Source organism: Lagenorhynchus albirostris, chromosome 7 (genome assembly GCF_949774975.1).
Source record: "Lagenorhynchus albirostris chromosome 7, mLagAlb1.1, whole genome shotgun sequence".
NCBI lineage: Eukaryota > Metazoa > Chordata > Mammalia > Artiodactyla > Delphinidae > Lagenorhynchus > Lagenorhynchus albirostris.
The window spans coordinates 34,457,864-34,596,995 of record NC_083101.1 but is presented as its reverse complement, the minus strand read 5'-3'; the positions used below and the strand labels follow the sequence as shown (position 1 = coordinate 34,596,995).

At 46.9% G+C, this 139,132-nt stretch overlaps 2 protein-coding genes across 3 annotated transcripts; both read left to right on the top strand.

Annotated features, from left to right (window-relative positions):
* Window positions 1–17,625: 17,625 nt before the first annotated feature.
* Window positions 17,626–69,829, top strand: LOC132522837 (stimulated by retinoic acid gene 6 protein-like). Its single transcript, XM_060153385.1, has 18 exons — window positions 17,626–17,688; window positions 35,215–35,290; window positions 37,032–37,132; window positions 39,824–39,954; window positions 43,748–43,868; window positions 45,452–45,497; window positions 47,665–47,793; window positions 50,404–50,474; window positions 51,881–51,992; window positions 54,354–54,507; window positions 59,900–59,975; window positions 63,067–63,148; window positions 63,495–63,543; window positions 64,003–64,120; window positions 65,212–65,331; window positions 66,608–66,771; window positions 67,480–67,626; window positions 68,360–69,829. Exons 1-18 carry the CDS (start codon window positions 17,669–17,671, stop codon window positions 68,488–68,490), a joined length of 1,848 nt encoding a protein of 615 aa, XP_060009368.1. The 5' UTR covers window positions 17,626–17,668; the 3' UTR covers window positions 68,491–69,829.
* A 10,766-nt stretch (window positions 69,830–80,595) lies between these two features.
* CCDC180 (coiled-coil domain containing 180) lies at window positions 80,596–135,898 on the top strand. 2 transcript variants are annotated; one of them, XM_060153383.1, is made up of 37 exons: window positions 80,629–80,697; window positions 82,069–82,259; window positions 85,032–85,120; window positions 86,177–86,286; window positions 87,262–87,390; window positions 87,489–87,599; window positions 87,719–87,814; window positions 89,719–89,882; window positions 91,239–91,358; window positions 94,902–94,981; window positions 97,519–97,607; window positions 99,326–99,448; window positions 100,567–100,740; window positions 101,590–101,705; window positions 102,755–102,881; window positions 104,519–104,558; window positions 104,687–105,105; window positions 106,807–107,033; window positions 110,127–110,302; window positions 111,810–111,990; window positions 112,756–112,902; window positions 113,573–113,717; window positions 113,909–114,025; window positions 115,306–115,404; window positions 117,404–117,523; window positions 119,401–119,573; window positions 119,827–119,882; window positions 119,993–120,071; window positions 121,033–121,143; window positions 124,266–124,332; window positions 125,106–125,247; window positions 128,367–128,527; window positions 129,101–129,238; window positions 129,733–129,844; window positions 132,313–132,418; window positions 134,382–134,517; window positions 135,717–135,898. In XM_060153383.1, the coding sequence occupies exons 1-37, from the start codon at window positions 80,629–80,631 to the stop codon at window positions 135,846–135,848; spliced, it is 4,872 nt and encodes a 1,623-aa protein (XP_060009366.1). In that variant the 3' UTR covers window positions 135,849–135,898. The 2 variants fall into 2 exon arrangements, with proteins under 2 accessions (XP_060009367.1, XP_060009366.1); XM_060153384.1 differs by lacking the exons at window positions 110,127–110,302; window positions 111,810–111,990; window positions 112,756–112,902 and having other exon boundaries at window positions 80,596–80,697.
* Window positions 135,899–139,132: the final 3,234 nt, after the last annotated feature.

Below are 139,132 nucleotides of genomic sequence, written 5' to 3'. Positions count from 1 at the left end.
CCACGTGGCAGGTATGAGCTCCCATGGTGTGAGTGTCTACCTCCTCTGCTCCCAGCGAGCACACAGGGAAAGCTGGCTAATGCCCCACTCAGGGTGGATGCAAACACACCCAGCAGCTGCTAACATGGGTGTGAACGTCCCAACCGATTCACTCCTCCTGTGAATGTAGATATGAACGGCTCCGTTCATGTCTAACTTGCCCTCCGGGAGTGGAGAGGGGCTCACGTGAGCAGAGGACCCTCCATCCACAGGCCATACCCTTGAATCTCAAGCATGACAGTCAGGCCAGGCATAGAAGGTCCCCATGCAGGCTGAGGGAATATGAAAGCCCTGTCTCCAGGCCTCTGCTGGACCATTCTAGAGTAGAAGGAGAGGTGGGTTTCCAGAGAGAAGCCCATGAATGAGGGGTGGCAGTTCTAGGGGCACAGATGTCAATCCAGTGCTGTGTAAGAGGGGACATACAAGATGTAGAGCTCTGCAAAGATGGGGCCTCGGGTGCTGAGCAGCCAAGTAAATGGTAGAGGGCTTTGCCCTCCTGCCGTAAACAACTCTAAAACCTGGACAGATAACGAAAACAGCTGTGTGCAGGTGCTGCATAGTATTTTCCATCGTGGGGCTGTGATCCTTGAGAGGGGACACACATAACGTGAGCCCCACATCTACCCAGACCTTCCTCCTAGATAGGTTTCCCAGGCCACAGTATGGGGAGGTAGAGCCCAAGCAGATGGCAGAAGGTCTCCTGGACAGATGAGGCAGAGATCAGAGTTCAGGGCTCAGGTAGCTGGGTTTTGTGGGGAGGCAGCCACAAAAGAGGGAGGAACCACAGAGAGGGAACCCTGGAAGTCGGTGTAGAAATTCCCCTTCAACCTTTGGCTGATCCGGAACCACACAGGTGCAGGGTGAGATCCGGAGGCTCCGCAGAGAGCAGCCGCTGGGGGGCTGAGGGCTGGGTGGAGATGGTGGGGCTCACACAGGCCCATCCAGAATGGAGTGCCCCAGCCCACCAGGAACCCTTTCTCCAAGCTCAGAGACACCAGGCAAGCAGCTACCCACTGCAGAGGTGTGAGTTTCAGCTCTAAGCGCTCATGCCATATACTACTAAGTTTAAATAATTCCAACCTTTCCCGTTTTTTAAAAAAAATATTTATTTGGCAGCTCCAGGTCGTAGTTGTGGTACATGGGATCTTCGTTGCGGCACGTGGGATCTTTTAGTTACGGCACGTGAGATCTAGTTCCCTGATCAGGGGTCGAACCTGGGCCCCCTGCATTGGGAGTGCAGTCTTAGCCATTGGACCACCAGTGAAGTCCCTCCCTTTGTTTTTCTAGTCCTGATAGTGATAGCTGCTTCCTGCAGTTGCTACCTCCAGATTACCTAGTTAACAGTTCTTTATGTTAACTTCCTTTTTTTCCACCTGATTAGACCCTAAATGGAGTGGTCTCAAGAAACAACCCTTAGGGGCTTCCCTGGTGGCGCAGTGGTTGAGAGTCCGCCTGCAGATGTAGGGGACGCGGGTTCGTGCCCCGGTCCGGGAGGATCCCACATGCCGCGGAGTGGCTGGGCCCGTGGGCCATGGCCGCTGCGCCTGCGCGTCCGGGGACTGTGCTCCGCAACGGGAGAGGCCACAGCAGTGAGAGGCCCGCGTACCGCAAAAAAAAAAAAAAAAAGAAACAACCCTTAAAGATGGGTCACAATCAGAGAACCAGAGAGCTTAACTAGAAATAAGCACCAATAATAATATAAGTTATTTACTAAAATAGTAAATTTATTTCTTATAAATAAATAAGGTGAATTAGGGTAAATATTGCTGAAAATGACATAAAATTTAATTGTGTGGTTTGCATAATTACAAAATGAGTTGAATTTACAGCCTTGCCAATCTCTTGTGTGAAAGTTAGGCCATTGATTAGGAAGGAGTGGGAACTTGGATTTTGATTGGTTAGCCTTAATTATATGTGGCATAATCATTTCTGGTAACCAAATCTTAAAGTTCTATCAGGGTGCCCATGTCAGTGGTGCTCTGCTGGTCAAAATTTGAGACTTTGAAATAAAAATTTTGTCGTATTTGTGCCTCCAAAAAAAGAGAGTTAAAATGGGGATATCTGGTGGGCTCAGAGGAAGCTGAAAGTTTGGAGCCTCTGAGTTATTCTCAGCCTCTCCTGCCAGTGGAAGCAGCTTGCAAGTTATGTGTGGGAATACTCACTTTCCCTTGCTTAAGGACACTTTGATAAGGTCACCCAGGGCAGTTATCTTGCAAGGGATACCTTTTCTCCTCAAGACTTAACCCGCTCCCTCTTATGGCCAGTAGACTCACAACTGGCATCAGAGCTCCACATGTTCAAACAGGGCAAGTACAGAGTGTGATCTGGGAAGATACAGCTTCTCGAAAGAATGGCAAGATTTTGCTAAACTACATTGCAGCATCCTGGGGAGTATGTGCAGGAATGGATTCTAAGGGTGTTAGACCAAGGAGGACAGTTGAATACATTCAATAAAAGTTGAATTTATTGATACAAGTGCCTTACCTGAGATTATGGGCTTAATGTGTTGGTTTGTACAGCTGGTTATGACTTAGCTGTTTGAGTGAAATTGAGACTCGATGAGCATCTTCCCTATTGTGTTATGAAGGAAGGAATCAAAAGGCTTATGGGAGATGTTGGAAGAGAGTTATTATTGACAACCTGCACGCCCACCCACCCACTACATTCCCCAAGGGGGGGCCCAGAGGACTTTCCTTTCCCTACAACATTGGGGAATTCATTAGTGGGGGGAGCAGTAGTATCCTTGAAAAGCCCTGTGGTGACTCTCCTCTGTCGGTCACATATGAGGATGGGAGATTCCACCACTGAGATTGGCTCCTTGAATCCACTGGGGATGATGGGATCCCAGAAGAACAGAGGCCAACTGCCAAAGACTTAGCTGGGTGCAGGTATCATAATGGATGGCAGGGTGAATTGGATATCACAGTATTTGACCCACAGGGATCTTTGGCCTTGGCTAATTGTCACAGTGTCCCTAGGAATGAAAGAGATGGCCTCCTACTAAAAGGTTACTTGCTCTATTACAATAGGAAAAGCTCTTGGTCTCATGTCCAAAAACCAATTTGAATCACTGTAGAAGAAAGCCATGGTCTCTCTTTTTTTTTTTAATTTAATTTAATGTATTTTTCTATACAGCAGGTTCTTATTAGTCATCCATTTTATACACATCAGTTTATACATGTCAATCCCAATCTCCCAATTCATCGCACCCAAACCCCCGGCCGCTTTCCCTCCTTGGTGTCCATACGTTTTTTTCTCTACTTCTGTGTCTCAGTTTCTGCTCTGCAAACCGGTTCATCTGTACCATTTTCTAGGTTCCACATATATGCGTTAATATATGATATTTGTTTTTCTCTTTCTGACTTACTTCACTCTGTATGACAGTCTCTAGATGCATCCACGTCTCTACAAATGACCCAGTTTCGTTCCTTTTTATGGCTGAGTAATATTCCATTGTATATATGTACCACATCTTCTTTATCCATTCGTCTGTCAATGGGCATTTAGGTTGCTTCCATGACCTGGCTATTGTAAATAGTGCTGCAATGAATATTGGGGTGCATGTGTCTTTTTGAATTATGGTTTTCTCTGGGTATATGCCCAGTAGTGGGATTGCTGGGTCATATGGCAGTTCTATTTTTAGTTTTTTAAGGACCCTCCATACTGTTTTCCATAGTGGCTGTATCAATTTACATGCCCACCAACAGTGCAAGAGGGTTCCCTTTTCTCCACACCCTCTCCAGCATTTGTTGTTTGTAGATTTTCTGATGATGCCCATTCTAACTGGTGTGAGATGATACCTCATTGTAGTTTTGATTTGCATTTCTCTAATAATTAGTAACGTTGAGCAGCTTTTCATGTGCTTCTTGGCCGTCTGTATGTCTTCTTTGGAGAAATGTCTATTTAGATCTTATGCCCATTTTTGGATTGGGTTGTTTGTTTTTTTAATATTGAGCTGCATGAGCTGTTTATATATTTTGGAGATTAATCCTTTGTCCGATGATTTGTTTGCAAATATTTTCTCCCATTCTGAGGGTTGTCTTTTTGTCTTGTTTATGGTTTCCTTTGCTGTGCAAAAGCTTTTAAGTTTCATTAGGTCCCATTTGTTTATTTTTGTTTTTATTTCCATTACTGTAGGAGGTGGATCAAAAAATATCTTGCTGTGATTTATGTCAAAGAGTGTTCTTCCTATATTTTCTGCTAAGAGGTTTTTTTTTTTTTTTTTTTTTTTTTGCGGTACACAGGCCTCTCACTGTTGTGGCCTCTCCTGTTGCGGAGCACAGGCTCCGGATGCACAGGTTCAGTGGCCATGGCGCACGGGACTAGCCACTCCGTGGCATGTGGGATCTTCCCGGACCGGGTCATGAACCCATGTCCCCTGCATCGGCAGGCGGACTCTCAACCACTGCGCCACCAGGGAAGACCCCACTAAGAGTTTTATAGTGCCCGGTCTTACATTTAGGTCTCGAATCCATTTTGAGTTTATTTTTGTGTATGGTGTTAGGGAGTGTTCTAATTTCATTCTTTTACATGTAGCTGTCCAGTTTTCCCAGCACCACTTATTGAAGAGACTGTCTTTTCTCCATTGTATATCCTTGCCTCCTTTGTCATAGATTAGTTGACCATAGGTGCATGGGTTTATCTCTGGGCTTACTATCTCGTTCCATTGATCTATGTTTCTGTTTTTGTGCCAGTACCATATTGTCTTGCTTACTGTAGCTTTGTAGTATAGTCTTAAGTCAAGGAGTCTGATTCCTCCAGCTCCGTTTTTTTCCCTCAAGACTGCTTTGGCTATTCGGGGTCTTTTGTGTCTCCATACAAATTTTAAGATTTTTTGTTCTAGTTCCGTAAAAAATGCCATTGGTAATTTGATAGGGGTTGCATTGAACCTGTAGATTGCTTTGAGTAATGGAGTCATTTTCACAATATTGATTCTTCCAATTTAAGAACATAGTATATCTCTCCATCTGTTGGTATCATCTTTAATTTCTTCATCAGTGCCTTATAGTTTTCTGCATACAGGTCTTTTGTCTCCCTAGGTAAGTTTATTCCTAGGTATTTTATTATTTTTGTTGCAGTGGTAAATTGGAGTGTTTCCTTAATTTGTCTTTCAGATTTTTCATCGTTAGTGTATAGGAATGCAAGAGATTTCTGTGCATTAATTTTGTATCCTGCAACTTTACCAGATTCATTGATTAGCTCTAGTAGTTTCCTGGTGGTATCTTTAGGATTCTCCATGTATAGTATCATGTCATCTGCAAACAGTGACAGTTTTACTTCTTTTCCAATTTGTATTTCTTTTTCTTCTCTGATTGCCGTGGCTAGGACTTCCAAAACTATGTTGAATAATAGTGGTGAGAGTGGACATCCTTGTCTTGTTCCTGATCTTAGAGGAAATGCTTGTTCAGTGTTTCACCATTGAGAATGTTGTTTGCTGTGGGTTTGTCCTATATGGCCTTTATTATGTTGAGTTAGTTTCCCTCTATGCCCACTTTCTGGAGAGTTTCTATCATAAATGGGTGTTGAATTTTGTTGAAAGCTTTTTCTGCATCTATTGAGATGATCATATGGTTTTTCTTCTTCAGTTTGTTAATATGGTGTATCACATTCATTGATTTGCATATATTGAAGAATCCTTGCATCTCTGGGATAAATCCCACTTGATCATGGTGTATGATCCTTTTAATGTGTTGTTGGATTCTGTTTGCTAGTGTTTTGTTGAGGATTTTTGCATCTATATTCGTCAGTGATATTGGTCTGTAATATTTTTTTGTAGTATCTTTGTCTGGTTTTGGTATCAGGGTGATGGTGGTCTCATAGAATGAGTTTGGGAGTGTTCCTTCCTCTGCAATTTTTTGGAAGAGTTTGAGAAGGATGGGTGTTAGCTCTTCTCTAAATGTTTGATAGAATTGACCTGTGAAGCCATCTGGTCCTGGACTTTTGTGTGTTGGAAGATTGTAAATCACAGTTTCAATTTCATTACTTGTGATTGGTCTGTTCATATTTTCTATTTCTTGCTGGTTCAGTCTTGGAAGGTTATACCTTTCTAAGAATTTTTCCATTTCTTCCAGATTGCCCATTTTATTGCAATAGAGTTGCTTATAGTAATCTCTTACGATGCTTTGTATTTCTGTGGTGTCTGTTGTAAATTCTCCTTTTTCATTTCTAATTTTATTGATTTGAGTCCTCCTTTATCTTGATGAGTCTGGCTGATGGTTTTTCAATTTTGTTTATCTTCTCAAAGAACCAGCTTTTAGTTTTATTGATCTCTGCTATTGTTTTCTTTGTTTCTATTTTATTTATTTCTGCTCTGATCTTTATGATTTCTTTCCTTCTGCTGACTTTGGGTTTTGTTTGTTCTTCTTTCTCTAGTTCCTTTAGGTGTAAGATTAGATTGTTTATTTGAGAGTTTTCTTGTTTCTTTAGGTAGGCTTGTATAGCTATAAACTTCCCTCTTAGAACTGCTTTTGCTGGATCTCATAGGTTTTGGATCATCGTGTTTTCATTGTCATTTATCTCTAGGTATTTTTTGATTACCTCTTTGATTTCTTCAGTGATCTCTTGGTTATTTAGTAACATATTATTTAGCCTCCATGTGTTTTGTGTTTTTTACGTTTTTTTCCCTGTAATTCATTTCTAATCTCATAGCGTTGTAGTCAGAAAAGATGGCTTGATATGATTTCAATTTTCTTAAATTTACTGAGGCTTGATTTGTGCCCCAAGATGTGATCTATCCTGGAGAATGTTCCGTGCGCACTTGAGAAGAAAGTGTAATCTGCTGTTTTTGGATGGAATGTCCTATAAATATCAATTAAATCTCTCTGGTCTATTGTGTCATTTAAAGCTTGTATTTTCTTACTAATTTTCTGTTTGGATGATCTGTGCATTGGTGTAAGTGAGGTGTTAAAGTCCCCCACTATTATTGTGTTACTGTCAATTTCCTCTTTTATAGCTGTTAGCAGTTGCCTTATGTATTGAGGTGCTCCTGTGTTGGGTGCATATATATTTATAATTGTTATATCTTCTTCTTGGATTGATCCCTTGATCATTATGTAGTGTCCTTCCTTGTCTCTTATAACATTCTTTATTTTAAAGTCTACTTTATCTGATATGAGTATTGCTACTCATATGGTCTCTTTAGAGACCACCTCTGTGTCTTTTGGTTGGAGCATTTAATCCATTCACGTTTAAGGTAATTATCGATATGTATGTTCCTATGACCATTTTCTAAATTGTTTTGGGTTTTTTTTTTTTTTTTTGCAGTATGCGGGCCTCTCCCGTTGCGGAGCACAGGCTCTGGACGCACAGGATCAGCGACCAATGGCTCACAGGCCCAGCCGCTACGCGGCATGTGGGATCCTCCCGGACCGGGGCATGAACCCATGTCCCCTGCATCGGCAGGTGGACTCTCAACCGCTGCGCCACCAGGGAAGCCCTTGGGTTTGTTTTTGTAGGTTCTTTTCTTCTCTTGTGTTTCCCACTTAGAGAAGTTCCTTTAGCATTTATTGTAGAGCTGGTTTGGTGGTGCTGAATTCTCTTAGCTTTTGCTTGGTGTAAAGCTTTTGATTTCTCCATCGAATCTGAATGAGATCCTTGCTGGGTAGAGTAATCTTGGTTGTAGGTTCTTCCCTTTCATCACTTTAAGTATATCATGCTACTCCCTTCTGGCTTGTAGAGTTTCTGCTGAGAAATCAGCTGTTAACCTTATGGGAGTTCCCTTGTATGTTATTTGTCATTTTCCCCTTGCTGCTTTCAATAATTTTTCTTTGTCTTTAATTTTTGCCAGCTTTATTACTATGTGTCTCGACCTGTTTCTCCTTGGGTTTATCCTATATGGGACTCTCTGTGCTTCCTGGACTTGGGTGGCTATTTCGTTTCCCATGTTAGGGAAGTTTTCGACTATAATCTCTTCAAATATTTTCTTGGGTCCTTTCTCTCTCTCCTCTCCTTCTGGGACCCCTATAACGCAAGTGTTGTTGCATTTAATGTTGTCCCAGAGGTCTCTTAGGCTGTCTTCATTTCTTTTCATTCTTTTTTCTTTATTCTGTTCCACAGCAGTGAATTCCACCATTCTGTCTTCCAGTTCACTTATCCGTTCTTCTGCCTCAGTTATTCTACTATTGATTCCTTCTAGTGTAGTTTTCATTTCTGTTATTGTATTCATCTCTGTTTGTTTGTTCTTTAATTCTTCTAGATCTTTGTTAAACATTTCTTGCATCTTCTCGATCTTTGCCTCCATTCTTTTTCCGAGGTCCTGGATCATCTTCACTATCATTATACTGAATTCTTTTTCTGGAAGGTTGCCTATCTCCATTTCATTTAGATGTTTTTCTGGGGTTTTATCTTGTTCCTTCATCTGGTCAAAGTCCTCTGCCTTTTCATCTTGTCTATCTTTCTGTGAATGTGGTTTTTGTTCCACAGGCTGCAAGATTGTAGTTCTTCTTTCTTCTGCTGTCTTCCCTCTGGTGGATGAGGCTATCTAAGAGGCTTGTGCAAGTTTCCTGATGGGAGGGACTGGTGGTGGGTAGAGCTGGCTGTTGCTCTGGTGGGCAGAGCTCAGTAAAACTTTAATCCGCTTGTCTGCTGATGGGTGGGGCTGGGTTCCCTCCCTGTTGGTTGTTTGGCCTGAGGCGATCCAACACTGGAGCCTACCTGGGCTCTTTGGTGCAGCTAACGGCAGACTCTGGGAGGGTTCACGCCAAGGAGTACTTCCCAGAACTTCTGCTGCCAGTGTCCTTGTTCTCATGGTGAGCCACAGCCACCCCCTGCCTCTGCAGGAGACGCTCCTACACTAGCAGGTAGGTCTGGTTCAGTCTCCTATGGGGTCACTGCTCTTTCCCCTGGGTCCTGATGTGCACACTACTTTGTGTGTGCCCTCCAAGAGTGGAGTCTCTTTTTCCCTAGTTCTGTCCAAGTCCTGCAATCAAATCCCGCTCGCCTTCAAATTCTGATTCTCTAGGAATTCCTCCTCCCGTTGCTGGGCCCCCAGGTTCGGAAGCCTGACGTGGGGCTCAGAACCTTCACTCCAGTGGGTGGACTTCTGTGGTATAAGTGTTCTCCAGTTTGTGAGTCACCCACCCAGCAGTTATGGGATTTGATTTTATTGTGATTACGCCCCTCCTACTGTCTCATTGCAGCTTCTCCTTTGTCTTTGCATGTGGGTTATCTTTTTTGGTGAGTTCCAGTGTCTTCCTGTCAATGATTGTTCAGCAGTTAGTTGTGATTCTGGTGTTCTCGAAAGAGGGAGTGAGAGCATGTCCTTCTACTCTGCCGTCTTGAACCAATCTCAAGCCATGGTCTCTTAACCAGGTTCAGACTTCATCTAGACACGGAGCCCCTTGTTGGAAGAGGAGGCCACGCCCCCTTGAAGAACTCTGTAGAGATTCTAGAAATCTTCATCTAAGCCCCCTCCAGAGGGACCTGTGATCATTTACTAGAGTGGTCCGCTGTAGCCCACAGTCTACGTGGGGGCTTACAGCAGTCAGGGCCCATATTCCAATCACAGTGAACCCACCTGTGCTTACTTCTCCAGGTCCTGAATCGACTAGACACCCCTGGCAACTGGCAGAATCCCAACATCAGTTCTGTGACACATGGAGTAAGGTCTCCTGTTAGAGGGAGGAAGCCCCTGGAACTTACCTTTTCTGCCAGGAGAGTGAAACAGCTGCTATCAGTTTCTGTATAAATAATTGAAAGAGGAGTAACCTTGCCAAAGGGAGCATTCATTCTTAGAAAGCAGCACAGCCTAGTCTCACGTGAGGAAAGCGCTGGCCTCTTTTAATGAACAGTTGGCCCGGCTCCTTTCAAAGTAATAATGTGCCTTTATTGTGCTACGGAGCATTTGGTCCCTTCCTGAACCAGGGTCAACAGAAAAATAAAGTTTTTTTTCTTATTCTCAAATGACTCCCCTGTTGGGGAGGGGGAGTTTCTCCATTGATCTTACTACAGCTCATCCCTAATTCATAGATTCATTGCTTCCTTCTTCATTCAGCAAGCTCTCAGAGGGCCTAACCCCTGCCCGCCAGGCCTGTGCAGGGCACAGAGGGGGCGGGGATAGAAGAGCAAGACAGGCTCTTAAAAGAAGGCAAGGCAGTTAGGAAAAGCAACTTCAGTGCAATAAACGCTGCTACAGAACAGTGCTTGGGAGGTTTTCTGGAAAAGATGCTTCTTCAACTGGGTCTTTTTTTAAATGTTAATATTTAATATTAATAATATCTTACAGAAAAACCCATACGAATTTTTGGCCAACCCAATACAATTTTTAAAGGTTACACTCCATTTACAATTTTTACAAAATGTTTGCGATATTCCCTGTGCTGTACAATATATTATTTTTTCTTTTCTTTTTTTAGATAGACTTGTTTTTAAATTTTATTATTTATTTACTTTATTTTTTTGGCTGTGTCGGGTTTTAGTTGTGGTACTAGGGGTCTTCACTGAGGCGTGTGGGATCTTTCATAGTGGCGTGGGCTTCTCTCTAGTTGTGGCGTGCAGGTTTTCTCTCTCTAGTTGTGGTGCACCGGCTCCAGGGCGCGTGGGTTCTGTGTTTGTGGTGCACGGGCTCTCTCTTTGAGGCATGTGAGCTCAGTAGTTGTGGCATGCGGGCTTAGTTGCCCCACAGCATGTGGGATCTTAGTTCCCCGACCAGGGATCAAACCAACATCCCCTGCATTGGAAGGCGGATTCTTTACCACTGGACCACCAGGGAAGTCCCTGTAGAATATATTCTTGTAGCGTATTTTAAACCTAATAGTTTGTACCTCTTACTCCCCCACCTCTGTATTGTCCCTGCCCCCTCCCCTCTCCCCACTGGTAACCACTAGTTTGTTCTCTACGTCTGTGTGTCTACCTCTTTTTTGTTATATTCACTAGTTTATTGTATTTTTTAAAGTGCATATAAGTGATATCATACAGTATTTGTCTTTCTCTGCCCAACTTATTTCCCTTAGCATAGTACCCTCCAAGTCCATCCATGTTGCTGCAAAGATTTCATTCTTTTTTATGGCTGAGTAGTATTCCATTGTATGTATATATACCACATCTTCTTTATCCATTCATCTGTTGATGGACACTTAGGTTGCTTCCATATCTTGGCAATTGTAAATAATGCTGCTATGAACACTGGGTGGCACGTATCTTTTTGAATTAGTGTTTTTGTTTTTTTTAGATATATATACACAGGAGTGGAATTGCTGGGTCATACGGTACTTCTATGTTTAGTTTTTTGAGAAAACTCCATACTGTATTCCAAAGTGGCTGCCACCAGTTTACATGCCCACTAACAGTGTATGAGGGTTCCCTGTTCTCCACATCCTTCCAACACTCAGCTGGGTCTTGAAGAGCCAGTAGGTGCTGCCTGGAAGGACAGTGGAGAGAGAGCACAGAATGTCCGAAGGCATGAAGACCAGAGAGAACAAGGCATAGTCAGGAGGGAGGAGAGAGCTCGTGGGGATGGGGGTGGGAGGTGCAGAGGCACAGGAGGCCGGAGAGGGCAGTGAGGGCCAGATCACCAGCCTTGCCCAGCCAGCTTGAGAAGCTTGGAAATGTGGAATATCCAGGCTTGGCCCCTGTAGCTCAGGGCCTGCATTGTTGTCTGAGACTGACACTTTAAAGGTGGAGGGGAGAGGGACAGCACATACCCTTCAAGGAGCCAGAGGATAAGTCTTTGAGGAGACTCCTTCCTACTTCTCCGTTCTTCCCTTCAGCATCTTTTCCCAGGGCTTCCACCAAAATGCAAGGTAGGTATAGCAGCCACCTGTGCAGACTGCCACCTTGTGGACAATACAGGGACTACAGATCTAGATATGACTTCCTCATTCCTTAGTTCAATATACTGTAGTATTTCTTAATAATTCAGATGAGCCAAAGTGCTGGGATAAGGTGCCCTTTGTTTGAGGGGAGGACAAAAATGCATACAGGCAATCACCGAATGCTCAGAGGTGTAAGTCTACCTGAAGCAGTGGGGTCGGTGAGGAGATATGGGTAGGCTTCACAGAGGTGACATCTGAGCTGGGTCAGGTAGGGAGCAAGGGTCTTTAGAGACCACCTCTGACATCCTCACTTTACAGAGAGGGAGACTGCAGCCCAGCGTAGGAAAGGACTCGCTCAAAATCAGAGTCCTTCAGGTGGGGGTCCCAGGCCAGGGCCCCTTTTCCTGTGCATGGTTGGCCTCCACTTAAAATGGGTCCCCCTCCCAGTGCCAGAAATGGCCTTTGCAGAATCTGATCTGCTGCGCCTCCCTGTCCCCTGGCAGCCCCATCCCAGCAGTTTGTCCAGCCTGCCTATTGCTGCAGTAATCTCTTCCCTCGTTCCCTGCACTCCGCCTGTGATGAACTGCAAAGCACTGAAACCCTCCCCAGGGAGGACACTGTACTTAAGCCAGGGTCTTGGCTGACCTGGGAAGACGACGGGTGTCTCCAGGGCATCTACCCTCAGGGACTACCATACTTCTCAGTACACAGGTACTTTGTAAATTTTGGGACCTGAATGAATGGGTGAGGTCAGGGAAGGGGAGGTGGGTGGCACCTGAGAGGTCAGTCAGATGTCTTGTGGACTTCTCCAGAGCTGAGTCTAGTCTGGGAAGATAAATTGGCACCAGGTCACAAAGGCCACTGAACGTTCCCAGAGGAGTTTGTCTTGCATTTGTTTTTCTTCTGCCAGCAGAGGGAGCCAGGCCTGTTTGTGACAGAGGAGGGACAGGATGGGAATATAGGGTAGCTTCATTCTTTTTCAAAGTGAGAAATATTGTCCCTAGTCAGGGGTCATACCCATTGATATTACTTAATGAAGAAATTGCCCTGCCCTAGGTCTTCCAGATATTTTGGTTCTTTTTTTCTAAATTAAATAATTAAGCCATATGTCTATAGAATAAATAGAGGCTGTCCTGTGATAAGCTCCCAACACTCGGGAAACAAGCATGGCCTTTGTGATGCACTGCTGAATTTCCTTGTGTCATGTCTCCAGAACCCTGGACCCTGATAAACACAGGGCTTAAATAGAGTAAGTCTTCCTAACCTGGGTTCTCGTGTAGTCATCTCTTTCCTCACGTTCTGCCAACTGCAGCACCATTACATGGCTCCCGGAAAGAGGTCTCTAGCGGAGTGCTTAGGGCTCTGTTTTATTAAATGTTTTTATCAATAACCTGGATGAACTCAGCGAAAGCGTTCAAATGCCCGAGTACTTCAAAAAGGAATTAATGTACATTGGATAGAAGAAGCGGTATTCAAAAAGGCTTGCAGAGGTTAGAATGGCAGAGAGAAATCAAATGTTGAACTGTCCTGCAGACACATGTCAAGTTCTGCATTTAGACTCGACACTAAAATGAGAAAGCATGAGGGGGAAATTGAAATGGATTACACAGGGTTGTCTCCAGATTCAAAGAGGCCATGTCTGGAGCATGGTAGCCACTTAGAAATGGTTCCTTATTACTGTGACTGAAACTGTGCTGAACTGAAGCATTTTAGAACAAGAGTCTTAGCTTTTCTCCCCCTTTAACATGGCCGTCTTCCTAACTCCCCTGGGCAGTCAGTGGCGATTGAATAGTGACTCTTCCTTAATGGTGTGAAGAGAGCAATTGTAGAATTGTGATGGAAGTAACCAGGAGAATCCAAGAATTTAAAATATCCATTCGAAGCCTGGGCAGTGGAGCCAGGAAGCGCCTGGCAGATGAGCAGTCACAGAAGAGATGGCATCTCCATGTGCCTGAAGGAGGAGAGCTTTACACTTCTTTTCTCTGAATGACGCGGCATGGATGTACCGAGAACTGCTTCTTCTGGGAAGGAGAGGGCCTGGTTTCAGAGGAAACACATTGACAGCGTTTCTTTGTTTGCAGGTGTCCAGTGAGAGAGTTATGTTGTACTGATCCTCATATTTCTCTGTCTTTTTCATTTTTCCTTCATCATTTTCAATTTCGAAAACAAGCATTTGTGGGGCCTCCCCTGTCTCCCAGGCGTCATGGCGAATCAGGCCTAGTCCTGGCTTCCAAGCTACCGTGATCTAATAGGGGGACTGGGACCTGGGCACAATTAACTGGGATGTGACCGTCTGCTCCACTTTCCAGTTGGCACTCGGTGGAGAGCATGTGCCTTCTAATGGCTCATGCTCGTTGAGGGCTTGCTGTGTGTCAGGCACCCTCCTGAGCATTTTATATTAGCTCATTTCAACCTCATCTGTCATGAAGTAGGTGTAGCTTGTCTCAGATAAAACCAAGGATCAGAGGGGTTAACAACATAACGTGGCCAAAATTACAGCTGGTAAGTGGTGGAGTTGGCCCCAAAGTCCACGCTCTGTACCACTGCCCCAGGCTGCTTCTCCACAAATATGTGCTAAATGGACGAATAAAGAAGGCCGAATATGTGCCATAAAAGAGATGTAGGCCAAGCCAAGAGAAGTAAGGTTACACCATGGCGATCAGAACACTACGCCAGATACTATGCTTGAGGTGGGACTTAACGAACGAAAAACTATGGCGATAAGTAGGTGGGAGGCGCCGTTCTAGGCAGGAGTAAAGGGATCAAGGTGAGCGAACACAGATGGCCTGAATTGTCGGTTATGGTGCCTATTCACTGCCTCCAGGACCCCCTCCCACTCCGTCAGAGCTGATTAGACCAGGGGTGTTATGGACTGAATTGTGTCCCCTCCCAAATTCATATGTTGAAGCCCTAACCTCCAGTACCTTAGAATGTGACTTTATCAGGAGACGGGGCCTTTAAGAGGTAATTAAGTTACAACAAGGCCATTGGGGCAGCCTGATGCAATCTGACTGGTGTCCTTATAAGAAGAGACTAGGACATAGAGATGCTAGGGTGCAGGTGCACAGAGGAAAGACCACATGAGGACACAGCGAGAGGGCAGCCGTCTGTAAGCCAAGGAGAGGCCTCAGGAGAAACCACACTTGCAGACACCTTGATCTTGGACTTCCAGCTTCTGGAACTGTGAGAACATAAAGTTCTGGTTTAAACCACCCAGTACATGGTATTTTGTTATGGGGGTCCTAGCAAACTTATATAGGACTGAGCCAGAGACAGGAAGGCATAGACTGGCTGTGACCACCTGGGAAAAAGATGAACTGGGGCAGATCTTTTCTCTTAGCAGTTAGAACTGGGGAACTCTGGGAAGGAGCCAGAGGACTTTGGGGGTAGAGGTTGAAAGGATACTATGAACTAAAGTCAGGATGGTGGTGAGTTAAAACCCCAAGAGAGCAGAAACCCTAAGGAAGCAAAGGGGCTGAGTCAGAGAGAGGAAAGATTGAAGAAAAAGGCCAAAAAAGGAGAGAGACAAGAGAAAGACCACTTGGCCACAGAGGGGAGGAACCTTTCCCAAGAGTGGCTTCAGTCTCCAACACCTTCCCTGGTTGGGCCCCAGCCCTTGCAGGGGAGGAATTGGAAACCCCTTTAACTCCAGGCAACTCGAGTGGATCTCTGTTCCTTGTTCCCTAAAGAGCCAGAGTAACATGAAAGGCCATGTTTAGGGATGGATAAGCAACTTTGAAAAAAATATAGATGGAAACCAGTGGAGATGAGGCTGGAAAAGAGTGTTGAAGCAACTTCTTGGAGGGTTTGGAAAGCCAGGGTTGGGAGAGCAGACCATGGAGGACGTTTGGCAAGTCTGAGCTGTGCTTTAGGGAGATGCGTGTCTGCACTAAGCATGGAGACTGGGGGCTGCAGGCCTGTTAGAGAGCACTTGTGTTGGTCCAGGCAGGAGGTGGTGAGGGCTGCAACTGCAGCAGTAGCAATGTGAATGGAAAGGAAGTTGTATTGGTTAGGATAAGGACTAGCTGCTCTAACAAACAAACTCCAAAGCATATAATGGCTCTTACATAATAGAAGATTATTCCTTATTTGTGTAAACTCTCAAATGGCTATTCCTAGTCTCCTCAAGTGTTGATTCAGGGACCCAGGCTCTTTCCATGTTGTGGCTCCACCATTCTGAACACCACCTCCAGGCTGGCAGAAGGGAAAAGAGGAATGAGCCTTCTGACATCCAAGGGATGGATAAGAGCCGCCAGGTGGCAGAACGAATGAGGCGAGAGAAGGGGAGGAGCCACAGACAACTCATGGGCGATAGGAGTGTGATGCTGCCACTACCTGGCCTGGCAGCTGATGGATGCGGTGAATCAACAGACGAGAGCACCTGGGGTCTAGTTCCCATTTGGCTCGGGATGACCGTTTGGGAGCAGGGTGGCCATGTAGAATCCATGGGCCATTCTGGTAACTGGGAAATCTTAACACACTTCTCAGCAGCAAGAGTCATGCTCTGCCCTGATCAGGACTTGACCATTCCTTAGCTTCCTTCATCTCTCTGGGTGTTACTTGGTTCTCGGTCCCACTGATGAGTGTTTAGTTCTTGTTCTGTGTCTCAAGGTCAGACTCCTGAAAGAGGTGACCTGTTGGACAGAATGTCCATCACAGATGGCAGATTGATGTGGTTTATGACTGGCTGCCCTTGGGTCAGGCACTCAGCTTTGGCCCAGTGAGCAGTGCTCTGGGGCACAGAATTGCATGGCACCGGCATGGACGCTCACACCCTTGGCACAGCTCTGTGAACGTGGCAGGCTTTCTCAGGCTAGTCCTCTTAGTGTACTTCCCTTCCTTAAGCCTCCGTCTTCTCATCCTTAAAATCAAGAACTTGGACCACATGATGCTCACAAGTCCTCCATGTTCTGTGCTGTGTTAGCTATAGGGCAACACCAGCTGCTGTAACAAACAAGCTGGCACTCCACTGGCTTATTACAGCAGACCTTTATTTCTTGCTCATGGACAGCTGGTGTAGAGGACAGCTTCCTCTACATGGTGATTCAGGGACTCAGGCTCCTTCCCATCCCATTCCTTTAGGGCCTTTGAGTCCTAAACCAGCAGGTGCGGGAAGGAGAGGGTAGAAAAACCACACTTGCTTCTTAACTGTCTTAGCCCAGAAGTACCACACATCACTTCTGCTCACATCCCATTGGTAGCCTTGATCCCGTGTTTATTCCTAGACTCCTGGGTGGGCTGGGGAGTATGCCCCCTGGCTGGGCCGGTCCTTGCCAGCAACAGCTTCACTTTATGGCAAGGGAGCAGGAATTCCTTGTGGACAGCTAGCCCCGGTTCTGCCACATGGGTGGGGTTCAGTTTTGAACTTGTCTCCAGCCACTTCTCCCAGCAAATTGTCTTGTTTCCAAGGAGAATCTTGAAGCCAGTGGTGCTAGTTTCCTAGTTTATTGCCTTGAGGCAGAGTCCTACTTTATTGCCTGTAATAATTCTTACAGCTAGCCGAAGAGGCCTCAACTTCTGGGCAAAGCTCCAGTAGCTCAAGGAGCCAGTGCCCACAGCCAGTGAGAGGCAGCAAGAGTCTTGGAGAGAGGAACTAGGAGGGCAGTTCCTGCTTTTGCTTGAGCAAGCATGGGAAGGGCGGTAGAGCAGAAGAATAGCCAGTAGCGTTCGCAAACAAGGAAGGAGGCCACCCACTTGCTGTCATTTCTCTGGTAAATATTTGACTGGATGTTTGCCTTTGGCTGAGGTTTTATTTTTGGGTTCTGGGCAGAACGTCAGAACATCAGAAGCAGTCATCACCAAGAGGCAAGAGAAGCCCAAAGAACCGTCCAGAGAAGCAGATTGCTCACCAGAGCTGCAGGCAGTGCTTTTCCACCAAGATGCTTTCCTCAAACGCAAGGTGAGTTATCAGGGTCAGGCTTGAGACAAGTCATGCTGGACAACTGTATGTTCCTGGCAACTGTATTCTTCTTTTTTTTTTGGCCATGCCCTGACCAGGGATTGAACCTGGGCCCCTGCCAGTGACAGCACCGAGTCCTAACCACTGTACCGCCAGGGAGTTCCCCCTTTTTTTTAAATAAAAAAATTTTAATTGATGTATAGTTGAGGTACAGTATTAGTTACAGGTGTACAATGATTCACAGTTTTTAAGTGAATACCCTCCAAATCCATCCATGTTGTTGCAAATGGCAAAATTTTGTTCTTTTTATGGCTGAATAGTATTCTGTTGTACATATGTTCCACATCTTCTTTATCCATTCATCTGTTGACGGACACTTAGGTTGCTTCCGTATCTTAGCTATTATGAATAGTGCTGCTATGAACATTAGGGTGCGTGTATCTTTTCAAATAAGTGTTTTTGTTATTTTCTGATATATACCCAGGAGTGGAATTGCTGGGTCACATGGTAGTTCTATTTTTAGTTTTTTGCGAAACCTGGCAACTGTCTTCTTTGCTATGGTGATTCATGGAACCGGGAGGAGGGCATGGTTTACCTAATTTGTAGGCAGCTGGCATGATGGGTCGGTGAATAGATTTCTGTTCATCTTCAGTTTAGAGCCACAGAGTGGAGAGGGAAGAGCGCAGATACGGTGTTAGCAGACCTGGGCTTGAGTCCTGGCTCTGTAGTTTCTAGCAGATCTTAAAACCTTGGTTGCCTCATCTATTAATCAGGTGTAATAACCCCTGTCCTACCTAACCCACAGCTTTGTGAAGATCATCTGAGAAAAGAGTGTGAAAGGACTTTGAGAGCTGTACAGTCCCATCTAGAAGTGTTCTCACTCAAACATATAAACTTAAACACTTCATTTTAAATGATCCCAGAACTAAAAAGGCTGCTCAAAAATAGAACAAAAATTAGAGCCATCACTTTCTGGTGTCATAGTGTTCTCTGTTTAGATTGTCAAAGGATGTTATTGTGGGGATGGAAAAATAATTTTCCCTTCTAGGGAAAGAACCCTTCTAGGTTCTTGACTGAGACACCCCTGGAATAAAAAGATTAACAGGAGAAAAACAAACAAATTTAATAATATGTATGCCTCCTGTATACATGGGAGATACCCAGGAAAATAGAGTAACTCCCCCAAATGGCTGAAGCTGTCACCCTAAATACCATCTTCAGCTAAAGGCAAAAGAAAATGTTGGGGTTGAGGAGTTAGTTATAGGAGGTTATCAGGAAAAGCACAGTAAACAAGGGTAAGGTCATTATGCAGATTTAAATAATTGTTTTCTACATTGATAAGAGTTTCTAGAGATAAGGTCATCTTACCTTATCTACCTTATCTACCATTCCTGGTACAGTGAGGAAGACACCCTTACAAACAAGAGATTTCCCCCATACATGTAAATGTCTCCTACAAAAGCTCCATTTTTAGAGCTTCCCCTATGTCTGCAGTTTCTTAAAAATAACCATGTTAAAATAATCCTTATGCTGAAGAGGCATATCTTGGGGTGACAAATTCTTCCCCCCTTCATCCCACCTTTGAAACTTCAAACAAGTTTCACAGTCCAGAAGCTGAGTTGACAAATTGCTCCATATCTCATTGAACCTGTCTCAGTTGTGAGAATAGGTCAGCTTAGTTAAACAGTTGTGTCTAATTTCAGGAGGTGGTCTTGCAGGTGTGCTCCCAGAGTTAGGCCTAGATAGTGCCAGTGGTCAGGTATTTATTAAGAGGCATTTCTATGGAAACGGAAGAAAACCAAAGCTTAATGGTTGGAGAAGACTCTAAACCACTTTCTGAGCCCAGGAGGCAGCCAGTCAAGAAGATTTTCTCTATGTTAGGGTTGAACCATCTTTTGCAGTTTGAGTGTCTCTGATGATGTCATCAGGTGTTCAGTTACACTTTCTGAGTGGCCCACAAAGCAACAGGCACGAGCGATGTCTAAATATGAGCTGTTATGGTGATTTCTCTGAAGTGTATATCAAGCCATTCACATTCAATTTGCAGGGTTTCAGGGAAAAGGGCAGCTTTTGTTTTTAGTGATTCCAAGTCAAAAAGGTGGGAGAAAATTGGAAACATTAGTTTGGAGATTTGTAGCCGGATATTTGAGGAAACTAGAATTCAGGATCCAGTCCAGTTTACGGGTAGAGAACAAAACCCCAGAGACAATTAACAGAACTAGAATCTTATCTACAAGTGTGTATTATAGTTTCTACTGAAACATAATTTTTCTAAAATCACCCTTATTTCTATCAAAGATAGCCAAATGAAGACTAATTTGTTCACAAAATAGGTCTAGTTTCAATAAACTTGTCCCGATTATTTGTGCAAGCACAGCAAGAACAGCAGGTGACCATGTAGGGTCTTTTAAATATTCTTTGCTGGCTTTTCATAAGGAATTTCAGATTGAACTTTTTGTTTGTTTGTTTTTGTGGTACACGGGCCTCTCACCGTTGTGGCCTCTCCCATTGCGGAGCACGGGCTCCGGATGCGCAGGCTCAGTGGCCATGGCTCACGGGCCCAGCCGCTCCGCGGCATGTGGGATCTTCCCTGACCGGGGCACGAGCCCGTGTCCCCTGCATCGACAGGCGGACTCTCAACCACTGTGCCACCAGGGAAGCCCCAGATTGAACTTTTAAAAGCATCTAGAGGAAAAAAAAAAAAAAGCATCTAGAGGTCAGGAAGCCAAGCCAAAGACTTTCCATCAGACTTTGCCTTAATGCTTATAGATGTGAGTTGATTCCTCTCTTCTTGAGGTCCCCCAAGTATCCTGTACCTGCCAGGAAGGGACTTTCCTTACTAACCTGGTAAGACTGTCAGGAACCCTGAAAGCAAGGTACCAGGCTGTTTTTCCAAGGGGATTTATTGACTCTATAAACTCAGCCTTAATTATTTAAAACTGTCTTGTCATATCTGATTCTATGAATCTTCTCAAATCTGACATTCCAACCAAAACTTTGATAATATAACAAATGTTTCCAATTGTGTCCTGTTACAAGAAGAATAGATTCTTATTAACTTATGCAAATAAATATTTTGTCATAAAGAACATTCACTAAGCTTCCAAATTCTGAAGGGATCAGGTAGGGAGAAAAAGTAATTGTTTCATCCTTATTCACAAAGGTACACTTTATCAAATTGCTCTAAGTCATAGGTAGCTTAAGAGAAAAAGTTTCCTTAATATTAAAGAACTTAATCTGGAAAAACAAAACATTAAGGAACCAACAATGTTTCAGACAAAAAGTCATAAAATTATAATCATCATCATCAGTTCGTTCAGTCTGTTATTAATTCTTGTTCTGCTTAAATCCAGTTTTTTCATCAGTTCTGCAGATTCTTACTCAGTTCAGTTTTATGATCTTCAAGTTATCAGAAATCTGTGCTTGCCAGAGTCCTTTCCATGAATCTCCTTGAAGATGAAGCACACTTGCAAACACTTCTGCAAAAGCATCAGAGTAAAACAGTAACTTCTGTAAATGGCAGACTTAAAAGTGGCCATGGTTAAAGATCTGATTAGAGTTCATTACAATGCGATTGACAAAGAAATTTGGTTATCTCTGTAACAGACAACATTCTAGTTATTATTAAGGTAATTACTAGAATTATGACTGATTAACATTATACCAGACATATCAGAATTTTAGGAATTTCATACAATTTCTGGAATGCTTATATACCTATACAAATACAACTTAAAGAAGGCTTAGTATTATGTCTTATTTGACAGTGCTTTCCATATAATTTAACATATCAATAAGCCTCTATCTCTCTGTCTTTAAGGAGAAGAAATCTTTTGAGATGTTCCAGGGGCCCTCTGGAAAATCCCCAAATTACTTCCATGTCAAAAAGACTTTAGTTAGAGTTTGATTTGGCAAAGTTTGTCAAAAATATCAAGAAGTTTGGACACTTGACTAAGAATCACACTATGAAACAATACATAGTTGTCTATTTAACCAAAGTGACAATAAAAGATTTTAAAGGCAAATAGAGATTGTTACACAGTTGTGAGCAAAACTTATCTCTTTTAATATTGAGATGATTCAGTTCTCTTAAATAATCAAAGACCTGATTAAGACAACATGAAGCACAGGAAATTATTTTGATAAAACACCAAATCTTTGCTTTCTAGGCAGATTACTTAAGAGGTAAAGAAAAACCTTTCACAACTTCTTATCAAGAGAAGACCAATAGTCCAATAGAACTTTGTCCTTTTAACAGAGGAAAGAAAATCAAGTTCCAGTTTTATATAAGTACACTATTAAGGCTTATTTTAAATACCCTTATAATAACAATTCAGATTCAGCCAGCTTGATTACACAACGTAAAATTCTCTTTCTCTCCCCCTTCAACTTTCTATATACATTTAGTTTATCCTTTATTTTCCACCTTCCCATTCTGAAATAACCAGCTTTACTTTAGGACAAAATCACTTTCATTTCCTTCAACAGAAATGCATCTGCATACATCATATCTTTTCTTAGGTAAAAATATATCTTACTTTTCTTGCATACAGAGTTGTTTCCCATATTATTTCTGGTAGCTTTAATTACATATATTAATTAGAATTCTTAACCCTTAGCAACCTTAACTTCTGGTGAAAACTAAGAAGTGAGCAATTGTGAACTCTTATACCAGAATTCCGTAGACTGGCAAATTTATGAATACATTTCGTAATTTTGAAGCATACACTTTTTCATAGTACAATCTTTCAATGTGGCACAAAATACATTTACTAATAAACCCAAATACCTTTAGTTTCTCTGTAATAAGAAGAGTCAGTAAACCTGTGTTCAGTAATTAATGTTTCACTGTTTCATCTTATTTGGAAATGACCTAGATATTCAATGAGATTCCATTATTTAACTTAGCTTAGCAAAACTTTAAGGTTTCAAGTTACCAAAAAGATTTTGGTAGCTATTTTTAATTAGAATACCATACACATATTTATTGCTGAAAAGTTCACCTGAAAACTCTTATCCCATTTACCTCTATCTACATCACTTCTTCCCAACAATTATGTTTAGACTATTCACAAAAATCTAATGAGACATTAGACAAAGTCAGCCATCATCCCAAGCTATTTTCCTTGCTGACCAGTTTTGCAACAGAGATAACGTTATCTATGTATTTATGAGAGTTTTAGAATACCCAATCCTTACAAACACGTGTCCTTCAACCCACATAAATAGAGCTCTTTATACATTAATTTCGACAATACCATGTGGAGGTAGAGAGATATCACATCTCTACAACATACATGTATAAACATACATAAACATACAGACAGATGCAAACAAGACCTTATAACTGTTGTTCTAAAATTTTAGCCATGAGACACATACAATAATACAAAACTCACTAGCTTATAAAAGAACAGTTGGATTCAAACTTTGTTTTGGCAGTTGTCACCTGCTCAGATGGCTAAAGCTTTTTACTAAGATTTGTGGGAGGACATTTAAGATTTTTCATTAGTCTGATTTCCACATAGTTCCTTCTCTTCTGCTTCTGATGAGAAACTTCTCCCTAAAGTTTGCTTTTCAAAGAATGGTTCTTAGGTCCCAGAGAAGATGAATGTAGAAAATCTACATCAAGAAGGCACAGAGAAAGTACTCAAGTTTTCTCCAAGGAGCTTTGGGGTATATTTGCCTATTATTAGAGGTCTAGAGTAATTACTATTTAAAATTGTCCTTCTTTTTCTTAAGTGCAGTACAACTCTGTTTCTGAAATCCCAATATCTACAAGCATTTTAAGATGAAAAGGGGAGATTTGGGGATTGATAAGGCTAGGTGGACTTTGAATTGTTTCTAGAGCCACATTTCTGGTTTTGTAGCGATTTGCAAGACAAAGACAATTGTTTTCTATTTCAGAGAATTGGGTTGTAACCTGAATATCAAGAGACTGACCCACCCATCCAACTAAATTTGCTGCTTTGTATAAGGGTGATTTCCTATTGAGATGGAGATAAAAAGGTTTCTACATTAGAGAGTTTCAGGGTTTAATAGACTGAAAAAGCCTAAGGTGTTTTAAACAAAGGCCTTATTTCTGAGTGCATATTCAACCTTGGACCAATTCACCTTAGGGGGGAAAGACTCTACAGTTGCTCTGTCAGCATCTGAATATCAGCCTCTATTGAACCATTTCCAAGTCATTTGTAGGAGGGCCTGGGAGAGATTCTGGCTGTCTGATTCCTCTGATTCCTCTGTGATTCCTCTGGGTTTTTTTCCCAGGGGCCCGCCTGGCTTGTCTGCTAACTTGTCTGCTAACTAATAATCATGCGTGGGAAGAATACCCCTTAACAGCCAATCTAGGTCTCTGTGAGTGGGGTTGTGAATGGTCACTGATCTTTCCAACTCCTCTCTTAGTTTGGTAGGATCTTCTGAAAGTAGAGGTAAAAGGGCTTTGTAATTGAAAAGATCTGCGTTTACTTCATCTCTCTAAAGCTTTATCCTTGAAGTTGGAATAATAGTCCATGCTGCATAGGTTGTAAAAAGACTGAGATAATAACTGTAGAGACCATACATAGCCCAGTGTCCAGCATGTGATAAACGTTCAATGAACGTTATCATTCAATGAACGATAGCTATTATTATTTTACTAAGTGAAAATAAATGAAAATGAATGTTGGTTTACTGGACAGTTAAGAATGGTAGGGAGCAGAAAATGGGCTTTTGTCTTCTTCAATCACCAATTTTTTGCATGGTAACTCTGTCTGAAGTTGTCAGATAGGCGTGAAAACATTCTCATACACTCCCTCCGAAAGGAGGGTACCTACCAGGTGCAGATCATTCCTCTCAGTACAGCAAGCTCAAAATGAATGGGCAAGGTCAAAAGGAAAATAAACAGAGATCTGGACACACAGAAGAGAAAACAGAGAGGCCCTGGGAGAAGATGGAATAAAGACAGGCCAGACACAAAAGGTCAATCAATATCTCTTCTTAAAATTAGCACCCGTGGGGACTTCCCTGGCAGTCCAGTGGTTAAGACTCCACCCTTCCAATGCAGGGGGCGCGGGTTGGATCCCTGGTCCGGGAACTGAGATCCCACATGCCGAGCGGTGCAAAAAAAAAAAAAAAAAATTAGCACTTGTATTTGAGTCCCACTGTGGACAAGTGACAGGCTCCCTCTGAACCGTGCTCTCTGATGATCCAGTGAGACCTTGGGATGAGAGTGCTTTATAAACTGTAAAGCACTGTTATTTCCTGCAGTGCCCTGCTCAGAACAGGGGAAGATCTCGCAGCCCCTCTGCCCTGGGGGAGAGCTCTGTTCCCAACTTGACTGAGCTGATTCTGTCTCTCTGAGTCAGTTAACCAGGTGGTGGTGGAGCCAAGGCACCCAGCCAGGGTGTCCAGCTCTTTGGTACTGTGGCTCCTGTGTCTCTCCGTAACACCAGTGTCCGCCCCCCCCCCTGCCCCGGGAGGGGCCCCAGGGTCTGCGGGGGGCCGGGCTGCTGCTTGGAATCCTCCACTCCCACCTCGTGGAATAGCGTCTGTGGGAGGGAGTTGTAGGGAAGGTGGAAGCAGGCCTGAGAACCAGCAAGCATGGTGCTTCCCAGTTAACAAAGCACCATTCATACCCATTCTCTAATGATCTAGGAAAGTAGATCACATCCATTCTACAGATGAAGCAACCAAGGCTTCAGGAGGAGAAATGATTTATCCCAGGTCGCAAGGTCTCTGACTCCAAATCCCAGGCTTTCCCTCTGGGCAGATCTGAGGACCCACATGGGCATGAAAACCCACCTATACACACTGTCTGGTGGAGGTTACCAACCAGAGCCGAGAATTCCTACCTGTAAAGCAAGGTCCAAATGGATGGGAGTAGTCAAGGCAAAGAAGCAGAAAACAGATTTGGACACACAGAGAAGACAGAGGCCCTGGGGGAAAAATGGAATCAAAAAAGGGTATCAATGTGTGTTTTATTATGGAACTTCCCCTGATTCTCAGAGTCACTGAAAGTGACAGACAGGGACAAACCAATAGGCAATAAGAGAGAGAAGCACAGAAAGACACATGGAACTTTCTGGGAAGGGTGTCAGAGGCAAGCCTGTGGGGGATGGAGGAGCTGGGAGGAAAACAGAAGGGACGGTCAGCAAGGTGGCAGCCTGTGTGGGTTTTGTGATAGTCGTGAACTTTATTTTATTTTAAAAATTTAAACTTTTTATTATGGATGTGTACATATTTATACAAGAGAAGAGAGAATAATATAAAGAACCCCCTATTCCCATCACCCAACTCCAACAATTGTCAACACATGGGCAGTCCCCTGGACACCCCTGCCCACTCCCCCTCCTCAGACAACCTATCATTTCCTCATGGATTTCATCTTGAGAGGGAGTTTGCTTTCCCCCACACCATTCTTAAAGTTGTGCGTACACCAATGACCTGCACACACATCCACTCTCAAACCTTCACAAGCCCCCGCAATTCTCATGTGTTTGTGCCGAAAGAACTCACACTGCCCTGCCCATAGGAACAGAAAAATTCATTCAAGAGTCACGGAGGATGACAGCTATCAGTTACTTACGTGGTCATCCACGTTGCCAGGGTTCAAGTCCTGGCTCCACTGCTCACTGGCTGGGTGAGCTTGGACGAGTTTCCTCATTTTCTGGAGCCTCAGTTTTCTCATCTGTGAAATGGGGTGATGATAGTACCTCTCACAGGCCTGTTGTGAAGCTGAAATTAGTTAATAAAAGCATAACCCTTAAGGTATGGCTTGGTGCACAGTAGGCCCTTGAGAAACATTAGCTTTCCATCCATCCATTTAGGAAACGTTAGTGGGCACCTGCTGTTGCCACGTTGGGCCAGGAGCTGTGCACATGAGAAGAATGAGGCAGGTCCCTGCCCCCTAGTATCTCCCCATCCAGTGGGGGACACAGACGCAAGAAAACTTTTCCACACAGTGGGCTGGCTGCTGTGACTGTGGGCTGAGTCCCAAGCAGTCCAACCTTCTCAATTTACAAGTGACCAAACTGAGACCACGGGCCCCCCTGAGCCTAAGGAGCCGCAGCACTTAGCAGCAGAGCTGGGTGGCCTCGGAATGGTTTCTCCTGGCCAGCCACCTTTATGTGAGAGCCTCAGGGGAAGCTGGTGGCTCTGGAGGACAGCGGAGCCAGTCTGGGCAAGGGTGCTCTGGGCCCCCCTGCCTGCAGTGTGGAGCAGGACACTGGTCACAGGGCCAGGTATGTGCAGCGCTCTGGCTACTGGTTAACCAGGTGAAGGACTTCAGTCCACTGTGTGGTCAGGGGCCCAGGGCAGGGGAGTCCCGGATACCCCCTCACCTAGCAGGAGGCCAGGGATGCCAGGCCAGCTGCCCACGACGTGCACTGGATTGGGGCTGGGGAGGCGCTCAGTCTGGAGACGGCTCACCCCAGATGCTCCAGGGACAGAGGAGCAGATGGGGTCTGGCATCTGAGGAGGTAGAAACAGCCAGTGAGAGTTCCCTTTCAACCCAATGAAAGAAAATCCTTTTCTTTGGTCCAAAAGCAGGGAATGGATGGGAAAGTTCAATACTGACTGAGCACTGGACTCTCATTGTATCTAATCCTCACGGCAGCCTGTAAGGGAGTATTAGATCCATTTTCAGGATGAGAAGAGTAAGGCCCAGAGAGGGGCAGGGCCCCTCTACGGGCACACAGCTGATTGCTGGAGTGGGGCTCACTCCCAGGTCCAGCACTTTTCCCTCTGGGCCCCCTTACTCGATGAGATGGAAGGGGCGACTTGGAGGATTCCCACCACTGGAGGTGCCCAGATGAGGCTTCGTGGCTGCCCATGTGCGGGAGGCTGGAGGCAGGTCCTGGGGGCATTCAAACCACCATGGCCTTGGGTTCCAGAGCCTTTGAGTGACCAGGCAGGAGTCTGTGAGTCCGTGGCCAAGGGTGGACTGGAGTGTCTCACATCACGGGTGTGGACAGGGTGCAGCTCAGCCGTGTGCTTGCCCAGCACGCAGAGTACACAGACGTTTCCCTCTCTCCCGCCCACCTTCCTCCCCTTCCTTTTCCCCCTTCACTCATTCATTCAGCACTTGCTTGGATTTGTTATGTACCTTGTCCCTAGTCAGAAGCTGGGGGTGGGGTGGGGTGGGGGATGGTAGGAGTTCAAAGTGGAATGAAGCATGTTTCTTGCTTATGAAAAGCCCAGTCTGAAAGTGAGAGATTAAGCATGAAAAATGCACCTGTAGCAGGAAGCAGAAGTGATGAGCACCAGAGCGCACTGCAGGCTAAGTCTGGGGGAGGGTGGAGTGTCCTTTCCAGGTGACTCCGGCCTCAGGGGGGTGAACAAAGAGGCTGGTGCAACAGTTCCAGACAAGTGATAGGGCCTGAGCTAAAGAGTTTGCAAATGACCTTACCTGCTGTCTATCCATCAGAACAAGGCCTGGTATTCGGGAACCCTGCAGTGCAAAGACCAATACTTGCTGAAGGTGTCAGGAGTCAGAGGCCTTCAGGGGCGCACAGCCCCTACCCTAGCAGTCACCTCATAGTCAAGTCTTTTTTTTCCAAACAGCTGGTTGACACCCATTCGCGGGTTGTAAAATTAATTTCGTGTTTACGGCCAGCATTTTACAAAATGGGATGGAAAAAACAAAATGAATAGAATTGAATTGAATTAAAGTTACCAGAGATCATATTAATGGTATTGTTTTATGAAAATTTGTTTTGCACACATGTATCCGAACTGGGTCATGGCTATAATGTATATTTGACTTGTAGTCAAGAAACTTAAAAACACTGATCTGGTCCAACCCCCTCATTTTGCAGAGCTTTGGGAGAAGAGGGTAGGGTGGGGCACTGGCCCGCTCCTGTGTTCTCTCTACTAAACTTGTCTTTCTCCTAAAGCATAGTTTATATTGACATAGGTCTCCAAACTCAGCCATCCTCATTATTCCTGACCACTCCCAGAACCAGCGTCCCATCTGCCCAGTGGTATGCCAGGAAATGTGTAGTAACTGGCTCCCTGAAAAAAGTATGCATATACGTACATAAGTTTAATATAAATTGTACTGTTAGAATAGATTATCACACAAAATTTACAAATAATAAAATATACAATGATCTTTCTTGCAGATTGCACAGAGCCAATTAAATCTCAAAGAATGCTTTCATTGATTTTTGCCAAATTCTTGTGTCTGTAGCCAACCTGCCATTGACCCGTGAGGTTATTTTCCACATGAATGTTGGTTGATATTTTTATTGACATTAATGAGTAACACAAATGTGAAACAATGGAGACAAGGTATATATAAGTCAGAACTTCACTCATTTGTCAATGTCAGTTGCCAGAAACTATTTTTTCGATGAATGGGATAAGCGTTTTAAATTCTAGAAGAATATTTCCTCTTTTTCTTTTTTCTTTTGCTATTCACAATGTAATGGCTACAAACATATGTTTAAATTTAATCTGCCTTGTTAACATTTTCTCTGTCACTTTCTAGACAGTCTGCAGAACAGTAAATCAAAGCCTGATTTGTAGTGTTCACCCATTTCCCTGGTATAAATTCTCCCAGCATGGCTAATTTCAAGCTAACAACATGATGTTGCTGACATGGAGATGTGAAGAGAGGCACGGTAGTGGCACAGACCATAACATAGAGTTTTCATGGTGCAGGTATAACAGATGTAAATAACCTCTAGAGAATAAATCATAGCAAAACGTAGCAAAATAATTAGGAAGTGATGGGTTTTGAGGCTTTACTACCTTCCTTTTAAATAACTTATTTAATTATACATTTATATAATTTAATTTTTACCAATGGTGGTGTTTAACAACCGGCTTGCAAAATTCCTGATAATATGGCAGTTCCAAGCTGGTGCAAGCCAGCCTGAGCACACTATTACATCTACCTCTGACCCCAAGGCAGGACTGTGGGGAGGCTGTGTGTTAGAGGATTGATGGGATTCACAAAGGCAGGCCAGGGCTGGCCCAGAGTCAGACACCCCAGCACACAGGCTACTGCATTGCTGGAGGCATCACATGGACGGGCATGCGCGCGCACACACACACACACACACACACACACAGACACACACACACACACACACACACACACACACACACACACACACTGCACATACCTCTCCCTCCTTCCCAACCCTTCTCTGCACTCAGAAGTGGGAACCAGGTCAGGGTCCCGCTCACTGAGCCCCTTGAGCTGGACCTGGAGTAGTCCTGGGCTTCGTGATGTTTTCTGCCCACTGGCCCTCTCTGGGACTCAGCTTCCTGAGGGAAGTTCCCTTGGAATTTAACAGACATGCCCTTATCCTGTCTGTGCCAGGTGCTGGGCTGGACTTGGGATCAGAGATGAGTCAGCCATAGCCCGGAAGGTCAGAGAATGCTAGGAGCTCCAAGGGGCCACATGAGCCAGCAGCGGGGGCTGGGAGGATGGTGACATGCAGGGGTGCCTGGCTCCCAGCCTCACCTCCTCCTGGGCAAGCTAGGTAACCTCTCCTGGCTTCAGTTCCTCATTATGAAAAGGAGGTAATACAATCTACCTCACAAGATTCTTGTAAAGATTAAATAAGGTAATATAAAATAGCAGGATTCCTAGGACATAGTGACACACAATAAAGTGACATTAATCAATAAAAGTTATTATCATATGTTTAACTTATGACTATAATTTATTTTATTTATTTATTTTTGGCTGAGTTGGGTCTTCGTTGCTGTGCGTAGGCTTTCTCTGGTTGCAGTGAGCAGGGGCTACTCTTCATTGCAGTGGCTTCTCTTGTTGCGGAGCACGGGCTCTAGGAGCCTGGGTTTCAGGAGTTGTGGCACGCGGGCTCTGGAGCGCAGGCTTAGTTGCTCCGCAGCATGTGGGATCTTCCCAGACCAGGGCTCAAACCCGTGTCCCCTGCATTGGCAGGTGAATTCTTAACCACTGCGCCACCAGGGAAGCCCTAACTTGTGACTATAGAGTGATAATGTTAGGACCAAAGGAATCAGGACTGCGGGAGCACAGAGACGCCCCACCAAGGCCATCAGGCAATCAGCGTGGGGTGTTGGAGAAAGGAGTTGGGAACGCAGACAACCCTTGCTCTAGATGCACCAGCTGTGTGTCCTTGCTTGTTTCACCCTCGTAGCTTTTTATTTTCAATATTTTTTAAATAATGAAAGATTTGTAATTTATACCCTATCACAGAACAAATCTTGCATGTTTTCACTTTATGCTGATTCCTGGGCAACTTCCCTTCAGATGGTGTTTTATTGCTTTGGCATAAAGTCCAGTCTTTTCCCTGTTTACAAAAGCAAGCCATTCATTCATTCGACATGTGTTTATTACTGTCTATTTTGTGTCAAGCACTGTTCTAAGCAGCTATCAAGCAATGCATCTGTGTACTACCCTTGGGAAATTCAAGAAAATCATTACAAAAAAGTAGAATGAATGCAAATCTTACAACCCAGAGATGACCACTCTTCACAACTTGGGATCATATTGTTTTATAATTTTTTTTTTTCACTTAACAATGTATCATAAACACAGTTCCAAGCTATCATCAGTGGAAATCGGATTTCCTACATTTGGGGGTGCTGTTTGGCTGCTGCCCTGCAAAAGCTGTTTACCCCTCAACAGATCTGCCCCTCAAGCCCTGGACCCACTAGGAAGCAGTATGAGTCTCAGAGACCAAGAAGGGGCTCTCAGTGGCCTTCTAACTTGGATTGACTCCAGCGCCTGCTTCATCTATTCACTGCTGGAGTGAAAGCATAGCTTTCATCTATTCACTGCTGGAGTGAAAGCATAGCTACACTCTCTACTGTCCCTGAGCTCACCTGTTTCTAGCTGCTACCAGACTAACTCTCAGCTCTGCCCTCCAAGCAAAAGACTGGCTCAGCAGTGAATCGGTGTAGGCAGAGTCACCCTGATGAACGAGTTCTGTGGGTCTGTATATCCTAACATTAGAAATTGCCTTTCTTTATTAAAAGAATTCCATTTCCTTTATTGATTAAATGAAGAAATCAAGTTTAGTCCGATTCCATTTTTGCTTGAAACTACAGGTTATAAACACACATAATTATGGAAGGAGAAAGGGCTTTTAGTTACTACTTTACACATTTGTAAGTATTTTGAATGTTTTACGATGAACATATATTACATTTAAAATGTTATACACACATATGAGGGAAGGAGGGGGGCAGGAAGAGTGAGAATCTTAGCTTTCTAGTACCTGAATTCAGGCACCTCTCTGATTATTTCCATAGTGTATATTTTTTAGAAGTAGAATTCCTAGCAGTGGAATTGCTGTATTTAAAGGTTCTTGGTGTATATTGCAAAGTTAATCCTCAGAATGGTTATACCTCCTTACACTTCTGATTACCAGCAAATGAATACCAACTTGTCTTAGCCTTCACTAATGCTGGCCATTTTTGGCACCAGGGACCGGTTTCATGGAAGACAGTTTTTCCACGGAAGCGGGGTGGTGGCGGGGTGGGGTGGGGTGGGGGGGTGGGCGGCGGGAGGGCGCGGTGGGGGCGGGGGGGCCAGGGGGAAGGCGGTGGGGGGGAGGGGGGAGGCGGGGGATGGTTCAGGCGGTAATGCGAGCGATGGGGAGCGATGTGGAGCGGCAGATGAAGCTTTGCCCGCTCACCCGCTGCTCACCTGCTGTGCGGCCCGGGTTTGTAACAGGCTGTGGACCAGCACCGGTCCATGCCTGGGGCTTGGGGACCCCTGCTGGGTGGTGTTGTTAATAATTCCCACTTTAATAGATAAGAGCATTTCATCTTAATTTCTCCTTTTATTACTAGTTGAAATCCTAAAAATGTATTGAATATTTTTATTTCTTCTTTGTTGGTGGCTTAATATTCTTTGGACAGTTTTGTTCTTGTGGTGTTTCAATTGTAGTCTTTATTTCATTTTTTTCTCTTCCTGTGTTTGCTGGAGTGATTGAATTTTCATTCCTTCATATACACTTCTTAATACATTGATTTACTTTCTGTTTATATCCTTCTAGTAGCTAACTGTGGATTTTTAACATACCTACTTAGAATTATATTTTACTTATAAAGCCCAGAAAGAGAAAGCAGGTTTCTACATCATCTTTCTAAACATGACAAGAACTTGGTCATCATTTCACTTCCCTTTGTATCTACACCTGTTCCTACCCACCTCTCCCTTCTTCCATGTGGGGTATCATCTGGTATTTCAACTCCAAATTGGCATTTCAAACATTTTATTTCACAATAATTACCTAGATATTTAACAATACATTTTCCTGATTTCTCTGTTTGTTATTCCTCTTAAATTCTTCCCCTTCCTCCTAGATTTACTCGAGAATTTCCTCCAATATTTCTTCCAATGAAGGTCTTTCTGAGTCTTTGTGTTTCTAAAAATGTATGTATATATGTGTATATATTTAAAGTCCTGTGCTCAGGAGTAATGGGAAGTTTTGCTAATTACTTTCTGTGGCTTTTTGCACCCTTCTACTTCCTCCTAGGTTCATTCTTCTTGTAGAGAATTTCCTCTACTCCTTACCTCAGAGAGGTTCTGTATTAACTTCATTTCCTTAGGGCTCCTCTATCTGTTGAATTTTTGGCTCCCTTTGGTGGTGTAGTCTTTCCTCGTGTGTGGTGTTTCTGGGTTGGGTGCTTGTCCTTGTGCTGGAGCTTCCACTGGGATATTTGTTTGGGGGTGGGCGGAGCTGCTGCCACAGCTAGTACTAAGGCGTGCTTTCAGTGCAGCAGGATGGAGGTAGGATGTACCGCTCGATGGGGTACCTCAGCAGCTGATCTACATCCAAAGCACCCGGTCCTTCCCAGGTGCCACCTGTGATCTGGAGCACTGCCTTTCTCTCTGTGACCCATGTATACTACTCCCAGAGAGGTTGACCCCATTGCCTCTGGTCGGTCAGCAGGGTGGGAGGACTCTTGGGTCTCTGTGAGACCCCAACTCATCATTCTGTGGTCTGTCGGCAACCCCCGCCTGCATCAGCCTCTTGCATATGAGTGTAGAGCACTCTTCTGTGGTCACAGCCTGTAGCCGTGCTGGCTGATGCTTTTTCTCTTTGATCTAGTCCTAACTGCTCTCCATCATTCAGCATCTTCTAGTAGTTTCTGTGTCCCTGATAGATTCCCTTCTTGTTTTCAAATATGGCTATTTTTTTTCTTTCTTAAAAAAAATCCTTTCTGCTATTTTGAGGGTTTTTGTAGAACAAGGAGACTGATGTATGTGCTCAGTTTACTTTCCTAAAAACGGAATTCTAAATTTTATAGTTCTATCACATTTCCGACAGCATGAGTCACCCTCATCTCCCCCCACCACTTCTAAGTTGTCTTATTCCTATATTTAGACATCATCGTGGAGTACTGGAACTTTAAAAACTTTCAGGGGAGTATGCCATGCTCATGGATTCCCAGAGGAATGCTCTTCCCTGAGACTTCTGGGAAAAGTGGGAGCTAACCGGGAAGGAAGCCCGAGGGATGGCCAGATAGATGCTGCAGGAGTGAGGCACAGAGTGAGCAAGGATCTGGAGGGTGAGCGTTTGCTGAGGTGGTGCAGTGCAAGTCAGAGCAGTGATAGTGAGGTGTGGCGGGAGCCCAGAAGGGAGCAGGTCCCTTTCAAAGCGAGACCGGGAAACTACTGTCATGTGTTTCACACACGAGACCCCAGCAGCCTTGTCCTGCAGACTCTGAGGTCTGGAGAGGACAGAGTCCACAGTCTGTCGTCCAGATGACCACTGTCCTGCCCCAATAGCCCAGCAGTGAATCAGAGTGAGCAGATGCTTCTTGACCTCTGGCTACGAAAAACCATGTCCGAAGGCTGGTTTCCTGTGAAGTTACTGAAGCTTAAGTCTCAGGGGCCCTCACTTGCACAGGACCCTACCAAGGCTCTAGGAGGGTGGGAGGCACCTTGGTTAAGTGTTTACATGGTGATATGTTTTCCTTAAAATATGAAAAGATAAGATATTTTTGTAGTTTTATTTGAAAAGAACATCCAAATAATATAAGCTTTGGGTGCCAAGGAACCTGAATCTGTCCATGACTATGTCATCAAGAAAAGAAGGAGTTAAAAAAAAAAAAAAGAAAAGAAGGAGTTAGATCCAGTTAGTAGGGCAGTTGTATAGATAATTAAGCTGGAGAAAGAGATATGAAAGAAGATAATCCACTTAGTGAAGACACATCACAGGTGAGTGGCACTGACTCAGAAATGGAAGTTAAAAAAAGATCAGATGGGGCTTCCCTGGTGGCGCAGTGGTTGAGAGTCTGCCTGCCGATGCAGGGGACGCGGGTTCGTGCCCCGGTCTGAGAAGATCCCACATGCCGCGGAGCGGCTTAGGCCTGTGAGCCATGGCCGCTGAGCCTGCGCGTCCGGAGCCTGTGCTCCGCAGCGGGAGAGGCCACAGCAGTGAGAGGCCCGCGTACCGGGGAATAAAATAAATAAATAAAGATCAGATGATCTCAGTGGGCTACAAGCCAAATTCCTGACAGTGATGCTCAAGGCTGAAGGGTCAATGCCTGCAGCAGTGACTGATGATGTGAATGTGTGTTTCGGTTGTTTTTCAGGACCAGGGAGCTAAATGGCACTTGTGCCAGCTCAGTGGACATGGAGCTCTTCCTCCATTACTCCCTCATCCCGTCAGTAAGTGAAGGCAGGGGAGGGTGGATGAGGGAAGAGAAGGGGAGCTGGGATGCTCCCATACACAGTCTCCCAAAGGGATCTGAATAGGTCGGCAGAGACTTGCTCTCTTACATTATGCACTAAAAACACAGGCAGAAGAAGGCTTTGAAGGTCCCAAGAGTCAGGGGCACTGACTTTTAGGGGAGTCAGAAAAGGCTTTTCTGAGGAAGCAGTGCTGGAGCTGAGGTCTGTTGGAAGACGTAATGAAGAACATTTCAGGCAGAGGGGAGAGCACGTGCAAAGGCTGCGTGGCGGGCGGGAGCATGGAGAGTGTGAGGAGCTGAGAAGGCTGGCGTGGCTGGAGTGGGGAATTGGAGGTGGAGGTGTCTGGGGAGGTGGGCAGGGCCAGGCCGTGTATGAAGGAGTTTTGTCTTTGTTCTAAATACAATGGGAAGTAGTGGAGTGTTTCTGGCCCAAGGATGGTGTGATCAGATTTATGGGTTGAAATCATCTCTCTGTTTGCAAGTGGGGATCAGGTTGGAGGCAGGAAGGCCAGTTGGGAGATGGTTGCAGGGGTCCAGGTGAGGTGATTTTACATCATCCTAGATGACGGTGGTCACCTCCAGATGTTCAAGGGGTAAAAGCAGTAGAACCTGGTAATGGGTTGGATAGAGAGATGAGGGAGAGGGAGAGGTTGAGGATGACTCTTGGGTTTGTAATTTGCACAGCTGGAAGGATGGTGGTATCTGTCATTCACTTGTTAAGGAAAATTAGAGGGCATCCAAGTTTGTTGTGGATGAAGGAACAGGGCAGGGAGGAAAATCAGGAGTTCCATTTAAGACATACTGAATTTGAGAAGCGTTCAACACATCAAAAAGAAATGCCAACTATGTAGTTGAACATATGATTCTGGACCACAGCTGGGCTGGAGATTCAAGTTTGTGAGTCTTCTGTGTATTTGGTGGCCATTGAAAGTGTGGACATGGATGAGGTCACTGAGGAAGAGAGGATGGGGGAGTAAGATGAGTGGTCCTTGGACTGAACCATGAGGAGCTTCACATCTGGTGGTTGGGTAAAGAATGATCCAGCAAAGGAGACTGAGAATTAGAAGAAAACCAGAAAAGTGTGGCTGATAGAAGCATAGGGAAGAGAGTATTTCTAAGAGGAGGAAGAGGTCAACACTGAATGCTGCTGTGAGGTCAAGCAGATTTGGGCTTAATGTTTACATTTGGATTGAGCAACAAGGTGGTAATTAGTGACTTTGGCCAGAACTGCTTTCGTGGAGTATGGGAGTAGAAGCCATGTTAGGGGGTCGAAGAGCAAGTGAGAGGTGAGGAAATGGAGACAGCAAGTGTAGATAATTCTCAGGAATTTTCTAGTAAAAGAAGAAAAGGGGCATCAGGTATAGGAGAATATGACTGAATCCACAGGAATAAAAAGCAAAGAAGGATTTGCAACCTGAAAGTTATTACCCATTTTTTACGGATGAGGCCACCGAGGTTCAGAGAAGTTAAGTCTCCCTCCCAGCCAGTGTGTGGGAGAGACTGTATTTGAACCCATGTCTGTTCAGAGCAACACAAAGGAAAGCTCAGTACAAAACATTCTGGAAGCTCAACGGTGCGTGCAGCCAGCTCTCCAAGTGTGGAGTTTGAGTCCTAGACGTTCTGAGTGCTTTGCTCACCCACACACTCTCCTTCAGCGAGGGCACCGAGGGGCTGAGGATGAATGTTCCCTCTGACAGACCCTTCTTCTCTTTCTATAGCTTTTCATCATTTTGGTCTTGTCCCTTCTCCAAAGACGAGAGCACCATAGACAGAGAGATGACGCTTCTTACCTCCTGGGGAACCGCTTCAGAATGATCATGTGAGTTGAGCCAAGGTCCATCACTACAGCTTGGGGTACTCTGTGTTTGGGACCAACACCATTTGTAAGACTAGGCTAACCACCAGTTACCTCCCCACCCACCTCTACCCCGCCGTGGACAGCCCTGTCCCTCCCTGCCCCAATCCACCAAGGCCCAGAGAGTTCAGAATTGGCTTCCAAGCTACTGCGCCCTCAGCACCCAGGGCTGCCCAGAAGTGCTTAAAACAACTCGAAGAGGCTCAGCTCACTATGGGAAAGGCCTTCCCACACTCAGCACCATGGCTACCCCAAGAAGCAGTGGGGAGAGAGTTCCCTGTCACTGGTGGCAGCAAGCCTCCTTGTTGGGATGGAGGCATGAGACATGCCCCAGGAGAGCCCGCTGGACCAGGGAGCTTTCAGGGCCTTTCCGACTCTGCCATTCTGAATCTCTGCTCCCCTCCTCACATTTTTCCTTGAGTTCTAATTGTTCATCTCTCTGCCTCATCACCCTCTAATTACTACTAATGATGATGATGCAATTAGCATTTGTTGCATACTGACTCTGGCCTAGGCACTGAACCATCTGCTTTGCCTACGCTACTAGGATGGACCCCAGCATGGTGGGGGTTGTTATCCTCATGTAATGGATGAGCTAGCTCAGGCTCAGAGAAGTTGAGTCACTTGCCCAAGGCCACAGAGCTACCAAGTGACAAGAACTTTAACCCAGCTCTGGTCGCTTTTGGCTCTGATTCTCCCAGTGTCATAACCTGAGAAGACTCAAGGATGTGGACACACTCAGGTCTCAGCCTTGGGCTCTGGAGAAGGGAGAGGAAGCCAGGATGTCAGGATGGAGTCTAAGGGTGATCTGACCTTTGCGGTGAGAGAAATCCAACAACAATGTCCATATACCATATACCAGCCCAGAGTAGCAAACATTCTGGTTACCACCCATTAGAGCAGTCAGCCCCTCCCAAACTGCCAGGTCTAAGCCACATGGGCTGAGGCACAGAGAGAGACTGAGGCTGGTGGATAAAGAAGATCTTCAGACTTTGCCCTGGGCATTTGGCATGTAGGGCCTGGCGTAGGACTTTTTAAGTAAGACCGCTATATGGATCATGTTAAACTGCTTTGAATTCAATTAATAAAGGCACAGTTTTCTTGCTCTCTGGCCACTTTCTTATGAAAAGCCCTGCTTTCCTGAGTAGTTTTAGCTCACCGTCTTCACCCATTAATAATCCTTTGCATGTGCATGACACTCCACAGTTTATAAAGCAGGTCATTTGCCATCCACAGTGTCTCTGTGATATGAGCAGAGCAGGGGTATCATCTCTGTTTTAAAGATAGGGAGACTGAGTCCCACATAGCGCTTACGTACTACAGGTGGGATTGATTAGAATTCAAATCAGTTCAACCAAGTGCGTGTCCACGAACGTGCAGTGAGCAGCTACTCTTTTCAAAGCCCTGTGCTAGGTCCCACTCCAGAGGAGTTTATAGTTCACTAAACAAGTGATAAGAAAAGCATGGACATGAACGTAGCGCTGAGGGGACCCAAGCAAGGCAGCAAGTAGGTGTGCCTGATTGGGAGTGGGTTGTCAGGGAGGTTTCTGAGAGAGGTGCTCCCTGAGTTGTGCCTTGAAGATGAAGATGAGCCAGCCAAATGGAACAGGGGTCCAGATCCTGACTCCCAAGTCCCCACCTGCAGGTACCTGCAGTACCCTTCCCTTCCTGCCACCTTGAGTTTTCATTAAGCCCGCTTCAAATGGCACTCCAGTGGGGAAAGCCTTTTCTCTTTGTCTCAAATGCAATTGCTTTCTCTCATGTAGACAAAGCTCTTTTGGTTAGAGGAAACAGATACCCACTCAAGCTTGTTTGCATAAAAGGAAAAGAAAGGACTTTTTATAAAGTTACAGAGATCTCACAGAAACTGGCAAGGTTGGCCTCATGGGAACTAGAGCTCTTGAGATGGGCGTCTCTGGGAGACGGATTCTACTTTTGCCTCTTTGTGTCACTGGGGTCCCTTCAGCACCATTTTACCATTTTCCTCTCTGCCATCTGACTTTATCATCGGACTTAACGATCTCTGCTTCCCCCAGACGTCGGCAAGACTCAGTTTGGCATGACTTTCCAGAACAGAATTTTAACAGCTGACTGGCTCCTGTCCTCAGAATCACAAATCCAAAGTACAAGGCCAGGCACGGTGATTGGCCCATCCAAAGTCAGGTGACCATCTGACCACCCATAGTCCAATCAGCTGTGGCCAGGAGGTGTGATCACATGCAGCTAGCATAGCCAGTGATACCCAAACCTTCCCAGGGATATTGGAAAGGAGGACTCTCGTAGACCATGGCCAGGTGCAGGGCAGTTCCCCCAACCTGTCTGGCACATACTCTTTGTTTTGGTTTCTTAAGTCATACTGCTTGTGTCTCTCATAGATGAAATTCATCCCATTTTGCTTGTTGTCATGACTGCTGGTGTCCTTGCTTATGTTCCCCAGACTTGGAGCTTCTCCAGGGCAAGGATTTTGTCTTCCTCACTTTGGTACCCTGAATCTATGCCTAACCCCCCACTTGGCACAGAGGGCCTCAGGATATGTCAGTTGAAATAAATAGTTTACTACTCAATAGTCCCTCCCCAGAGTGGGATTGATACTTTGGAAATGAACTGTGGGAAGGAGCCACTTCTGGCCTCACGGGCTCTTTCTCTTATTCATAGACCTCTGGACTTCGTGGGCACTTTTCGTAACCGATGGTCCTATGGAGTAGCCTTTGGGGCTACAGCCAATAAGGTCATGTTCTTATTCTCAGAAGGCTACCAGCCCCTGCAAGTCCCACAATGGGCCCAAGGTACGTGTGCTGCCTCATACCTGCTGGGAGTTTTGCTGTGGAAATTCTTGCTCTTGGAGACTGCATGGCAGGGGTTCTCTGGGATCAGGGGATAAACTTTGTTGAACTGTCAATTACTTCTTAGCTTGTTACTTGCCCAAGGTCAATGCCAAGCCCACAAAGTCTCGAGCTTTTTTATGGAGGTTTTCTCCCAGTTAGATTCAAAGGTTTTTTAGACGTAGTAGAACAAAGTCTCAGAAAATAGGTTCACTGTCACCAACCCTAGAAATCTCTCCTGAGTCATAGCCGTGACTGCCTTCTTGATATCAGTAAGCCCTCAGATGCTTCCTCAGGGAACAGTGTTTACTTCTCTGGCCATTGATCTGAGGCCTCTTTGTTCCCCGTGCCCTGTGCTCTCCCTGCAGGTTCAACCATCCCTAATCCAGTGACTCCCAAACATCTCCTGTCCAGCTTGGTTCTCTCTCCTGGGTTCCAAGCCTATATGAGCAAATGCCTACAACATCTCCTTAGTTTTTAGGAGTTTTTAATGCAAATTAAAACCAAAATGATACATCTCTTAGAAGTGTACAAGTTAAGCTTTGGCAAATGTTTACATCTATGAAATCATCACCACAATCATGATAATGAACCCCAGAAGTTAACTTTTTCCCCTTTGTACTCTCTCCTTCCCACCCCATCCAGTCACCACCCCCATCCCCAGGCAGTTATGCAAATGGAATCATACAGAATGCAATCGGGGGGTTTTTTTTGGGGGGGAGGGGGTCTGTTTTCTTTCACACAGCATAGTTGTTTTAAGATTCATACATGTTTAGAATGTATCAGAAATCATTCCTTTTTCATTTCTGAATAGTGTTCTACCGTATGGAGAGACCACAGTTTGTTTATCCATTCACCTATTGATAGACATTTGATTTATTTTCAGTTTTTGGCTGTTACAAATAAAGCTGCTGTAAGCATTATAAGTCTTTGTATGTTTCCATTTTTCTTGGGTAAACACCTTTGAATGGAATGTCTGGATTATTAAGATCATGTAGTAGATTATACTTTTAAAGAAACTGTCAGACTGTTTTCCAAAATGATGGTTCCGTTTGATTGTAGATTACCATCTTCAGTGTATGAGAGTTAAGTTTCTCTATGTCCTTGACAACGCATGGTCAGTCTTTTTAATTTTAGCCATTCTAAGAGGCATGTTGTGGTATCTCACTGTGGTTTCAGTTGGCAGTTTTGTAATGACTGTTGTTGTTGAGCATATTTTCATGTGCTTATCTGCTATCACTGTACCTTCTTCGGTAAAGCGTTTGTTCAAATTATTTGCCTATTTTAAAATATTGGGGATTTTTCGTTTTCTTCTTATTGAGTTTTGAGAGTTCTTTATATACTCTGTATATAAGTCCTTTATCAGATGTATAAATTGCAAATACTTTTCCCCAGTCTGTTGCTTGTATTTTTATTCTACCAACAGTTTCTTTTGAAGCGCTGGCATTTTAAATTTTGATGAAATCTAATTTTTTCATGTTTTCTTTTATGGATCATGCATATGATGTCATATAAGAAATATCTGCCTAAGCTAAGGTCACTTAGATTTTCTTCTTTGTGTTTTCTAGAAGTTTTATAGTCTCACAGTGTTTCGCATTTAGGTCTATGGTACATTCTGAGTTAATTTTTTTGAATATATAGTGTGAGGTGTGGATTGAATTCCCCTTCTTTTTTTTTGCCTTTGGCTATCCATTTGTTCCAGCACTGTTGTCATTACAAAAACCTGTCCTTTGCCCACTACATTGCCTTTGCACCTTTGTTGAAAATCAGTTGTCTACACATGTGTATGTATGGGTCTATTTCTGGACTGTCCATTGTGTTCCATTGACCTGCAATATGTGAACGTTCCAGTTTCTCCACATCCTAGCCAACACTTGTTATTTTCATTTTTTTAAAAAAAATTATAGCCATCTTAGTGGCTATAGTGAAGTATATTATAGTGAAGTATATTAGTGAAGTAGTATCTGATTGTTGTCTTGATTTGCGTTTCCGTGAAGCCTAATTGATGTTGAGCATCTGGCTGGACCAGAATATTGTTTCTTGCTTCATGGCTCAAGGGTTCCTCTTCTGTTTTTTTTTTTTTTTTTTTTTTTGCGGTACGTGGGCCTCTCACTGTTGTGGCCTCTCCCGTCGCGGAGCACAGGCTCCGGACGTGCAGGCTCAGCGGCCATGGCTCACGGGCCCAGCCGCTCTGCAGCACGTGGGATCCTCCCGGACCGGGTCACGAACCCGTGTCCCCTGCATCGGCAGGCGGACTCCCAACCACTGCGCCACCAGGGTAGCCCCTCCTCTTCTGTTTTTACAGAATGATTATACATATGTACCCTCATTACAACCTCATATTTTCTGAGTTGGCTTCTTCCACTTTTGTCTGGACCCAATACTACCCAGTTCCTAATGTTCTTACCTTCTCATTTTGGATTCTCGCTGCCAGCAGTTTCTCTTTCATGTGGGGCTTGTGCTGGGAGGGGACTTGGATATTTAGTATAATGAGCTCATGGGCCCTGATGGCTCCAGCATCCTCAGACCTACTAACACCTTACTAAGGTCTGCTGATTCTCACCTATGAATCAAGGCCTTCAGCCCTGTGCCCAGTTTCAGCTGTTATTTCAGCTTCAATTTCCTGTGAATATCTGCTGGCAGTTTTGGGTTCTTCTGTTCTTGGGATTTCAAAGATCCTATTGTCTTTCCTCTGCTTCCCCTTAATCAGATGTTGATATCAAATGAGTCCTGTCACTTAGATTTATTGTAGATGTTTGTTTTTGGTTTTGCTATCTTCACTGCTCTGTCTGCTTTCATGGTTGGGGGAATTCAGATAAATTAAAAAATTATGCTGTTGCAGCTTCTAACCTCACAGCAATTATTCCTTTTATATGGTCCTTAGCTGCCAGTCCCCCACTATTCACATTTACACAAATACTGACCACCTCAACCAACCATCTCCCCTCCTTTGAGTGAGAAATGTCCTTTCTTCCCTCCTTCTCTCCGTCCTACAAACTCCCACTTATATTTCATGGCCTTGCTAGATGTCACCACCTCCAGGATGCCTTCTCTGATACCCAGACCCCAGGTGAGGTCCATGACTTCCTCTTCTTGTCCACACAGCAGGTTGAATATGCCTCTATTATAGTACATATCACATCGTTTACTTTTCTTCCTGTCTTCCCTATTGGACCGTAAGCACCTCAAAGCAAGAACTTTGTTCATTCCCCCTATGTCCTTGGTGCCTGACCCATGACCCAGCTCAAAGTAGACACTTAGGAAAGGTCATCTTGCCCAATTACATTTTACTGGATCCTGTTAGACCATCTCAGAGCTAGTCAGTGGCAGCATTAATATTATTATTGCCTTATGGATGAAGTGCACAAGAGGTTTTAGAACACAGTACATCGCTGCTGTCTGTGTTGCTATGGTACACTTTATGGTGCTTTACTCTCAGTGATTTTTGTTTGTTCATTTTTGTGGTATGTTTCTGCCCATCATACTGTGAGCTAATCAAGGGCAGGGACAAAGTCTTCTTCATCTCAATAGTTAGCCCAGTGCCTGGCATGGAAGAGGTACCAGGAAGGGCCTTTTGCATGATTGCATGAAAGACATCTCTGCATTCCTCCTTGTACTAACCTGGGGCTTGTCCACTCATCTCCTTAAGTCCTGAGGTCTGTGACTGCAAGTCCCCTGAAACCCCATAACTGCCCTGGGTCTCCCCTGAGCCCGTGAGAAGAGGAACTCATGTCATCTCTGGCCCTGTCTCTCCCAGCCTTTGTGCTTCTGATCGGAGGCATCGAAGTCGGCCTGTCCCACTTCCCCTTCTTTGCTTGCCTCTCGTCGGAGTTCCGGCTGGTCAGCTCCATCCTGGGGTTCAGCTACTCTCTGATCTGGTAAGATGGACTCTGCCTGCCTGGCCTCCTGCAGTTCCTTTGGCCATGGCTGGACTCTGGACAAGGAGCTGGAGGTGACCTGAGAGCTCTCTTTGGAGGGTACCTTGCCCAGAACCGACGCCCAGGGCGGGTGGGCGGAGTGACTGGTCCAAGGCCCACCGCAGCCCCTCCTTGGAAACTGCACTTGAGGCTTCAGAAGGTCAGGCCTGCATTCTGTCTGCTCCACAGGAGGCTGCTCACGATCAGAATATTCCCAGAAGTCAGGGCTGTAGAAAACTCCGTTTCTGTCAAGTGCCGTCAGTCCCGTGGTTAGAAGCAGGAGTCCCATTGGGTTCTGCTGCTCCTCGCTGTCGTGCTTCCCTGGGAGCCCAGGAGAGAGTGCAGGTGCCTCAGCTGGGCATTCAGTGCTGTCGCAGTCTGGCCTCTCCCCACCTCTCCATGCCTGACCGTCTCTAGCACACACCTCCGGTCATGCAAGACTCCTATACTCCTTTCTCCGTCCACTTATTCATTCAGCAGACATCCCGCTGTGAGCCAGGGAAAACACTGGAGGACAGGACAGACCCTCATGGAACATGTGTTCTGGCCTCTTTGTCTACATATTGCTATTCCCTGTGTGGATCGTCTTCCCCGACTTGGCCCAGTGATAGATACATGCTCATCCTTCGTGGATCAGAGCCCTCAGATGTGGGACCTTTCTGACCCTCCTCTTGAGCGCTGTGCCCTCAGTGCTGACACCTGACTGGCACAGAGCTGGCCCTGGGGAATATTTTCTGGCTGAATAATCCCATGAACACTTCTGCTCTCCAGCCCTGAAACTCATCTCATTGCCTGCATCCCCCTTACTGGGCCGGCTTCCCCACCACAGCATTTTCTGTGGGGCAGGGATCCCAGGCCCAGTGTGTGAACCAGTGCAGGGGGCTCACAAGCAAATGATACCCCAATGGCTACAATTCCAGAGTTTGTGACTTGCTTTTTAAAAATTAGAAGAGAGAGTATTCAGGGTTAGACGTGGAATAATATCATCTTAACAGCCTCTGCCAGACTTTCTGAGCAGGAGAGGAGAGGGTGGTCAGAACCACTTAGCAGCTTGGGCACCTTGGGCACCTTGGGAGTATGACCAGGAATGTGTGTCCAGCCGGGAGAAAACGAGGCTTATTCCTCAGGGCAGTGTTTACAGACAGGGCATGTCCCGTCAGAAAGAGCCTCGGTCCCAGAGTCAGGACACCTGGGTCTTGGTCCTGGCTCTGGGTGTGACTCTGGAGAAATCCCTTCCCCTCTCTGGGCTTCAGTCTCCCCACCTGAGTGATGAGGGGAGAAAGTAGGAGACCTCTCAGTGTCTTCCTGCTCTGCCGTTGTGGATCCCAGGATTATGTCCTCAGTGAGGATGTGTTAAATGAATTCAGTGTGCATGTACCTAGGCACAAGCTGTATGCCTGATCTGGGTGGGATGTACTGGGGACCAGTCCTCCCAAGAAGGATTCAGAGGGGAGGTAACTCCAGGCAGGTGGTATCTGAGCTGTGTTCACAGGGGCTGTGCTGGGAAGGACCCCAGGACCCCAACCCTGGTTTCTGTCTTGCAGGTTTGCTGTCACCACCCTTCACATCACACAGTGTCCCCATGGGCAGGTGAGTCCCTGCTGAGCTGTGTTTAGGGTATTCAGTCCTATCACCATGGCCAACTCACTGTGTGACCTGGGACAAGGCTTTGCCACTCTGGGCCTCAGCTTCCTCGTGTGGACAAAAGGGGAGTTGGAACCATTCATGATACTTCCATTTGTAGAGCATCTTGTGTTCATCAGGTGTCATTCACAGGAGATGTTCTCTCAGTTGATGCTCATAGCGGCCCCTCAAGGGAGGGAAGCTCTTAGCAAACCTGTTTACAGATGAGGAAACTGAGGCACAAGTATATTATGTAACTCTTGAGAAGCAGCAGATTTGGGAGTTGATCCGAGGTCTGGCTGACTCTCAAGCTCGTTTCTTTCCATTCCTTCATGTAGCCTCAGTTTCTCTGTCTATAAAATGGGAGACTCGAACTAGATGAATCCCTTATCACTTTGCCATGCATCGTCTTTCTCAGAATTAGAGGAAGCTGGTTCATCTGTTTAGCCCTGTACCCCAGGAAAAGGAGCAAGATGAAAGAGGGGTGTCACACTGCATCTAGAAGGGTTACCAGGTGTGTGAGGGGAGTACGAAGAAGCCACCTGGGCCAGGAGCCCACAGGAGCCTTGCCAAAGCCTTTCCTGGGCATCAGTAACTATGGAGGATTAAAAGGTGTGATAAAGAGAGTCTGGGGGGAGCTGGGCTAGAAAATGAGGCTGGTAGTCTGGGCCTTCCCTCTGCATCTCTGCACTGGGATTGAGGGCATTCCGGCACAACTCTGCCGCAAAAGAAGCCCTCCTTCCCACTGCTCACAGTACCTGAGGTTCAGGATCACAGGTATTTTCTTTGGAGTCTTGGAGAGCTTTCAGTCTTCCAGAGGTTCTTTGGAAATTTGAAATATTCATGGTTAATTGGCAGGGTCTCACTTCTATGCTCAGAATCACTAACACCAAGAACTGCTACGTGCCAGGCGTTGTTCTAGGCTCAGTTCCAATCACTAACCGGAGAATCCTCAGGACACTTTGCAGACAGTGTGTTAGTGCCATTCCCAGTTCACTGGTAGGAAAGCAAGGTTCAGGGGCTAACATGACTTACTAATTAAAGATCATGGGACTGAAATCCAGACTAAGGAATTAATGAAAATTTGTCCTCATGTTTTCAAATGTATTTATGAAAACTTTATTTATAAAAATGAGACATTAGAAAGGGTCTCAAATGTCAAATATTAGGGGAAAGTTTAGATAAAGTTTGGTTCATATAAATAATGTACTATTATGCAACATTAAATTCACAAATAATTTGTAACCATGTGGAGAAGTGATTATGCTATATACAGACCTACATATTTGGTACTATCTCTAATTATATATAGCTATATGGGTATAGATAAAGATGAAAGACACTGAAATACTGATGGTGGTTATGTCTCACATATAAGCATATGCTGGAGACGAGGATGAAGACACGGGCCCGCACGTCTCAGAATGTGTCCGTCCCCCAGTCTAACATCACTACATCAAAACTCTGATTTCTCCTTAGGGAGAAATACTCTGGAAACATAAAAAAAAATGAAACTAACCAGTAAATTGTGAAAGATACATAACAATATGATTTGTCTTAAAACAGTGAAAAAAATTGTTTATCAAAATGAAGCTAAAAATAGAAAAACTATGAGCACCATCTTGAGAGACCTGTTACTCTTGGGAGCTTGTGTTGCTCCCAAAATGATGACACTTATGGGCTCTCCCTCCCTCCTTCCTCCTCCCCCTGCTCCCTCCCTCCCTCCCTCCTTCCTTCCTTCCTTTTCTTCTTCTCCTTCTCCCTCTCGCCCACCCCCTCCCCCTTCCTCTTCTCTCTCTCCCCTCTTCTCTCTCTCTTTCACCCTCCTCTCTCTTGTGAGTATTTTCCAAAAGTAATATTTACTACCTAATGAGAAAAAAGCCATGAAAGCCCTTTGTATAAAATTAAATAGGGGTGCTAAGACTCAAGTCCAGGGCTGCTGGATTCCAAGTCCACTGCTTGTTCTGATGAGGTGGGGCTGGGGGAGCGGGGATTGGCTGCTGACCTCCAAGCTCTGAGAGGGTGGGCCCTGGTGGGAGCAGGCTGGGGCAGGCAGGTTCCTGTGCACAGCCTCACCAGTGGCCTAGCCCTTCCCTACCTAGAGCCCACGCCCCATGGTCTGCTTCTGTTGCAGTTTGTGGGGAAGTATGAGACTGTTGTGTTCTACTGGCCCTCGCTGCTCTGCCTGGCCTTCCTTCTGGGCCACTTCCTGTACATGTTTGTCAAGTCTCTGAGGGTCCACCTGGGCTGGGAGCTCCAGACGGTGAGTACTAAGTAAAAACACCGTGTGTGTCCTGACAGGTTAAGTTTTCCCAACAGCCTTGTGAGGTAGGTACTATTATTACTTCTCCCACTCTGTATTAGGAAACTTGGACCCAGAGGTGTCAGTTGCATTGCCCAAGCTCACATAGCTAGTCTATAGCAGAGCCAGACCTGGAACCCAGAGAATTTGGTTGTTGAGGCTCTCTCTTACCCATTGTGCTTCTTTTTCTAGTTCCTCAAAGTAAAGAGTTAGGTTGTTTGCATGAGATCTTTCTTTTTTTCTTAATATAGGCATTTACTGCTATACACTGCCCTCTTAGAACTGAACTGCTTTTCCTGTATCCCATAACTTTCTGTATGTTGTATTTCTATTTTCATTTGCTTCAAGATATTTCTGATTTCCCTTTTGATTTTTTCTTTGACCCATTGGTTGTTCAGGAGTGTATCGTTTGTGAATTTTCCAATTTTCCTCCTGTTATCAACGTCTAGCTTTTTGTGGTCAGAAATTATGTCTGATATGATTTCAATCTTCTTACGTTTAAGACTTGTTTTGTGGCCAAACATATGCTCTATCCTGGAAAATGTTCTTGAGAAGAATATGTATTCTGCTGCTGTTATATGGAATGTTCTATAAATGTCTGTTTGGTCCATTTGGTCTATAGTGTTGTTCTAGTCAGCTGTTTCCTTATTGATTTTCTGACCGGATTATCTATCCATTGTTGAAAGTGTGGTGTTGAAGTCCTCTACTATTATCATGTTGCTGTTTATTTCTTCCTTCAGTTCTGTTAATATTTATTTTATATATTTAGGTGCTCTGATATTAGGTATGTATATGTGTTTACAATTTTTATATCATTTTGATGAACTGACCTCTTTATCATTATATAATGACCTTCTTTGTCTCTTGTGATAGTTTTTGACTTAAAGTCCACTTTGTCTCATGCAGAATCTTTAGTTGTGGCATGTGAACTGTTAGTTGCGGCATGTGGGATCTAGTTCCCTGACCAGGGATGGAACTCAGGCCCCTTGCATTGGGAGTGCAGAGCCTTAGCCACTGGACCACCAGGGAAGTCCCCATTATTTCTTTTTTAAAAAAATATTTATTTATTTTATTTATTTGTTTTCCTTATTTATTTTTTTTGGCTGCGTCAGGTCTTAGTTGCAGCACACGGGATCTCTGTTGAGGCATGCAGGATCTTTTCATTATGGTGTGTGGTCTGCTTGGGTTTCTCTCTAGTTGCAGCATGCAGGCGTCTCTCTAGTTGTGACATGCAGGTTTTCTCTCTCTAGTTGTGGTGTGCAGGCTCCAGGACACATGGGCTCAGTAGTTGTGGCGCGTGGGCTCCAGAGCATGTGGGCTCTGTAGCTTGTGGCATGTGGGCTCTCTCATTGAGGCGTGCAAGCTCAATAGTTGTGGCATGTGGGCTTAGTTGCGCTGCAACATGTGGAATCTTAGTTCCCCGACCAGGGATCGAACCCGCATTCCCTGCATTGGAAGGTGGATTCTTTACCACTGGACTACCAGGGAAGTCCCCCCATTATTTCTTTATATAACTTTCTGCCCTTTTCTCTTTCTCTGTTCCTTCGAGGACTGCAGAAGGACTCCCCCACCCCATTGACCCCCCTGTCCCATTTCCCTGCTCTTAGCTTTCCCCAGACTATTCCGCCATGCTGATCCCCTCAGTGTTCTGGGTGGTGTGAGACAGGAATGGATCTGTTGGGCAGTGTCCCCCAAGACTGGGGAAGGTGGGCTCTCACTTCACTTTTATTTTCCCTCATAGGAGAAATTACAAGCTAAGAGGGCCTTCTCTCAATGCCCTGAGCTATACTACTTTGGAGGAGGAGTGATGTTGGTAAAATGAAACTGTTCTCCTTGTTCTCTTTCATGCATCTATTCTTGGAGTTTTTGCTTAACTAGCGTGCTGTAACCTCCAAGGTAGATACTTGGGCCCCCACAAAGGTACTCTCACCTGTGGGTGGTTGTCAAAGTTGGAGTATCTGAGGGCATATGGGAACTGGAACCTCCTGTTCCTCCAGCTCGCTGATGTCACTTACGAGTCAGAATTATAACCAGGTCTATTTTACTCTGCGCAACATCTGCAATATATAAGATTTCGTCTCACAGTGTGTAAAAGTTACATATTCAATATATTGTAAAACAGATGACTACTGTGGAAAGCTCATTACACTTGGAGAAAACATTTCCAAACATACTATTAAAGTTCATTTCAAAATAAGAAATGAGCAAGAGAAATTCCTTTTCATAAAAAATAAAAACACTGGGATTTTGGGTGTTTCATTTCTGGAACAGTGTTTTGAACTATGATGAGAAATCACCAAATCTCAAAGGGAAAAATCGACTTCACAAAACAAAGGCTGGTGTAAAGCGGTGAGCAGAAGAGTCAAGGAAGGTCAGGCCTCTGGCATTTCATGAAAGAAGTGCTTGGGAAACAGGAGACGGGACCGTATAGTCTCTTCAATAAATGACGGGTGTCTGGGAATGGCAAGTTTTACCGAAAATCCTGGCCTCTAGGGAAATAGCCCCTCAAAGAGACCAAAGCCCTAACAAGACTTTGTGAGCCAAAACATCAACCTCTCTCTTTTCTCACAGGAAGAAAAGCCTTTCCTGGAAGTTCACCAGGCAGAGCACGTCAAACAGCTCCTGAGGAAGTGCCCCCTGCAGTAAGCACAGTTATATTTGTTCACGCCCCTCGGCGTTTGCACCAATATTGATGAGCCCTGACCGTGTCAGAGACCTGGCGATGACTGGAAGAGCGCTGTTTTAGGATGCTTGTTTGCTAATAACAGAAACTCGACTCAAATGGGATTAAAGAGAAACAGGAAAGTTATGGCCTTACATAATTAAAGAGCCTAGAGGTCGCCAGTTTTCAGACACAGATGGATCCAGGGGTTTGACTGATATAATCAGAACTAGGTCTCTTTCCCTCATCTCTCAGCTCTGCTTTTACCTATGTTAAACTCTTAGTTAGGTAGGCTTCCTCCCCGTGGTGGCCCCCAGAATCTCTAAGCTTATACCCTCCTGTCTTAAGCTCATAGAGAAGAGAATGTTTTCTTTCAAATAATTCAAACAAAATTCCCATGAATGTGTTTCATTGGATAAAGTTGGACCACATGGCATCCCAGAACCAATTACTGTGAGTAGGTGATTGGAGTAAACTGATTGTTAAACCAGGGTCACATGTTCACCGTGGGAACTAGGAAGTGGTTCAGCTTGACTTAAACCACCAGGACTGATGGTGGGGAAGAGTAGATTCCCAGAGAAAAACTGAGATGTTGTTACCAATAAAAGAGGACATAGCTCTTGACCAGGCAAGAACACCTGGTCTTCAGTGACCATTCAAGTCACCCTACCCCTGCCACTGCCACTGTGCACAAGGGTATATTCCCAGAGAAGGGATATGTCTAATCCAAGGTCATAGTGGCAAAACTAGTTCTTTGGTTAGAGTTACATTTGGCTACATATAGCAGAAAATGCAAAATAATCATGGCACAAATAAAAGAGAGATTTCTTTCTTTCTCATGTAAAAGAATTCTGGAGGCAGGCAGTCCATACTAACCCTGGACTGCCCACCACGCAGTTTACCCATTGTCTGTGTTTCTGTTCCAGTAACGTAGTGGTTTCCATCATGAAGGCTGTCTGTGGCCCAAGATAGATGCTGGGGCTCCAGCCTGGGCCAGCCACCATGTCTGCCCTTCAGATGGCAGGCAGGAGAAAAGAGTGAAGTCAAAGGGAATCCTCCCAGCTGTGTCAGTTCCACCTGACCAGCCTCCCCAAAGTCCCACACCACATCTCTGGTCACGTCTAATTGGCTTGTTTAGTCTTGGTCACTCTTAGCTGTAAGAGAGGTCGGGAACTATAGCCTTTCATTTGGTAGATTGCTGTACTGAATAAAACTGAGTCTTTGTTCTTAAGAATAAGGGGAGAATGAAAACTGTGGAATCTACCAGTGCTCTTTGTCTTCACTATACTCTAAGGTGAAGAAGAGGAGATGATACTATTTTCAGAAGAATCAGGCATTTGTTTACCAGCCACAACCTGTCTTCTCTTGATGTTTATTCATTCACAGAGAGAGAGAAAAGACTTGGTTCCAAACCAAGATATATGAGTGGGACCCTTACTTTCAGTTCCCAAGCAGGATGATTGGAACCACTGTGTTGGCTTTCATCTGCCTGTACCTTGTAAGTAGATCTAAGCAAATCCTTTATTATTTTATAAATGGGGTGGGTCTAGGATAGGGGTTGTTCTTTAAAAGCTGGGTCAAAATTGAGTATCTGTAAATCAAAAAAGTACAATTCTTTGACCCCACCATTTTGACTCCAAGGACACTTATACTCATGTGGTGAATATTACTAATAAATATAATCGAGTTATTTACAGAGACTTCCAGTTACCAATTCCACATGTAAAGAGCTTGCAATATGCCAATCCATCTTAACAACAAATACAAATCTGAACAAATTGAAGAATCAACAACTCTTCTTAGATCCCTAAGAGCAGTGAGGTCATGGAGCAAACCTTTACCCCTAAAACTGAAGAGACACGATCATCACAGAATGGAGCAGAAACCCCATGGCAACCAGTGCCAAGGTAGGAAAATCTGAACTGTAATTGATGCCATCAATCAATTGGATATTTTGGAAATCCAAAGACTACTTCATCAACAACAGCAGAATACACATTCTTCTCAAGAGTAAATGGAAAATTCAACAAGATAGACTATATCCTGGACCATAAAACACATCTTAATAAATATAAAAGAATAGAAATCATACAATGTCTGCTCTCAGATCAAAGTGGAATTAAATTAAAAATCAGTAACAGAAAGATAATGGAGAATCTGCAAGTAGTAGGTATGAAAACAACACACTTTAAAGTAACATATGAGCCAAAGAAAAACATCAAGGGAAATTAAAAATGTTTTGAACAGATGAAAATGAAAACACAACTTATCAAAATTTGTGGGAGGCAGCAAAGGCAGTACTTAGAGGGAAATTTATAGCATTGAATGTACATATTAGACCTGAAGAAAGATCTTAAATCAATCGTCTAAACTTTCACCTTAGGAAACGAACAAACAAAAAAGAGCAAATTAAAATGCAAAGTAAGCAGAAGAATAGATGTAATAAAAATTAGAGCAGAAACCTATGAAATTGAAAACAGGAAGTCAATAAAGTACAGAATCAAAGCATTTCACGTGGTCATTGTTATCTGAGATAAAATGTCTGAGTCAAAAGCAGGGTCAAATGGCGGGATAAAAATGGCCAAATTGTCTTCTGCTCATTTTAAATGTACTAGGATGATACCTATATAAACTAATCCTGTGATTAAGTTTTAAGTGGATGTATTAGGTTATGATGAAGTACCACATAAACCCACAAATTTCAGTGACAACACTGAATATATTTTTGCCCACCTAACAGTGTTGAGTGAGTGTTGAGGTTTGGGAGGTAGCAGTCTTCCACGTGTTTGTTCCATAACTGGTTTCTCCATCGTGTGCCTTCATCATCCCTGAGCACCCTCACCATCTGCATCCAGTCAACAGAAGGAGAAAGCAGGTGGCGAAATGCCTGTGAGAGGTTTTCAAAGGCTATGTGGACCCAGCACACATTCCTTCCACTCTTCTTCCATTGACAAGAACCTTGTTATTTACCCACATCTAACTCAAGGGAGGCTGGCAAATGTAGTCCAGCCTGTGCCCAAAAGAGAGGAGAAGAGATTTTAATGGACAACTAGCTAGAGTTCTCTGCAGCAGTGGGTAAATCACTAGGGGTTATTGTGTTTATTAAATCATTATTGGTTGTCTACTCTATGCCAAACACTATACTAAGACCTGGAAGAGAGAAGAGAGTTGATTCAGCAGAGTCTTGGCCTGGGAGTAGCCCATGGTCTAAGACAAGAAGATAAAATACAGTATGAAGTACTGCCGTCTAACTAGAGAAAAAGAAAAGGTAAAAGTGCTTTGGAAATTCAGTGAATTACTCTGGATTGAGAACCTGCCTGAAAATAGTAGCATTTGAGCTCCACATTCAGTCCGGTTGATGAAGTAAAATGGCGTCAGGGACTCTAGAAGCAATGGCATGATGATGGGGGCATGAGGGCAGGATGACAGGATGATAGGAGGGGAGCAAGCATGACATGCATACAGGAAACAGCACCTCCTCCAATTTGGTCATTGCCAAGATACAAGAAGGGGAACAGTGAGAAGTGTTTGGAATTGTCCCCAGGGTCACCCCTTATTCAAAGTCCACTCTGTTTTAATTATTTCACTCTGATTTAATTAATGTTTGAAGAGTTCTTTGAGCCCTTGTGGTGCCTACTCTTATATGCTGTTGTGTTAAGAACAGAGTTTGGGGTGACTCCTGTCTCCAAAGAAGTCACAATCCCATTCATCTCAGTAGAGCAAGTGTCCAGAGTCTATTGCAGATGAGTTTTGAGCTTCAGAGAGTTTTGACCTCAAAACCAAAGAGAGACCCATATGTTATTCATATACTGAGCTGGACTCAGGTGAGACCTTGAAACATTTGCTCTGTGTCCCCCAGTTCATTGTCATTGAGTTCTGCATGTTCGTGTATGTGAGAGATGAGCTGGATGTGTTTGAAGGCGAATTGGAGAGCTACGTCGCCTCCATGAACCAGACGGGTACCCTGACCCCAGTCCTCCTGCAGGTGAAAGAGCTGATTAACGTCACCAAAGGTAAAACCATCCTCCACCTTTGTTCCTGCTGCCTGTGTAGGAAACAGAGAGGGACTTGTGACCTGTGGCAGGTGCACACCTATAATGATTATTGCTGCTGGTCTTGATATTACCTGTGTTACAATTGCTCTATGCCTCCCTGGGTTGACTCAAAGGAAAAAGGGGTCAGGACACAGGCCATTTTGTTAGAACCTGTTTGGGGCTGAATTGAACATACCCTGATAATTTTCTAATCTCAAATAGCCTATTTTGTTTGATGCCAGTGGAAACAACTAAAATCATCATATTTTTTCACTTTGGAAAAGATAAAACAGTGGTCCATGACTTTATTATTATATGGAAAGTTTACTTATATCATTCAAATTTAATTTCTGCTTAGTTCAGGTTGCTATAACAAATTACCATAGACTGTGTGGTATAAAAACAGACATTTATTTCTCACAGTTCTGGAGACTGGGAAGTTGAAGGTGCTAGCAGACCTGGTGTCTGGGGAGGGTCAGTTTCCTGACTTGCAGAAGGCCACCCTCTCTTTGTGTCCTCACATACTGGATGGAGAACAGGGAGAGGAAGCAAACTCTCTCATGTATCTTCTTATAGGGCACTAATTCCATCATGAGGGCTCCACCCTCATGATCTAATCACCTCCCAAAGGCTCCATTTCCAAATACCATCACATTGGGGATTGGGGTTTCAACACATGAATTTTGTGGGGGGTGGGAGACACACACATTCTGTCCATAACAGTCACTTTACCTTAAAATAGTAGCTTTCTTTGAAAATGACATACTCTAATTATATGTCCATTGCCCATGAAAGAAGGAAAGTTCTTCACTATTCCTTGTTGAGAAAGGACCTGGACAAGATGTCAGGATAAACTCTGTCATTGGACAAGTCAGGTCCCTTCTCTTGGCCTCAGTTTCCTCATCTTTAAAATGGGACTGGGATGAGGGTACCAAATGGTTTCCAAAAGCCTTTGTAGCTCTGACATTTAATGGCTGTAAATTACCATATGTTCCTTAAGCCATGAAACAGGTGATGCAAATAATATTTTCACTTAAGACTCACAAGCTAGTAGAATATCAAAACCAGAGGGGAATAGATCTACTGTGAATTATTTGAGGAAAATTCTCTTACACATACATGACATAGAAGGTTACACTAAGGTGGGTACTGCTTCTTCCATATTACCATACTTTTTTGTTGCCCTTGAACACTTCTATTCATCTTTAATGTTCTGCCTGATGAGTCCCTTCCTATACACTCAGCGAGCATATTCTAATGTTTGATTTAATAATACTTGTTTTAAGTCATACTTCAGAAAATTCACATTTCTACCCCTGTTCTGGGCAACTTTTTAATGCTAACCTCAGTTACTTGGTCTGGGTGAATTGTAGTGAGTATATCACCATATTCACTCATGTTTTATCTCCTCTTTGATATATTTCTCACGTTTAGACACTTTAAGAATCAGTATATAACATTTTCACTCTGTCTCAATCTCTTCCAGCTTTAAACAGCTGCCCTCTTTCCAAGAGAGACTCTTAGGCTGAACATGCTTCACCTTTGGGATGATAAAGGCATTAAATTAAAGGTGTGTGGTCATGTTCTTGCTGCTGGCTGGAAAAAGTCTGCACTCACTCTTCTTGTGGCAGACTCCTTCCATCCTCTCCTTCCAAGGATGTGTCCCCTGCATCCCCTGGGGTGAGATTTATGGTGATTTACCCACATCCTTTGTGTTGGTGGAGGTTTGGGATAGAGCAATTGCCTAGTCCTGGTGATGCTGATAAAGACACATCTGAAACTTGAAAGGCATGGAAATCAGCTTTCTTTTTCCTTCTTTTTAAAAACAGCTTTATGAAGATATAACTCATATACCATACAGTTCACTCATTTAAAGTGTACCATTCAGTGGCTTTTAGTATTTTGAAATTTATGCACCCATCACCACAGTCAAATTTAGAACATATTCATCACCCTAAAAGAAATCATGACCACTTTCAGTCACTCCCCATTTCTCAACTCTCCCCGGCCACTATTTTCTGGCTCTATAGATTTGCCTATTCTGGACATCTTATATAAATAGAATCATACAATATGTGGTCTTTTTTGATTGACTTCTTTCACATAGCAAGATATTTATAAGGTTCATCTATATCATAGCATGTGTCTCAGCTTCATTCTTTTTTATTGCTGAATTTTATTCTGTTGTATGAATATACAATATTGTATTTATGTATTTGTCTGTTGATGCAAATTTGGGTTGTTTCAACTTTTGGTTATTATGAATAATACTGCTGTGAACATTCATCTACAAGTTTTTCATATATTTTTATATATCTTGGGTATATACTTAGGAGTGGAATTCTGGATCATGTGGTAATTATGTTTAAGCTTTTGGGGGAATTGCCAGACCGTTTTCAAAAGCAGCTTCATCACTATGTATTGCCATCACCAATGTATGAGGGGTCCAGCTTCTATACCTTCATCAACATTTGTTAATATCTTTATTTTTTATTATAGCCATCTAGTAAGTATGAAGTGGTATCGCATTGTATTTTTTTAAATTGAAGTATAATTGATTTATAATGTTTCAGGTATACAGCAAAGTGATTCAGATATATATATATATATACACACACACATAGATATTATTTTCCAGATTCTTTTCCATTATAAGTTATTACAAGATATTGACTATGGTTCCCTGTGCTATACTGTAGGCCCTTGTTTTTTTTAATCTATCTTATAGTAGTGTGTATCTGTTAATCCCAAATTCATAATTTATCCCTCTTCCTCCCCCCCACCTTTGGTAATCGTAAGTTTGTTTTCTACGTCTATGATTCTGTTCCTGTTTTGTAAATAAGTTCATTTGTATCATTTTTTTAGATTCCACATATAAGTGATATCATGTTATATTTGTTTTTCTCTGACTTACTTCACTTAGTATGATAATCTCTAGGTCCATCCATGTTGCTGCAAATGGCATTATTTCATTATTTTTTATGGCTAAGTAATATTCCATTGTATGTATATACCACATCTTCTTTATCCATTCATCTGTTATTGGACACTTAGGTTGCTTCCATGTCTTGGCTATTGTAAATAGAGCTGCTATGAACATCGGGGGTGCGTTGCGGTTTTGATTTTCATTTCCCTGATGGCTGATGATGTTGAGCATCTTTTCATGTACTTATTGACCATTTGTACATCTTCTTTGAGTAATGACTACTGAGATTCTTTGCCCACTTTAAAATTGGATTATTTGTCTATTATTGAGCTGTAAGAGTTCTTTGTATATTCTATATACACATCCCTTACAAGAGATATAATTTACAAATAATTTCTTCCATTCTGTGGGTTGCTTTTTCACTTTTTTGATGGTGTCCTTTGAAACACAAATGCTTTTAATTCTAATGCGGTCTAATATATCTTGTTTTCTTTTATCACTTGTGCATGTCTAAGAAACCATTGTCTAACCCAAGGTCACAAAGATTTACTCTCATATTTTCTTCTGAGACTTTTATCATTTTAGCTGTTACATTGAGTGTATGATCCATTTTGATTTAATTTTTGTATACGGTATGAGGTAAGGTTCTAACTTCATTGTTTTACATGGGGAATATCAGTTTCCCCTGCACTATTTGTTAATAGGCATATTCCTTCCCCATTGAATTGTCTTGTCATCCTTGTTGAAAATACATTGACAATGGGGATTTACTTCTGGATTCTCAATTTATTCCATTGGTCTATTTGTCTATCTTTATGGCAATATCACACTGTCTTATTACTGTAGCTCAAGAAATGTGAGTCCTGTAATTTTGTTCTTCTTTTTCAAGGTTGTATAGCCTATTCAGGGTCGCTTCATTTTTATATGAATTTTAGGATTAGCTTGTCAATTTATCCAAAAACGACATTGGAATTTTGACAGGGATTTGAATCTGTAGATCAATTTAGGGAGTGTTGCCATGTTCACAAAGAACAACCAATACATAAAAGTGATACGTTTTTCCATTAATTTAGGTCTTCTTTAATTTCTTGAAACAAGCTTTTGTAGTTTTTTTTTTCCGGTACGCGGGCCTCTCACTATTGTGGCCTCTCCCGTTGCGGAGCACAGGCTCCAGACGCACAGGCTCAGCGGCCATGGCTCACGGGCCCAGCCGCTCCGCGGCATGTGGGATCTTCCCAGACCGGGGCACGAACCCGCGTCCCCTGCATCAGCAGGCGGAGTCTCAACCACTGCGCCACTAGGGAAGCCCTATTCTTAAGTATTTTATTCTTTATGATACTATTGCAAATGCAGTTGTTTCTTACTTCATTTTCATATTATTTGTTGGTAGTGTATAGCAATAGAATTGACTTTTATATATTGGTCTTGTGTCTTACAACCTTGCTGAACTCATTTATTAATTCATTTTACTTTGTTTATTTATTCCTTAGGATTTTCTATATATAGGAACATGTTGTTGGTGACTAGAGAGAGTTTTATTTCTTCCCTTGCAGTCTGGATGCATTTTCTTGCCTAACTGCCCTGGCTAGACCCTCCAGTACAATGTTGGATAGAATTGGCAAGAGCAGACATTGATTTTCTTATTCTTGAACTGATGGGGAAAGCAGTCTGTTTTTCACCAATTAAGTATGATGTTAGCTGTGGGTTTTTTGCAGATGCTTTTTATCCAGTTGAGGAAATTCCCTTCTGTTTCTAGTTTATGGAGTGATTTGAGTTATAAAGAGGTGTTGGATTCTTTCGAATGCCTTTTCTGTACCTATTGAGAGTCGGCTTACACAGAAGCTTTTACTTCCTTCCCTCTGTCTCCATCCCTCTCTCACAAGCACACAGAATCATTCTGAAAGCAAATTAGGTACGAAATAGTAAAAACATACTGAAAGATGGATGAATGAATAGTCAAGACCCTGATTCCAGTTACCGTTGCACAAGGTGACTGTTTATTGGGTAACCACCCCCCCAAAAGCGGAGATTGGAAGTTCAAGAATTAATGATGTTTTACTAGGCTGGAGGCTACCTACCATGTGTACACTCCATAATTTTCTTTTTCTATTACTCACTGTAGATTGAAAATATTAATACCAAAGGCAAAGATTATAAATACGCAGGAAATAAAGGATATCGAGGGTGTATGGCTAAAATGAAACAGAAAATAAGCAAAACGTTATTTGCACAAGAGGTGTGTTAAAGGAAGTGCAGTATATTTTGCCCAAACCTTTCTGTTGTGAGTTTCTGCATTTTAGTTCTCCGACCAGGGATTGAACCCAGGCCCTCAGCAGTGAAAGTGCGGAGTCCTAACCACTAGACCACCAGGGAATTCCCTCTGCATTTTAAAAATAGTTTCTGGTTCATCTTCTGAGGCCTCTCGTATCACCTTGTCTGTTTCAGGAGTCTGGGTGGTGACCATCTTGCCTGCCTCCCTCACGTGTGTGAGCTACCTGTTTCACATCTTGGCTTGTTACAGGTAAGAGGGTTCTAGGAGTCATTTGTGTGTCTTTAGCCGGGAAAGCAGCTGACAGGCTTTTCTCAGAATTCCCAGGCAGTGCCAGCAGTGCCCAAACTGGGAACAGCAGTATATATATAGGGTCTAGGGACAACCATACCTATTGGTAGTAAAAGACAAAAACAAACAAACAAAAACTATTGATTTGAGCTCCCACTATAAGCTTGACATTGTGATTAGAGTCTTCTTTTGGTTTTCCGCAAAACCCCAAGCGGTACATTCATCTCCATGTTCACTGCTGAGCAGGCGAGACTCAACACAATAACTTTAGCCACAGGCTGTTAGCAGCTGATCTCGTCTTCTGGCGCCTTCTGACCTTGTCATTTCTTGTACACTTCTGCATTGCTACTAGGTGTTAGACCCGCCCTGCTCTCCAGGACTAATCACACTGCACTCCCAGCAGGTGAATCTGGCTCAAGGGGACCTCACAGGAGGTTGGGACAAGGGAACCAGGGGTATCCGTCTCTAGAACAGCAGCACAGGAGGAGGGGATGGCCTTCAGTATGTAGCTGGCATTTGCATGCAGACGGAAGTTGAATTTAGGTATCTATTGCTCCCTTTTCTCTCCATTTCTCTGCCTTTGTCTCTGCCTCCCTCCCTCTCTCTCTCTCTCTCTCTCTCTCTCTCTCTCTGTCTCAGTCTCTAGTTCACAGTCTCCCACTCACTCACAGGAAGCCCAGGGCCAATTCCCACCCCTGCAGAGCATCCTGCTTTTGCATCCTCCCCATCTGGCTACTCAAAGGTTGGGTCTCTTGCAGATGACATCTAAGATGTCACAAAGAGCCCCAGTTCTCCATCCCAGCCCTGGCTTGCTCCCTGTCTCTGCTTTCTTCTCCCTGGGCTCTGTGGGTGGACTGGACACTGCTGCTTACCCTTTCCCTGCCTGTTGTAGGGATATGTCTGCTCCTTCCTTCATTAGCCTACAAGTGGCTGGGAGATATTCACTGAGGCATTTGACCGCAACCAGGAACAACCACAATGCAGAGCTGGCTGCATGGATGTGGGTGGAGGGTAGCTGAGGGCACAGGGACAAGAAGGCCCCTGTGGTGGGGAGGCCTCCTTCCCGTCCAGGCTGGCCCTTCCCTCCCACACCTGTCACCCAGGAGTGACAGTCCCTGCCCTGCCTCCTTTACAAGACCATGGGGCAGAGGAAATAATGGATGAGAAAGCACCCTTTGGACGGCACTAGCACTGTGCCCGTATTGTTATTTTTCTTATAATTATGCCAACCTATCTACAGGCTTGTGTTCTAAAAACAAGTTACAAAAATATTTAGTGTAAAGTAAGTCTTCTTCCCATCAGGCCCCAGATTGTTGCCCAAGAGCTAAGCACTATTATTCATTTTCTGTGCATCCTTCCAGAAATTTTCTCTGCAAATATATCTGTGCATGTTTGTATTCCTGGTTGCACACCTCTGGTACTGCCAAACAGAAACACAATGAAAGCCACAGATAGAATCTTACATTTTCTAATAGACACTATTTAAAAAAGGTAAAGGAGAGGTGAAAATAATTTAATAATATGTTATTTAACCCAGCATAACTCAAATATCATCATTTCATTATGTAATAAATATGCAAACTATTAATGAGATACTTACATTCTTTATTTCATACTAAGTTTTCCCAATTCAGTGGTGATGAAATTGCAAAATAACCTGGAAATTGCTGGAATGGGATGTTAAGAAAAAAGGAGGATATAGATGTGAATGTGGACTGTTAACAAAACTATGCCAACCTAATCTTTAGGCAAAAGGCCAGGCTGAGACGGGCACATGGGAAAAGCACACAGTGATTTCTTTGGGTGCTGGGATTGTGAGGAATTGTGGCTTCTTTTTCGTTTCATTTTATGTTGTTATAAGTGGGGGGCTATTAAAATTTTTTTACCTGTTTTGAAATAATATTATATAGGTAATGTATATTCATTGTAGAGAAAATAAGAAAATAGAGCAAGCTAAAGAAACTAAAAGCCACACACACAGTCTCAACTATCACATTCAGTCACCATTGAGATTAGGTAGCTATATGCTATTTTTACAAAATATATTAAGTTTAAGATTTTTAAATTATCAGGGAAATGCAAATCAAAACCACAATGAGATGTCATCTCACATCTTTGAGAATGGCTATTACCAAAAACACAAAGATAAGTGTTGACAAGGATGTGGAGAAAAGGGAACCCTCCTACACTATTGGTGGGAAGGTAAATTGGTGCAGCCACTATGAAAATAGTATGGGGGCTCCTCAGAAAATTAAAAATAGAGCTACCATATGATCCAGCAATCCCACTCCTGGGCATATATCCAAAAAAGTGGAAACAGTAACTTAAAAAGATACATGCACCCCAGTGTTCTTTGCAGCATTATTTACAATAGCCAAGATATGGAAGCAACCTTAGTGTCCATGGATGGGTGAATGGGTAAAGAAGATGTGGAATACACACACACACACACACACACACACACACACACACACACACACACACACACACCAGAATACTACTCAGCCATAAAAAAGAATGAAATCTTGTCATTTGTGACAGCATTTATGACCTTGAGGACATTATGCTAAGTGAAATAAGTCAGATGGAGAAAGACAAATGATTTCACTCATATATGGACTCTAAACAAAACAAAACTAAAACTAAACTCATAGAACGGATTGGTGGTTACCAGAGGTGGGGTGGGGGGAGTGAAATGGGTGAATGGCATCAAAAAGCACAAACTTTCAGTTATAAAATAAATAAGTCATAGGGATGTAATGTACAGCATGGTGACTATAGTTAAAAAATAGTGAATATTTGAAAGTTTCTAAGAGAGTAGATTAAAAGTTCTCATCACAAGAAAAAAAATTTTGTAACTGTGTGCAGTGACAGATAGTAACAAGACTTACTGTGATCATTTCACAATATATACAAATATCGAATTATTATATTATACACCTGAAATAATATCATGTTATATGTTAATTATATCTCAATTTTCAAAAAAAGTATTAAAAAATGACTTTTAAGCCCCGGTCATGAGCATTACTAACTCCCACTTTTTCTTTAGGAAGCAAATGAAGAGGTTGTGGGCAGGAGATAAACACTTTCTCCCTTTGAAGTTCCATAATCCTTCCTCGTCAGAGAGTGTGGTAAGTCTACAGAGGCCTCTTTCTGCTCCGAGGCCAAAACCTGCTCTCCTGCACCTCAGACGGGGGGAGAGGGGGGAGGAAGAGCTCTGGGCTGGGGGTCCAGAGTCCTCAATTCTAGTATGTTCTGCTGCTGGGTGACTCGGGACAGCCACTGTCCCCATCCAGCCCTCAGTTTCCTCATCTGTAAAATGAGGACAATCATGACACCTGCCTTGGTGGGTTGGTGGGTGACCCTCACATGAGACAAGGATGCCGGACACGTGTTAGAGGTAATCAGCATGTCTCCTCTTTCAGACCCTTTTTTCTTTCTAAATCTCAGGTGGCCTTTTTTCTTTCTAAATCTCAGGTGGCCATTGCAAGGTACTCTGGCTGGCAGATAGCTTATATTCTGTGGGGTAAGTGCCCTCACATGACCCATTCAATTCAATACACATTCCCTGGGCACCTGCAGAGTCCTGGCTGTGGGTAGGGAGGAGACACGTAGGGCAGAAGTGGCCCCAGCTCTTCCTTGAGGGACCTTCCGGAAGGAGTGAGAAGCACACATTCGTGTAGGTCATCATCACCACCTGTCCTGTGCCCACGGGGTGTGTATGCTAAGGGCGGTGGTGACCCAGAGGAGGAAGTGACTGTCCACACCCAGGACAGGGCAAGAAGCCTTTCTAGTGGAGTTGATGTTTGAACTGCACCTGGCAGGGGTGAGCAGGTCAGCAGTCATGCCAGGCAGAAGAAACCAGTGCAAGTAAGAGTGCCAGGACCTTCGTTTGGGAGGAGGCTAGAGGGAAGACTGCAGGGAGGGACCTGTGTGACTGGATCCTGAAGGGCCTTGAGCGACCACCGGCTCCCTTGGCCCACAGGCTACCTCATCATCCACGTGATGCAGAGCCTGTGTGGCCTAGTGATCATGTACAGCCTGGTGCTACCTGTCATCCACAATCAGACCCTGGAGATGCTCCGAGGACTGGGCATCGGGATGTAAGTGCTGGGCGGGCTTCCTGTCACTGCCCAGGGCCTGGGAGCTGGTGGGTCTTCACAGCTGCTGTTTGAAATACCCCTTCCCTGCTGGGCTCTCACCAATCCCCGGACCCATGCTCCCAGCTCTGACCCAAGGATGGGCTAAAATAGCAACTCATTGTGATGGGAACCTCACAGTTTACAAAATGTTTCCACGCTCACTGTTCAATGGTGTCCTCACAATTGTGTCTGTGGGAGATACATATGTGTCCATTTTATAGGTGGGAAGATTGAGGTTCAGGGAGGTGAAGTAAGAGAAAGGACAGTATAGTGGAAGGAGAGAGGAAATCTGAGCTTGGGTTTTAGATCAGATGTGTGGCTTGTAAGTGCCTCTCTGAGCCTCAGTTTACCCATTTGGAAAGTAAAAGTGAATGCTGACATTATTGAGAATTCACTACACATCTTTTCTCTTAAGAACTCTTTGAGGTTGGGACTTACATTAACTCCCTTTTTTCAGATGAGGAAACAGAGGCACAGAGAGGCCGAGCAGTTTGTCCCAGGGGAGGAGGCAGGACTGGGAGCTGGGCAATCTGAAACCAAAGCCTCTTTAAACCACCACCCCACATTGCCACTCAGAGGATGCAAACACAGGGCGTGATGCCCTCTGGGGACCTCCCTGCTCTGAGGTCCTTTGTTCCAAACTCACCTAGAGCCTCCTGTGAGTCTGGGGCAGAACCTGCCCTGTCCACTCTCCCGTGGCCTTCATGAGCTCTTCTAAAGACCCCATCCTTTCTTTGATTCCTATGCTGTTAAACCACTCAGCCCAGCTGCCACCCCTCAACAAAAAGACATAATTAAATCCTGGAGTTCTGGTCTGGAGCCAGAAGACCTGATGATGCAGCTTTGAGAAAGTCATCTGCCCTTTGTGAACCTCAGTTTTCTCATCTGCACAGTGGGCAGGAGAATGCTCTGTAGGCATAAAGGGCAGAGCTCAAGCTACTGTTGGTCTGGCGGGCAGTCAGCATCTCTCTTCTCTCTATCAAGGGGCATTCGAGATGGGCTTGGGAAGAACGGACAAGGCCACCTCAGGATGGTCTCACCTTGTGTTTCAGCCTCACCATATCCATCGTCCTGGGCCTCATGGTCCTGCAGGTATGGATCGCCGCCAGCTTCTTCCTGCAACCAAAGATGGGAACAGCTGACAAGCAGAAGCCCTTGGCTCTCAATAACAGGTGAGGGCAGAGAAGGGAGCGGGGCATTGTAGGGCTTTGGCCTCAGCAGTCTCGTTCCTTCCTCTTCACCCTTGGCAGGTTCCTGGGTGGACTCTACACTCTCTGAGAGGGTGAGGGGCAGTGGTTCAGAACCGGGGCCTAACTGCCTGTGGCCAAATCTTGGCTCTGCCCCTTATGAGCTTTGTGACCTTGTGTGACCTTACTAAACATCTATGAACCTCCACTTCCTCATTTTACAAATAATTGTGCATACATCAGAGAGGTGTTCTGAGGCTGAAATGTATTAAAATATGAACTTAGAACAACAGTGCCTGTCCCATGGGTAATCCTTTCTAGTTCATTCATTCAAAGCTGTTCACTCATGGAGGAAACAACACGGGCACTGAGGATAAAGAGATACCCCACACAATCTGCCTGTGATGTGCTCACGGTGCACTGGAGCCGACAGACACAGACATGTAGGGACAGTAGAGTCCAGAGGGTGTGAAAGCATTGCAAGAGAAACATGAGTAACGAAGAAGGGGGTGGGGTGGAGGAGAGGCGGGGGGGTGGGGGAGAGGCGGGGGGGTGCAGGAGAGGCGGGGGTTCTCTTTCAGCTGCAGTCGGGACGTGTGAGCTGAGGTCAGTGGGATGGTAAGATTCCTACAGGCAGAGATGAGGAGATGGCGTGGCTGCAGCCCCCGCTGCACCAATGCAGGCAGGAAGCCATGAAAGGGCAGGATGTGTTGGGAGAAGAGTGAGAATCCAATATTGTGGCCATGTGGTGGCCTTAGATGGTGAGGGACAGGAAGGAGGTACAAAGTGGTAATGCCAGAAAAGCCCCTCTCAGCGAGGACCCCAGAATTCATAGGCAGTGTTTGGGCTTCATCCCATAGGCAACAGGAGACGGATCACATGATCAGGTGGTCATTTGAGAAATTTCACCTGGAGGACTTGGAGCAGTTCTAGCTGGGGGCAGGTCACTGTTGCAATGGACAGTGGGAAAGCCACACCCTCTGCCGTAACCACAAACCCAGCTGTAGCCACATGAGGTTTACAGTCCCCACTCACATTCAGCCTGCCCTGGGCTCAGCACCCTCTACACTGTTTCTGAGCCAGTCCTCACATCAGCTGCGAAATGGGGACAGTCAGCTCCTGCTAACAGCACAAGGTCACACAGCTAGGAGATGGGAGACGTAGGCTTTGACCACAGGTCTGGGGGGCCCCTGAGCCCACCTGCGTAGCCACCTTCTCATACTGAAAGGCGCTGCCCCCCTCCACCTGCTTTTGTTTGCAGGAGAGCATTCCACAACTTCAACTACTTTCTGTTCTTCTACAACGTGCTGCTGGGCCTGGGCGCCTGCCTCTCCAGGCTTCTTATCAGCTGCATCCTGGGCACGTGGCTGATCGCCCGCATCGACAGGACCATTCTGCAGAGTGGCTGTGAGAGAGCAGACATGGGTACGTGGCCATGCATCTGGGGAGCGCTGGTCTTGTACTTTTGCAGAAGCTGCCTGGAAGTCGGGTACCAGAGGCTTCACTTATGCTTAGAGTTTATCTTCCCATGGAGGCTATAAAGCTGAATAGAAAAACAAAACAAAACTATTCAGCCCAATGGTCAGAAGGGAATTCAGGCTATTAAATACTTGTATGTTTGACAGACCTTTGAGGTAGAATGAAGGGCAGTAAGAGGTAGCGAATTCTATCTGAACAGTTAGAAGGTAATTTATGAATGCATGGCTCTGAAAATTTTGAGAAAACACATCTCAGAATTACTGGTGTTGTTAGTTGCAAGCTTAGTTAAGAAAATGGTTTGTTCAGTTTCAATGGGCCAAAATCAAAGCTTTTTCTGTGGAGAAAAAACAGTTTTTGTCCTATTTCTGGCCCATGTCTGTTCATTCACTCATTCATTCATTTAATGGCTGCTGCCTTCTTCATATAAGACACAGAGGCTCCTAGCTGCTATGAGCTTCAAATTCCCATAAAGTGAACAGATTAGGGTGTGATCTCTAAGAATCTTTCCAGCTCCTTATACCTCATTTTCTAGATTCTCAGCAAAGACACAGGCACCATTTGGGAACAAAGTGATGCTGCAGTTACGTCATAACAAGCACAAGCTGGGCCATCCTGGGACGTACTGCATGGCCTGACTTGCCTTCTGGATTTCAGGGTTCAGTGCGTGGATTGGCATGCTCTATGTGGATCATTATCACACCAACCCTGTGCTCGTCAGCTTTTGTCACATCCTGATCACAGGCCACAGAGAGAGGAGGCTGCAGCAGGCCATCAAATACTGGTACCCAAATCAGTCAGCAGGTAAGTCTCCTGTTTGAACCTACACTGGGGTCGGACACCAGGAAACACGTACCTTCAGGCTTCCCTGGGATCCCTAAGATGTCCCAGGTTCCTCCTTCCCTGCCCCTCTTCCTCCACACTCCCTGCCCTGGGAGCCCTTCTACCCAGGGGATCAGGAGGCTTTGCCCCCAGTCAGCCTGGCTACAGGACCCCTGAGGCCTTGTGTCCTTGTCCTGCCAACTGGGCTCCTCCCTTGTTTCCAGAAACGAGCTCTAGTTCTGATAGCTGAGTCCTTCATTCAACCATTTGTTTGAGATGCTACCCATAGCCCAGGCTGCAAGCCAGGTGCCCTCCAAGATGGTGTGCAGTTTTGCTTAATTTGCCCCATTCCTTACCACAAGCTCTCCCAGCCACCGACTCCTATCCCCTGAAGGTTCTATACTGTCTACTCCCACCCCTGCCACCCCTATTATTCCGCTCTGCCTTCCGCTGGGAAGCCCTCCAGTTAGCCATGTTCTGTCGTGGACACTCAACGCTGACCTGGACCGTTTTCATTGCTGTTCCCAATGCTGCAGATACCCAGATCTGTGGGACAAACTCACATCCCTCCAGCCGCCCTCATGTCCCCAGGAGTCCTGGTCCAGCTCCTCCTTCCACACCTCACACCTTCTGGGCAGCTTTCGCTACAGCCTCTGAGAAGGACAGAGACAAGCTGCCCCCTCCTCCCAGTCTACTGGTTCTGGTTCTGTCCTAGGTCCCCGCACCTCAGTGAGGTCCAGGACAAGGTGGCTCCTGCTGCAGACCCTGATCAACAACCCCAGACTGGTCACGCTCAGAAAATCAAGGCCAGGCCATGGCTCCCGGGACTTACCCAGATTCTGTTGATGTGCTCGGAGAGCTGACGTTGACCTCCCACATTGCGACAAGGCCATTCCAGGACATCTGCCCCTGAGAAGGCCCAGGCTACCCAGCAGCTGTCCCCTGCAGTGTGACGGGATGCACAGGCGCTGTCCACACAGATGGCATACAGGCCGGCAATTCATGGGATGGCACTTGGGCTGAACAATGAAGTCTCAGGTCTAATTCATTCCCTTGGTAAAAAGATCAAGAACTAAAGAGAATTTCTGTTGAACAAACTTTGCCCAATAATGATTTCCACTCTCCATGGTTAGGAGGCAGCCTTGGGGAGATCCATGTTGAGACACACTTAATGTAGCCACAGGGCAGAACTTTGTGTCACTGAAAGAGGTGGTAAATTTTTTTATATCAGGAGAGTTTAACCATGTGGCACAGTTTTTCTCTGGGAGAAAGTATGGCCTTAATCCAACAGGGTCCTCGTTGTTTCCTCCTTTCTAGGTCTTATGGTGGTGGGAGAGAAGGAATCCACGATCCCAGCCTCCAGTCTGGTGGGTGAGCAGACACACACTGAGTTCTCTCTCCCACAGCCACTGGGATGGGGAACGGATCAGAACTGACCTGGGCCTTGGTCACAAATCAGATGTACAGATTCTCTCTGACAAAGAGGGCATTCCCTGAGAAAGCCACTTGTCTGAGGAGGCAGAGATGGGATGGGCAGGCATGTAAGGTGGGGGACAACAGGAGCAAAAGTGTGGGCGCAGGTTTGAGGAGGGCGAGCCCTCTGGTGTATGCAGGGCATGGTGCTGGGGGCTGGTTAGAGCATCCAAGGGGGTCCAGGTGCCCGGTTGAGAAGCCTGGACCTTTCTCTTTGTGCAGGGGGCCCAGTACTTACCCAGATTCTTCATTCCCCAGCATAAGATCTCTGATAAATGGGGGCCTGTCACTCACAAAACCTGTGCAAGTACCAGGAGGACTCATAGGGTGAGGGAAGTCCCCATCCACCTCACAAATCCCAGAGCCATTGAAATCCAGTAATCATTGAGTACCTTCTGTAAGCCCAGTCCTTTGCTAGATGTGTCTGCCAGACGTATCTCTTTTAACTTTATCTCTGCAACCAAGCTTTGTCATTCTGCTTTTTGAAACTAAGGAAACTGGGACTCAGAGTATCGGGATCCCCCCACCACCACTTTCTAGCTGTGTGACATTGGCTAAGTTACCTCACCTTTCTGTGCTTTCTTTCCCCTACGTATTAATATAAAAAGGGAATGATACCCGCAACGCCAAAAATTATTTTGAGGATAAAATGAGTTAATATACACCAACACTCCTAAGCTAGTGCCTGACATATCCTAAACTCTCAATAAATATCAGTCGTTGTTTGTAATGTTACCCTTTGTGGTGACTGATTCATGTCTGCCTACCTCTCATTATGCTCTCGGCTCCACAAAGAAAGAGGCCTTCTCAGATTTTCCTCACCATTACCAAGTATCTGCTGTAACATAGTAGGATCTTGGAATGAATAAAATAATAAGGCCATGATGGCTGAATATCTCAGCCATGAATTCAATACTGAAATCAACCCTGGCATCATGGTTGAGTGGCCGCTAAACAGAAGGTCAGGAGCACTGGGTTTGGGTTCCAGCTCTGCCACTAGAATGAGTCTCAGTTTCTCTAAATGAAATCTAGTGCAGACCTCACAGCCAGTGCCCTCCACTTGCACCCAGCCAGTGCTGACCAAGTACTTGCTACGTGCAGTCACCACTCCAGGGACACAGGACACCTGAGGAGATGAGGTTCTGCCTGCAGCATGTGGCAAGGCCTCTCTCTGCAGCTCTTGCTACAGTTGTCTCCCAGCCTCTTCCCTGGACTGGTTTGTGAGCTCCTCAAGGGCAGGGATCAGGTATCTCTCATCCTTGAGGACATTATATATTGATAAAAGGTATAATCCATCAAGAAGGTATAATAATTATAAACATATACATATCTAACAGCAGAGGTCCCAACACATATGAAGCAAAAACTGACAGAATTGAAGGGAGACATGGACAGTTCCACATTAATAGTGGAGATATCAGTACTCCCCTTTCAATAATGGATATTACAACCAGACGGAAATCAGTAAGGAAATAAAGAATTTGAACAACACCATAAACCAATTAGACCTAACCCTCCACCCAACAACGGCAGAATACATATTCTTCTCAAGTGCATAAAGAACATTCTCCAGGAGAGACCATATGTTAGGTCACCAAACAAGTCTTAGTAAATTTTTAAAAATTGAAATCATGAAAAGTGTCGTTTCTGACCACAATGGAATCAAACTAAATATCAATAACAGGAGGAAAACTGGGGGAAAATCACAAATATGTGAAAATTAAGAAATACAACATTAAACACCCAATGGGTGAAAGTTGAAAATGAGGGATACTAGAAAATATCTTGAATCAAATGAAAATGAATATACAACATACCAAAACTTATGACATGAAGAAAAAGCAGTGCTCACAGGAGAATTTATAGTTGTAAATGTCTACATTAAAAACAAGCAAGATCCCAAAACAATAACCTGACACCTTGAGGACTAGAAAAGGAAGAGTAAACTAAACCTGAAGCTAGCAAAAAGAGGGTAATAATAAATATGAGAGCATAGATAAAATAAAGAACAGGAAAACGGTACTGATGAACCTATTTGCAGAGCAGGAAAAGAGAAGCAGATGTAGAGAATGGACCTGTGGACACAGCGGGGGAAGGGGAGGGTGGGACAAATTGAGAGAGTGGCCTTGACATATATACACTGCCATATGTAAAATAGATAGCTAGTGGGAAACTACTGTATAGCACAGGGAGCTTAGCTTGGTGCTCTGTGATGACCTAGATGGGTTGGATGGGGGGAGGGGTGAGAGGGAGGCTCAAGAGGGAAGGGATATATGTATACATATAGCTGATTCACTTTGTTCTACAACAGAAACTAACACAACGTTGTAAAGCCATTATATTCCAAATAAATAAATAAATAAAATAATAAAGGAAAAGAACAGAGACAGTGAACCAAACCAAAAGTGGATTCTGTGAGAAGATCAACAAAACTGATGAAATTTGAAGCTAGAATCACTAAGAAAAAGAGAATAGACCAAGTTATTAAAAACAGAAATGAAAGTTGGATAATACTACTGACTCTACAGGAATAAAAATGATTATGAAAGTATATTGTGAATATTTGTACTCTAACAAATTGGATAACCCAGATGAAATGGACAAATTCCTATAAGGACACAAACTAACAAAGTTGACTCAAGAAGAAATAGAAACTCCTAATAGACCTATAACAAGTAAAGAGATTGAATTCTTTTTTAAAAAAATTAATTAATTAATTAATTTGGCTGAGTTGGGTCTTTGTTGCAGTGCGCTGGCTTTCTCATTGCGGTGGCTTCTCTTGTTGCGGAGCACGGGCTCTAGGCGTGCGGGCCTCAGTAGTTGAGGCTCACGGCCTCTAGGGCGCAGGCTCAGTAGTTGTGGCGCACGGGCTTAGTTGCTCTGCGGCATGTGGGATCTTCCTCGACCAGGGCTCGAACCCATGTCCCCTGCATTGGCAGGTGGATTCTTAACCGCTGTGCCACCAGGGAAGCCCGAGATTGAATATTTAAAAAACAAAAACAAACAAAACTACAACAAAGACATGCCCAAGACTGGATGGCTTCACAAGTGAATTCTACAAAACATTTTAAAAGATTAAAATACAAACTCAAACTCTTCCTAAAAAATGGAAGAAGAGGAAACATTTCCTATCGCATTCTATGAGGCCAGCATAACGCTGATAAGCGAGCAGACTAAAACTTCCCAAGCAAAGAGAACTACAGACAAATATCCCTTATGAAAATAGATGCAAGAACTTCAAGATTATAGTAACCAAAGTAAAAATATTTCTACTTGCTGACATCATGACTTTATAAATTCTTAAGGAATAAAAATAGAAGCAAAAAGAAACTGTTAGAGCTAATAAATGAGTTCAACAATGTTACAGGATACAGATTAACACTCATCTATCAACTGCCATTCAATACAACTGTAGAAATGAAAACTTATAATTCTGTAGAAAGGAGCAACCTGAGGAAAATTATCTGCAAGAGCATTAAAAAGAATAAAGTACTTAAAAAATATTTAACCAGGAGGTACTAGACTTGTACTCTGAAAACCACTAAACATTTCTGAAAAAATAAAAGCTAAAGAAGTCATAAATAAATGAAAATCTACGCCATGTTAATGGATTGGAAAACTTATGATAAGATGGCAGTACTCTCTAAAGTAATCTGTATGTCCAATGCAATCCCTATAAAATTGCAACAAATCTTTCTTGCAGAAATGGAAAAGCTGACCCTAAAATTCATATGGAATTGCAAGGAATAGCCAAAACAACGTTGGAAAAGGTGAACAAAGTTAGAAAACACACTGCCTGATTTTTAGTCTTACTATAAAGCAGTAGTAATCCAACAGTGCATCATTGGCATAAAGATAGACATAGACCAGTGGGATAGACTGAGAGTCCAGAAATAAACTATATCTATGGTCATATGATTTTCAACAAATGGTTGAAATTCAGCAAATGGTGAAGACCATGGAATGTGGAAAACAGTGTTTTCAACAAATGGTGCTAGGAAAACTGAACATCCACATGCAGAAGAATGAATTTGGATCCTTACCTTATACCATATGCAAAACTCAAAATGGAGCAAACCTAAATTTAAGAGCTAGAACTATAAAGTTCTTAAAGGGGTAAATATCATGATATTGGATTTGGTAAAGGATTCTTAGATATAACATCCAAAGCACAAGCAAGAAAAGAAATAATAGATAAGTTCATAAGAATCTATTAAGACTTCATAAATATGATAAACTTTTGTGCATCAAAGGACACTATTAGGAGAGTGAAAAACAACCCATGGAATGGAAGAAAATATTAGACCTGATAAGCATCTAATATTCAGTATACATAAGGGATTAATAGAACTGTGATGGTCCTCCATGTCAATTTGGCAAGGTTATAGTTCCCGGTTATTTAATCAAACACATCTACAATCAGTTGACTAAAGAGGATATTACCTTTGAAAATGTGAGTGGGTCTCAGTCATTCAGTTGAAACCTTTGAGAGGCACCCACAGGAACCCTCTGTTCCCTCCAGTTCCATCCAGGTCCTACCTGTTTTCAGAGATGGGTGTAAATAGCCCTTCCTCTGGGAAGTTGTCCTTGATGCCAGCCCACTTCCCCCATCTACCAATTCAATGGGTCTCCCACTTCTGTATTATCAAATTCTCCCAGTAAATGTAAGACTTGGGACGGAGCAGGGAGTGTCCTGCACAGAGGGTCTCTGATTTCCACTCCTCTACCACTCTCCCACAGCGAGTACCACAGCTGTCCACCTTATTCCTTTTCTAGAGGAATATTCCTTTTCTGGAGGTTGATCTGATTCCCCTAGGAGGCAGACGGCTAAAGTCCATCAGAAAGAGACCCCTAGCCCATCACTAGTACTCCATCCTCGCCCCTTTCATGTTGCACTACCACCAAGGCCCTTGAGGGGGCAGTGCACACCCAGAAAACAGGACTTGGACCTGGCCATGCTGTGGACTCCAAAGCTGGGGGGACACGGGAGCTGAGACTCAGGGACCTTCTAACCCAGTCTTCTCTGATGACAGACAGAGAGACCAAGGCCTCAGTCAGGAAGAGACTTGGAGGAACCCACATCTCTTTCTCCTCCATGGCACCATCTGAGGGGAAGGCTGACTCCAGCTCCAGACCAAAATCTCCTGCATCTCTGCTGCTTCGCCAGCTAGGAAATCGGGATGGGTGTCTTATGTCCCTGATCCAGCCATTTGGACCCAAGGCTAGGCAGCCCGTTCGTCCACTTGGTCCATGGGAGTCCCCTGCAGTGCCCATCCTTGGTGAAGGCAGGGTGCCCTCTCCTGGGAGATGGAGGGAAGACCAGAGGGGCAGCAGGGGCCCAGCTTCCTGAGGACAGGCTAGGCTGGTTTAGTGAAGAAAGGAACTCCCACCCGCCCCACCAGCCTGGAAGAAGCTAAATGCCAGCGGGATGGACCAGCATGGAAGCCAGACACCTGCTGATTCTGCCGGTGCAGCATCGCCTCCTGGAACAGCCAGCTGTTGCCACTTTATCCCATTACCAGGGCCTCCTGCCCCCAAACTGTCCCCCACCTGCCCACGGACCAAACAGACCCCTCTTCCTGTTAATCTAGACAAGACAAAACTGGAATTTTTCAAAGATACCTTAAGTGAGAAATGAAACGGCACCACGTCTCGTGCCCCTCTCCCTCTCTCTTTCTAGACTTCCAGACTCCACTCTGCCTCGATGAGCAGCTCCCAGCTCTGTGAGTCATCTTTGCCACCAGCTGTTGAAAATTTGGGGAACTCTTCCTCAGGGGAGGGAAAAGGAAAGAAGGAAGGAGAAATTTGTGAATAATGGAGGGGGTGTGAGTGTAAATCCCTTTTATTTGAGAACCCAGATGATCCAAACATCTAGATCCAAACCCTCTAGATGAGGGTTTCCACCTGGTTCCTCTGAGCTCTAAGGGCTCCATGGGCCTGGGGGGAGCCCTTGTGTTGGCCGCCTGGGGCCTCCACTCCCATTTCTTCTGAGCAGTTCTATTTTGAGTAAATTTTGTTTCAGACGGACATAGTTTGTTGCTATAAAGGAAACACTTGAAAATCTCTGATTTGTCTCAACCCAGTCTCTGATATTTAAGGAAACGGATTTTTGAAGCAGTCCTAGGGAGGCTTAGAGACCGCATCCACCAGCCCAGTCCCTGTCCCCAGGGTTCGCTGCCTCCCAGGAGGTCTGGGCAGTTGAAAGAGGGGGCAATGCCAGCCTTATGGGAGATTCCTCATCCACCTGGTGCTCCTATGGAGAGAGGCCTACACACCTGGAAACTTCTCCCCATGTCTTCTTCAGATGGTGAGTGGAGGTGCTCTGCAGAGCAGAGAGGATGGCGTGCAGTGAGGAGAAGTTCCTGAGGTTTGGCATTCCTGGGGAAGGTAAGAGAATGAGCTATGAGGTGGGGAGCTGGAGCCCGGCTTGCTCCAGCTGAGCCTTGCAGAGCATACTGCTCACTGGACCGGTGGCTCTGCCCAGGATGTGAGTTCTTTGCCATCCCCCCACCAACATGCCACCTCTGAGTACCCCAAGTTCTCTGGAGCTATGCAGGCACCCCCAGTGCAATCAGGCATGTCTACAGACTGCTGGACCTGATGGGCCTGGAGAGTCTTGAGAGGAAGCTTCACTTTTCTATTTCTCCCCCAGCTTTAGGATGTATTGTCAAATTTTAAACTTTCATAATTTTGTCATATTATGACTGAGCCTGAGACATTTACCCAGGAATGGAATTTTGGGGTCATTGAGTATGTGTAAGTCCATTTTTAGGAGATACTATCAAAGAGTTTTTGAAAGTGGTTGTAGGAGTTTACACACATAGCAGTGTATGAGAGTTCCAGTTGCTTCATCCTCACCAACACTTGGTATTGTCAGCATTTTTCAGCCATTCTGGTACACGTGTAGTGGTGTTTCATTGTGGTTTTAATCTGCATTTTCCCGCTGAGTAATGATGTTGGGCAGCTTTTTATGTACCTGTGGGCCATTTGGTTATCTTTCTGTGAAATGCCTAGTCAAATCTTTTGCCCATTTCTTTTTTCAGGTAGATTGTCTCTTTCCTCTTATTAATTCACAGAAATTAGTTACGTATCCTTTGTGAGGCTTTTTCCAGATAAATATATGACACGTATTTATTCTCCTTCTGCTCTTTCTTACTCTCTTGAAGGCATCTTTTGATGAAGTGAAGTTCTTAGTTTTAATAAGATCCAGTTTATTAATTTTTGTCTTTATGCCCCAAGGTCAAGAAAATATTCTCCTATGTTATCTAATACAAATGCTATTATTTTAAATTTCCACATTTAGATTTTAAATCCACCTAGAATTGATTTTTTGTTCATGGTGTAAGGTAGGAGTCAAGATTAATTTCTTTCCCATATGGATAACTAGCGACCCTGGGCTGTTTACTAAGACTATCCTCTCCCCATTGCTCTGCCGGGCCTCTTTAGTATATACAACATAAATGTTCGTATGTGTGGGTCTGAGTTGGACTCTCTGTTTCTCTTTGTGTTTATTCTTGCGCTACTACAGCACATTGCCCTGATGATTGTAACTTTATTCTAAGGCTTAATATCTGGTCGTGTAAGCTGTTCAAGTTTATTCTTCTTTGAATTGTCTTGACTATCCTTGGCCATTTGTACTTCTATGGAAATTTTGAAATCAAATAGTCAGTGTCCACCAGACATCTGCTGAGATACTTTATTGTGATTGTATAAATCTGTGGATCAATTTGGGGAGAAGTAACATCTTAACAATACATAGCAAAACAAACAAACAAATAAAAACACCAAAGAAAACCCAATCCAAACCATCATAATAAAAAGGAAGAAATGATAAACTGTGAATATTTGTAATTCATATTACAAAGGGGCTCACATGCCCAATATACAAAGAGTTCCTAGAAATTGATAAGAAAAAGAACAGACACACAGTAGAAAAATTGGCAAAAGACATGAACCCACAGTTCACGGAAAAAGAAATGTGAATAGCCTTAAGTATATGAAAATATGAATAAACTAGAAATAGAAATGCCTACATATGTTCACCATGCAAAAGAATGTTCAGAGCAGCATTATTTGGTAATTCTCTAAACTGGAAACCGCCCAAATGTGCGTCAATAATAGAAAGGATAAATACGATGGGTTATATTTTTGGTAATGGGATATCAGAAATAAAAATGAACTACAGCCACATTCAAAAATATGTTTGAAACTTACAAACATAATGAAAGAAGTCCAACATAAAAGGGTACATTCTGTATTATTCCATTTAAGTTCAAAAACAAGCAAAACTAATTCATGAGTTAGAATATTTGTTACCCTTGGGGAAGAGAGGGCAGTGACTTGGGATGGGTACATAAAGGGGGCTCCTGGAGAGCTGGTAATGTTCTATTTCTTGTGGGTACTGGTTACCAGGTGTATTCCCACTGGATGATATATTAAGCTATACACTTATGATTTCCGTACTTTTCGGTATGTGTGCTATAGTTCAACACACAAATCCTATCAGTTGGATCCAGAACTTCTTTTCTGGTTAGTCCCAAGGTCAGATGACGTAGTGTTTGGTTCAAAACTCTGGAATTACATGGTCAAGATTCACATCCTGGATTTAATCACTTCCTATCTTGGAGATCTTGGCCAAGTTACCAACTCTCTGAGCCTCAGTTTCTTCATCTAATTATAGTACCCTTCTCATAGTTATTGAGAGTATTAAACCCTCTCAATAAATATTAGCTCTTGAGGTGGTCCTTGTTGGTTTTCTTTCTATGGACTATGGAGAAGATGGACGATGGACTGTGGAAGAGGAAGGAAAAGGATGAAGTTCAAGTCAAGAGACATTTTCAAAGTGAAGACTGAGGGGGAAGATACAACGTTGAGGTGCAGGAAAAAGAGTCCAAAGGCTTGGCTTCACTCCTTCCATTCCCTGTCTCTCACCTCCTTGCCCATCTCTAACACGGGAGGTGGACTCACCAGGTAATCTCTAGCTGGTTATTCTTTCCAGTTAGAACATTGTAGAGTTAGGAGGGTAATACAAATGCCATCCAAAAGCCAAACACAAATTTCCATGTTTGATCCAAACTCAAAACAAAAGCCCAGAAACTTGGGAATTAAGGTAGGTAAATTCTCAGTGGTGATATTATGGGTTACTTTTATTTTCTCCATTCAGTTTTTTTTTCTATTTTAAACAATGTGTGTTGCTTACTTGGAACCCAGAAAGCATCTATCTGAGCAGGGAAAACACAGTTTCTGATGTAGAAGGGCCAAGCCAACAGGGCCTCTTAGACAAGACAGAGATCTCGCTAACTGCAAATAATTCCTGGACACTTCCTATTTTTTATTGTGTTTTTCACCCTTAACCTCACTTAAATATACTTTCTCTGTTTCCAGCTAAAATTAGTCCAATCACTTGTTACAATATTTCACCTTGTTAATAAAACCTGGGACCAAAGAAGGGGAATAAAAGGGTTTCTATTCACTGTTTCTTAATTTCTGAAATTAGTCTGGACAGAATGATCACTTATTCAAGGAAGTTGTCATAGGGAGCATTTATGAGCAATTGGGACAGGGATCCCTGCTGAGGGGAGGGATTCTCTGAGGAGTCAGGAACCCCACACCTATAGGAAACCCTCACCAGGTTCAGTGTCAGCCACAAGTATCTTCAGCCCTGGCCATGCAGGACTCTGGGTGCGTGTGTGGGAAAGAGCCAAGTCTGGGAGAGTCAGACCAGGACACTCCGGGCATTCGTGCATTTACCAGGGAGCACTCAGTGTGTCTGTATTATGTGCAGGACACTGCTGAGGGCAGTGGAAGCTGGACAAAAGTTAAGAGGGCACACCTGCCCCTCAGAAAACCCCTTCCAGTAGGATGCCCTGAACTCCTGCATTTGACAGCGACCAACGTACAAGCCCGTTCAGGGAAAGGAGAGGTGATGGGGTGAGGAAGGGGAGATGAGGGTCAGAGTGAGTGGGGGGGATCCTGTCACTGGCAGTGGCTGGAAGTATGGGTGGGTTTGGGGTGTGTGGAAACAGAAGGATCCCAGAGGAGCAGGGTGAGGAAGGGCAGGGGGCAGTGGCAGATGTAGGAAGAGTGAGGAGTTTGCTGAAGCAGGGAGAGTCAGGGCGGGAACCAGATGCGGGAGGGCCTCTGAGGTCATCTAGGGACTGTGGGCTAGGTTTGGTAGGGGCTGCAGAGCTGGTGAGGGCCTTTTGAGCAGGAGAGTGGGTACCTCAGAGCTGTATTTTAGGAGGGTTATGCAGCAGTGGTGAGTTGGGTGAATGGAACTCAAAGAGTCACATAAATTAGCCTTTTAATTATAATTCCATTCAAGCCTGAGGCCTGGATTCTGAGCCCTTCAACCTCTTTTAGTCTGAGAAAGAGATGGTCTCTTTTAGAGATGCTTTCCACTTCTTATTTATAGCCATGCACTATCTATGCTACTTCCCAGCAGAGATTGGTTTTAACCAAGACAAAGAAGATAGGATGGTTTTTCTTGACCACAATGGCTCAGAGATGCATCTCCTGTCTCCTGCTAATTTTCGGAATATTCAATGTGCTTCTCTGGAAGCTCCTGCCAACCCTGAGGTATCCCCTGCACAGAGAAACTGGCAGGAGTTTCACTACTCCACGAGGGGGGGTTCCCCGTCGCTAAGGGCAACCCGCCTCCTCCTGGGAAAGCGCGTGAGGGCGGGGCCAACGGAGCTCCCGCCCCTCTGCGTTGCCTTGGAGACCAAGTGTGTCTAGTTGCAGTTGAGGTTGGACTTGAGTGGTGCTTTCTGCTGGTGCAGGTGCGGGCGCGGCCGGGTCCCTGGGTGCAGGGCCTGCCTCCACTTGGTGGGGCTTAGAGGGCCTACCCTGAGACTGCCCCTTCTCCTTGATGGGCTTGTGGGGCAGGCGTGAGAGGAGCCTGCTGGGCTTCTCAGCATACAGTAGGTGCCTGATGAGCGTGGCCAGAATCAGGCCGCTCCCTCCCTCCACGTCCTCCTACCCAGGTGTCCTTTGTTGGGGGGGAGGGGTGCGGGGGAAGTCCTCGAACCGCGTTCTGCGCCAGTTGCGGGTTCAAGGCCGGGTTGAAATCCCAGCTGATACCTTGGGCACGTAGACTTTTCCCCGAAGAGCTTGAGAGAGTGAAGCGCAAGCAATAGCTATTATTCTTTGTCCCCAAAGTCAGCCTCGGATTTGCGCCTGGCGTGGCTGGGAGAGCCGACCTTCTCAGTGAGTTCGGGTTAAGTTCTTGCCTGAGGTTTGTTTCCCTTTTGCTTCTTCGCACCCCTCCCCCTCTTCTTCTTTTAAAGTAAGAACCCTGAGGCCTGAGAGGGGCCCTGATGCTTTCTCCCAGGGTAGAGGAGTCTCAGCCCCCGTGGACCCGGCCAGCCTGTCTGCCTGGGGAGCCTTGTCCTCGGGGGAGGACTTGTCCTCGGAGGGGTAGGGGGAGGTTTGTCAGTATCTGTCCGGGTCTAATAGAGACCAAACCCCAGGCAACAGCTTCCCTGCAGGGGTGTCCAGCCAGAGGCCAAGATGTCCTCAGTGGGGAAGGTGACCCACATTCCCAGCGGGAATGTCTACCAGCAGATCTTCGAGGCTGAGGTAAGCCTGTCCTTCTGTTCCCCCTTTTCCTGCCCCCCCCTTCCCTCCGGCCCCCTGGAAACTTCCCTCCCTCTGAAGACTTCTTTGCCTGGAATCTAATGAAATAAGGGCTTTGAAATTGCTTAGATTAAAAATAATTCTTATTGGCTCCTGAAATGTAAGGATACAAAATTAGAATGTCTGTTTCTGAAAATTAGAAAATTAAATTAAATTTAATTTAAATTACTCAGAAATAGCCAGAATTAGCCATTGGGTGTCCTGGAGCTTTTACCTAGCATGAAAGCATTTCTTATTTTTCTGTTTAAAAACTGGGTTTGATTCTATAGCAGTGTCTTAAAACCTACTTTTTCCCTGGTTAAATTATCCCAGAGACCTTTCCTTGTCACTGCACATTCACGAACTTCACGATGTTTAGTGGCTGCTTAGTTTTTGACCTAGGACTTCCCATAATTTATTAAGGTAATAATGCCCTCTTGACAGCCATATAGGTTGTTGGCATTGCCTTGTCATCTATAAAAAACTGCACAGATGAAACAATATCTTAAAAGAAACACACAGACTCAAACCCTTCTTTTGAAGTTGTGTACTGCTTATTTAAAAGGGATTTTTATTCCTACTTTGAGCCCTAAATAATGCTCTCTGTGGAAGGCTTGGAAATTATAATAGCATAAAGAAACAAAAGGAACAAATTACTCACATGATCCTGCGCCCTAGAAGCAACGATTCTTAACGTTTGGGTTATTTTCTCCTTGTCATTTCTCCATGCATTTAAAGTTTTGAGATTATAATGTATAATTTTGGTTATAATTTTAATTATACTTTTTTTTTTGCCCTTCCACACTCCTTGTGGGATCTCAGTTCCCTGACCAGGGATTGAACCTGGGCCACGGCAGTGAAAGCCTGGAATCCTAACCACTGGGCCACCAGGGAACTCCCTTAATTTATGCTCTTAATTGATATACTTTATGGTATATCATATCCTGAGCATTTCCTCATGTCATAAAAAATCCTTTGTAAGTCTCATTTTTAATAAATTCCTAACATTCACCCGAAGGGTCATACTGGGTTTACTCAACCAATCTCCTATTGTTGGACAGTTCCATTTTTCCAATTCCTTGTGATTATAAAAATGTGGGGATGAGCATCTTGGTCCTCATTAAAATTTCTTAAAAGATGCCCTCCTAGAAATGGCTGAATGACTGATATGGGGAGGGGAGAGCCCACCTGCATGGAGTGTGCCCTGGGGTTGCAGGCCTCCCTCAAAGTGCCTTCCTGCTGGCCGGCTCCCACTTGACCAAGACAGTGCAGTCAGCCTGGGTGCTGGGAAGTCTGCAGTTCTGATCCCCCTAACCTGGACCTTCCTGGATTTAGGTACAGCTGGTCCACTCCCTGGCATCCACCAGGAAGCGAACTATGGAGCGTTCCATGGCCCCAAAGGATGGCAGGAAGCTCTTGATGACGAAGATGGATATTCGTGAAGGGGAGATGATGTCTCCTCGGCAGCGGAAGTGGGCGCACAGCCTACCCAATGACTGGGTCACAGAAAACCCTGTTCTCTACAGGTAGGTCCTGCTGTCCAGGCCACATCCCACACACTAGGGGTGGTTAGAATTTTCAAAAACTCAAAAAGAGCTCACACAAGATGAGTACCAGATAGGAATGAAGTCCCAGGTACCTCCCCTGAGAGAGAGCGGTAATAACACCTACTTTGCAGGATTGTTTGCTTCTCCCTCTCTTCCGCCCTCTCCCTCGCCGGGGCACTGGGTATGCGGATCCCAACCTCCTGGAACTTGAGGCTTCAACAGTACATAAATAAGCAGGTCTCCCCAAAGCGGGGAAGGCTCTGACACCGAGGACAGGGTGGTGGGACAGGAGTCAGGAAAGCTGTCTGAGGAGGGGCCTCAGCTGAGATGAGAGGATGAGGAAAGGAAACACGGAGCAGGGCTCTGAGACAGTACCGGCTTATCTGTTCAGAAGGCTGAAGAAGTCAGCGGGCCTGCGGAGAGGGCTGGGAGATGAGGCCAGGAGAGATTTGCAGGCTACAGTCCGTATTTTGGACTGTACTGAAGTGAACAGCTGATTTGCATTTTTAAGGCCTTCAGGTTGTGCGGTGTGTAGAACATGGGGGGCTGTAAGGAAAGGCAGGGAGGCCAGGGAGGAGGCCACCACAGTCCACGCAAGCTCTGTGGAGCTGTGAGAGGGACACAGGGCATTTCAGGTTTATCTTGGAGGCAGAACCCGTGGGACTAGGTGACAGATTGGGTGGGAGGAGAGGGCTCTTGAGAGTCCTAGGTCTCTGGCCCGAGTGCTTGGGTGGACAGCAGAGGTGCCATTCCCTGAGATGGGAGCAAGTGGGGTTGGGACAGGGAGATCAGGAGTTCCTTCTGAACCTCCGAGTTCAGAAGTTGAACTTGAATTCCTGAGCATATGCCGTTTCAGCTCCCTGAGCGTAGACTCCTCAAGCAGGGAGAAAGGAACAGAAAGGAAAAGGAAAAGTGCTTCCTCACGGGGCACTTTGGAGAATGTAGCAGGAACTGGGCTTCCCTTAGGCTCGTTAAGCTCTGCACCAGCCATAAACCTTCTCGAGTCTGGGACTCTGGGACAGGAAGTCAGTCCTGCTGTATCTGCCTTTGTGTTCCTTTTAACCCCCATTGGAGCAGGGATTGACCGGGTAAAAGTCTCTGCCCTGCCCTTTGAATTTTCCCAGGAAAAGGTCACCTGAGGCTTCTGACACTCAGCACCCTGAACAGCTGGGCAAACCCACTGGCCACCCAGGCACAGACTGGAGGTCAGCATTCTCCAGCCCTGTCCCTGATGCCCCATGCAGGGATCCAGAGGCACACACAGCTGGAACCTGACCACGCTCCCTCCCACCTCCTGGGAGGGTAGTCTTGTGCAGCCTGGCTGTGACTCTGCCTCCTACAGGGGTCCCAGGCCCCTCTCAGCTGACCTGTTTTCTACCAGACTCAGGGACTCCTGACATCTCCCTGTGCTTCCCGAGGGTCCCCTCCTCCCCAGAGTTTAGCCTAGAACCACCTATCCTCCGCATAACTGGGTATAACATCAGTCAGGCACTCTTGGCGCCCACAGGACACTGTTTGGGGAAAGGCACTTCTCATGGAGGGCGCTGGCGTTGTGCTGGCTTCCTGGCACAGACAGACAAGGACACAAGAAGAGAGATGTGCTTATAACCTACCAGGCCCTGCCACCCTCAAAGCGACTGGGATCACTGACTCAGCATCGGCACCTCTCTGGGGTGCCTTGTCCCCTCCTTGAAAATTTGGCCAGCCAAACCGGTCAACTTGTGCATTCATTCACACAGGACAGGACCTCTGGTGGGTGGAAGAGAAACTCGGGGTACGGGTCGATCACCACTAGTGTAAACCAAGCCCCCAAGTTCCTGGGACAAGTGGCCAAGAAGCCAGAGCTGTTAGCAGCTCCCATAGTCGGGGCACCCGGGCCCTAGTGGGGCCACCTTAGTCCAGGGGCATTTGGTTGACAAGGCTGAGAGACCCCCCTCTGGAGGGCCAGCCTGGGCCCCATCAGCTGCCACCCAGGCCCTGCGGTCTTCCTTGGTGGTAGGTGTGCCATGAGGACTACATAAGAGAAAGTCTGGAAAGTGCTGCACATGTCAGGGCCCCGAGGAATGGCAGGCGTCACTGAGAACTGCTGCATTTCTGTGGCGCTTGCCCTGTGGGCAGCACATTAAGGGATTTTTATTCCAAAGCTGAGGTCGTGCTCACCCACCTGGTCCTCCCTGCTGAGAGAGTTTGTCCTGGGATCCCAGCTCTCTCCTCCCACACCCAGACCCCATGAACCATGGACCTTGGCATCACATGCAGGGATCTGGGAATCCCAGCGCCACTTTGTCCAGTGACTTCCCTCCCTCATCCCCCATCCTGGACAACAGGGTCACCCTGGCTGCCTCATAGGATGGGTTGTTGAAGAAGCAGGTGAGGAGCGTGCTGAATGCTTAGCCCCAGTCTGGCTTTCCCAGGTTGGCCAGGCCCCCTGTGGCCCTCAGTTTCCACATGTGGAAAATGGCTCCTGCCCACCACTCACACTTGTTGTGCGGCCAGAATGGAGCAAGATCCCTGAGGGCAGACCCCAGCTTCTCACCTGAGAACTGTGGTGTCTGCTGGCAGCAGATGCCCAGGCAGTGTTTGTTGGGGGCACATCCTCAGGGCATTTTGGAATCAGTGGGCCCGGACTATTACCAATTCCCAGGGTGTCTCTGGAGACCCAGAGCTACCCTGGAGGGGAGCAGTGCGGGGTGGGGAGGGGGGTGTGTGGTAGGGGGTGTTGGTTATTGTTTTCCTCTGCTTGTGCCTCAGGGAAAAAGAAATAGCCAAGAAGGAGAAAGCTCAAGAGAGTGAGAACAGCACTGCTGCCAGAGAAGTGCGGGGCCTCCCAGACGCCCCCGGTGAGCCGATGTTCAGGCGTGAGGGCAGGCATGGCCTGGGCCAGAGAGCGCTCTGTGGGGAGCTCCTGGAAGCGCTAACATAGAAGCATCTGAAGGTCCCGCTGTTCCTCTGTTCAGCATCATAGAGGGCCTTCCCTGGAGCCCACCTCTCCACCCCGCCCCTCTCCCCTGGGCCTTTGCCTCTGAAGCATTTCCCCTGAACCTTCTCCCCAGCGCAGGGAGCTGGGGGGGTGGGGGTGGGGGGAGGTGCTGCCTGCACAGTCAGCATTTCCTGATGAAACCATTTGGTAAAGGATGTAGCTCGCTCTTCTGTGATTTCACAGGAGGGTTTTTCAATCTGTATCACATTACCCTGGTTTGACTTTATCCGGATACGGAGGCTCTTTTTCTTTGTAATTAAAACAGTAATATATGCTCACTATAGAAAAAGGAAGGAGATAAAGCAGAAGGTGAAAACTCCACCTCCACAATAGCCCCTTTCTCCGCCCAAGAGTGCCCACCGCCCATGAAACCACATAGTGCCCCGGGTCCCACCTGTATTCAGAGGACAGCAGAGCGCAGGGTGGGCTCACAGACCCTAGAGCAGAGGGCACACATGCCAACCCCTGCTGAGCCTCTGACTGCCTTTGGTCTTGGACCCCCATGCCTGAGTGTCCTATTAAGTGGCCGGTAATAGAACCTGCCTCTTGGCTTCATCCTGAGGAGTAACTGATTTAGAGCAATACCTCGTGAATGGTAAGTGCTGATAAGTGTTGGTAATTCTTATCTGTGTATGTGTTTTCTTCTATAAAACTTTTTAAAAAAACCCTAAATGTTCCTATTCTATACATACCATTTGGAACTTTTTTTGAGCATTTAACTGTATATGTAAGACTTAATTCCCTACAGCACTTAGGGATCACCTTCTTTTTCCTTAAGTCTCTGACACTGCCGGCCTGCTTTGGGGGGCCATCTCCTGAACCCAGGCACTTGCTGCCTTGCTGTCGTTTCCTGGGTACTCTGACCTCACCTTGGAGCTCTGAGGGCAACCTCATCACCTCCGTTGTTCTCCCCCAGTTCCTGAGAGGTTCAGCACCATCACCCTTCAAGGGCGAGAGGATTACAAGAGGAGGAGCTATGAGAGTGCTCTGGCCAGCTTTAAGGAGGAGATCGATCAGATTGGGATGGTGAGAATTCTCCCTCTCGCTTGCCTTCTGTTCCTGGGCCATTCCAAGGGGAGGGTGGACTCTGCACAGCGCCCGCCGCCCCACCTCCCAGGTCCTCAGTGGCTCACCAGGTGTAAACAGAATCGTAGTAGCCATGTTTGGATGGCTTGCTACAAGTTCTGATTATGAGCAGAACTCTATATGTCAGGTACTGTTATAACCTCCAGTTTACAGGTGAGGCCCAGAAAGTCCTGCCTGATATGGCACGTAAGGGCCAAGTGGGAACTGGACTCTGGATCTGATGCTAAAGCCCAGTCTTTGATCTCCCTGCTCAGTCCTACTAACAAGGGGCCAAACGGCCTGACCCTTAGGCACTACCCTCAATTGGCTCGCTGTTCCTCTCCAGAGACCTCTAACCAGACTAATCCCTGGAATTTTGCCCTTTCGGGTCCTCTCTGGGCCCCGGATCACACTCACCACTTTCTCCCTGAGTTCCCTGGATTCCGGGAGCTGGTCACAGACCCAGAACACCAAGAAGGTGCTCTCCCTGCCAGCTTGTCACTTTCCTGATATATCCCAACTGGACTTGAGCTCTGCTGTCACCGTGAGCTCAGCGGCTTTGGTCACACAACCGAACTGAGCCTCAGTTTCCTCATCTGAAGTACTCTTGGAATTATTTCACTGGCCACTTCTTTAATGAATATTTGTTGAGCTCCAACCATGGGCCAGGCATAAGGTCAGCACGTACTTTGCAGGCTATGGTGAGGACCAAGTGAGTCTGAGGACAAGGCCTCACACATGGCGTGTGTCCCGAATAGTGCTGCCCTTGTGCTCTGGCTGTGAACAGTTAGTAAATCTGAACTCTTCAGGTCTAGGTAAGCGTTACTGTTTTTGAGAGAGGACCGCAGCTGGCACTTCCCTACTATAGGGTTGGGGGGGTCCTTCCCGTCCCAGGGGTGTTGATACCATAGCCCTCGCCCTCCTGGCCTGTTTTAGGAAATGGAACCTCTCATCGTGGAGCCAGGAGCCCGTCTTTTAAAAAAGCTGGCTGAGTCTGACGAAGACATCAACAATCTCTTCGAAAAGGTGGAAAACGACAGCAAGCTTGAAGACTACACCATCCAAGTAGGGGTCCCCTCGTGGCGGGACCCGCCCTACCTGCGTCCTGCTCCTTTCTTCCCTGCCACCTGTTCTCCCAGCCTGACCCAAACTTCTTGGCACAGACCCTGTTGGAGCTGCGGGATCAGGTGGCCGAGAAGTTCCTGCTCCAGAAGCAGGAGATCAAGGAGCTGGATAAGACGCTGCACTCTCTTGAGTTCTCCCGGGCAGATAAAGTGAGTTGGCCTCCAGATGTGCTCTTGGTGATTTTCACTTGCGGGATTTGTGAGTCATCACCTGTTTTTAGTTCTCCAGGAGAAGGGAGTCACTCACTGTGGTGCCTTGTCATTTCTAGCTAAAAAGTGTGTTGAAGAAATATGTGGAAATCATAGAGAAAACTTCCTACCTCATGCAGCCCGACGTGTACAGGCTGATCAATAAAGAAGCCACGGTGAGTGATTTTCACGTGCAGGGGATGAGCCCGCGGGAGCAGGACCCCAGGATGCCCTAGAGCCTGGGTCTCAGGAATGATGGGCTTCTCATATACAACATTTCCAAGTAACTCAGGTTGGCTACTTGAGTTCAGAACTAGAGTCTCTGTTAAGTATTTTCAATAGAAATCTCTCTAGTACATTTTATGCTTCCCTGCCATGTTCCCTGCCAGTTAACCTAATACTGTGTCATCAGTGTGACCAATGCTAATTTTATGAGCACCTACGGGGCCGTGTCTCAGCTACCATGTGCAATGCTATGTGTGCTACAAGACAGAGGCATGATCTCACAACTGTTGTGGTCTCAGGGTGGTGTGTGCACTCATAAGTGACCTCAGCATGCCCTGTATGTCTAGTTTTTCTAGTGGTTCTTGTCTTTCCTCCTGCTGTCTGTCTATTGCTGAACCATGCCTGCTCCTCTGGCTCTGTCCCCACTGCTTCTCTGTCCACACCCTCAGCCTCCTCCAAGTGCTTCCTTTGGGATAAAACAAAATACAAGAAAATCAAGGTTGTTCATGAAAGGACACTTCTTTTGGCTACTCAGAGGTACATTCTCTTGCATAGGTTTCTAGGTCCTGTACAGAAAGCTGGGCTTGCCGGTTAATGGGCCTCCTGGCAGCACGCAGGGTAGAAGGAGTACAGTGTTCAGAATCACAGATGGGCTCCAGCCCAGGTCTGTGCCTTGGGGTCCTGGACAAAGCACAGACAGAGAGTGAGCACAGGCCCCCCTCTGCACTGCCCAGACATGAAAGTTCCTGAAATTACTCAGCCCCAGCACCTGGAATTCCGTGTCCATAAAATGAGGATAGTGTTGCTTAAACACCAGTACTTGGGGGGAGGATGACATAAGAGGACGCAGCAGTGGCCGCTCTCATTTTGAGACAAGCAGGAGTTCCTAACTTTGAGCCATTTGATCGATTAGGGGAGTCAGAGTTAACAGTGTCCCACTTAGTTTCGACATTTGACTTTCCTGTGTTTATTGTATGCATAACAACTGGCACTTTCTACTTGCTCTGTGTGCATCTATCTCATTTAACTTCACCAATTCCTTGTGCTGTAAATGGCCTTATCTTTACATTATGGCTACGGAATTGGAGGTTCAGGAGATACTTGCCAATGCCCCCGAGCTGGGAACAGCCAGCATCAAACCTCGGCTTTCAGTGAAAATTGTTACTGAAATTTCTGCCTGCTGAGCTTGGCGGTTCTCACCCTTGCCCCAGGGCAGTGCATAGAGGGCTTGGGGACATGTGTGGGGCATTTTTGGCTGTCCCAGTCCTTGGGGGACTTGGGAGAGGCTGCTCTCATTTAAGGGGGTGGAGAGGCTAAATGGCAGAACAGTGTCACACAGTGAAGAATCGTCCCGACTGCCATGCCAAAGGTGCCCTGGTGAGGTCCGCTGGGAGGACTGCCAAAGAATGTCCTAGCTGTGATCTCATTTGGTAATTGGGTACTGGTTCTCATCACAACCATATGTGGCTGGTCCCTGGTAGCATGAGCACTCTGCTTTTGGAACAGATTTATAAAAAAAATAGTTAAACACTGAAAGCCTGCTGAAGTGCTTAACTCCAGTGAACTTAGAATCACCTTTTTAAACAAACCATCTGAGGTGGCCTTGGAGCTGGGTTGAAACTCACGTGGTCAGGGTTCATGGTTAAGCCTTCAGGAAAGACCCTTGTCATGTCCGTAGCTGCTGAGCCCCAGGCAGCTTCCTTGAGTGCCCAGCGACCCCACAGTAATCCTCAGACGCCGCCACGGCCCTGCTCGGCCCTCGGCCCGCAGCTCACCAGCCCCCTGTCCAACTGAGCCTTGTTCTGACCTTGGAGAGCCCCCGCTCTATCTAGAGCCTGCCCACCTGTGACTGCAGATCATAAACCACGCCCTGCTGGGCAACCGGAGGGCCCTCGCCCAGCTGTTTGTCAACCTGATGGAGGCCGCGCTGCAGCAGGAGCTCGATGGCCACCGCCGCTGGCAGGGCCTGGTGGATGCCTGGAAGGCTCTCAAGAAGGAGGACCTGGTGCAGGGTTTCAGGTTGGTGGCTGCCCACACCACCCGAGGCTCTCCCCCTGCCCCCCTGGGCGGCAGCATAGGCGGGCGAGGGGGGCACATTCTCCCTCCCTTTGTGGTTACTTTAAGAGGCTCTTGCTTTTTCTGGTGGTAAAAGTAATAGGTGCTCTTTTTTAAAAGTCAAAATAGATAAAAGTATAAGGAAGAAATTAAAAATCACCATTAATTCCTCACCACAGTGAGAAGCACGGCTGATATTTTGGTGTATTTTCTCCCAGGCTGCTTTAGACCCATACTGCGTATGTAGATTTGTATCTTATTTTCTTTGTACACGTTTTCTCATAAGCATTTTCTGAGCACTGTACAAACTGTTTGAAAATGTTAGTCTGATTATCTGCCCACTGTCCACTCTTTACTATTACTGGGCTAAGGAGAATGGCCATCCCTCAGGCTTGGGACACTTCCCACCCTGTGGTAGCAGGTTTTACCCATGGGAGGCAGGGGGAAGAGAGGGCCCATCTCCAAGCTCCCTCCACCAGATGGCACTTTTGTTAATGCTGACACAAGGGTCCTGGAGCTTTTGGCCAGTAAGGAAGGCTTTCTTTTGCTAAGAAAGGGACTCTTGGGACCAAGATGTCTGAGGACACCAAAGAGTGTCTGTCTGTGCTGTAGCCGTGGGGGTGGGAGGCCCATCTGTACGCCCGCATTTCTAGATGGAGAGCACCAGAGTCTGACTCTGGGGAGGAAGGAAAAGTGTATTGAGGTCTGGCTGCACCTGTACTTTCCCTGTGACCTTGGTCAAGGGCTTGAACATACAGAGCCTTTTTCTGCAGGTGCCGTGATGAACTGGTGATAGGGTTTCAGTGATGGTCAACAAGATGCTGTATGGAAAGTGCCTGTCTCGGCCTGGGCGTGGGCTTGGGAGGTTAAGATGTCAGTAATCATCATCGGCAGTGATGGCAGGTGCTGACATTTCCTGGGCATTTCCCAGGAGCCAGGCACGGTGCTAAGGGCTTTGCTCACATTATCTTGCTGGGTCCTCACAAGGACTCCTTGAGGAAGGTACTGTCATTAGCTCCATTACAGAAGAGGAAACTGAGATTCAGCGGGGGCAACTTGCCCAAGGTCACAGAGCTGGAGGCGGCAGTCAGGACCCACACCCGATCTGTGCCTGCTGGTCCCTCCATTCTTCTCTCCCCCGCTCTCCTTCCCTCTCTTTCTTCCCTCCTTTCCTCAGATGCCCGGATGGAGGGGAAGGGGCTGGGAGTGGTGTCCGGGTGCTAGGGTTCTGAACGTTCTTACCGTGGGTCTCATCCCTTCTCTCCCATCCACCTTGCCCCTCCCCTCCTCTGCATGGTGCCGACGTGTCTGGACGTCCAGTGAGTTCATGGCCAGTGAAAGGATCCAGACTCCTCCAGCTGTGCAGATGGAGCTGGAGACCATGTTTAAGAACCAGAGCGCCCTGCAGCAAAAGCGGCTGGACCATCTCTGCACCATCTGGTACAGAAGGAGGGGCCGCTGGGGAGGGGCACCTTTCGGGGGTCCATGGGGGAGGCAGGCACAGTCCTCAGCGTTGACCTTTCTTCTGAGGTGTCCTCCAGACCCGGCCATCTCCCAGTTCTCTGATCCTGGGCTGGTTGCCTGGGTCCATGTTCTGGGGTGTCCCAGCCCCAGTGGCAACAGGGCACGTGACACATTTGCTGCAGAAAGAAGTTTAGCGGGTAATGGCTTCCAAGCTCTTTGGCAGAACCAGGGGCGAGGTTCGGAGGGGAGCGGGGGAAGGAGGGGCCAGGTCAGGGGCTAGACTTTTCCTGAGGGCAGTGGGGAGCAGAGTGACTCCATCAGCTCTGCAGTTCGGAGGGTGGGTAGAGGGGTATGAGTGAAGCTGAAGGCTTGGAGGCTGATGAGGAGGCTGCTGCCAGCAGACAGGGACCTGTCAGAGGCTCTGGATGCTTCCCTCACACCTGGGTCCAGCTGATCCCATGATAAGCTCTTTGGCGGGGGCATACTGAATGTTCTAGACCCTGGAAGCCCACCGTCTGGGGAGCCTGTAGCATCCACCCTTAGCAGCAGGATGGAGCCTGTGTGGTCCTGCAAGGCAAAGACATTTCATGTGTTGGGACCCGTGCACCTCCTTCGTCCCTTGGACGCTGGGATGGTCCCTCGTTGGACGCTGGGATGCAGGTTCTTCCCGTCTCCCCACCACAGAGCTCAAGTTCTCCTGGGACGTAAATGACTATTAGGACCCCCACAACGTGAGCCAGAAGGACTCCCTCAGGACTGGCCTCTCCTGCCCCATGTGCAGCCACATTTTCATGCAGTGTGAAATTAACGTGGATAAAAATCTCAACACAAGGAAAAGTGCTTTTGTTGTTTTCTCTGACTCCACTTAGTCCCTGTTCATAAAGCTGGGCAAAACTTAGCCTTTCTTGGGGATCCTGTCCACTGAGGGAAAGTTACGGAATCCCACCCAAAGCCAGGCCCGGTGGTGGGAGTCTGGTCCTCAGAGTTTGGTCCACACACATGCAGCTGGGCAACTGCTGCTGCTTCCAGACTGTTGGACGCAGGAGTCTTGAGGAGGCTGCTCTGAGCCCCCGAGTCCTCACACGCCAGGCAACTGTTGCTGTCCAGAGATGTGGGTCTTGCTGCTGCTCCCATGGTGCCACCAGGAAGTAGGCTGGTGGTACTGCCAGGCTGGCACTGCCGGGCACCCGCCATCCTGCTGTGTCTGCACCTCCCCCCAGCCCCTTTCTATTGGGTGAGGAGACAGTCCTGGTCCCCAGCGCCCTCCTCCTCCTCAGGGCTCTCAGCCCACTCCCACAAATGCCTTCTCCTCAACAGTGTTCTCGACTCTTCTAAGAACTTAGACTTTTGCAGACAAAATGCAGAAAGATTTTTAGGCCGATGTCTTTTATGCCCCACCACATCCCTCATACAGGCTGTGAATGTGGGGCTGACTGCTGCCTGAGTGGAGGGGAGAGACAGGGCCAAAGACCTGGAGAAAAATGCATTCATTGATGCTTCTGGCCAAAGCTGGGACACACCGTATAATGGCAGTGTCTGCAGGCAGAGCATGGAGCTGGGTGTGTGCTATGACCTGGCCTGGAGGAAGGTGGGGGCAATTCTAAGAAATCAGAGGCAAGAGCACATTTATAGGACATAGGACCCAGCAGTGGGAATATATAAAAAAGTGAAGTCAGGACATAATCCCACTGTCTGGAAGCATTGCAAACACAATGCTTAAACACACAACTTAAAGTTGCAAAGCCTTGATCACAGAATTGCAGTGAGTGTCGAGCGGAGGTTTGGGTTTGTGGTGTTTGTGCAAAGAGGTCTGGGCAGCTCCCACAAAGCACACTGTGTAGACACCACCTATGTTTCCTTGACCTGTCAGCGGCTGCTAGGGAGCCTTCTAATCATGCCCGAGGAGCTGTTCCATGGAACTGCCTCATATGGGATCACACGTAGCGCCCACGTCCCATCCTGGCCCAGAGCTCCAGGCCTTCCTCTGTAGACCCAGAGCCCAGACGCCTGGCGAGGATCCTTGTTTCGGCGCATGCCAGGCCCTCTGCAGGCTTGTGGGCAGTGATGGCAGAGGGGTGGGGAGTCTTATTAAGATTCCCAGGGCCCCAAGAGGGAGGTATCTCCCAAAATCCCAGGAGAATTCCCATGGATTTTCCTGGACCCAGTAAGTATATGTGCATGTAATTTTAAAATAGTTTTTAAAAATAAAATTTGCATTTTGGAGTAATGTTAGATTTACAGAAAAGTTACAAACGTAGCACACAGAATTCCTGTATACTCCTAATCCAGTTTCCCTAATGTTGTCATCTTACACTGCCTGTGGACACTTGTCAACACTAAGAAATTAACTTTGATGAGTTCCCATTAAGTAAGCACCAGACTTTTTCGGATTTCACCAGTTTTTCCACTAATGTCCTTTTTCTGTTCCAGGACCCAATCTAGGATGCCACATTGCATTTAGTACAATGTTTAGACTTGAGATTATGCCCTGCACACCTTGTACCTACCTTTTGCTCTTTACTGTCCCACTATGAGGGGGCTGCCCAAGACCATCTTGGGTTACACGTCTTGTCCTGACATAATTGTTTATCTCATCCCCCTTTCACTGGCAAAATGTCCTGGTTTGGACAATAACTAGCATGTCATACGCATTTTTCCACATCAGTAAACACCACCTGTAACTTCCTTAGTGGCTTAACGCAACAATCATTTTTTGCTTCTCATGATTCTGTGAGCTGGCCGAGCAGTTCCCTGTGGCTGGGCTGGATGGCCTTACTCCCATGTCTGGAGCCTCCGCTGGGGCAGCTGGGGCCTCTCTCCACTTGCTCCCTCAGCCTCCAGGAGGCTAATCCAGGCTTGTAGGCATGGTGGTGGTGCTGGCAGAAGAGCTCCCTACAGCAAGAGAGGGCAAGCGGAATGCGTAAGCCCTTTCCCCAAGCCTTTTCTGTGTCATGTTTGCTAGTGTCCCATTGGCCAAAGCAAATCTCATGGCCAAGCCCAGATCCAGGGGTGGAAAAATAGACTCCACCTGCTGGTGGGAGGACCTAACGATACTGACCATTTTTCAACCTGCTACACTCTTTTTAGTGACTACAGAAGAGAATTCATGTATTTTATTTAGACAAGTCCCTATTGTTGGAATGAAGGTTGTTTTTGATCTTTTGAGTGTTTATAAACAGTACTGTTAAAGAACTGTCTTAATGCATAAACTCTGTATGCATTTTATATTGTTATCTCTCATTAGGTTCCTCGAAGTGGCTTCCTGGGTCGTGTGATAACCATTTGGGTTTTTTCCATTAGGAAAATTCAGTTTTATTTTCTAAGTAACATGCTCAATAATGTTCTCAGACCTTTTCACGAGGTATGCTTTTGGCACCAGGAAATCCCCAACAGGTCACTCATTTCATCGGTATTTACGTAGATACTTCCCTAGACCCGTGTTCCTTGAAGATGCTACCAATTTTGGTAAGTGAATGTTTTATTCAAGTATGGCTCACGTGTCACATCTTCCTTCCCCAGTGACCTCCTGCCCCCCAATTACAGCAAAGCTCAGCTGACTGAATGGCGTTCTACTCTCAACTCCCTGAATAAGCACCTCGGTGAGTGACGTTTGTGGGATCCCACTTGAGTGTCACCAGAACTCTGCTCAAGTAGTAGCTTCGTAGCAGCTTCAGTCTGTCAGCCAGTAATTTATGTGAGAGTCTGTTATAAACTCAGGAGTAGGTGGCAAGTCCCTCTTGGGGAAGAAGGGTTGGGGTGTGGAGAGAAGAGTAAGCTCTGAGGGTTTATCTCGGACCCCCAGACCTTGCCTGGCAGAGCCCCTCCTCCTCCCACCACCTCCCAAGTCACTTCCCAGCTGGTCCCACACTCTGACCCCTGAGCACAGTGTGGAGCCAGAGGGATGGCTCCAAGGACCACCTGTGAGGACGGCTCAGGGGCCAGACCCTGGATGTATGAGGTGCACTGTCCCCACTCTGGGACCTAGGGGAAGTCATGGCCTCTCTTGGCCTCCAATTCCTCCTCCATAAAATAGGAATCTCAAGAGGAGTAATAAAGGTACCTACCTTGTGGGGTTGATGTAAGAATCACGTGCAATCCTGCAGTCCAGTCATAGTTCAGCAGCTGGCTTACTCAGTGCTCAAGAATAAATAGTAATGTTTAGAAATTCTCTATAACCAGGGTCCTCAAACTCCAGCCCACAGGCCACTGCCCGTTAGTAAATAAGGGTCATTGGGACACAGCTCCACTCATTTGTTTGCGTACTGTCTCTGGCTGCTTCTGCTCTATAACAGCAGAAATGAGTGGTTGCAGCAGAGACTGTATGGCTCTCAAAGCTGGAAATATTACTATCTAGCAGAGTTTGCCAAGTCTTGCTCTAGAAGATATATTCAATACAATATTTCAATCTCCTCTGAGGCAACCCAGTGAGGTCAGTGGTGTCATTGGCCCTCTGTGATAGAGAAGGATTCAGAGGCACAGAGAGGTGAAGTGTCCTGCCCAAGGTCACACAGCCAAGGAAGTGTCACAGCCAGACTTGACCTGGGTGCTTTGGTTAGTAGTACCCACCACTGCTCCCAGGGCTCTCGGGTTTATAATTCCAAAGGTATTATAATTATAATACCAAGCATAAGAGTCCCGAGACCCTAAATAATAGCAATGGCTGCCATTCACTGGACGCCTCCTAGGAACAAGTGTGGTGCTGGGCCCTGGTAACCAGCAGGGTGGATCTCTCTTGAGTGCTTCCAGTCCAGAGCAGAAGTCAGACCACGCAGGATGTTACAGCAGGGAGTGGACAGGTGGCCAGCTACATGAATGTGTATTTGGGGGCACAGCCTGGTTAAAGGTTATAAGACACCTTGCCAAGGAAGTGATCATCCAGTTGAGACCTGCAAGGCAAGTACAAAGTAGCCAGGCCCAGGGGTCAGGGGAGCTTTCTAAGCCGGAAGACTAGTACATGGGGAGGCTGAGAGGTCAGACAGAGCTGGGGCCTTCAGGGAAAGGAGAAGGTGGCAGGCGAGGCTGGAAGATGCCAGAGGGCCACACTGTGCTCGCCATGTGGCCATGTGCGGAAGGCTGAACTTTATCCTGAAGGCAGTGGGAACCCACTGGAAGGTTCTGAGCTGGGAATGATAAGGTTAGAGGAGGGAACGGATCAGAGGGGTACAGGAACAGAAGCACAGAGACCCGGGGCGGGGCTTCATCACAGTGACTTCATAGGAAGGGTGGAGGTGTGCTAGCCTAGGCAGCGGCCCTGGGGATGGGAGAAACCAGCTTTATGGCCTCTCCTCACCAGTTCCACTACACATCTACCCTCCCCAGTGTTCTTTTTTTTTTTTTTTCCGGTACGCGGGTCTCTCACTGTCATGGCCTCTCCTGTTGCGGAGCACAGGCTCTGGACGTGCAGGCTCAGCGGCCATGGCTCACGGGCCCAGCCGCTCCGCGGCATGTGGGATCCTCCCGGACCGGGGCACGAACCCGTGTCCCCTGCATCGGCATGTGGACTCTCAACCACTGCGCCACCAGGGAAGCCCTACCCTCGCCAGTGTTCTAACTGCCATCCAGCCTGCCTTCCTCCCAGCCCTTGTCAAGGAACAACCACCACACAATCTTTGTGTTATCTTTCAGTTTCTAGAACTGCCAGGAACATTAAACTTCAGTTCCTTATCTTAGACACCAAGAGATACACCGAGGTGACTATAAACCAGAAACAGTAGGGCGGAGGAAGAAGAGAAGATCAATCAATCAATTAATCAATCCATCAGCTTTGGAATGTTCCGCTGGTCCATTCGCCTCTTATGGTATTCACCACAGACATGATCTGTAAACACGCCTTAATTTGCACCTGGTTACTGTTCTGTGACGTGGTGCAACTCCCCCAAAAGAATTTCACCAGCCTCGAAACTGAGTCAAGAATTAGGGTCAGAACAGAAAAAGGTGGCTCCTCATTTGAGGTCCTTATCTTGGGGTGTCAGGAACTTTGAGGCGAGGGAGATAGCAGCCCCTGATCTAAATTATTCCCGCTATTGAGGCACTTGGCTGGGGAGAAGCCTCTGCCCTGAGCGACGGGGAAACTCCTCTTGCCAACCTCCCCTCTTCTTCTGGAAGAGCTGCTGATGTCTTTTTTCCACCTATGGAGACGCCTACCACGTGGATTGCATGATGCGGATCCGCTTGCAGTATGAGAAGACCTGGCAGGAGTGCCTGGCCCAAGTGCAGAAGTGCAAGGTGGGTGCCCCTCCTGGCCCGTCTGAGGAGAGGAGCACAGGGCATGCCCCTGCCCCTCTCCAGCCCGCACCCCCTGCTTTCCCTCCACGCTGGCCTCTGGGCATTCTGAAGCTGTTCCCTCAGCCTGGACCCTCTTCTCCCCAGCTGTTCCCACCCACCCCTCAGTGGCCCCCAACATGACCTCCTCCAGGAAGCCTTCCCTGACCCCACGGACAAAGTTTCCCCCTCTGATCACCTCAGCCTTCACCCTTGACCCTCTGTATCACTTCACTTTATTTATTCAGTGGAGGTCATGTCATGGGAGTTATTTCCAATGCTTCCCTTTTGTAGATAGTGTTGTCACTGGCATCACACACAACTTCACTCCATCCGCCCACCTCTGTTAGAGGGTGAGACAGCGAGTCCTCTCACAACCCCCTTCAATTACAATGCCTGGTTTTCTGAGGTGCAAGGACATACTGGGTCAGAATGCCCCCTCCGTGCCTCCTTGGGAAAACTGTTTAGATGAAAAACCCCCAACAGCCTAATCATTTTGAAGATGGTGTAACCTGCCGGCTCCGGCGGTAGGAGTCCCCAAGCCATGAGGGTCTCACCTGTGGGCCCCAAGAAGCGCCTGTTCCTCCATCCATCCCTCGTGTGTGTGTCTGTCGAGCTTTGGCTCTGCCACCAAGACTCTGAAGTGAGCAGCGTTCAGGGGAGCAGAGCTCTCCAGTGTGATGCACGGTGTGGGCGCTGTGGCCTCTGGGGGCTGTGCCACACTCTTGCACCCCCTCTCATCAAATCCTACAAGGCCCTGCAGAGTGGGTGTCGCTGGCCCCATCTGGAGGTGAGAAGACCAGTTTGCAAAAGGCCCAGGGGCTGTCCGAGCCCACAGGGCTCTGTCCACTTGCTCTGTGGCCTTAGGGGCAGTCACGTGCCTCTCAGTCAGCCCTTCAGGGGCGTCAGAGTTTAGGAGTAAAGCCTGGAGGGAAACCTTGTGCCCTTGGAGAGCCTCCCCAAGGCCACACCCCCAGCGCTCACCACCTCGTCACTCACGCCCTCCCCAGAGCCCCATGGCCCTGTGGGCCTGAGTGCTGATGCCTTGTACCCATGCTCATGGCCCCTGGTTGGGTGCATGCAGGGGGTGAATGCTGACGTCCTCACGTACCCCAAGAGCACTCTGAGCCTGACAGGGGGCGCCTGGTGTTCCTGGGCAGCGGCATTGGAAGTATACACTGGAGACACGTTTTTAATTTGGGGGAGGTTGATTTATTCTAGATTTTGTACATAAATCAAGTCTTTTTTGATATAGAGAGCTGGCTTTCCAGCTGGCATAATTGCAGACAGGAAATGGGAGCCGTGTCTGGCTTGCAGCAACGCTGAGGCCGTGTAGGATGGCGGCTGATGCCTGTAGGGTGTGCAGTAGGACAGTTCTGAGTTCAGATCCCAGTTCCACCACCTGCCAGGTGTGTGACCTCCAGCAAGTTCCTTCACTTCTGTGAGCTTTGGTTTCCTATCTGCCAAACGGGGCTAATGAGAACACCTCTGGGGGACTCAGTGAACAGGGGCAGCACATAGCACCTGGACACAGTGGGCAGATAAAGCTGGACCGTCTCCACTGCTGTGGGAGTTTCCGCCGAGTTCTCGGGCATGGCTGGGAGGCGACCTCAGGGGCAGCACCAGCCCTGAGGCGAAGCCCTCATCAGCCCTAAGCCAGGCTCTGCCTTGTACCTCTCCAGAAGCAGCTGCTGGACTGGAAGGCCTTCACTGAGGAGGAAGCAGAGAGCCTGGTGAGCCCGTCCTTCTTCCAGATGGTGGGAAATCTCCAGAGCAAGGCGGAGGAGGAGCTGGAGGCCTTGGATGTGCGTAACTGGGGACCTGTGCAGCTGGGGAGCAGGGTGGGGGGCACCCGGCGTGCTGGGCTGTGAGAGGAGTGGGAGCCCGGGGACTTACAACTTTGCCGTCACTGGTGCGTGCAGCCCCTCGGAGCAGTGCTCCTGTGCCGGGTGCTGCAGGCTCACCCCTTGATGCCTCAGTCACCCGCGGACTCCGATTGGACAGTCTCGGGCAGTGAGTGCTCCCCGAGCCCTTGCCGGGTCTGGGTGCTGAAGGTCACGAGGAGCAGTAAGCCTGCATCCCATGATGCTTAGAGTCTAGAGCAGGGGTCAGCACACGTTTTCTGTGAAGGGCCAGGTAGTAAATATTTTAGGCTCTGTGGGCTGTCAGGTCTCTGGCACAAATTCTCGCTCTGCTGCTGTCACACAGAAGCAGCCCTATGCAATGCAGAAATGAATGGGTATGGCTGTGTTTCAATAAAACTTTATTTATGGACACTGAAATTTGAATTTCATATAATTTTTACATCATTAAATATCTTCTTTAGGTTTTAATCAGCCATTAAAAAATGTGAAATCTGTGCTTAGCTCCCAAGGTTAAACAGAAATGGGCAGGGGGCTATATTTAGCTCATGGGCCACAGTTTGCCAACCCCAGACCCTAGGAGAGTATAAGAGACACACGTGAAAGAGGGAGAGGTGAGGATTTAACAGTAGACTGTGGTGTTTGGCTCAGGTGCTGAGTCAGGGAATCCAAAGAAGGAGGGATGCCCCAGGCCAAGGTGGGTATGGCCCACCTGATGCCAGGCTGGTGTCTAGGGTGGCATCTTCTTCTTTGTAGGCCCCAAACTCCATCTTCTTCCTGTCAGGGACTTCAGTGGACACAGGGCAGGTCTAGAGATGGGACTTCAGGTCAACCAGTCCGAGGGCATGGCCTTGGACAGACCAGAAATGCTGTCCCAGCAGAGAGGGGACCGTGAGCCACGATGTGGCACAGAAGAAAACCTTGAGGGATGGTGCCCAGGCAGTGACAGCCAGTGACATGGGCCTCCACTGGCCGGCGAGGGAGCCCCGTGAGTGGGGCTCTTCTCCTCAGCCTGGGCCGATTGGCACTTAAGGCCCCTTCTCTGGGTTCTGCCACCGCAGAAATCCTTCGAGGCCGTGGCGAAGCAGACAGAGCGGCAGAACTCAGATCTCTTCAGCTATTTCCAGGAGGCTGTGCAGCTGTGGGAGGTACATCGGAGCATGCTGTTGATGCAGGAGCTGGAGCTCGAGAAGAGGATGGAGCAGCAGCGGCAGAAGCACAGCCGCGAGAACCAGGTGTGGGCCCGGCATCCAGGTAGCCCCCACGAGGCATGAGCGCAGGGCCACACCCGGACTGTCAGCTGCCCAGTGGCTCTGCTTGGTGGCCCGTGAACTCAGCCAGCGTTCAGATACAAAGCAAAGAAAAGTTCAATCCATACTTCACACCATATTTTATGTATTTTATTTTTATGGAAAAATTAACCCCAAATGTATCTTAGACTCAAATGTAAAGCCTCAATCTATAAAACTTGAGCAGATAGGAAACTGAGGCTCACCTTGGTCATGGGGCTGCATGGGAGCAGAAGAATCCTGCCAGAGTCAGGTCTGGGTTGTGCGATGGGTGCCGGATCCAGACATGTCTGTGAGGGGGTCTGCATGAGAGACAGACAGACTGCGGGGCACGGAGAATCTACCTCTGGCAGTCATCCTGTCCCCACAGGACATGAGCTGGCCCCCGCCCACCTACCTTCACACAGTCTAGGGGTGGAGGGGTGCACTCAGCATCTGACGTCGAGCACAACAGGTGAGAAGGAGAGCAGGGAGTAGGTGGCCTCCGGAAGGTGTAGCGGGGGCCTGCCTGGGCGGGCTGGGGGTGAGGGACATGTCCCTGAGGAGTCCCATCTAGGAAGGGTCTCCAGGGCTATAACGTAGACAGAGAAGAACATTCCAGGCAGGGAAAAGAGCCCAAAGGCCCAGAGCAGTGAGAGTAAGGATGGTGGTACATTTGGTGCCCCTTTTGTAGAAAAGAGCCTGCCCGGGGCACCTGGACCTCAGCTCCAGGGGCAGGGTCTCTGCGTGTCACGTACACTTGTCGAGCTCTGGTAACTCACATCTGCTTCCTTCTGTTTGGGGTGTGGCTACCAGGCCCAGGAGGCTCACCTCGATAAGCTCTTGGACCAACTGAGGCAGCAAAGCTGTGAGAATACCCTGAAGTTACACCTGGTAAAGGCCAAAGATTTTCTGAAGAATATGAAATGCAGGTAGGCAGACCAGACGCCAGAAGGGGATGGCCTGGAATTCATATTCAGGATCAGAAGGTGCCTGCCTAGGGGCCCAGCCCAATGATGCCTCCAACATCAGAGATCACTGTGGTTCTTTGCAGCTCTACCCTCAGCCAGCAGAAAAGGTTTCAGGGAGAACTTGGATCAGAAAAGTTTATGGAGGGAGGTTTCTATGCCATGGAGTTTAAAGGTCAAGAGCATGGACCCTCCCCCCACCTCCTTAACTTTTAAAACATACATGCTTTGTTAAAGAAAAAAAAAGTTAACAAATGCAAACATGTAGGAAATTCTCCTAACTTCTGCCCAAGTCGTCCTTTTTGTGAACACAGACGTTTATAAATGTGGATATGTATATACACATACAGTGTTTTTAAGATAAGAATTGTTGTATAACTGCAGATTTTTTTCATTTTTAAATGACCATCCGTTCATTAATACGGATGCTTCGTAATGAATTAACCATCCTCCAGTTGATTAGCTTTTTAAGACGGGTGCCAGTCTCTCAATATTAAAAGCAGTTCCCTGTGAACTATCTCGTAGCTTGGGGCCTTTGTAAGGACTAGTCACAGAAATGGAACTGCACTACCAACTGACTGCAGTACTTAGAGTCAGAAGTACGTTTTAAAGCAAATAAGTAACCCCCTGAACCTTGGTCTTAACTAGGGAACAGACAGAAGTCTGGGCCTTGGGGTTTTGGAGTGCTTGATGGGATAATATAGGTAAAGTTCAAGGACAGGGTTAGTACAGTAGACAGGAAGTGGGAACCCATGTTACAACATGCAGAGAACTCTCTCACGTGTGTTTCCTAAATGTTCTACAAAGAGTATGTATTCTTTGTATGATCAGAAAAATAGCAAAACAAAGCAAAGACTGTTATTGTAAAAGGAAACCTACGCAGTAGCTCTGCGCAGAGCTAAATGCCAGATACAAGCCCACCTCCATGTGGTCCCAGGCATGGCTCTTGGCTGGGGGTCTCTCACACCCAGCTGACCCCCCTTAGACAGGGGTCTCACCTCCCTGCCTCCCAGGTATGAGAGTTCTCATGGCCTCCTGACAAAGGAAGTGATGGAATACCCAGCGATCATACTGAAGGAACTCAACTCCTACAGCTCTACCCTCAGCCGACACTTCTGTGTTCGTGAAATCTTTGAACAGGTATGGAAAGGGATACAAAAAAATCCCAGCTGCTCACCAAGGAGCAATGGGGAGAGGATGACGTCTAGGTCTTATTTGCCTCAATTTTGAATGCCTCTCTGGACTGTGGGGAGTTAGAATCTATGTCAGGACATCAAGGAGTGAGAAGCTAAAAGCGTCTCCTAAAGAGACCATCTCTTCTCAGATTAAAAGAGGTTGAAGGGCTCAGAATCCAGGCCTCAGGCTTGAATGGAATTATAATTAAAAGGCTAATTTATGTGACTCTTTGAGTTCCATTCACCCAACTCACCACTGCTGCATAACCCTCCTAAAATACAGCTCTGAGGTACCCACTCTCCTGCTCACCAGCTCTGCAGCCCCTACCAAACCCAGCCCACAGTCCCTAGATGACCTCAGAGGCCCCCCGCATCTGGGTCCCGCCCTGACTCTCCCTGCTTCAGCAAACTCCTCACTCTTCCTATATCTGCCACTGCCCCCTGCCCTTCCTCACCCTGCTCCTCTGCTGGGATCCTTCTGTTTCCACACACCCCAAACCCACCCATACTTCCAGCCACTGCCAGTGACAGGATCCCCCCCACTCACTCTGACCCTCATCTCCCTTTCCTCACCCCATCACCTCTCCTTTCCCTGAACGGGCTTGTACGTTGGTCACTGTCAAATGCAGGAGTTCAGGGCATCCTACTGGAAGGGGTTTTCTGAGGGGCAGGTGTGCCCTCCTAACTTTCGTCCAGCTTCCACTGCCCTCAGCAGTGTCCTGCACATAATACAGACACACTGAGTGCTCCCTGGTAAATGCACGAATGCCTGGAGTGTCCTGGTCTGACTCTCCCAGAGTTGGCTCTTTCCCACACACGCACCCAGAGTCCTGCACAGCCAGGGCTGAAGATACTTGTGGCTGACACTGAACTTGGTGAGGGTTTCCCATAGGTGTGGGGTTCCTGACTCCTCAGAGAATCCCTCCCCCAAGCAGGGATCCGTGTCCCAATTGCTCGTGAATGCTTCGTGGGGCACCTGGCTTGAGGTGGAACTCAGGCTGTCGGTGGGGAAGCTCACTATCTTTGAGATCAGTCTGGTTGCCTGGGTTAAAGTGTAGGTGCTACTGTGGTCTCCGTGTCACAGGGAGGACACTGAGCCCGTAGGGTTTAAGGGACTTGCCCAAGGTCATCCAGCTTGTGAGGAGCTGGAATTCGGATCCACTCTTATCCATGGCACACTATATCCACAACTTCACCCACGGCCTGTGAGAGAGGGAATTTGTAGTGTTGACGAGGGGGCTCCCAGATCTTGTAAATCATGTTCATTCTGTATGTTTGCATCCAGCACTGGGTGTAGCAGATTCCTGCCCCTTTGTTTGCATCCCTCCATTTATACTTTCTTGCTTTTTGCTCCAGATCACTACTAAAAATGTGTCAGAATGAGATTTTATTCTGTGATTGCCATTGTGTGATGAAAGCTTTGCTAGCCTGCTTGGGATTAAGGAAAACTGATTGGGAACACCCTGATTACCCCTGTGAAATAAGTGGGCAAGGCCTGCATCAGATGTAGAAGGGGAGGGGCGGGGCCTTTTCCTTAAAAGAAAAGATACGCCCTCAGAAGTGGCACTCTGCTCATTCCGTGTCCGTGTTTTTGCCTTGTAGAACCTGGAGGGTGAAGTCATCTTCCGACTGAGGGCACCAGGTAACACTTTTACAATTCAAGTCTGAGTCTCCCCGACTCCACGCTTGTATATCTGGGGTCTGGGGAGGCCCAAGCAGGCTGTATTGGTAACCTGTCTCTTCCTGGGCTTTGGGCTTGGTCATCAACAGAACCACATGAAAAGCAATTCCAGGAGAGAAGGAGAAAACTGAGGGGAAAACAAAGGCCTAAAGCAGACGCGAGCAAAGGTGAGGAAAGCTTAAGTAGGGGAACGAGTTCCCTCAGGCCAGTGGAAGAGATAGAAGAAGTAGAAGATCAAGAAATCGAGTCCCCCACCACTCAAGAGGTGGTAGTAAGCCCACAGGAAAAGTCTGTACTGAGTGAAGAGATGGATGAGTCCAGAGGGGACTCTATTCCGGGATTAGAAGAAATGCATGTTGAAAGAGACAGCTCCTTAAAATCACCCCCGAACCAAGCAAACATGATGGTTCCTGAAGAAGAAGAGGAGGAGAAAAAGGAAAAGGTGGAGGAGGAGAGGGAGGAAGAGGAGGAAGAAGAGGAAGAGCGTGAGAGTTCATCTGTGGGTGAGGTAGGCCAGCAGCGGATTCACTCTTGGGTATGGAAGGTGTGCTGTGTTCACTCCGTGTGTCCCTAAGACAAGCTGGGGTCCCCAGTGGCGCAGTCTCCACTGGGGTACATATAGAGAATAACAAATGTCTGCACACCTTTTATTTTTGTCAGCAGGGATCCAATTCTTATCTCACAGCAATGTTTTTTTTTTTTTTTTTTTTTTTGGCGGTACGTGGGCCTCTCAATGTTGTGGCCTCTCCCGTTGCGGAGCACAGGCTCCAGACGCGCAGGCTCAGTGGCCATGGCTCACGGGCCCAGCCGCTCCACGGCATGTGGGATCTTCCCGGACCGGGGCACGAACCCGTGTCCCCTGCATCGGCAGGCGGACTCTCAACCACTGCACCACCAGGGAAGCCCCCAGCAATGCTTTTTAAAATTCACCTTCCTCTCCTCACATCCCATCTTGCAACCTACTCTGAAGTCACCCCTCGACTTTCCTCATCCCTCCTCGGTCCTCCCTCTTTCCCAGCTCCTCTTTATTGTGTAGACCAACTTAGCCCCTCCATTCCTTCTCTCTTCCCATTCTCTGCTTATGTAAGAAAAAAGATCCATATCCAAGTTGGCAGATAGCTCCCCTTAGAGTGCAGGGAAGTAACTCTCATATTAATAAATCTTGTCGGGCTTCCCTGGTGGCACAGCGGTTGAGAGTCCGCCTGCCGATGCAGGGGACACGGGTTCGTGCCCCGGTCCGGGAAGATCCCACATGCCACGGAGCAGCTGGGCCCGTGAGCCATGGCCGCTGAGCCTGCGGGTCCGGAGCCTGTGCTCCGCAACGGGAGAGGCCACAGCAGTGAGAGGCCCACATACCACACACACACACAAATAATAAATAAATAAATAAATCTTGTCCTCAAAACACATTCAAACTCACAGAACAGTAATTTGAATTCCATAATCATGAAATTGCAAAAGACTCTTTTCCTATATTGCTGTGGAAGAATTGGCATATGAGGCCTCTTTTTGAACAGGGACCCCAAACTCAAATGCCCACAGACATGCAATAGAAAAGAGGGCTGGACACCAAGTGTAAAATAGTGACACATGAGAGAGGCTACTGTCTTAGTCCTCTCAGGCTGCGCTGACAGAACAACACAGACTGGGTGGCTTGTATACAACAGACATTCATTTCTCACGGTTCTGGAGGCTGGGAATTCAAGATCCAGGCGCTGGCAGCTTCAGTGTCTGGCGAGGGCCTACTCCTTGGTTCACAAATGGCTGCCTTCTTTCTGTGTCCTTACATGGTGGAAGGGGCAAGAGCTCTCTGAGATCTCTTTTATAAGGGCACTAACCCCATTCATGAGGGACGGCTCTGCCTACATGACCTAATAACCTCCCAATTACCAACACACTGGGGATATGAATTTTGGAGGGACATCAACGTTCAGTCGATGGCAACCATGCAGCCATTATTCAGTTCCAGCCAACAATGCCCTGTGGGAATGTAGGCTCAGAATTTCCAGATTTTCTGATTTTAAAAAGAAATCAGAAATCCAGATTTTTAGGTGGAATTTCCCAATTTTAAAAGGCACTGTATGGGCAAAAAGCAATCATAGGCAAGGTTTGTCCCACAGGTTTACAACCTCTGATGTCACGGAAGCTGTGGTAGGGATCACCAAGTCTGTTTGATGATGGCAAGTCTAAAGTCTTGTTTTCTGCTTAGGTCAGAGCCCAGGAAGAGAGTCTGGGAGCGGTCTCCCATGAGGAAATGGAGTCCTTCACAACGTCCAGTGGGACCACTTACTTTGTCTTCCTGCCCCTGGAACAAGAAGAGAGTAGCAAGAGGCCCCATTCCAACCTTTCTGCCATTCTCTTCAATGACACTTCCAGTGCCAAGGTCCTAGAACAAGTGATCATTCCATCCAGACTAGTTTTAGAAATTAAGAAACAGTGAGTAAAAAACCCTTTTATTCTCATTCTCCTTGAGTTTTATTAACAAGGTGAAATAGTATAATGGAAGATTGGACTCGTTTTGGAAAAGAAAACACGTAGGTAACTGAGGGTAGACATGAGAAACACAACACAAAGTAGCAGATGTCCAGGGATTTTTCGCAGTCACAGATATCCTCTGTGAGAGTGAGCCCTCTGCCTGTCCCAGGATGACTTGCTGGCCTGGGCCTTGTATCAATACAGAAGAAACAGGGTTTTCCCTAGAAGGTGTTTCTGGGTTCTAGATCCTGGCATGTCTGTTAATATTAGAGTTCCTTTTCTTTTCTTTTTTAGGAAAATTATATAGATATAGACCATAGTTATGAGTATATCAGTATGGTATTTTGCTCTGGTTATGTGACACATTTAATGTAGAAAATTGAAAAAAGTACAATGAAGAATATAGAATAATTTTACCACTGAATATCTACTGCCCCTAACTCCCAAATTTCTTTCTGGTCCTTTATGTTTGAATTTGGAACAAATGTGAAAATTTGCATTTGGCTCTTGGATAGCATTTGCATTGCCCTCCTGATACTACAGTGGCATAGCTAGGACTAACCAGCTAGAGATCACCTGGTTAGTCTACCTCCCATGTTTATACATGGACAGGAGACCAGAGGCAGGGAGTAGAAGGAGTAAAGTCAGGCCTTTGGACTCTATTCTTCTTCACCTCAGCATCATCTCACCTTGAAAATGTCTTCTGACTTGAACCTCATCCTCCTCCTTCCTCTGTCACAGGCCATTGTCTGCCCTCTCCATAGACCAGGGAATGAAGAAAAGCAAGGACCACCATCGGAGCTAATATTTATTGAGAAAGTTTAATACTCTCAATAACTAAGAGAGGGGTACTGTAATTAGCTTATTTTACAGGTGATTCTAGAAACTGAAGCTCAGAATTTATAACTTGGATAAGATCTCTGAGATAGGAAGTAGTTAAATCCAGGATATGAACCTAGACCCTGTAATTCCAGAGTCTTGAACCAAACACTATGCCATCTGGCCTTGAGACCAACCAAAAAAATAGTTCTGTGTTCAACGGATTGGATTTGAATGTTGAAGCATAGGATACATACCGAAAAGTATGGAAATTATGAGCATAACTCAATTAATTACCCAAAGGGAACACACCCAGTAATCAGTACCCACAGGAAAGACAGCACTACCAACCTCCTTCATGTACCCATCTCACGTCACTGCCCTCCCTTACCCAAGGATAACAAATATTCTAACTTCTGAATTAGTTTTACTTGTTTTTGAACTTACTTAAATGGAATCCCATGGAATGTACTCTTTTATATCCGGCTTCTTTTGGTGAACATGTGTATACATTTCTGTTAGCTATATAACTAAGAGTGGAATTGTTGGGAAATTGACTTATATGTGTGTCCATCTGTCTCAGAGGAGATACAACCAAAAGATACTGCCAAAGAGGTTTCAAAAGTGGTTTTGTTTTAACAGTTTACAGCAGTGTATGAGAGTTCCAGTTGCTCCACATCCTCACTTGGTTTTGTCAGTAGTTTTTATTTTAACCATTCTGGTGTATGTGTAGTGGTGTTTCTTTGTGGTTTTAATTAGCATTTTCCTGATGAGTAACAATGCTGTGTACCTTGTCATATACTTATTGGCCATTTAGTCATCTTTCTGTGAAATGCCTAGCCAAATTTTTTGCCCATTTTTTTTCTGGTGGATTGCCTATCTTATTTCTTATTAATTTATGTGAGTTATTGATCTCAGATATGAGTTTTTTATTAGTTAAATACATGGCAAATGTTCATCCTGCTCACTGTGCTTGCCTTTTTTGCTCTCTTAAAGGTATCTTTTGATGAACAGAAATCCTTTTAATAAGGTCCTAGTCATCAGTTTTTTTCACTAGGGTTAGGGTAATTTCTGTCTTATCTAAGATATCTTTGCTTGCCTCAAGGTCATGAAAATATTCTCCTGTGTTATCTACCATAAATGTTATAGTTTTAAACTTTCATAGTTAGATGTACAATTCAACTGGAATTGATTTTTGTTTATGTATGAGGTAGAAGTCAGATTCATTTCTTTCCCACATGGATAACCAGTTGACCCCAGGCCATTTGAGAAGACTCTCCTCTCTCCACAGCTCTGCCAGGCCTCGCATCACCACCTCCCCCTGATTGATTACTGTAGCTTTATATTAAGTCTTATTATCTGGTGGTGTAGGTCCTCCAACCTTGACGTCCTCCAACATTGTTTTGACTCTCCTTGGCCCTTTGTATTTCTATATAAGTTTGAAATCAGCTCATCAGTTTCCAAAAGAAGACATTTGCCGAGCTTTTAATTGTTATTGTATTGGATGTGTAGATACATTTGGAGAGAACCAACATCTTAACAATATATAGCCAAGAAAATCACTCTACATTTTAACAGGATGAAATAATAAACTGGGAAGAATATTTGCAACTCACATCTCAGTCAAAGGACCTCATGTTCCCAATACATAAAGAGATTCTAGAAATTAATAAGAAAAAAGGCAACTACACACTAGAATGATGGACAAAAGATATTAATGGATAGTACACAGAAAAAGAAATTTAATAGTCTTAAACACATGAAAATATGCTCAATCTCAGTCATAATATGAGAAAATTGTCAAATTCAAGAGTTTGACAGTACATTCTGAAGCTATGGATAAATAGGAACTTTTATTCATTGTTGATGGGAGTTCAAGTTGCCTTGCAACAGAAGCAGTTTGGCTGTATCTACCAGATCCACAAATGTATTTCAGGCTTTGATTCAGTAGTTCCCTTTCAGGGAATTTAATCCTATAGAAATTGTTCTACACGTGACATATGTACGAGGTTATTCATTGCAGTCTTCTTTGTAAGAACAAATGGTTGGAAACCACCCAATGTCCTTCAACAGGGGATCTGGCTAAATGAATGATGGTCCACCCAAACAAAGAGATACAGTGTAGTGGGAAATAAAATAAGGAAGAAGTAGTAGAAGGGGGAAGCACTTTAAGCATCAGTGTGGAAAGATATCTCCCTGGTCACAATTGCTGACCCTCGCTGGTCTCTCCCTTAGGCTTCGAGCTGGCTTTTTTGAGCACTTAGAGAAGTGGTTTGACGAATGTGCCCTCAATGCCCGGGTCATCGTGGCCACCAAGATTGATGAGCTGGATTCAGAACTGGAGCTGCGTCTGCACCTGCACCAGCCAAGAGCCCAGCTCATTGAAAAGGACATCCACAACGTCAGGGCAGGTACTGCAGACCCCCGGTGTCTGTGCCACTGCAGCCCCACACTCATTAGCAGCTTGTACCACGCAATGCTTAGCATGTTGTCATCACACGTTGGAAGATGTGCGTGAGGGTTCGTACCTCCCAGGTTGGCAGAGAAGGTTGTACTCAGAATCGTCGTTTAAGGTTTTTTTTAAAGAAGGTGTGAGATGCTGAAATGAAGAGTATTGTCCTATTTTAGCTTTGTGGATCCCAGATATGCTCACACACCTGTCAGACACACACCTGCATGGCAGATACCCTAGAGGCAAGCCTCTAGTTCAGGAATCAGAGCTAACAGGTTCAACCTGTCTAGCTGTGGGATTCTGGGCAGGTTACCTGACCTCTCCGATCCCTTCCTAACCTGCAGAAGGCATGCTGTTGGTGGTAATTAATTCTCCTTGAAATGGTACAGTGAGGAATCATGAGCATCTAGCATAAACCAGAACCTCCAAAAGTGGTAGCCATTATTTTCAGCTTACAATTTTTAACACTTAAAAAGACGTGCCATTTCTCTCTAAGGCAGAGGGCTCCATTAATTGGAGGGAGGGCACTTTCATTTGGATCCTTCAACGGCTCCTGTCAGGTTTTTACTCGAGTCACACTTCAAGCTCCATTATTGACCCTGAAAGCTTCCAGAGAGCCTCCACGTGACCCCACCCAACCTCCTATTGCCTGGAGCAGCGAAAGAGTGTGGACTCCAGAGGCCCAATGCTTGTGGCCTTGGGAGACCAGCTTCACTTTTGGAACCTCGTTGTCCTCATATGGGAAATGTGTGCGTTAATTATAAGTATAAACAAAGATGCTCCCTGAAGGCTGGTTTCCTTCCCCTTCCCTGGCTCCTGGCCCAGTACATAATGTGAAAAACGAGGCTGGAGAAGCAAAGCCCCAGAATCCCACCATTTGTTTTTGGCAGAGCTGAGACCATAGCACTTCCTCCACTCCAGGCAGTAGGAGGTGAGATGAGGTGAGCTGGGACTCTCTGCTAATTCTAAAGGCCTATGATGGAGCTCTTGAAGTCCATTGTAACTGAGGCTCATTGGAAATGAGAAGCCACTGATATAAAGGGACACATGCCAACTGCCCAGCTTTGTGCTGGCTCTTTTCTCCCAGGCCTTCGCATCGAGATCCCTGCCCTCCCCAACACCCATCCCACCTGCTCCTGGGGTGGGAGGTGCTGTCCGTCTCCCAGGCTTTGTTCCCTTCTGCTGCAGGCAGGGTATCTCCACCGCAGGAACCTCGCTGATCACAGCCGGCCAGATCCTCCTCTCCAGTTAAAGACCCAGGGCTGTCTCATATTGGCCTCCCTGAGATCTGTGTCCATTCCCAGGCCAGGCCCCGGGGAGGGCAGTGGGGACAGGATAAGGGACCTTGGCCTGAAAGGTCCCTGCTCTGTAGCTGGCCCGGGAGAGGCACATCACTGTCTAGGAAAGCGCTGTCCTGAGCTGGCTTGAGATCCTGGAGGGCCTCATCTCCCCTTGTCCTTTTCCAGCCGAACTCTTGCTTCACCAAGAGCGGCTGGACAGCCACTGTGCGGGGGTGATGGAGATGCTGAGGAAGGAGAGGAGGATGTTCTGCCAGTTCCAAGAGGAGCAGAACATGAGGAGCAAAGACTTCCAGCGCAAGATTTGCGACATGGAGCACATCTTCTTGAACGCCACCAAGAGCCAGAAGTAAGGGCACTGGGGGTCTCAGCTGCAGCCTCGTGGCCCTAGAATCCCCGCCAGGTGGCTGTTCTCAGAGGAGTGGTTACCCCACACCCTGTGGGTAATAGAAGGGTCAGGGTTTCCAGAAGGGTTTTCACCTCTTCGCAAGGGTGCAGCTGTGTGAAGCGTCTGGCTGGGGGCTGGGCGCTGGGGGTGGGGGAGCAGCCAAAGAGAGAAAAGGGTGCCCGTGGTCAGAGTGCCGGGGTGCAGATGATGTGCCCTGAAACGTCCATGGTGGGAAGGACCGCTCCTATCAGGGGAAGTCAGGAAGAGCTTCCTGCCGGAGGCCCTCCGGCCTGGGATGGAGAAAGGTGGGGAGGGGGCAGGGTTCCCCCGTCGGAGAGGAGCACTGGCCCGGCTCGAGGTGGAGATGCCCTGATCTCAGGGCAGAGTGAGGGGTTCCAGGAGGCCCCTCAGGGGTTTGAGGTGAGGTGCCTGTGAATTTTAGCGGGTGGAGGGAGGAGGAGGCGGAGCCAGTAGGACCTGGGGATTCTCTTAGCAATCTGGTGGCAGGGGCCGGACAGAGGAGAGGGCTGCCCTCTGGTCCAGCTCACTGAGAGCCCCACATGCACTGGCATCGTGAATTTCCTTCTAAGGCCTCTTTTTCTACCCAGAGAAGACAGGCAGTGGTTCTGGTGACCCCACAGCTGGGCATGGCATGTGGAGCTCAAGCCACCTCCCAGGCTGACCGCCCGTGCCCAGGTCACCACCCTGCCCTCCCGTGTCCCCCAGGCTGGTCACTCTCAGCAGCACTCTGCACCAGGAACTGCTCAGCTACGTCGACGTCGTCCAGGTGTCCCTGCGCAGCTTCCGCCAGTACCTGGAGGAGAGCCTGGGCAAGCTTCGCTACACCAACGTTGAGTTTGTCAGGCACTGCAGGTGAGAGCCAGCATCTGGGGCCTCTGTGGGCCACTGGGCTTCCTCTATTGAGAGGTGGTCTTGTTTGCCTCTCCATTTTTTAATAGGGACAAAATATCCGTAACATAAAATGATCCATTTTAACCATTTTAGGCGTCCAGTCCACTGGCATTAAGTACATCCACACTGTTGTGCTACCATCACCACCATCCATCTCCAGCACATTTTCACCCTCACAAATTGAATCTCTAAACACTAACTTAAACACTAAGTGTCCATTTCGCCCTCCCCCAGCCCCTGGGAACCACCATTCTATTTTCAGTCTCTATGAATTTGACTACTCTAGGGACCTCGTAGAAGTGAAATCACACCAGATTTGTTCTTTTGTGTGTCTGTTTTTTTCACTCAGCATGCTGTCTTCAATGCTCATCCATGTCACAGCATCTGTCAGAATTTCATTCCTTCTTAAGGCTCAGTAATATTCCATTGTGTGGATGTACCACATTTTGTTTATCCATTCATCTCTTGATGGACATTTGGGTTGTTTCCCTGCTTCTGTCCTTGAGCTACCTGCATTTGTTTTTCCATGGTCTTGTACTTTTAATCTAAAGCCTTGTCAACCACAGTATTTGGACTGGGTGGAAAGGTTCAGGTCTGATCAGTAGATTTATTTCTCCCAAATTATTTTCAGATTGTTCTCAGAGGGAGGCAACTTTTCTTCTGAAGAAATTGACTCACTGTGTCATCGACTGGAGAAGGAAGCTGCCCGGATAGAGTTTGTTGAAAATTTAATCATGATCAGGATGGAGAAGATGGAGAGCGAGTACCTGGACCAGGTGAGCAGGCCCCACCATGACCTCTAGCCAGGCTCCCGTCATACCCGCTTACAAGGTGGTTGCCTTGCTCACTGCTTGATAGGCTGGTCAAGCCCCCTTTCCAACCATTAGCTGAGCCTGTCCCCCTCTGCTTCTAAAGTCCAAAAGTTCCAAATTAAGCCCCACTCCTTTACTTTTTCTCTTTCTTTAAGGCTAATGATATCATCAACAAGTTTGAAAGTAAATTCCATAACCTGTCTGTGGACCTTATTTTCATAGAGAAAATCCAGCGGTTGCTGACAAATCTGCAAGTGAAAATCAAGTGCGAGGTAGGACAGATTCATTCTTCCTCTGCCCCATGGGACTTGATGTTTATCACACACACCTGCATGCCAGGCACTGTCCCAGGTGCTGGGGATACTGGTGTGGTCTCTGCCCCATGGGACTTGCACTCCAGCCCGGAAGTCAGAGATTAAATCGTAATAGTTTCTAACATCCACTGAGTTATTATGCACCATGCAGCCTGCCAGTGGGCTTATTTTGATTAACTGTGTGAGTCCTCACAAGAGCTGTGTGAGGCAAGTACCGTTCTTATCCCCATTTTAGAGATAAGGAAACTGAGGCAGAGAGTCATTAAGTGACTTAGGGCAAGAACACAGAGTTCTTAAATGGTGGAGCCAAAATGTGAACCCAGGTCTGACTGACACCAGAAATTCAGGCCTTAGACATGCCAGGCCATCTGGGCTACAGAGGCCATGAGGGCTGTGTGAGGTGCGTGGGGATGTAGAGGAGAGGATTTCACCTGGACTAGGAAAGTGGTGTTTCCCAAGGCCTGATGGCGAAGGAAGAGCCAGCCAGGCAGGAGGGTGGGGAGCAGTGTCCTGGAGAGATCGTGAAAAAAATCCTGGGAAGCTGGAGCCAAGGTGAGAGAGAGAGCTCGAGCAGGAAAAAGTGGGGAGCAATGAGGCTGGAGCGGGGGCCGGGTCAGCAGGGCCGTGTGAGCTGGGCTCCTGGTGCTGGAGTGAGGGTCAGGGCAGTGGGGACAAGGGAAGGGTGCTATTTATTACAATTTTTTAAGCTGTATAATCTTGAAAAGTTTCTTCAAAAACATCACTTGATGGTTTCTCTCTCCCTAATGTGTTGCCATTTTTACTTAACCATTCCTTTTTGGAGGAACATCTGGTGGGTTTCACTTATAATATACACAATGGTGTGTTAGACATGCTTGCACTGGAAACTCTGATGGTGTCCATAGGGTGCCTCCCAGAGCTGGAATTACTGGGTTAGAGCATGAATGTTTTAAGGCTCTTTGTACTTTCCAGGTGGCTTGTACAGACATCCCCTCACCAATAGGGCATGAGTGTGTCCCTCCTAACGCCCTCAACCAGTACTGCAGGTCACCAGTTTTATTTTTAAAACTTACTATTTGACAGTAAAAAAAAAGTCCTTTAAATTTGCATTGATCGAGTTTCTGATATGACTGTGCATTGTTCCCCCTGAGTTCATTTTTTCGGTACTTAATCCACCTCTCAGATAATGATTTGCGGAACATTTTCTTGATCAAAATAAGTATTCTAGAAACAAATCTCAGAACCTCTGGTTTTTCTAGGTTGCAAAATCCAATTTGCAAGCAGATGGATTAAATTCTTCTCTGGAGCAGCTTCAAAGCAAGGTGCAAATGTGCCGAAGCTCAAGGGGAGATGAAAAAGTAAGTGCTCAGTGGATACTAAGTTATGAATAGTAAAGATGCATCAGGCCAGAATCGTAAACTGGAAATAAACTTAACGTCTGTGGCCAAGATTTCTCCACCACCAGTGGGGCCTCTGAGCCTTCCTACTTAACCCCTGTTTTATTCAATGGAATTAAGGACGAGAAGAGAAACCAGCCATTGCCCCCGGCCCCTAGCACCTCCCAGGCAGGCATCTTGAGGCCAGTGAGCACAGGGGCTTGAGTCTGGCCTCCCTCCCCCTCTGATGTCACCAGGCCTCCCTCCCTGTAATTGGAACGCAGCCCTGGATGAATAACAGAGGCAGGACTCTGCCCTCTGAACAACCACTTTTTGTTCGATTTTCCTTTTGTTTTGACCATTGCACATAAATTGGTTACTTCCATTTTCTGTGTATAAGCTGTGAAAAGTCCAAATTGGAGCAAAGTCTGGGAGAAGCGAGGTTCCAGGTGCCTGCCAGGCCCTGACCAGCGTAGCGGGTCTCTGCGTGCTTACATTGTTGACTTGCTTGTTTTTCTGCCTCTAGTGCATGTCTCTGTCCCTTGTGCCACCTGCACCCTGGTCACTCCAAGTAATCTTTTCTCCACAGTTCAGCCAGGCACCTGAGAACCAGATGTCCTGGCCAGGGGTTCTGTCTTCCATTTCAGTGACTAAGTTGAGGTTTTATTGTTATTAGCACTGAGAGGACATTTATTTTTCTATCTTTACTGCTTTTTCTTGCATAGTTACATGTGCTTGGTGAAAAAAGTTCGAACATCCACAAAGCACAGAGTGGAGGTCCCGTGTACCTCTTGTGTTCTCGTGCAGATGTTTCTACACATACACGGGGGGAGCAGGGGAAAACCAGCTTAATCTGCTGTGACCGCTTCAGCAGGCTCTTTAGGGACAACTCTCTCTCTTCAGAGCAGAAGCATTTGCTCTCCCACATTTCCTCACTTCCTATCTGATGTGTCAGGGCAGTGGGCAGGGTAGCAGGGGGCTTGCACAGACCCTGGCATGGGGTGGGGAGCATTTGCTTGAGCGGGCGGGTGGTCCTGTGTTGGCGGAGGACACTGGTTGGACTCTCCTGCCGGGTGGTCATCAGGAGGCGGAAGCAATGCATCAGATGCTCGGTGAAGGCAGTGGGGACCAGGGAAGGGTATGCCCAGGGCCGTGTGCTCAGTGCCACGTTAAAGAAGACCTTCTGGCTGCTGGGTGCAGAAAGGCAGGGAGGCAGGTAGGAATGAGGCAGAGTGCCAAGACCGAATAGTGTCACCACTCGAGACTCCAGCAGGGACATGTTCCAATCCCAGGGTTGAGCGGCGGGGGAATGGGCGGGATTCAGGGTGCATTGGAAATGAAGGGAGTGGGAAGAGGCCAAGGTGCCACCTGGCCTGGGTCATCCATTAGGTCAGTGAGCCATTCAGGGAGCAATGTGTGGGGACCACTGAGCGCTGTGCGTGCTGCTTGGGGAAGGTGAACATCCTCACGGGTGTTTCCCTGCCCCCTGCAAGGTATGGTCTGTGGGATTGTTGCTCTAAGGGGTCATGTATTTGACGTATTCGATCTGATAGCCAGATCACCCTCCAGAAAGGCTGTGGCCATTTCCCGCCTACACGCCCTCGCCATCTTGGGCCGAATATTTCCTTCTACACGTAGAGCATTAGAACTAGAAGAGATCCGAAGGAACATACTGTGTCCCCATCACACTGACGGGGAGACTAAGTAGAACAAGCTTAAATCATTTGCCCAGAGCAAACCCCTAGAACCAGGAATAGAACTCCCGATGCCCCATCAGGGAAGGATCCACTGCTGCAGTGGAGCCACCTGAGAGAGCCAGCCCAGGGCTCCCCACTCCCACAGGGCCCTCCCTGCAAGTGAGGGGCCTCCATGGAGCCAAGAGGTGTCCTTGCCAGCCAGCCGGTTCCTGCAGTTCACATGGAGTCAGCCTGCCTGCCCGCAGCCTGCTTCCTGTGGCTTTTTTCCTCCATGTTCGCACTAGATAGTGACCACAGAAGACCTCCTTGGCCTTGTTCGAACTTGGAAAGAAAAACTGAGCCCGAGGATTCAGTATCTCAACTGCAAGCTGAACATGGTATCTGTGACTCAAGTGGTCCTTACCGTAAGGAACGGGATGGGGTGGCCATGGGGAAGAGCGGCTGAACTGTTGGGTCCGGGCTTCCAGGAAACCCGCAGGGCTCAGCACAGCCCAAGGCAAGAAGATCTCCCAGGCCACTGCTGGAAGTCAGGCCTGCTGGGATGCCTTGGAAAGGCCACAGGCTGTGGAGTCAGATCTGGGTTCCAATCCCAGATGGGTCACTTCCCTGCACTGGTCTCTTAGGAGACCCCTCGCCTCCTGGCAGCACCTCCTCCCGCCATCAGGGCCCACCAGCTCTCAGGGCAGCCTCACCTCTCAGCCTCTTCCTTCCCACCCGCTGCCGTGAGCAGCCACTGGCTTCTCTCCACCCCACCCCCATGGCCTTGTCCAACCCCCCGTCTCTTGCCCACGTGGCTGCCCTTATCCTCTCACTTCCCCCATGATCCATTCCCAGAGCTGCAGCCAGACCTCATGTTGGACAAGGCCAGTCTTCCCGTGTCACTCTCCTGCCCTTGGGACAAAATCCAGACCTTTTACCTAGACCTGCGCAGCAGCCTCCTCAAAGGTCTGCCCTCCACGGGCACTTCATTTCTCTGGCCCCGTAAGAGGCCTCTTCCCCCAGGCCTTCTCTCACCCCCTGGTTTTGGTGGCATGTCCCACTTCCCCATGAGCCCACAGACCATGCAGTGAGGTCTCCCTTTTAGGAGCCGTCTCCCCTAGACGGTGTGCCCCAAGAGGGCAGAACCTGTCGCCCTCACCCCACCCTCTCTCACCAAGCTTTAAACACCAGAGGTGCTCAACCAGCTGCCAGAAGGGCTGTGACAGAGCCAATGGGAGCATAAGCGGACACCCCTCAAGTTCTGCTCTGGCCACCCTCAGGCCCTGCCTCACACTGCCACGCTCTGAACCAGCCCTTCCTTCTTTGGGGAGGCTCTTCCCGCTGTGCCACTAGCGCTAAGCTTCCATCACACCATCAGTACTGCACCCCACAAGGTGAAACTTAGGAGTCCAGCTGGAGTCCTTCCCTTACAGTGCTTACAGTCTAGCACTGAGCCAAGATGCAGGATAAAATAGGGAAGAGTTCACCTAAGCACTCGTGGTGGGCCACCACTCCCACCCTTTCTCTAAGGTCCAACTCGAGGTAGAGGTGGCCACTCACTCATCCACGTACTCATTCACTCACTTGTCCGTTGGTCAGAAACACCGCCTGGGCACATCTACGGGTGGCCTTACAGGTCCATGACCCTCAGCCTCAGGGAAGACGCTGGAACTTCCCCTTCATAACACTGGCCCCATTTTTTTTTTTTTTTTTTTTTTTTTTTGCGGTATGTGGGCCTCTCACTGTTGTGGCCTCTCCCGTTGCGGAGCACAGGCTCCGGACGCGCAGGCTCAACGGCCATGGCTCACGGGCCCGGCCGCTCCGCAGCATGTGGGATCTTCCCGGACTGGGGCACAAACCCGTGTCCCCTGCATCGGCAGGTGGACTCTCAACCACTGCGCCACCAGGGAAGCCCTGGCCCCATTTTTGACCATTTATTTGTGGTCAAATAAATGTCTTGTCTCTCTGACCAGACTGTAAGCTCCATGAGGGTAAGGGTCACATGTGGCCTCTTCATCCTGTGTCCCATACCCAGGTAGAGGCTTGCAGAAAGCAGGCACTCAAGAAACATTTTTGAAGCATGCACGTGTGAATGAATGAATGAATGAATGAATGAATGAATGAATAGTCCTCTAAGGTAGATATGATCACTGCTACTTCACGGAAGGGAAAAGGGAGGCTCAAAGAGGTCAGGCAGCTGGCCTCCAGCCACAGCACCTGGGCAAGGTGGTGCTGGGACGGGAACCCAGCCTGCCTGCCTGCCTGCCACCCACACAAATGGACCCTGATCTTTGGCCTTCAGGACAACATCTTGACCAACCTGGTGGTAGAGAGTGACATCCTGGTGTCTTCAGAAGCCCATGAAGAAGAGGCCAAGGTAGACATTGTCACCCCCGAGTCCTTCACCCAGCCAAGCCGCATGGGGAAGTCCCTGATTGAAGACCCAGCTGTGGAGGTGGTCAGGAGGATCCTGCAGTGAGTGGCCTGGGTGTGCACAGTGGGGCCCTGAGCCTTCGGGAGCCAGCCCCCATGTGAGCCCACCCTTGACAGCTGTGACCTTATGCGGGGGCTTCTCCTCTCAAAGCCTCAGCTTCCTCTTCTGAAGTGGGGCTCACGATTGGGCAGACTCGCGTGGCATCGTGGGCTAACTGGGATGGTGCCCAGTGCCTGGCCTGAGCCGTGCTTGTGGTCACTGGGGAAAAGCTCACATCCTTTCCTTTGGTTTCAGATTTCCTGACTCCAAATGTCCAACCCAGCAGTGTGACAAAGAGCGGTCCCAAACAGGTAGAGGCAAACAGGTCTCAGGGCACTGGTGGTGGGGCAGCTGGTGGTGCCACCCGGCCCCACCTCACCTTGGATTCTCTGTTCTTGTCCTGGGTGCTCGTCACCCAAAGGCTTGAAGCGACTGCGGAGCCGGGTAGACAACTCCGTGAAGAAGGGCTTGTCCACTGCCAGTGCCACCTTGGCAGCGAGGTAGAAAGGCTAGGCTGCCTGCGATCTCCCCGCCTCAGACCCCACCCCGCCACCCTTTACCAGACCATGTCCTCAGAGTGCACCTCCTGTGCTCACAGCCCTGACACTCCAAGGGACCCCACAAGGGGCCGGCTTTGACACCGGCTTTAGACTGGTCTGTGCTCACCCCCACCCAGTGGCTTGGCTCACATGGCCTCCCACCCTGGGAACCTGTCCGGGAGTTGGGTGGTTTTCCACGGTATTGTTTGGCTTCCTGGATTGCCGCTAGAAATAGCGATCTGTCCTCCTGCGAGTCTGACTTCCACAAGCCGGCTTCCTGAGTTATTTATTGTAGCTAAGGGGTTGGTGTCCTAGGCAGGTTGTTGCAGCTTATGGGCCAGAGTTCTCTACTTATATATGGTCCAGCTGTTGTCCATTTGCATATTCAGTCTCTCAGTGGTTACCAATGAAGTACATGTTGCTAGGGCTGCCAGATAAAAATTCAGGATGCCCAGTTAAATTTGAATTTCAGATGAACAACACGTAATATTTTTAATATTATATATGTGTGTCCCAAATATCGCATGGGATGTTCACTAAAAATTTCTCATTGCTTATATGAAATTTGAGTTCTTTTTAAAAATTTATTGTTGTATAGTTGATTTACAGTGTTGTATTAAGAAATTCAAGTTTAACTTGTATTTTTATTTGAAAATTTGGCAACCTACATGTGGCTCAACCTAGTTTTCTTTGGGTCCTCACCACAGAAAAGGATGCAGATTTCTGGGCCCGAGCACCTCTGTCCCTTGACCACTCTCGGCAGCCTTGTGTGGGTTTTAGTGGTCAGGGCTCCAGCCCCGCGATAAGGCTGTCTCCAGAGCTGCCGAGCGGGAGGGAGCATCTCGAAGCGCGGGGCCGCACAGGCAGGCCCGGGGTGGGGGGGGGCTCACGTGGGCTCAGGTCTGCCTGTGTTCATCTCCAGCCTCCAGTGCACTGACACACCTTTGCCCCACAGCATCACACGGTACACCAAGCCCAACAGACTAGATAGAAAGTACCAGGTGCTCGGAGACAAGCCACCTCCTCCGGCGGAGTAAGTGTCAATGCCATGTCCTTTAACTCCATTTTAACCTGTCATCTTTGTCAGGGGGCAGCTAAATCTAACTCAGCCAAGGGAAATGGGAAGTAGGGGGCAGAGCAGGAGAGGTCGGCATGGGGATGGGTAAGAGTCAAGATTGGTTTGTCTCAGCCTAACTCACCTAAATTTATTGAGAGATAGTTCCACCAAATTTAGACGTTCACCAAGAAGCCATTCTTCTTTCCTTTGAACAATAAGTTCATTTCTATTCAGTCACCTTTTGTTCCTTAAGGGCCAGCTGAACCGTCTACTGAGACTTGGTAGTAGGGCAACCAGTCAAGGGGCTTTCTAGACGTTGGGCCTGAAGCACCCAGAGGGGCCCACTCGGGAGTAGCTCCTGGCATTCCAGTTGCCCATCGCCCCACTCCAGCTGGCAGGGCTTCTTTGGATCCTGGAGGAAAAGCCAGCTACAGAACAACCTCGAGTCCCAACAGGGACCTAGACAGTCAGGTTTCAGCTCTCAGTGGGGAGTTGTAGGCAGATATTGGAGGAGACTAGAAGAATTGAGATTTGGTAAGAACTGACGAAACGTACATGACAGCGAGATCCGTGCCAGTTTCCAGGGAGGCCACAAAACCTCAAAGCCAATGAATAGGGGTAGAATCTACTAATCACGAGAGAATGCTATAGTTTCCCACTGAAACATAAAATTTATGTCGCCCTTCTGTTTGATTCTTTTTTACAAAACAAGTCTGGTCTCATTAGCTTTGCCTGATTATTTACATAAGTGCAGCAGGCGTGGTGACTGACCACCTAAACTTTTTACATTTGCGTCGCTGGAACTTCTCAAAAAGAATCTCAGATTAGACTCTTAAAAGCCTCTTGAAGCCAAAAAGGCGAGTCAGATTTCACCTGCAGTACCTATAGATTTGGGTGAAAGCCTCTCTTCTTGAGGTCCCCACAGTACCTTCAGGTTTTCCTTACTCACCTGTGAGGCTGGGAACCTCATTAGCCAGGTGCCAGGTGGGTTTTCCCAAGAGGGCTCTGAAGCACTGTCTCCATCAAGTCAACCTTAGTTTCTTGAAACTGTTTGGTCACGTCTGATCCTATGCATCATTGTCCATATGACATTTCAGTCAAAGCCTTGGTTATACATCAATGTTTCCAGTTACGTCCTGTTACAAGGAGGACAGCTTTTTGTGGAATTCACACAAATAATTATATTGCCATAAAATAAGTAAACTTAACAAGAGTTTCCGAATTCTAGAGTGCATATGAGCCGGTGAAACATCCAACCTCTTTCAAATTAGCCCTTTTTCCTCTTTAGCCTCAGGCAGTTGCTTTCAGGAGTTCCTCTGTCCCTTGAGAGCCCTGATGGGGACAGGACGCCTGAATTTAGGTCAAGCGACTGTAGGGAGTTGAGGGCTGGAGTGGGAAAGGAGAGGTCTGGCAGGGTGGACAGACAGATAGGCGAGGTAGGGCTATGAAGGGGTCATATCAAAGGAAACCAGGGAACTGAAGGGAAGGTGGAAGGTGGCAAAAGGAGGAAGAAGGAGCATAGGCGTGGTGGGGGAGAGAGGTCTTGGGGGGGTCTCCCCTCCAGTTTGGGGAGATCTTGTTTCCCCAAGAAGCCAATGAGGTTCCAAATTATCCTTAGTAAAATCACGCCAGGGTCATGAATCCCACAGTGGAAAAGTATTTGGGAAAGTATAGTGAAAGCATGCAGAGGAGCCTAACGTTTGCTCGAGGGGAGAGTCTTTGTCAAGGTCAACAGACAGCAAATTACTTTTCCAGAAAGCAGTCGGGAAAGGTATAGTGAAGGCCATAAGTTTATGCCTTTTGTGCAGGTCCGTGGGTCCCTCTACCAAGGAAACCATGTATGAAGAAGAAAACGCTTGCATGATAAACCATATGCAATACTTTTTATCCCAGTTAAAAATGGGAAAAAAACCCTAAAGTTCCAAAAATGGGGGATTGTAAACCACAGTGCATACATACTCGATGGTGTCACACAGCCATTTAAAATGATATCATCATGTAGGGGGAACACTTTTAAGTGTGCAGAATGTAAAATGCCCATGAACCTAGCTCCAGACCAATTTAAAAATCAGCAGAAGGAAATACAGTAAAATGTTAGCATTTATTTTTTTCTTCTTGCTTTTCAGTTTATTTCGAATTTTCTTTAATTATGATGAATGAATTTTTAAATGAAAGATCACATGACTAATATACATGTATTTTAGAAAATGCCAGAACTGATGTGTGTGTAAAGCAGTCACTGCATCACTTTATAGAAACTGTGCAAAAATAGCTGTCCTACAGGTACATGCAGTTCTAACACATCTGTCCCTTATTTCAGTCTTAAATGTTGAGACAGTTGACCTAACCGACAGGAATATTCACTGGATCTGTGCAGGTTTGTTCAGTAAAGACCTCGTGTGTGCACAGTCAACCCAAAGGCCAGAGGTACCAGAAAAAGGATGTTTGGTCCTACAGGCAGTCTTGCTCGTTGGACTAATATTTATAAGAAATCATTCTTTCTTCCCTCAACCAAGACTGAGGCACTGATAGGTGCAGGCACTGCGATGGGACAGGGGATTCCATGGTGAACAAAAACAGACACACAGTGTGTGTCCTGGTGGACTTCACCAGGTGCTGGGAGAGATGGGGCTAATGTCCAGTCACACAGATCAGTCTCCAGTCCCCCTGTGGGGAGTGCTGTAAAGCTGAGGGCCACGAGAGCATTGGAACAAGGCAGTCAGGAATCACCGCTGAGCCAGGATCTATGGAAGAGCAGGAACAAACGTGACCAAGAGGAAAGTTGGTGTTCCCTGGAGAGGAATCAGTGTGAGCAATGGCCCTGGGGCAGGAATGAGTAATTACAAGAAGTGATGAAGACAAAAGAGAACAGAGACACTTGGAAGCTGCCAAGCTCAGCTTGTCACATGCAAGAGGCATTAAACTAGATGAACAGAAATATTAGGCGGGGACATGCTTGGGCATCCCGAGCTGTCCAACTCCATCCAGTTCTGGCCGGGCTGCTGAGTACTCAGAATGTTCAGTCCCTTTGGCTTTGTCCACACCATTTAGTGTGATTAGACAAGGCCTCTCAGGGATCTGTCTCCTGTGTGTTGCAGGGATTTTAAAGGCATCATCCTGAGCCTCCTCTGGGAGAGCAACGAGCACCTGCTGACCATGGTGGAGGTGAGGGCTCTACCTGCCCCTTTGCCATCCGCTGGTCACACGTCCCCAGTGGGCTCTGCCTCCTGCCTTCTGCTGATAATGGCCTTTGGGTGAAACTGAACAAAGGGGACTGCAGCCCCCATGACCACGCTACCCAGCTTCTGTCACCTCATGTGCTGTCTTTCATCCTAGAAATTCAAGCTCATCCATTCATTTACCCATTTGTTCAGCCACCAACCGTTTCTTGGCTACTGTGTGTCAGATACCGGGTGTGCCAAGAGGAACAAGCCCCGTCTCTGTCCCTGAGAGGCCGGCACCCAGCAGAGGATGACAGACACGGTGGCACTACAGAGGGATGGGTGGGGCCGTGGGAGCAGGGGGCCTCTAGCAGGAGCGACCCAGGGCTCCGGTCCAGTGCACCCCACACAGGGGTGTCTGTGTGCTTCCTGTCTGCCTCCCCCTGGGCTGTGAGTCTTCAGAGAAGAGCTCTGGGTCATCCGTATTAGTGGCCCAGCTTGGCGCTTCAGAGAAAGCTCTCGGCCTGGTGGGTGGAAGACCCATTTTAGTCTTGAAAGATACCTAGAATTATACCATTGGCTCACTCATGCCTCGCACAGCCCTGGGATACTGACAGTGGTGACAAGGACAGACAGGGAGGAGGAGCAACCCTGGCGGAGAGGACAGCAGTAGAGAAGGCCAGGGGGTGAGGAGAGCACAGTGGAGGATGCCAAGATGCTGGGCCAGAGCCCCCTGGGGAGGGGCCTGGCACCCACACTTTCAACCCTTTCCTGCAGGAGTTTTACCACAAAGACAAGCACTCAATCACCAGGCCCGACTGCATGTACGGAACCTTTGACCAGTGCGCAGAGAACATCTGCAGGAAGATCCTGGTGTACCACAGCCAGGCTGACGAGTACCACAACTCCTGCCTCATAGGTGGGTGTGGCCAGCAGATGGGCTGCAGGCCAGTGGGGTTGGGGGCACAGAGCCTCTCACGGCCTGAATGCTGCCTTCCTGACCTGGAAGTCACTGGGGAGGCAAAGGAGCCTCCCTGTGAAAAGCTGACATCTTACAATTAGGTAAAAACCTTGATCAGATTTAACTGGGGAGAAACAACAATGCCAAAAAAAATTCACTTTTCTCGAGAAATATGGTGATTTGTATCACTAAAAATGTTTCACTCATTGAATAGATATTTTTTACAGCTTTACTGAAACATTCACTTAATGAATTTAATACATTTAATTTTATTTAATTTTAATGTATTAAAATACATTGAATTGTACACTTTACACCTATTCAGTGGCTTTTAATATAGTCATAGAGTTGTGCAACCATCACCACTGTGAATTTTAGAACCCACTGTCCCTCCATCACGTCCCCAGCCGTAAACAACCGCTAATCTACCTTCTGTCTCTATAGATGTTCCTATCTGGGCTTTCACATGAATGGAGTCATGCAGTATTATTTGTTCATTCGGTGACGGACATCTGGTTGTTCCCACCTTTTGGCAATTATGGATGCTGCTGCTGCAAACGTTCACGTGCACGTTGTGTGTGGATGTGTGATTTCATTTCTCTTGGGTTTATAACTAGGAGGAGAATTGCTGGGTCATATGGTGCCTCTGTGTTTAATCATTTGAAAAATCCTTCCACAGTGCCTACTGTATGCCTGGCCTGTGCTGGGTTTGGGCTATGATGAACTTGATAGACATAGCCTCCTAGAGAATAGGGACATGAAAAGAGGCAGGCAGGATACATCTTGCCATTTATGTTTATTATAACGACCTAAAGGGAGCTGTGAAAACACACCCATAGGTCCCGCCCCCGTTCCTATTTCTCCATGTCCACAGCTGTGTGTGTTTTATGCAGTCATAAGTCCTGATTATTTCTGCTTGTAAGGCAGGGAACCTGAGGGCCCATCACAGGCCTTCTGTGTTGTTTGAGGGGCAGCACGGGTAGAAGAGGGAGAGGATTAGGGGACGGCCAGACCTGGGGTCAAGACCCAGCACTGCCATCTCCCAGCCATATGACCTTGACCGAGTCACCTTTTCTTGCCTGTAAATGGAGACAAGGATAATACCCACCATGCAAGGCTTTTTTGAGGATTAAGCCCCTCACAGCCCTGCCATATGCAGGGGAAATCATCAGCAGTGGCTCTCATTACTGTAGCTGTAGAATGACTGGAACGGAAACTACGGGCAGCATTTTGTTTCTCTAGCTCAGAGTTTCCCCATGTGAACTCTGTGGGATCCCATCCTATGTGATCTTCCTCAAAAGAGAGGTTCCCTGGTCAAATGGGTTTGAGAAATGCTGCAGATTATGTCCCTCTCGGGCAGATTGACAGTTCACATTAAATGAAGACTTCCATTTCCTTCAGGGAGTCCAGTATCCTGACCAACTCTCCCACTGAAAACATGTAAAAATCCTGGATATAACACTTTTGCGGTAAACTTTTAAATGCATGGATGAGCTAGCTATAAAGTAAGAAACATACAGGGCTCCAAGATTAAGTGAGAATAGGAAATCAGAGATAAATTGAGCAGTGACTCTGGCTATTGCCATGAGGGCTTTGCTGACTCCCAGGTCCACTTGAGCCTCTGTTTTCATGGCCTCCAGGACACTGGGAACAGAGACCAAGCACCAGACGACCCAAGGTGGGCAGTCTGAAAGGGCACAAGCCACAGAAAACTGGGTCTCCACAGGGCTCCATCTGCATAGTAAGGAGAATGAGACAGAAACCATATGCCCTCCTCCCCCAGTAACTAGAAGGAAACTGTCTTGTTATAAGCCGTGGCACTGGATAAAGAAGAAGAAAAACTCCAATGAAAATCCGTAACTATAAGCCAGCTCTTATGTGGTGTTTAAACCTGAAGTCACACTTAGATAAACCTAAATTCAACTTTGTGTTTGTGGATCATCCATAAGACCTCTAGCTGATACCTTAGCTTAAAATGATTTTGAGTCAGTCATGCCCAGATGCTTGTTTAGTAGAGATACTACAAATCCTCTCCAGAAAAGCCCACCTTCCGTTCAGGCCTCCAGGGATTCCCACAAATAAAATGCCCAGAATAAGAGTTCACCACAGGGCTTTCCTGGTGGCGCAGTGGTTGAGAATCCGCCTGCCAATACAGGGGACACAAGTTCATGCCCCGGTCCGGGAAGATCCCACATGCTGCGGAGTGGCTGGGCCCGTGAGCCATGGCCATTGAGCCTGCGCGTCCGGAGCCTGTGCTCCGCAACGGGAGAGGCCACAACAGTGAGAGGCCCGCGTACCGCAAAAGAAAAAAGAGTTCACTGTAAAACACACACACACACACACACACACACACACACACACACACACACACACACACACACACACACACACACACACAGAAAAAGGCACCTTGAGCACGAGGCAGCAGAATGAGACCAGTAAAGACTTCAGATATTGAATGTATCAGACACAGAATGTAAAATAATGTATTTATTTAGAGTTAAATAAAAGAGGAAATTGGAAACATGAGTGAGGAGCAAAAGACTATTAAAATGGCCAAGTAAATATGAAAGAGAACCAAATCAAACTTCTATATTGGAAAAATAAATCATTGAAATTTTAAACTTATGAATGGCTTTAATACCAAAGAAAATAACCAAAGTGCAGCACAGAAAAACAAAGAAATGGAAATACAGGAGAGAGGTGGAGAGAGATGGAAGAAAGGGTAGGTCTGGCATGCAGCTATTTAGAGGTCTAGAGGGAGAGGAGGAGCCTTAGGGTCAAGGCAATATTTGAAGAGAGAATGGATGAGACAGAACTGCTGAAAGATGCAGTGCATTTTAAAAGCACTGGAAAGTCCTGCAGAGAGTAGAAAAGAAGTCCTTTGAACTTGTTTAGTCCAGTACTTTTAATGCTGATTTGACCACAGGACCCCTTTTGATGGAATAACTATTACCACATTGTAGACCAAGCCTTTGTCTTTGGGAATCCGCTTTGAGCCTTTGTTGGAGAGATTGCTGCAGCAACTTGGCTCTGCTCTGTGCTCACCCCTGGTCCCCCACCCCCAATTCCTACAGAATTACGGGCCCAGATGAGGAGATTTGAGGAGCTATTGCCCCAGGTGTGTTGGCTGGTGATGGAAAATTTCAAGGAGCACCACTGGAAAAAATATTGCACCTCCACCAAAGAGATCCGGGGACAGTTCTTGAATTATCAGGAACAGCTGGAGAGAAGGAAGGTGGGGCCCCCCGGACCAGCCCCTCCTCTCCAGGGCCAGAGGCCCTGGGAGTTCAGAAACGGAGGTGGGGCGTCGGCAGGACTGAGTCCCAGGGAAGGACGTGGGCCAGGCTTGGGATTGTTGGATGGGGGTGAGGGACACTAGGCACTGGAGAGACAAGAGCTGAGCCAACAGCTCCTTCATAGAAGGCCTTCAGCACGCTCCTTGTTGCATGTAACCTTTAGGTCAGCTGGTTCTATGGGGCTGTGGCCATTGAGATCAACAGTAATTGTCCACCTGGTCCTTCGAGCCATGGGACGTGGATGCTATTGATTTTATTGGACTGAAGCCCTGACTGTTCTGGGGCAGATGCTCAGCTCTCCCACTTCTTAACCCTTGGAGTCAACTCCAGCCATGCCCCTGTCTTCCCTCCTCAGCCACTCCTCTGCCACTCCTCAGCCCTTCACACACCCAGGTCAGTGCACACATCAGTCTGGCCGTGGCCATAATTGGCAGAGGACATAGGCCAGTGACTTTTTGGTCCTGCCCTCAAGACCAGGTCAAAAAACCTACTGATTTCTGGATTTTCTGAAGGATGAAAATGCCCAGAAGCTCCACCCAAATCTTGGACACCCCGCACATCTCCAAGAAATGGAGTCTCTGTGTCAAGTGGAAGAGAAAAGGCAGGAAGATTTGGACACCTTGATTGCGGTGACCAGGGAGCAGCTGGAGGTCAGTAGTGCCATCCACTCCATGTCTAGATGCTGAGGGCTACACTGCCCTCCGGAGGTCACCCCCACTGACAGCCCAGCAACAGCACTGAGCACGGCCCTTTGCTGACACCCTGGCCAAAGCAGGGTATGAAAGCAGGCGGGTGTCATAGGTGGAGATGGTCTTTATTGGCCGTTGTAACTTGCATTTTTTAATTTCTAACTTAATTAATTACTAATGAGAACTTCTTTTCCAAGATCCATGTCAAGTTTTATTTCCTCTTTAGTAAATTGTCTATGTCTGTCCCTTGGCCATTTCAGAATCATTGCCTATCTTCAAACCAAGTCCCCTCTAGGGAGAGGCCTCCTGGGGAAGACCAGATGCCTGTTAACTTGGACACAGTTGACACGTGGCCCTGGTCTTGTCTCACATGCTGCTCCCCAAATCCTCCCTCAGCCTGTCTTAGGAGACAAGTTCCTCTCCCTGCAGCACCGTTTTCCCCATGTTTCCTCCAGGAGTTCATCCGGAAGTACAGCCGGTTTTTCATAGCCAGCTTGGCCACCTTCACTGAGAAGTTCCTGCTGCAGTTGGATGAGGTGGTCACCATTGACGATGTCCAGGTTGCAAGTATGTGCGCCACCGGCCTTGTGCCCTGGCCCCAGGGGGTGTGACACAGGGTGATGGGCCTGGGGTGGGGTGGGGGGGCCGTCCGCTTTCCCCCAACTCCCCCAGAATGAAAATACATTCTCTATGGAGGGGACTGATGAATTTTTGTTTGTTTTAATTAAAACTCTCTTGAGTTTTTAAACTCCTTGAAAGCAAATCCCAAATGAATCAAAGATTATATATAAAAAATGAAATCCTAATGCTAAATATTTTCATAATCTTGGGGTAGGGACAGCTTTCCTAACTGTGAGAGCCAGAAGCCATAAAGGAATGGCTGGTACTTCTCTGTGGCCAAAACAAAAACAAGGAAAAATGTCAAAATATGGAAAGACGAACCACAAACTGCAACAATATTCCTAATAACTAATAGACCAGAGAACGGCCTAATATCCCTGTGGTATAAAGAACTCTAACAAGCCAAATTTGTAAAAAGAGATAGAGAACAAACATGCAATTCAAAAGGCCAATAAATTTAAAAGATGCTTGACTTCACCAATGATGAAAAATGTGAATATAAACATTATTAAGGTATCATTTCTCGCCAATAACCTGGCAAGGCTTTTAAGTTCAGTGACAGCCAGCACTGGTGAGGCTGTCAGGAAGCCTGAGCACCACAGAGCCTCTCAGAGAAGTGTACGTCCACCCCACTCTCTTGGAGAACACTGTTGTCGGTGCCTTCAAAGTCCTGAGTGTGTGTGCCTTTGACCTAGCCGTTCTAACCCTGGGAATTTATCCAACAGAAATACGTGCATACTTTTTCAAAGATATATTTTCAAGCAGATTCTTCACAACACTGCTTGAAATTGCAAAGAACTGGAAACAATGTTAATATCTACATATAGAGGATTGGGTAAATAAATTATGGTCCAGATGTAGGAGGGAGTACTGTGCAGCTGTTCAGGTGGGTGTGGTAGGTCTCTATGTGCCAACCAGAAAGTCCTGAAGGAACACTGTCACAGGAAAAAGCAAGGTGACCATTATACCTACCTATGATACTATTAAAAAAACACATATGTGATATAAACATGCACCCCGCATATATGTAAATGAGTCTGTGTGAGAGACAGACAGAGACAAAGAATGAGAGCGACAGAGCCTGCGAGACAGGTACCAGACTGTTGATGACCATCTCTGGTAAGTGGGGCTGTGAGAGATTTCTAAAATCTTTTCTTTTTCCCCGTTAGGTGATGTTTAAATTTTTTATAATGTGCACCAATTACTTTTATAACTACACAAAGATTCAAATCATATATTAAATATTATCCATTTATCACTAATCTATTAAGTAAATAAATATATTATTTTTATATTTTTTTCATTAGACAGACAATATTTCTTACAGTAAAATGAGAAATTCAATATGAGTTACAAAGAAAGAGACGAACATAGTCATTCTACCCAGAAATAAGTGCCCTGAACACTGGCTGTCCTCCTCGTTATTTCCCTTCCGGCACAGGCCTGTGTGGATATCAACGGGGGGATGGGAGGATGGATCACAAGTGTGTGCTCTTTTGTAAGCTAATTTCCCCTTGGGCGGAAGCTGGGCAAGCCAGTCACCACCTCCTTGAGCACTTTCAGTTGCTGATTAGTTCCCTGCTGGTGCACATCGGGCCACGTCCAGCTTTTCACTCCTGTAATCGTGCTGAAGGGAACGTCTGCATCCATATTTCTCTGTTTCGGGGCAACAGATTCCTAGAAGTGGACTTTCTAGGTCAAAATGTATATGAATTTCGAGGCGTTGGTCACTTTCCAGTGTTGGGGCTCTCTTTGGCAAATGTGAGCCTGGTTTGGGAGAGCAGAGCCCGCAGAGACCCTGGGGTTCAGACTTGAGGGAGAACAGGCGAGAGGAGCCGGCAGGGAGGCAGCCTCGGTCGGTAACTTGGAGGGAACCGCCAGGCCAGGGAGACCCCCTGCTCTGAGCCAAGCAGCCTGGCCCTGCCATCCATGCAGACCAGGGTGCAGAGGGCTGCTCACCACGTGGACGGAGCCCCTTTCTCTTCACGTCAAAGGGCAGGTCGGTGAGCCGGACGTGAGAGGGACAACATTGAATGTATGCATTCCAGGAGAAATTCTTAGTTCAGGACCCATCTGAGCTAGTATAAGCCAAAGAAGGCTCTACAAAGCATATTCGGGGGCTCACAGGAGCTGCAAGAAAGTCAGAGCATCATTCTGAGGGCTTTGGAGCTGGGAACCACGCCCAAACCATACCTCTCATCCTCCAGCTTTGACCCCCTTGCCATCTCCTCGGCCCCCACCTATGAACCTGGTGCATTTGGCTTCTGTTTGGGAGGGGCCTCTGCCTCCTGCCTGAGACTCCAAGTGGGGAAGAGGGGAGCGAGCCCTCATTTCTCTAAATGTAAGGTCGGGGGTCCCCTTGATCTCAGGCTGTGGGTGAGGCCGCTGTCAGTAACCTGTCTCTTGCCTGCCAGAGATGGAGCCCCCGAAACAGAAAACATCAATCCTAATACGGAGGAAACTCAACGGGCTCTCCCTGGAGGAAGAGAGTGAGAAGCCCCTGATTGAACGAGGGAGCAGGTGAGAGCCGAGAGCAGGGAGTAATACCACAAATGGCTGTATTTGCTGGGGGTGGTGCAGTGGAATGGTTAGGGCCACGAGCTCTGACGTCAAACAAACCTGGTAATCTTGGGAAGGCATTGTGTCCTAAGCCTGTTTCCTCGTCTGTGAAATGGGCATGGCAGCCTACCTTACATGATATTATGAAGAGAAAGTTCAATGAGATTGCACTTGGAGTGCCCCGGCACATACTAAGAGCTCAGCAGGTATTAGTTCATGTGATAAGGACCCACAAAGGGGCCCCCCCAAAAAATAGAGGCCTGTCCCAGTGTGGGGCACATTCTCAGATTGCTGGTGGCACTGTGATCCACTACAGCTGTCCATCCTGTATGACAAGAGCTACCAAAATGCTTGTCCCCTGTGACCCAAGAATGTTACTCTGGAAGAAGTAAGGCAGCGATTTGCCCAGCTAAGTTGTCAGCAGTGGTTTTATAGCAGAATAGGAAAAGCAGGCCAGGAACTGATGACTGCCACCTCGCTGGCCAATTGATGAGGAAACTGAGACCCAGAAAAGGGAAACACCTAGAGGTGTGGGATTCCCCTTCCCCATGCAGAACCCAACTGTGTATACACATGGATTTAAACTGTATGAAAATGCAAAAAAGAACTTGACAAAGCTTAATGTTGAATGCTCAGTAAGGTTTTTCTTTTTCTTTTTTTTAACATCTTTATTGGAGTATAATTGCTTTACAATGGTGTGTTAGTTTCTGCTGTATAACAAAGTGAATCAGCTATACATATACATATATCCCCATATCTCCTCCCTCTTGCGTCTCCCTCCCACCCTCCCTATCCCACCCCTCTAGGTGGTCACAAAGCACCGAGCTGATCTTCCTGTGCTATGCGGCTGCTTCCCACTAGCTAGCTATTTTACATTTGGTAGTGTATATATGTCCATGCCTCTCTCTCACTTCCATTCTCTACGTCTGTGTCTTTATTCCTGTCTTGCCCCTAGGTTCTTTAGAACCTTTTTTTTTTTTTTTTTTAGATTCCATATATATGTGTTAACATACAGTATTTGTTTTTCTCTTTCTGACTTACTTCACTCTGTATGACAGACTCTAGGTCCATCCATCTCACTACAAATAACTCGATTTCGTTTCTTTTTATGGCAGAGTAATATTCCATTATATATATGTGCCACATCTTCGTTATCCATTCATCTGTCATGGACACTTAGGTTGCTTCCATGTCCTGGCTATTGTAAATAGAGCTGCAAAGAACATTGTGGTACATGACTATTTTTGAATTATGGTTTTCTCAGGGTATATGCCCAGTAGTGGGATTTCTGGGTCGTATGATAGTTTTATTTTTAGTTTTTTAAGGAACCTCCATACTGTTCTCCATAGTGGCTGTATCAATTTACATTCCCACCAACAGTGCAAGAGGATTCCCTTTTCTCCACACCCTCTCCAGCATTTATTGTTTGTAGATTTTTTGATGATGGCCATTCTGACCGGTGTGAGGTGATACCTTGTAGTTTTGATTTGCATTTCTCTAATGATTAGTGATGTTGAGCATCCTTTCATGTGTTTGTTGGCCATCTGTATATCTTCTTTGTAGAAATGTCTATTTAGGTCTTCTGCCCATTTTTGGATTGGGTTGTTTGTTTTTTGATATTGAGCTGCATGAGTTGCTTGTAAATTTTGAAGATTAGTCCTTTGTCAGTTGCTTCATTTGCAAATATTTTCTCCCATTCTGAGAGTTGGCTTTTCCTCTTGTTTATGGTTTCCTTTGCTGTGCAAAAGCTTTTAAGTTTCATTAGGTCCCATTTGTTTATTATCAGGGTTTTTCTTTTAATTAAGACGTTTAAAGCATGATAATTTTTTTTTTTTAAATGCTAACCTTTTCCACCAGGGATGAAGGGTGCACTGTGAATGATGAAGATAAGCCTGTAGGACTTTTCATGCATGTTTGTTTGTAGGAAGTGGCCAGGAATCAAACCCACCGAAGTCACCATCCAACACAAGATTCTCCTCCAGAAAACACCATCAATCACCACCACCAAAACGACCCTGGGCCACCTGGCATCCGTGGAAGCTCGAGATGCTATCTATTTGGTGAGTGGAGAGACAGGGTGGGGTGGGTGCACCCCAGGGAACGCAGGGCAGCTCGGTGTGGCTGCCTTGGGAAGGAGGGAGCTTGCTATCACCAGGTGCCCTGTCATTTGGTCCATGGAGCAGATGACACACCTCAGGGTGCCCCAGGGCACAGTGTCAGCACTGGGAACAGCCAATGTTCTTAAGCACCAGCGCATGAGCCACAGGTCGTGTCCAGTCCCAATGATAGCTCGGGTCTGATGGTGTGAGCCCCAGTGCTGTAGGAGCCCAGCCGAGAGACACCACACCCAGACTTGGGTGGGGGTGTGTGTGTGAAGGAAGGCTTTCCGAGGAACAGTTGAGACAGAGTGAGGGGACAAAGTAGTCAGAGGCATGGCGGCCATGGGAGCAGCGGGTGACAATGGGTGGAATAAGGGACAGTTCCTGAGCACCTGCTGCAGTTTCTGTTCTCGACGTGAGCCTTCTCATTGGATCCTTGTAACAAGCCCATGAAGAAGGTAGAATTGTCCCCATGTTGCTGCTGAGGACACTGAGACTTAAAGAAGTGTGTCCCCTCTATGGCACTGCAGAGTGGCAGAGCGAGGATTTGAACCCAATGCCTGTTAGACCCCATGGGGCCTGCCCGAAGAGGAGGCTGCACCCAGAGGCCTCCTGCGGGACCTCTCGGCTCTGAAGATGTGTGGACCTTTGTTCCTGGTGCCCCAGAGAGAAACGTCGTCCTGAGATATGCTGACCCCAGTATTTGGAGAGCCCTCAGTTCCCAGGCCACTGTGCTAAGACCCAGGCAGAGGGGGCAACTCTGCTGCCAAGTTCAGTGAGAGCTCAGGCCTAGTGGGCTCAGCCTCTCGAGGAAGCCAGGACCCCTGAGCTTCAAGGAGGCTACAGTGTGGGATGGTGATTAAGAAGGAGGGCAGAGTGCAGAATCAGATAGAGCAGGGTCCTAGTCCCTGCTCAGCCTCTTTCTAGCTAAATAACCCCAGGCAAGGTTGTGAGCCTCAGTTTCCCAATCTGTAAAATGGGGGAAATAACCGGGCCTGCCTGATGGGTTATTGGGCAAAGCAATGAGAAATGACCTGTGGAACTCTTGCCGGTGCCTGGAGTGGGTTCAAAGCTAACTGGCAGCAGGTTACAGTGTTCATCTAGGGCACAGAGCCCAGAAGCCCTTCCTCACGTGGCTTCCTCCCGCTGCTTGCTCCCAGAAATATTTAGCGTCATTGGAAGAGGAGTTGAAGAAGATCCAGGATGACAGCACACTGCAGGTGAAGGAGGCTCAGCGCTGGAAGGACAGCTGGAAGCGCTCTGTGCACACCATCCAGGACCTGTACTTGTGACACCCTCAACCCACTCCCAATAAAGGCTTATTTTGTGTGGACTCCTCATCCATCCACCCACCCTTCTTCCTTCTATCCATCCATCCTTCTATCCATCCATCCATCCATCTCTACACTATGCCCAGCGCTGTACCTTCACAGTGACCAGGACACGTTGTGGTCCCTGCCCACATGGAGATCACTTCCGATGAGGAACACAGAGGTGAAAGGGGGAATTCCACACGGTCAGCTAGGACGGCGGATAACAGGAATGGTTAACTTAAAATAGAGATCGATACTTCAGAGGAAATAACTTCCAAAAGGCATGCTGGGCACTTCATCTTGGAAAATTAAAACTTATGGGAAAGTGTATATTGCGCATTTAACAAAACGTGAGTTTTAACGGCAGCTATGCGCTGATTCCCGGACCCAATAAAGACTCCATCCAGTGTTGGCTGGGTGTCTGGCAATTGTCTGGCCAATTATAAGATTTTGGCAGAAATCTTCTAGGCCTCTTTAACTTTACTAAGGGTCTCTTTAGTCCTGTGAGACTCAGATCACTGTCTTTGGAAACCTGCATCCTGCCGTCTTCCTTGTCCTCTTTCTCTTCTTCCTTGATTGCAGCACGGCCTCACTGTGCCAGCAGCTCTCTGTGCCCTGTGGACACAGGCGGCTCAGGCTCCTTCCTCCACTTCCTGAGCTTCTGCTGCTCCTACACAGTTTGAATGTTAGCGTTGCCTCAGTCTGAGTTTCCACGTGCTTTATCTCTTAACGACTCGATGAGGTAGGTATTGCCCGCATTTTACAGTTGTAGAAGCTCAAGTCCAGGAGGTCAAGGCAACCCACTCAAAGTGACACAGGCAATGCAGAACCTCAGCAGAGTTCGGGTTCCCCAGAAGTGGACAAGGACTTGGAGGCAAGTCGTTTGTTTTGGAGATGATTCCAAGAAGCATGAGTGAGGACATAGGGAAAGGGAGCCTGGAAGGAGAAAAGCCACTGAGGGGGCTTTGAGGAGTGGCCCCTGCTATGGGTGAGCAGGCTCCACCTCGCTGGAAAACAGCCTCCCACCTGACCTGACTGTCAGCGCAGGTAGAGAATTGCCCGGCATTAGTGCTGCCACACTGCCCCTTGTACCAGTTTTTGGGACAGGAACCTCCCATGGTGCCAGACACGCCCTCAGGCAGGGGGTCTCAAGGGATGCTGGCTGGAGACCAGCTCCCCAGCTGCAGGTGAATCAGGTGGGCCAAGGGGATATGAGCGCAGCAGCAGCAGCGTCACTGCCGCAGGTTTCCCAAACCTAAAGCCAGGCCCCTTTGCACCACTCTGCCACAGCACCCTCTCTCCCCAAAGCAGCACGTCACGTCGGCATAGCCCCTTCCAGCTTGCGGCATGCTCTGCAGGTACATGATCTAATTCAGCCCTGCCAGGGACAGGTGGCAGTCACCACGTAACCCCTATTTTGTAAATAAAAAACTGAAACTCAGAGAAATGAAGATACCTCCGAAGTCACTCCGCGGGAGAGTGCTGCAGCCGGGGTTCCAGCCCAGCTCTGACTGCCCCTGAAACTCAGCCTGCAGTGAATGCACCCGGGTGCTTTGTACGTAGGAAAGCTACCTCTCTCCTCTGCCAGCCTCAGAGTCTCTGCGCCTGCCACCCGCTCCTCCTGGACACTGGGCCGCGTGCACGGAGAACAGGACGCAGACCTGGGCACAGGACAGCCTGTGGTCACTGACTGTCCTTCATCTGGGTGACGTCCCAGTGGGCAGGGAAGGCTGGAGGAAGCATGCCTGCTGTGGCAGGACAGCTGGGAGAGGGATGTAAGGACTGGGGCAGGTATTGGGGGCCCACCGCAGCCCAGACAGAGCCTACAAACAGTGGCAGTGCCAGGGAGCTGAAGGAGTGCAGAACCGGGAGGCCTGGGCCGATCCTTCAGTGCTGTGTGGCCCTCTGAGTCCAATTCTGTCACCTGTCCAGTGGGGACACAGACTCCACTCTCCTGACCCGCTGCACCCAGTGAGGCCCAGCTTGCTCAGCTGGGCCAGCCTTTGTGCACTGAGGCCACAAGGTTGAAGGGTCAAGGCAAAAGCAAGTTCCCATTCTTTTCTTATTTCCCCCTCAGTATGCTGCCTTTCATTGTTTTCCGTATTATTCCAAAAGGAATATTCATTGTAGACAAAAAAAAAAAAAAAAGGACCAAATAAGCAAAACAAAGACTATAAAAATCCTGGCATCACGGCTTCCCTGGTGGCGCAGTGGTTGAGAGTCCGCCTGCTGATGCAGGGGACACGGGTTCGTGCCCCGGTCCGGGAAGATCCCACATGCCACGGAGCGGCTGGGCCCGTGAGCCGTGGCCGCTGAGCCTGCGCGTCCGGAGCCTGTGCTCCGCAACGGGAGAGGCCGCAACAGTGAGAGGCCTGCGAACCGCAAAAAAAAAAAAAATCCTGGCATCCAGAGACAGCCGTTCCCTACACCATTTTCCATGTGTGTGCATTATATTTGCAAACGGAATCATAATATGCATTCTGTTTTTAAATTTCAGCTGGGTATACCCTCTCCATATCCTTAAATATCCACTTAACACCATCAGTCTTCATACTTTGCTGCCACTGCCCACGGTGTGGAATGGACTTCATGTGCTGGCAGTGCCCTCACACATCCACAGCTGAGACCAAGTCACGAAACAACACTCACCCTTACGGGGAAGGCTGCTCTCTAATATTTTCCTTTTTTGGTTTGTTTGTGTTTTGTTTTGGTTTTGACCCTAACATAATCCACTAGCTCAGTTCATGGCCCACTAAGGGGTCTTGTCTGCAGTGTCCCACTGCCAGAGGAGCCGGATGCCCTCTGTCGGACAAGGGGTGTGTCCTGGGCAGGGCTCTTAGAAACAAGGTATCCCCCAACATGGACTCTGTGCACATCTCTAGTCGTCGCCTCTGGTTTCTAGAAGTAGATTCCCTGAGTCAAAGGAGAGGGCATCTGGGGACACGGCACAAGTCACCCTCCAGGAGAAGAGTCAATGAGGATTCAGTGCCCATTTCCCTCATCCACACCAAGTGTTCTAGTTTCAGGAGCTTTGGGGGAAATTTTTTTGCTGGTTCAGCAGATGAGGAATGACATCTAATCCATTTTCTTATTTTTACTTTTCTAATGATGAGAGGGAGGCTACACTTTTCATCATTGAGTCATTTCCAAAATGTGGCCACTTTTCCCAGTCCTGGGGTGAGCCTGCTGAACACGCCTCCCGGGGCACCCCCAGGGGCACAGCCCGTGTTCCACATCCAGCCAGGAAGCTCCACTATCTGTGC

What these genes read in the sequence shown, in the direction of transcription:
- CCDC180 (XM_060153383.1), top strand. Translation starts at nt 80,629, where the DNA reads ATGTCCTCAGTGGGGAAGGTGACCCACATTCCCAGCGGGAATGTCTAC. An exon ending in CTCCCTGAATAAGCACCTCG is followed by an intron (nt 94,982 to 97,518) that starts GTGAGTGACGTT and finishes CCACCTATGGAG; the next exon opens with ACGCCTACCACGTGGATTGC. An exon ending in GCTCAAGGGGAGATGAAAAA is followed by an intron (nt 115,405 to 117,403) that starts GTAAGTGCTCAG and finishes TGTTCGCACTAG; the next exon opens with ATAGTGACCACAGAAGACCT.
- LOC132522837 (XM_060153385.1), top strand. Translation starts at nt 17,669, where the DNA reads ATGCTTTCCTCAAACGCAAG. An exon ending in ATTACTCCCTCATCCCGTCA is followed by an intron (nt 35,291 to 37,031) that starts GTAAGTGAAGGC and finishes CTCTTTCTATAG; the next exon opens with CTTTTCATCATTTTGGTCTT. An exon ending in CTTTCATCTGCCTGTACCTT is followed by an intron (nt 51,993 to 54,353) that starts GTAAGTAGATCT and finishes TGTGTCCCCCAG; the next exon opens with TTCATTGTCATTGAGTTCTG.